The 121,896-nt window shown below is 36.6% G+C and overlaps 7 protein-coding genes across 10 annotated transcripts in view; 4 read left to right on the forward strand and 3 right to left on the reverse strand.

Moving 5' to 3' along the window:
• Positions 1–5,522, forward strand: part of LOC306855951 (glial fibrillary acidic protein-like) — a 6,060-nt gene extending 538 nt beyond the window's left edge. Inside the window, exons 2-9 of the mRNA XM_079394925.1 lie at positions 2,210–2,270; positions 2,344–2,439; positions 2,694–2,855; positions 3,036–3,161; positions 3,291–3,511; positions 3,601–3,644; positions 3,751–3,836; positions 4,347–5,522. Of these exons, the coding sequence (XP_079251051.1) occupies positions 2,210–2,270; positions 2,344–2,439; positions 2,694–2,855; positions 3,036–3,161; positions 3,291–3,511; positions 3,601–3,644; positions 3,751–3,836; positions 4,347–4,388 (838 nt within the window). The 3' untranslated portion in view covers positions 4,389–5,522. The remainder of the gene's footprint in view (positions 1–2,209; positions 2,271–2,343; positions 2,440–2,693; positions 2,856–3,035; positions 3,162–3,290; positions 3,512–3,600; positions 3,645–3,750; positions 3,837–4,346) is intronic.
• A 9,293-nt stretch (positions 5,523–14,815) lies between these two features.
• On the forward strand, positions 14,816–52,139 carry LOC306853172 (voltage-gated inwardly rectifying potassium channel KCNH6-like). The gene is made up of 16 exons (XM_079390380.1): positions 14,816–15,392; positions 20,079–20,309; positions 25,806–25,958; positions 27,361–27,464; positions 27,547–27,796; positions 29,797–29,999; positions 41,103–41,528; positions 45,975–46,392; positions 47,113–47,312; positions 47,587–47,839; positions 48,553–48,746; positions 48,872–48,968; positions 49,055–49,348; positions 49,554–49,737; positions 49,831–50,029; positions 50,857–52,139. Exons 1-16 carry the CDS (start codon positions 15,317–15,319, stop codon positions 51,139–51,141), a joined length of 3,567 nt encoding a protein of 1,188 aa, XP_079246506.1. The 5' UTR covers positions 14,816–15,316; the 3' UTR covers positions 51,142–52,139.
• Positions 52,140–52,895: 756 nt separating this feature from the next.
• Positions 52,896–58,225, reverse strand: LOC306857466 (DDB1- and CUL4-associated factor 7). 2 transcript variants are annotated; one of them, XM_079397424.1, is made up of 7 exons: positions 57,710–58,225; positions 57,232–57,390; positions 56,578–56,689; positions 55,867–55,985; positions 55,566–55,775; positions 55,211–55,328; positions 52,896–53,826 (listed from the first exon to the last, which is right to left on the reverse strand). In XM_079397424.1, exons 1-7 carry the CDS (start codon positions 57,845–57,847, stop codon positions 53,654–53,656), a joined length of 1,029 nt encoding a protein of 342 aa, XP_079253550.1. In that variant the 5' UTR covers positions 57,848–58,225; the 3' UTR covers positions 52,896–53,653. The 2 variants fall into 2 exon arrangements, with proteins under 2 accessions (XP_079253550.1, XP_079253549.1); XM_079397423.1 differs by having other exon boundaries at positions 52,896–53,829; positions 57,710–58,212.
• A 798-nt stretch (positions 58,226–59,023) lies between these two features.
• Positions 59,024–65,932, forward strand: LOC306849643 (PAT complex subunit CCDC47). The gene is made up of 13 exons (XM_079384821.1): positions 59,024–59,114; positions 61,386–61,678; positions 61,758–61,850; positions 61,928–62,102; positions 62,196–62,317; positions 62,404–62,469; positions 62,580–62,681; positions 63,691–63,801; positions 64,177–64,262; positions 64,380–64,438; positions 64,529–64,638; positions 64,721–64,888; positions 64,986–65,932. Exons 2-13 carry the CDS (start codon positions 61,394–61,396, stop codon positions 65,064–65,066), a joined length of 1,458 nt encoding a protein of 485 aa, XP_079240947.1. The 5' UTR covers positions 59,024–59,114; positions 61,386–61,393; the 3' UTR covers positions 65,067–65,932.
• Positions 65,933–70,571: 4,639 nt separating this feature from the next.
• LOC306857505 (myosin light chain kinase, smooth muscle-like) lies at positions 70,572–85,785 on the reverse strand. 2 transcript variants are annotated; one of them, XM_079397480.1, is made up of 17 exons: positions 85,450–85,785; positions 81,987–82,136; positions 81,489–81,641; positions 80,799–81,002; positions 80,306–80,341; positions 78,764–78,891; positions 78,538–78,691; positions 77,690–77,998; positions 76,659–76,758; positions 74,886–75,089; positions 74,514–74,731; positions 73,706–73,829; positions 73,475–73,627; positions 73,254–73,386; positions 71,696–71,780; positions 71,461–71,583; positions 70,572–71,376 (listed from the first exon to the last, which is right to left on the reverse strand). In XM_079397480.1, exons 1-17 carry the CDS (start codon positions 85,604–85,606, stop codon positions 71,162–71,164), a joined length of 2,646 nt encoding a protein of 881 aa, XP_079253606.1. In that variant the 5' UTR covers positions 85,607–85,785; the 3' UTR covers positions 70,572–71,161. The 2 variants fall into 2 exon arrangements, with proteins under 2 accessions (XP_079253606.1, XP_079253607.1); XM_079397481.1 differs by having other exon boundaries at positions 81,987–82,132; positions 85,446–85,730.
• Positions 85,786–99,350: 13,565 nt separating this feature from the next.
• LOC306853982 (frizzled-2-like) lies at positions 99,351–101,912 on the reverse strand. The gene has a single exon (XM_079391728.1). It carries the CDS (start codon positions 101,719–101,721, stop codon positions 100,069–100,071), a length of 1,653 nt encoding a protein of 550 aa, XP_079247854.1. The 5' UTR covers positions 101,722–101,912; the 3' UTR covers positions 99,351–100,068.
• Positions 101,913–103,457: 1,545 nt separating this feature from the next.
• LOC306855831 (meiosis-specific coiled-coil domain-containing protein MEIOC-like) lies at positions 103,458–120,786 on the forward strand. Of its 2 annotated transcripts, none has more exons than XM_079394730.1 (8): positions 103,458–103,691; positions 104,022–104,135; positions 104,572–104,714; positions 104,844–104,957; positions 106,437–108,168; positions 108,934–109,068; positions 109,530–109,710; positions 119,423–120,786. In XM_079394730.1, the coding sequence occupies exons 1-8, from the start codon at positions 103,680–103,682 to the stop codon at positions 119,623–119,625; spliced, it is 2,634 nt and encodes an 877-aa protein (XP_079250856.1). In that variant the 5' UTR covers positions 103,458–103,679; the 3' UTR covers positions 119,626–120,786. The 2 variants fall into 2 exon arrangements, with proteins under 2 accessions (XP_079250856.1, XP_079250857.1); XM_079394731.1 differs by having other exon boundaries at positions 103,479–103,691; positions 119,447–120,688.
• The last annotated feature ends 1,110 nt before the right edge of the window (positions 120,787–121,896 follow it).

Raw genomic sequence — 121,896 nt, forward strand, 5'->3', positions numbered from 1 at the left:
AAGTGCCCTCCTAGAGTTTTGAGCCAGGTGGATATTGATTGCAATTTTCCCAAAAAATAAAATAAATAAATAAAAATGACAATAAATAAAACACAATACAATATAATATAATATAATATAATTATAGTAATAGTATCTTGCACCTTGTTTGTCTAAAACGTGTTTCAGACTAGGGTTCAGGTTCGGGGTACTTCAAGGGTTATATAGTATATTATATAATATATAAATATATTTATAACCAAATATAAAAATTATCAAATTAAAGATTATAGATTTATATTTTTCACAAAATGTTTTGAATGTATTTTGCAGATATTTTATAATTATAAGGATAGATAGATAGATAGATAGATAGATAGATAGATAGATAGATAGATAGATAGTAAGTTATGAGATCATTTATCAGTTCACTTTCAAAAATGAAAAGGAAGCCAGTGAGAAAACAAAACTACCCTGATTTATTGGTGTTGTGATGGAAACAAATGGAAACACAAAGTTAGAATCACTCTAACCAACGTGTCAAAGCAAAATACAGCCTAAAAGAGTGTACTTGTGTATGAGTAGATGTGCCTTGCTGGAGTGGAGCTACCACACATCCCAAGAACGCTAAGAGCAACAGGAGAACAATGTCACAAAAAAGGTCAATAGCCATATCAAAGAAATGCCATCCTGCCCTTAAGAACAGCTTTTATATGGGTAAAGAATCTCTTAAGAACTCCAACACTTCTGGCATTTTTCCACATCAGTACTATTGCCACAACTTCAGTGTTACTATGTGAATTTATAGCACCCCAACTCTGTTTTCAATGAGAGGCTCCTCATTTCTTACTCTCATGCAATCCCATGCTGCCTCTCTTTTCATTCACTGAGTGGTATGGGGGCGGGGAGGGGCACAATACCTCAGTACAGCTTCCACAAAGACTGAACACCCCCAGTTCAGATGTCCTGTTAGAGAAGAACCACATTCTTGGTTCAAGATACAAAGCAAAAACATTCATATGAATCTCTTAAAACAAAACTGACAGGAAATCACGAAAACTTTATTTCTACTGAAACATTAGTAACATTTATGAAATAAAACTGAAATCAGAAACCATGGTAACCAGGTAGGTAATATGCCCAAACTAGACACTGTTTGTTTGGAATTGTTGATATTGATGTGTTGTAGAAGGGTGTGTATGAAAGGCAGTGCATCTACTCCACCCCGTGGGAAAGAGCAGTAGCTGCAGTTAATGATGCATGAGTGATCCATTGAACCCTGTCCAGCCCCCTGCTGCAGGTCTCACCACACCATCATAGGACACCTCCACTGTGAGCCTTTCATTACAACTGTCAAAACTGATTTATCATAAGTAACTCTTTAGAATACACTTTGAGGGCAGGGGAAATTCACAGATCACAGAACATAATATGAATTATATTTTGACGTTATGGGGAGTCTATGACCGTTATGTATGAAATGTCCTACCTATAGGTTATGTATAAATATGAGTCTCTTATGCTGAATTTATTTAATCAAAAAAACTTTAAAAGTAAAAACAGTACTTTGAAGAACTCTTACAATTTAAAAATGAATTTGAAATGTTCAGCATCATTACTCCAGTCTTCAGTGTTGACTTTATGATCCTTCAGACATAGGGGTGCAAGGGGGTGGAACATTTCTTGTACTTTTTCGGAAACTTTTCCTGGAAGATTCCAAACATTCCTGGAAAGTTTAATTTCTGGAATGTTCTTTTTGCAACTCATTCTAATATGCTGATTTGATGCTCAAGAAATTTCTTATCAGTGGTGAAAACAGTTGTGCTGCTTAATATTTTTGTGGAAACAGTGATACATTGTTTTTCAGGACTCTTTGATGAAAAGAAATTTCAAAAGAACTGCATTTATTTACAAAATTAATTTGTAACAATGTAAAAGTCTTTACCATCACTTTCGATAAATTTTACTCATCCTTGCTGAATAAAATTTTAAATTTCTATCAAAAAGTAATACAAACAGTGAAACGGTTGGAGTTCCAATATCACTAGAATACAGAATATTGTATTGAAATAAAAATAAATATAATGACTTCCTATATACATTTTCAAGAGGGGAAATACTCTGGGAGTTCTTTGGGTCCCGCAAATCTTGAATATGTGGACAACTATTGTTTGTAGAAATTAGGGTAGTATCCTTTTTTTTTAGATACATTTTCTTATCTGTCCTCCAGACTTCAAGATGAAACTGCCCTACGACAAGAAGCAGAAAACAACCTCAACACCTTCAGACAAGTAAGGAGCACTCTATTCCCGTCTCATGAGTAAGTTATCATATTGCTGTCATGAATTTCACTTTTGATTCCAGGATGTGGATGAAGCAGCTCTGAACCGTGTACAGCTGGAGAGGAAGATTGATGCTCTGCAGGATGAAATCAATTTCCTGAAGAAGGTCCACGAGGAGGTGTGTTATCTCTCCCACTCTCTCCACACTATACCTCCATCTGTTCACTTCATCCCTGTCTCCTTTCATTTTACTCCAACAGGCATATCTGTCTTAAATCTGTTCATTTAACCTGGCTATTTGTATCTATATCAGATTCTGATGTGCCCAAACAGACTCAATTTTAAGTCCTAAAGATCAGATTAGATCAGACACCATTATAGTCACCTGTAAATTTCTCTCACTCCTTCACCCTTCTTCCTTGCTCGATGTAGGAGATGAGGGAGCTGCAGGAGCAGCTGATGGCCCAACAGGTTCATGTGGATCTGGATGTGTCTAAGCCAGACTTAACCACTGCCCTGAAGGAGATCAGAGCTCAGTTTGAGACCATGGCCACCTCCAATATGCACGAGACTGAGGAGTGGTATCGCTCAAAGGTTACATGAACACACACACACACACACACACACACACATGCATTCTCTTTAGTGAATTTTCTCTATTAGAAGATTTTAAATGCAAAATTTTATTTGTAATATAATGTAATATAATAAAACGTTTCTACACCTTTTTTAAGATAATAAATAAATAATAATAATTATGATTTATTTCATTAGTTTGTTGATCTGACTGATGCAGCCAACCGTAACGCAGAGGCTCTGAGACAAGCTAAGCAAGAAGCCAACGAGTATCGTCGACAGATCCAGGGCCTGACCTGTGACCTGGAATCTCTCCGTGGATCTGTAAGTATTCACCAAACTTATTCAGAACAACAATAATGACAAATTCAGCCATGACTGTAGAGAGCAGTACTTGACAGCAAAGTCATCATCCTCTCAAAACCATTTCAAACTTCTCACTCTGTCTTTAAGAACGAGTCCCTGGAGCGTCAGCTGCGAGAGTTGGAGGAGCGTTTCGCCATAGAGACGGCCGGTTACCAGAACACTGTGGCCCATCTGGAGGATGAGATCCAGATGCTGAAGGAGGAGATGGCCAGACACTTGCAGGAGTACCAGGATCTGCTCAATGTAAAACTGGCTTTGGACATTGAAATTGCCACCTACAGGAAGCTGCTCGAAGGAGAGGAAAGCAGGTGATGAGAGGAGAGAAATGGCATCAGCCACAATAATTTGAGGAAATAAATTCAAATATGATTAAACAAATATCTTCCACCTCTTCTAGAATCACTGTTCCGGTGCAGAACTTCACCAACTTACAGTTTAGAGGTGAGTGATTCATCATCCAGTTGTTGATTCCTGCTTGAATTAAATGTCTAATGTTTAATCCTTCGTGTGTGTGTGTGTGTGTGTGTATGTGTGTGTGTTTTGGTAGACACCAGCTTGGACACTAAGCTGACTCCTGAGGCACATGTGAAGAGGAGCATAGTTGTGCGAACTGTTGAGACTCGTGATGGAGAGGTAAACACTAGGAGGCGCTCTTCATCAACCTTTAAATATTCAAAAAAAGTTTTGGACACCCAGTTTACATGAATACACGTCTACTTGCCTTGCCTTGCCTTCATCACCAGCTGATGACAACATTTTCTTTTCCAACAATCTCAAAAAAGAATTAAATGAACAATTATTTCATTAATTTTATTAATTGATTCAATCTTTCACATATTGCATTAAAGCAGAAGTGTCCAAACTTTTGGGCCAAAATCAAACTTGATTGTGGACCATGGGCCAAAAGGAAATGCTGCATTATATCTAAAACTGTATTATTTTAGTGACACTTTACAATAAAGGTCCCATTAGTTAACGGTAGTAAAAACTATTAAATGTTCATTCATGTTACTTCATTAAATAATATTAATGTCTTAAATCAGCCAACTATCTCTGCATTACAGATTTGTATATTTATCTTTTTTATTTGTTCATTGTTTTCTGTTTTAACTAAAACTAACCTATGCAATCTCTCTTTCAAAGATCATTAAGGAGTCCACCACGGAGAGGAAGGATCTGCCGTAATCAGTCTCAGACACTGGATTGTATGCAACTGAAAAGTTAATCCCTAACACTTCTGGATGCTGTGATCAAATGTGTGATTTCTTGCCAACTTTCCCTGCGTATTCTCTCTTAGTCTATATAGTTCCTGGGAACTATATTCAGTTATATTAGCCACAATAAGCAATAAGCAACTGTGTTTTGATCTCTTTCTCTCCCTGGGATTCTCTCTTTATCTGTCTTTAATTGTGGCAAAGAGTCTTTGCATGATATTAGACTAGCGTATTGCTGATTGTGCCATAAAAAGTCATGGTTGGACAGATGAAAGTAGAAAGTAGAATAAGATGTAGCTAGTGGTCAGAGCGGGTGCATGGGGAATATAGTTTTTTTCGTCAAGCACAAACTGTAGAGAATACATTCTGAAATGTATTGTAGTCTTTATGTACTAGATGAAGAAGAGCAGGATTGAAAGTTTTTGAATCTAAATGGTCAGTGTTAATGTAAGGTGGAAGGAAACTATAACGTAAAGGTCTTTGTGAGGGTTTTAAAGGAATGATGGATTTTGTCAGCGGTGCTATATGAATATTTTACCCCACATTTTCTCTCTTTCACTGTGTATACACAAAGTAGCTTACTAAACATCTCTATGGACCCAGGTTAAAATGCTTGTTGACTGTTAATTAACCTGTAGAAAACATTAATACAAAATTTTAATCAACAAAAAACAATATCTTACTGAACTCATTATGTAAACATCTGACATATTGTCTTAAGGTGCAGTCTTATTTACCATTGATCGATGAAATTTTGGCGAATTCCAATTATTTCATTAGGAATTTGTGTGATATGGAGTTTCCCGTGCAGATTGTGCTCATGTTCAAGTTTGCGACATGAATTCACTGCACTGACATACAGGAAGCTGCTTGTTTGAAAGTGACTTCTGTGACCATATATCTCCACACTATTGAAAACAGACAGTTTTGCATGCAATTTAGCTAATGTGACTGTACATTTACTAAAAACTCATACTGTCCGGATACACTGAACTCTGTTTTCAGCTGAGGAGGGCTAACTTTCACACTACTGCTGCATTCTGAATTGTATCTCACTTTATTGTGGTGTCTAATATTGATACTAATAAAAAATAATTTTTGGTAGCATGTGTTCTGTTCATGGGCTTATGTTGAAATTCAGAAATAAGATATTTTCTGTGAATGTGTGATATGTAGAAGGATGGCAACTAAAAGAATAGTAAAGTGCAGGAAATAGTAAAACTTTTTGTGCTGTGTTTATAATTACAATAATAGTGTACAATAATAGCGCTCGTACGTTAAAAATAAGGCGGATAAAAGAGGACTTCTCCACACAAGCACACCGGCATTGCAGCTGATGCATTCTGACTGACTAATAATGACTTAAAACTGAAAGAAATAGGAAGTGACAGTGATCTTCTGTCACATGTGTACATGTCAAGGGGGCAGAAGCTTTGAGTGACAGGTATACAGGGTCACTGATAGGGTGCGGATCCCATGCTTGGTTATAGGGGATTACACGCGCTGTCTTTGTCAGGGTATGTTGACAGGGTAATTAACTTACTGTAGAGCTAGGTTTGCTGCTATATAAGGTTTCTTTGACCTGGATATCAAGATAATGAATCCCTCCCAGGTAGAGCAAGTGTAATGAAATTCAAAGAAAAAGAACATTTTCACCCTGAAATCTTTTCACAGGTTTACAAAAGTGAAATCTCAAGTACATAACGACATCTTCTTAGGGACCCGTGTAAAGTCACACACTCATTCTAAGTCTAAAAAGTGTAGTATGATATAGGTAATATTCAATATTTATTGGCAGAAGTGAGAATTTATATTATAAATACAGCACTCACTTCATTACTTGCAATATCATTGAATATCTAGGGGTCAAATGATTCTTATTGATGTGAAAATGAAGGCAATGAGATTACAATGCATACATTCAAGGTGACAGCATTCTGAATGGAAATGGCTCTTCTAACATGAAAAAAGAACACCTTGACATCAAAACTGCAATGGGTAAGCTAACTCATCTAATGGTAACCTATAAAAATGAGGATAAAAAATTAATAAGACATGAGTGTGGGGTATACATATAAAGACATAATATACCTTTGTCTCCTTAGTGGCAAAGAAAGTAAGATTTTTTTTTTTATTGATGTTAAGATTGCATCGACATGGACCTTGAAGTTCAGTATGTGGGTCAAAGTCATGTTGATTCAGTAGCCGATCTGAAGGTCCGGCTTCATTAAAATCAATCGTCTCAAAAGAGTCATTCGTTTGCGAATTGGGCTGCATATGCCACACTGTTTGTTTGTTTTTGCATGCCACCTTTGTTCCTCTTTTAGAAAGTCATAGAAACACAATTATTAGAGTAAATTAAAATTAAAATAAAAAACACATATAGATATAGCACACATATAGCACACATCGCTATAGTCTCCTAGTATACCTCTTTAGAAATTATTATTGCTATAATTTACTTTGACATTCCAAACTCAGAAATGGGTAAAAAAAAAAGGAGTACATTCTCACACTTTCTGTAACCCACAGTTTGAAAACCACTTTTCTAACAGAATGGACAGAAACTGAATTTAATGGTTCAGACCCCATGTGTATATAGAAAACCTAGTGTGCTGAGAAATATGACTTTCCACAGCTTTTCCCTGGCGAAATCTGGGAACATTTTTTTAGCCAGCTGGGTAGATATCCTCAAAAAAACACCATGCCAGCAAATGTCCTAATCAAAACTCATGTTGTTTCAGAACATCAAACTTTGAGGTCACTAAAACATTTCACAGCAATGCTAGACATTCACAGAGGGGGGCATTGAGTTGTCAGAACTTGGCTTGAGTTTAGTCCTATGTGAAGAAATTGGGGCATATTGGATGAGTCATTTGGAGCGTGGCAACTCTGGAACAAGGGCAACTGAGAGGCATAATTACACGCTGTCCTCACTGATGCACTTTAAAGAAGTGTTAAAGCCAAACAACATCTTAGATATCTGGAAAGGAGTACTTAGAACAATGTGTGACGCATATATAGTCTGATAGCATCTCGATGCAGTACACTCTGGAGTACAATATAAAGGTTCTACAAGGGGGATTTTGTAAAGATGTGATAGAATTTTTAGAACCAATTTGGGTTCCTCAAAGAACCTTTGAGTGAACAGTTCTTTAAAAAAACTCAACTTTTTTACCAGTATAAAAAACCTTCTTTGCAATGGAAAGTTTCCGTGGATGTTAAATAGCCTTCATGGAACCATAGATGCCCGTAAAGAACTATTATATATTGCCCACAAATCCAAGTGATTTCAAATAATCATCAAACATCTGTTCACAAAATGCCAGCTTGAATCTGGTCTATGAGAGAGCAAGATAAAAATCCCAGATAAATTTCCCAGGATTAATGAAGAGTGAAAGGAAGAGTGTTGAAGACATGTCTCTGTCATGCACATCAGACACCAGCAGCACCACTGAAGGCTATGGACAGATATCAGAGAGGTTCTTCGGGCTCTAATCAAACATCTCCTCCTATTTAACCTCAGTCTGACCCTCCAGCGCCGCCACTTCTTTACTCAGGCACCCAGAGAATCTGTGCAAAGCACATCACAATCAGCTAAGCCTGTCACACTGTGTCAGACCTCTCCTCAACCACCGCATTTCTGTCAGTTCATTCACACACAGCTTGAGACTGCTGTTGCCAGCAGTGAAACATGTATTTCCTCTTAAAAATTACAATCACTTAAGTGAGCTTAGTGTGGAAGGTGAGAGGGTAAGAATATTACTGGATGTATTTGATATCAGTAATTGTGTAACATATTTCATGTGAGTGAAGATGAAGCTGTCATTATGAGCATACAGATTTTGTCATAGGATAATAATGTGTGAGAGATCAGATGTTTTTCTCCAAGTCTGCCCTCTCCAGTGTGTATGTATGTGGCTAGGAAGAAATCAGTTTTGGGATACTGGAAGTATGTGGGACAGATAAAATACTTCAGTAGTGGTGTTCTCATTTGGCTAGACACCGATGGGGGATTTTCTATTCTGAGATCTTACTGAAACCACTAGAGAGGTGACAGAGAGAGAGGGAGTGAGAGAGAGATCACGCTGTTATTTAGGCTGATGAAGAGTGTTTATATTGCAGTGTTTCTATCATACTTCACATGGCAAAGCTAAGTAATTTAATGGTACATATGACTTCAGTGAGTTCATAAAGCTCAATTAATTTTGAATGCACAAAAATGAGTGACCAAAAAATGTATGTTTAAAAAAATAGCTACAGTATAGAAAACCAGTGAGTGATGTTGAAATGCTTTGTATTTGCAATAGGCACAAATAGGTGACTGACTTTGCAGTCGTATGCAATAACCAGACACATACACACTTTTCATTTAGCTATACTTTAACTTTGTATACTGGATTGAAAAAAAATATTTATTTTATGTTGGAATTACCTGTTATGTTGTGTTTATGCAGGCTTGATTAGAATGCAAAACAAGAGACAAATTATATTATAAAGATAACTAGAAAACTATAGAAATCCATGGCAAATTGTGTGTTGTATTTGAATATAGGCCTATTTGTCTTTCCAGAAATGGGAGGTGTTGACAGTGCTATCTGTTCGTATTTTATCTTTGAACCTCTTGAATTTTCTTTTATCTAACTCTAGGGCTGTACCATGTACCATGCAATGTTTTCCACTATATCTACTTACTGGACGCATTTGATGCCTATATTGCCAGTAAGAGTTTTGGAATGGTTTTCCTTCACAATTGCTTAACATTTCTTTAAAACGCTGTATAATGTTCAGTAACAAAAGCATACTGTTCCAAACATATTTATCTGGGCTATTTAGTGAGTTTGTTAGTTATTTCCAGTCCTCTAATTTGATTGGTCGAATGGATATTTTACTGTATCACTCCACTTATCCGTGTTCATGGCATTCCACGAGCGGAAGTGTGGGGTTTACCTGCATGCAAGGAGCTCGTTTTTTGAAAGTATCTGTGTTTTCCTTTGCAAAGTATAATGACATTTCTCTTTCGGAGCAGAGCTGTATTGTTTTACTTTCAATAACTATTGGGGGGTTGAAATTAGCATCTTTCTACAATCACTCAGAGAGGGGTTTCTCTCTTAGGAGCAGGTAGAGAAAAATTAAAAATGGTGGAGATGGATCAGGATTCCAGACTGTCCTTTAAATCTATGAGTTGCTTGGTGACAGACCAAGCTGAACACTTCATTTCATTGTGTACAAACAAACTGACCATATTTTGTCTGTAACACAAATTTCTTGATATTACGTACATGTTTCTAGAATAGCTGTATAAAATAAGTGATGTGGTAGTTACTGAACATCAGCATGGCCATATTTGCAGGCTAAGTCAGTTCATATTTGTACTTATGTACAGAATTGTAGCTATTTGTAGGCTAAATTTATTTTCATAGTGCTATATACATGTATGTGTGTGTGTGTGTGTGTGTGTGTCTCGTCACCTTGGAATCTAAGGCTCTATCTGACATTTTGTCAAAAACGAGTTATTCACATAGGGTATTCTTATTCTGTGACAACTTATTTACATGATTTTTTTTTTTTTTTTTTTTATTGTGTATATTTTGGGACTTTTTATTTAGAAAACAAAAAGGTTTATCCAGAAAGTATACAGAATGAAAAAAATTACAGAATGCAGAACCTTATAATTTCAAAATTTCAATGTGGCTGTAGGCTATATATAGAAGAGTTCAGATGCAAAAGCCTCTGTAGTCTGAAAATTTCTTCTAAAATGAGCATTTTTCTCAGGCTCCTATGTTTATGTTCAGTTATTTAACTTGAATGGCAATGAAAAGAATCTATTCGTTGCCATTAAAGTGAAATTACTGAACACAGCAAATTTCTGAGTGATAAAAAACCTAGTGTTGGGCAGCTAGTGATAAAATCTGGTGTTAATTTACAAATATTATATGCTTTATCACTTGTTTAGTGATAATGCACAGTGTTTCCTTTGGGTGTTCACACATAATCAACATCTGCGCATGTGCAGAGCATTTTGAGTCTCCCCGCCCATCATGTGCTCTTCGGTCTCCATGACTACACATCGTCTTTAAGGATTTGCCTGCAAACAACGGTTCCAAGCAAGGTAGGCCTATAGTATTATTAACTTATCAACGTGTGATTTATTTATGAACTTATCATCACTAAAACAAACTGAATTAATTTTATACTGTTTGTGTGAAAAATAACTTAATTATTTGCCTCATTTTATCCAAATATTGGCAGTCAAAGGTATGATTAGGCCGAACGTTATTTCTAATTTATCACAAATACACAAAGTCGACACTGCATAATCGTCTTTAATTATTAAAATAAGTATTGAAATATCATAATATTGATAATTAGTAAGGTATGTGGTTGACTTAACGTTAACTCTGTCAGCATTTTCTGCCTCAGTTTAATTTCGCGCTCTTTTGATCCGCCGTTCATCTTGAGTTTACCATTTCACGGTAACGTTACGTTAGGCCGAAACTAAGATATAAAGAATTGTTGGTCCATTTTAAAGGGCATTTTAACGTATAGTAACTTAAATGATATAGTAACTTAAATGATAAGATACTGTAATTTTACCCCCCCACACAAATTCGTAGGACAGCACCATGACTGAAAGTGAAGCGGTGAGACTACTAAATTCGTTAAATTCGTTAATGGAGGACGATGGAGATAGACGTAAGTTAAGTGACTTCATTTTATTTGTGCTAATTTTAATCGTTTTGTTAAATAAATGCTGCAGCTTTAGCATTATGCGTTATTTTGGAACTGACAGGATTTAGATGGTGAAACTTAACTTCATATATTTTTTTTATAATGTGGCGAAAGTATCGTTAATAGGGTTCCCAACCTTTATAAGACTGAATATATCTTTCATCCAGTAACTACGGGTTAGTTCTGGTGTTTTGAAATGTCATGCAAACGAGAAAGCAGACGTTAATCGAATTGATTGCTATTGAAATAATATTTTCTTGTGTAACTTAGCGCCCCGGGACTCGAGCACTAACGGATTTGGCTGAGCACCGGAGGAAACGGCGGCGCTGCGCATGACATCTTAAGAGCGGAACGCTCTGTATGTTCTATCTAGCATCGTTCTCGTGGTAACGTACTTTGATAACATACGCGTATGTACAGTGCCCCAAAACGTCTCTTTGTGAGACACGCAAAAACGTGCTCGATACGGGAGGGAAACGCTGCATCATCCGACAGATAGCAACTCAAGCCCGGGTAAACAGGTTTTGTTTCTCCCGACGCCGACGAGGCATTTTTTTTGTCATATTTTGTATTATTAGTTGAGCAGATGTGCATTAGTGAGTGACCTGAAGTTAGAGAGTATTTCTGTACAACTTAGTTCTATCTTTAAAGTTGTATTTAGTGCTTATGTGTGAATATAAAGTTTTAATTATTTTGACAATTGGCATAGGCAAGTGTTAGTTCTTGTGTGTGGGTATTAAACAGAATCTGTAGTAAAACAAAGTGACCTATAGTGAATATATTGAGTCTGTTAGTTAGCTTTTTCCTATGGAGGACAAGCACCCACTGGCAAACGCATAAACGAACGCCTGTGCCCACACTGTAATGTTGTCATATGCATTTGGTGACTAATTAAATTCTTATTAGTTTTCTGTTTGAATTTGTATCTTATGTATTTTTATCTTTTTTAGATTTTTGTTTGCATAAAATGCCATTCAAGTTTGCTTAACTTTTACAGGTTGGACAGTAAAGGCAAGAACCCAATACATGGACACTAGAAAACATGTAAAACTCAAAGAGCCATGCTTTTTGGATGTCACTGAAGGTAAGTCTGTAAATGAAGCTATATTATACAGTAAATGCACAAAGTACTTTGATGTCTTAATGATAAATAATTTTTTTTGGTTAGTAATGAAGTTATTGTTTTACAGCAAAAAAAGCATTTGCCATTCGAGAACAGACACTTGTTAAGGTAACGGATGACACCTCTACAGAAGTGGACGTGGATGTATTTCCTGAACTTGTTGCTGAAAGGGGCATGTGCTTTAGTTTACATACTAATGATGGTAATTATGTTTATACTTTTCTGGTCTTATTTTAAAATTGTGGTGATGTTTACATTTTTGCTAGTAATATTTGTGTATACTGTATACAGATTCCACTTCTGTACATGAGTTGTCCCCTCTTCTGACTGATGGAAACGCTGTCAGCAAGTCTTCAACCTTTACTGAATGCAATGAAGGCAACAAAACATCTGCATTCCCTTCCAAAAGACCCATGTTGGATGATTCCAAGCTTGCAAAAGAGGTTGGTAAGACAAGGGATCTAACCCAGCTTAAAGAAAATGTTCTCCAGTTTATCAAAAAATGCTGTTCTATAGACAATGTGTACATTTTGGTGTTGTCTGTTTAGACCATTGAAGACATCCTTAAGTGCAAACCTGGTGGTGTAGAAGTGATGCAGCACTATAAAGACACTGGTAATATGTCAACATCCAAAAGAAAGGAGATGATTAATATATTGGTTGCACACATGACTGAACAAGAAGGGTAAGCTTTGTTCATTTAATGTGCTCAGATCACTGTACTTCCAACATATTCAAATGTGACCCTGCCTGTGAAACACTATTAAATATTTAATAATATTTATTTTTAAATAAATAGAAAATCTATTTGCTTAACCCATGTTTTCTAAAGTGATCCAATCCATTTGTGCTGAGAAACAGACATCAATTTTGTAATATTTGTAACATTAATATTGCTTTTACGCCAAGTGTACCAAGAACAGTTTTTATAGATGCTATTGTTTTTACCCCAAGTAAACAGCAGAATAGACTAGGTTTTGGTTTCATGGTATATTGTTTATTATTGCAGAAGGATACCACTTAAGGCCACAAGAGAGATGTATGCCCTTGGGATTATTACTCTCTTTCCAAACCTAAAAGATCCTGCAGGGAAGACAGGCTATGTAAGTATCTCTGCTTGTTGTTCAAGATGTTTGAAACTTAAAATCTTAGCTTTTTTTTTATGTGTTTGTTTTACCCAAATTTGTCTCAACAGGAACAATACTATGACACACAGAGAGGCACAGGTTTTATTATGAATCGCCTAAAGACAGTTCAGAGAAACACTAGTTGTAAAATGCCCTCTCGATCAAATGAGAAAACTTGTGGCCCTGGAATGGAGGAAAATATCTGCCTTATAGATCAGCTAACAGGTGATGATTGCCAAGAAGCGTACTGTCTGTATTTTTCTACATAATTGCAAAAAATGAACTTGTTTGAAACACTCAGTGATTTATGTGATTATTTAGCCTATAAAGGAATAGTATATTTTATCAGAATTAATTTATATTTTTAAACCAGAAATGGTTAACATTGATGAGTTAAAGATGACGTGTTAAATTGTTGTTGTATTTTCAATTTAAAGATGTTATTGCAGTGTATGTTTACTTGTTAAAAAACTTTGAGTCAATTTCTATTGAAAATGTCCTTGCAGATTATTTGACATAGTATATCAACATGTACAGATGTCCTATGGTGCTGACTCATTTTTCTACATTTTTACAAAAAAAATGAATTTGTTTGAATTGAAACTCAGTAGAGATTTATATTTAAGAAATATTTATCATAATGAATGTGTATTGATATTAATGAATGTGTAATGAAGTTGCTATTGCATTAACAGAGCTGTTTTATTCAATTGTATGTTTGATATATTAAAATATATTAAAAGTTTATGTTCAAATAAATTCATAGTCACCTGGTTTTTGGAAAAATATCTACAGGATTATTTTTTAAATTTCATCTGCATTACCATTTTAAAATAAGTATTTACATTAAATCAACATAAAACAAATACACTGGGGTTGTGCGATTAATCACCATAAAGTGTTAAATGTGTATACTTAAGAGTGATAATTTTTCAACACCTTGAGTGTTAAATGATACACTAATGCAGTGTTTGAATAATAAACACTTTCATCAGTGTTGTTTTAACACTAGCAAAGATGGACCTGTATGTTCACCCGGAAAGTGATAATTTTAACACCCATGGTGACAAATCTCCCAACATATTTTTGCTGTGTATGAACCTACATTGGAGTCTGATAAAAATGCTTATTTTAGAAGAAAATTTCAGGCGCACTTAGAGGCTTTTGCATCTGTAGGCTACACACACACACACACACACACACACACACACACACACACAGTTAAGCACTGTTGTACATTTCTAAATACCTTAAATATAAATCCTACAACGGCAGTTAAAGGTTGCCTACTCTACTGCTGTGTTTAGTGGAAATGTTGTGCTCGTTTGTGGACTGTATCCCACTAGGCCATACCTTTCAGAGCGATAAACGCACTCTGATAGACAGACAGAGAGAGAGAGAGAGAGAGAGAGAGATAGAGAGAGCATCTGCCTTCTGTCAAAAGTGACAGCTGTGTCCACTGCCTCCCCTGTGAACGCAACGTACCATTATCCCACAATGAGCTTCATCAGCCGAGCCGCACGCTGCCTCTGAGGTGTCGGACGTCTTTGTCTTTGCTGTCTTTGGTTGTTCTTCTATTTTTGTTTCAGAACATGTTCCGTCTGATTTCAGGGAGCACGTCAGTGCGTTACCATTTAATCTGACTGCGCGAGAGTTTCGAGTCTCACAACTGCAGGAAATTTGCTTCCATTCAAACGCGCTTTCTTTGAATTTGCATTTCAACTCGGCGACTTTTCACTTTCTCGAGGACCCCACAGGCATTCTCGTGTCATTTTTGTTTAATTCCTGGAATATAACCACCTGTTTCCTTTACAATGCGTTCGACTTCTAGATTGTGTTCTTTTGTCTTGCTCGCTCGTCCTTGAGTAAGAGACTAAACCATAATCAGAGGGCTCTTGAATCTGTCCACGCGTGAAGATGCCTGTACGCCGGGGACACGTCGCTCTCCAGAACACCTATCTGGACACCATCATCAGGAAATTCGACGGGCAAAGTGAGTTTCAAAACTTTTTATTTTCTTTCTTTGGGTTGGAAGATCATTTATAGGCAGAAACATGCTATTGTAGATTAAAACATGTGATATAGCATTGTTTATTGGGGTCATTGTTTATTGAAGTGTGGACTGAAGGTCAGTCATGTGTAGGATCCTATCAGTCAGATTTGATTTGCATGGCAGTTGATCATCAGTTGAGAACAACTTAACGGACTCGGCTGGTTTTATCTACCTTATGCAAATGCAATAGAACAACTAATCTATCACTTGTAGGGAAAATTGCTAACAAGCATCTGTCCTTCTGTTTGTGGGCGAGCATGCATGCTTGTTTTTATGTATCTCGTGCACCTGCTTTGTTCATTCAATCATGTTTTCTGATTTTAAAGTGCATCACACATAATTACATAACTTTAAGATCAGCAATATCAGCTTTTATTTCCAGTGTATACTATTTCACCACATTTGTCCTGTATGCATAAATCTTTGCACTCTCTATTTGAAAGTCTATAGGAAGATGTATTTTATCAGAATGATTCCAAGTTTTATGCACAAGAGCCCTTCCTTCCCAAATTCTAATCTTTACTAAACTTAATCTGTAGCCTATCCTTGCCATAACTAGGCCTACCCTAAATCTAGTCTTACTCCATAATAAACCCAGAGCCTGGTTTATATCTGCTCTATAAGGCCCTCAGGGGTTCTTCCAAATAACAAAGGTTATGTTATCTTAGTAAAAGTTTCTTTCAAACAACTGTAAATATAGGTTTTAGTAGGGGTTTTAAATGTCTCATTAATTATACAACTAGTAGCTGTAAGGAGCTAACAACAACAACAGTAAGCTGCACAAGCGCTTTTCATTGGGAGCGTGGTCTGTCCATAAAGCAAAGTTTTTATGTGCAATTTTATTATAGATTTATTTATCACAAATTTGTGAGAGGAATCTTTAGTGTTTTATTTAAAAAGTCTCACATAGATGCTATTTCATAATTGGTGGTGCTAATGGTGTCAAATTGCAGTTCTATAATTTGCATTGCGTGAAGCGAACAGATTTAGCCCTGAAAATTAACGTTACGTTTACATGTTATAAAGATTTATCTAAAAGATTTAACAAACTATAGGCCTAGTTGTCATCACAATATACCTTTTAATCATGACCATTGCTTTGGCTTTGTTCCTGTGTACACTATTCATAAATCATGTAAAAAAAAATATGTAAAAGAGGACTTTATTTAAACTAGTTTTGTAGTCTTTAGTTTCAAAACTTTAGCCTGCAAATATAATAATTTGTCATAGTATCTTCTCCCACTTCTGCATATATTAGTTCTCAGTGCTATTGCTGCATATATGTGCCAGTGCATATGTGAACGAGAGCCTGCTGCTCCTCCCTTCCCTCACTATCAGTTAAGGCTAAGTGTCATTTTGTGGCTGCTAGGCAACCATCTTAGTGCATTGTGTTCTGTTCCTGAAGTAAAAAGGCGATAATGAGTTTGATGCTGGGGGCATTAAAGTTCCTGTCACCAAACACAATTATCACTCAGAGATGAAGAAACATTACTGAGATTCAGAGATAAAAGCAGGCAGTTTGTGTGCTTGAAGGCTTGCATCCTTTAATACATAGAAATTTTAATCAGCTTTCTCTTCAGTTCAAAGCAGAACCTCTAACCTTCTTAAGAGCAAGCTGTGTTGCTCTCCACCTGTTGAAGCTGATGTGTGAAGCTCTTGCTGCAAAAATAGCACAGCTGCCAGCAGATTTCCTGTTTATATCAAAGCAGTCGTTATAAATACAGAAAATGAGTAGTAGTACCGTACAGGCAAAGGAAGGAGAAGGAAAGAAAAGAAAGACATAAAACAGAATAGCCAAGTATGTATATGTGTTCAAGAGTTTTTTTTCTTTTTGTCTTTTTTCTAAATGAGAAACGTTACTTAAAACTTTCTGAAAGTCACTAAAGATTTTAATAAAAATCGTTTAGAAGAGTTTTCATCAGTGATCTCACACTTTTAGGTTGAACCTAACTATGCCTATATTGAGGAGAACAGGGCTAGTCGACAGGGAAGACAACTAGTAGTTATATATTTATTATTAATAATAAATAACAACAACAACAACAACAATAACAATACCAAACATAATAATAATAACAATAATATGATTTGTTGGCTAAAACGATGGTTTATATATATATATATATATATATATATATATATCTTCAGTTGAAAAGAAATTAAGGTTTTTGTGGAAAAGATTCCAGGGTTTATCTTCATATAATGGACTTTAATGGAGGCCAATGGGTTTAAGGTCTAAATAGCAGTTTCAATGCAGCTTCAAATGGCTCTACATGATCTTAGCCCAGGAATAAGGGTCTTATCTACTGAAACGACATTCTTTTACTTTCTTTGCATGTTCGCTTTGTAAATTTATTTACTCGTATAACCCACTTGCTATCTTGAATAAATGTTTGCAGGAATTTCCCTCATTATAAATTTGAAATGTGCAGGGATGAGTAAAACTATGTAATATACACACAATCCCTCACGAAAATTCTGGACATGATTAATCATAACTAAAGTTAGAAATAAAATTTCATTATTTTTCAGTTTCCCCCAGGCCTGGAAATGGCGGTTTTCAAAATTTAATAAAAGCAACTGATGCACGCTGTTAATCACTTAAGCTGGCCACCAATGTGATCGGCTGAATGCTGCGTTACCTCTCTCTCCTCTAATCACATGCCGTATCCATCACCCCGCTTTGTTCCGGGACCTCGAAATGTTCAAATTAAACACTGGTTTGTAGTCATCTATTACGATGTCTCTGGGACAAAAGCAGCTGCATGAATGCAAACGTTTGAAACAAAAATGAAACCATCAACAAAAAGACTGACTGCCTACCCTCCATATTTACAAATACAAGCGCAGCCATTGGAGGTTAATGATGTCACGGAATTGACCAGTATTTTGGAATGGATGTGTGACGGAATGTCGTTGCCTGTGTGAACAGCGCATTTTTTAATTTACCGGGAAAGTCGTTCCGGTAATTTTACGGCAATTTACTGGTATTACTGTGTGAAAGGGGCTAAAGTTTGGATGAATTAATCAAAAGTAGGTCAGTACACTTAAATCGACTCACAATATGGACTATCTGTAAACATTAAGCTGCAAAAAGACTATTTAAATATGAATTCTGTATGTTCGGCGTGTCTCTGTATATGTGAAAGGCACAGACGCGCGGTTTTGACACACACACACACACACACTGAAGTGCGCGACGCTCGCGGTGTTTTCCGCATCTGCCATGTCACTAAATGAGGACATAAATATATGAACATCATCCCCAGAACTGCTCTGAGAGTTACTTCATGAGCATTTGACTGTTTCGTTTGAGTAAAACGATCGTCATATCATAAATAGGCTACAGAAACTTAAGAGGTCCTCATGGCAACCCGTCAAAATAAAAGTTCGGTTTATTTACTAATGCTACTACAATTATTACAACTTTTGTTTAAAAGAACAATCCCACAATACGCTATTTCTTCCATGATTTAATTTTAATAGTAAACCCATTTGTTTGCCAAATTTGAGTTTAACTCTCATTTGATTAAAAGATAAATTAAATTAATGTTTTATGCCTTCATTTGCACTGCACTGTAAATGAAAACTAATGGAAATTACTGTCACATAGGCCAAGATTAAGATACTGTCTCACATAGGCCAAGATTAAGATACTGTCTCACATAGGCCAAGATTAAGATACTGTCTCACATAGGCCAAGATTATGATGACGGAAATTGGGACATTTCAATAGGCTATTGAACCAAGTGAGCCTATAACAGGCTATTAGTGTTATAGTTTCATTAAAATAGTTGCGGTCTTCTTCGCAACTTCTACAATGGAGCTATGAAGACAATTAAATTATTTACACTTATTATATACATTGCGCTTTTTAAATTAATCAACTGTGCATTAGATGATGAATTGAATAGTCCCCTCTTGTAGGTTATGATTTAGTCAACCGAAAATAATTAATGAAGAATTATGAGAGGTTATGCTATTACACATACATTTCTAACATGTAAATTATTGAAGCCAAATACTTACATTTCCCCAAGCTGTTTAGCTGTAGTATTTAGTATGCATAGGCTTAATCATGAAGCATACAGTGGCCCCACTTTTAACTCTCTCTTTATATATTACCCTTATTGTAGATGCATGCATGGAGGAAGACAAGAGTAAGAAGTGCAACCAACACTAGGGAAGGCCATTTTTGTCAGAGCCCTTGTTATTCTTAATTTTGACATTCATTTTCATTTTTACACCAGACATATATATTGGTTATCGGTCTACTTTGTCTGTAATAATCGGTATCGGCATCGGCCCTGAAAAACACATATCGGTCGACCCCTACTTTGAACCTGCATTGAAATGGCAATTTGGACCTTCAGCCTGTTGGCCGCCATTGAAGTCCATTATATGGAGAAAAATCCTGGAAATATTTTCCTTTAAAAACCTTAATTTCTTTACGATTTAAAAATGTAAGACATGAACATCATGGATGACATGGGGGTGAGGAAATTGTAAGGAAATTTACATTCTGGAGGTGAAGTAATAATTTAAATTATGTTTATTTTTCCAGTAATGATGGAAGTATTAATTTTTAATTAAATTTTTTTATCTCTTTGTTCCTTACCCGACCAGATCGTAAATTCCTGATTGCCAACGCCCAGATGAAGAACTGTGGGATCATCTACTGCAATGAGGGCTTCTGCCAGATGTTTGGTTTCTCACGGGCAGAGATCATGCAGCAGTCCTGCATGTGTCAGTTCCTGGTGGGGCCGGGTACTATGAAGAGCGCCCTGGCACAGCTGGCACAGGCCCTGCTCGGGTCAGAGGAGCGCAAGGTGGAAATCCTATACTATTCTAAGGAAGGTATACCGGGCTTAGTGAGATTTTCACTCACTTTTCACTCACTCACATGTGCCTGATGTTTTAATAGACATGAGCAGATACAAAATCTTCAGTTTTTCACCATCTCTTTCCATTACTATAGCAACCGATACAGATACACCAGACACTGATGACACTGTCTGAACAGCAAGATGCATTAAATTGATTAAAAGTGACAGTAAAGACATTTCTAAAGACATTTGTTATTTAAAAAAAAATTATGTTCTTTACTTTTATAAATGTTATTCTAAACTTTATGTTCATCAAATAATCCTAAAAAAAATGTTTCCACAAAAATATTAAGCAGCAGAACTATTTTCAACATTGAAAATAATAAGTAATGTTTCTTGAGCACCAAATCAGCATATTCATTCAAATGATTTCTGAAGGATCATGTGACGTTCAAGAAGAGTAATGACTGTTAAAAATTGTGTTTTGCTTTACTGAAATAAATAGCATAAAATATATGAAATAAATAGAAAACAGTTTCTTTTAAATCATACAAACTCTAAACTTTTAACAGTAGTGTACATAGAAAAAGCTTCCCAAAGATGTTTCCAATATGACTTGCCTATCAAGAGCTTAGAAACCGGTTTTTATTGAGGACTTTTCAATAGTTTCACTGTAAACAACACTCAGTGAGCATATCTACACATCATCCTGTGATGATATCTTCAGTTTCAGACACTCTGTTTCATTCAGCGTTCCCACGCTTCTTGAAAATACTTGAAAGTACTTGAATTTCAGACATATGGATTCAAGGCCTGGAAAGTACTTCAAAACAAACATAGGTCCTTGAAAGTGCTTGAATTAAATTTGAAATAAATGTTGTTTATGGCGCTATTTCAAAAATTGTGCTATATGTGCTGTCAGACAGAACGAAACAGCACTAATGATTGGGGTGGAGATAGGGTAGTGCAAAAAAAACTTAGCGTGTGTTGATGCGCAGCCTATAGTTTCTTAAGCCTGCTCCTGCTGAGATAGACAAAAACAGGTGGAGAAGAATTAATGTGAAGAATTAGGTGTGAACCATCAGGAACCATTTAGTCTCCAGCGCCACTATTTTCCAGAACTGCAACCTTCCTGGAGTCTCCAGAATTACAAAGTGTCAGATTCTCAGAGACTTTGCTTGGGTAAAAAATCCTAAACAATGACCCTCACTTCATAAGATTAACATGCTGAAGTGTTGTGAAATACATGAAGGCAAATTTTTTATTGGCTTTGTAGACAGATAAGTTGAGAGTGACTCTTGAAGGACCAGCACCACATCCTCTTGTACCACTGTTTGAAGAATTTATCTTTTCATTTCATTCAGCTCATTTTCAGGATTGGAAAAAGCATTTACAGTTTAAAAGCAAATAGAAAGTCCTATTTTTTATTTATTTTCTTTATATTTTTTGCAGATTTGCACATGTACGAGGTTTAAAATGTTCATGAAATGTTTTCTAAAAATATGGAAGTTTTGAGCAGCTGCATGTTTGAGCACCTGCATTGCTCTAGGTCAAAGATGAAAAAATGGGATTTACAAAATAATTTTGACTTGAATTTATTTATTAATGAGTAACGTCTCGATTAAGAGAATGTGCAAATATTTGTTAACAGGTTTTACTATGTTATTACAACATTTAACCACTTTTTATTAATTTAAAAATTGTGAAATTCTTTCAAATTTAAATCTTGTACAAGAACTACAGCAAAAAACAGTGTGATAGATAAATGAGCAATATTTTAGAACTTGTATTTGAATATTACCAGTATTGACTTCAATGGATTTCATTAAATTCCTTTGAACATGACTGCTCAAAACGGTCTAAATTTATGAAACCTACACATTCAAAACATTATTACTCTGACCCCCAGTTTCAGAGACCAGGCTTAAGCCTAGTCCTAGACTAAAATGTAAATCTGAGCTGTTTCAACTGAAATAAACTTGCACTGACTGATCTTAAAACATGTATGGGGATGGATGTGCGCGGTTACGAGTGATTATGAATGAATGAAACGCATTTGTCTGTGTTCACTCCGTCTCGAATCGTGCTCGCGGAACGCACTTCAGAAACAGTGTCTTTTCCGCGGCTCGCTTTCAACTCGTTTTTTAGTCTTGAGCAAGAGACTTTAGACATTCACATTACATGATTTGACAGATTTTTCACTGATGTCACATGGACTATTTTAACAATGTCTTTACTACCTTTTTGGGCTTTCAACATGATAGTTGTGTTGCTGTCTATGCAGGGTCAGAAAGCTCTCGGATTTCATCAAAAATATCTTAATTTGTGTTAAGAAGATGAACAAAGGTCTTACGGGTTTGGAACGACATAAGGGTGAGTAATTAATAACATAATTAAAATTTTTGGGTGAACTATCCCTTTAATACAGAGACTAGCTGAGGGCCTGTCTGTCTAGCAGAGCCGCCCATCCCTCATGTCTTTAGTCTCCTCAGACAGGAACAGATGAATGTCGCTGGCTGCACGTCGTTAAGCCAGTGTTTGTGCATGTATAGCTCAGCTAGAAAGTAGACAGGTGTTCCTCGGCCCAGGAAGCGGTGCGCTGATAACATTACCATGACAACAGGACTCCAGAGACTCACACCCCTATCACTAACCGAATGCACTCAGATGCTCAGATGCACTCATAGGCTGACATGCACATGCTCACACGTGCTGCTGTCCCGCTGTTCCTTTTATCCATCACATAGTTTTAGTGGAATCAGCATATCAAACTGTGTCACAGTTGAGCTGGAGACTGAACAGCACCTTTGTGTGTGTGTGTGTGTGTGTGTGTGTGTGTGTGTGAGAGAGAGGGCAGGAGGGCTATATTTAGAGTGGTTGATGGCCTGCTTTATTCAAGAGCTGAGGGGGGTCTGGCTAACTTTAATCATGCTGTTCTTTCTCCGGTTTTTCTGTCCTCCCTTCTCTTTCCTGCAATTCTTCTTCGCTGCTCTCCGTTTTCATTACTTTGGTTTCATCGTCCGTCACCTTTATTGCCTTTCTGTTCATTGTCGTGTCTGGGTTAAAAGTACAACACATGATGTTTTGATTTCTCTCGAGCAGTGTGTCATAAAGAGAGTTTATCAGCAAAGCCTCATAGCCAAAATATAAGTGACCTCTACATGTTCTCGGTGCATCTGTGTATTTGTCTGAGAGGTTTGGAAAGTAGGGAGTTTAACCAATTAGAAATGATCCTTAGGGGTGAAATCACTCATACATGAACCGGGTGTGGATGTTAAAAGACAGAACTGCTGTCATCTGAATTAGCAGATTTGACTTTAATTTGAGATAAAACATCCACACAAGCTTTTCATCTACTCCACTGTTTAAACAGTTTGGGCTGGGTAAGATTTTTGAAATAAGCCTCTCATGCTCACCAAGGCTGCATTTATTTGATCAAAAACACAGTAAAATAGTAATATTGTGAAATATTATTTAAAATACCTGTTTTCTATTGTAATATATTTCAAAGTGTATTTTATTTCTGTGATGATAAAGCTGATTAGTCACATGATCCTTCAGATATAATTCTAATACATTTACATTTAGTCATTTAGCAGACGCTTTTATCCAAAGCGACTTACAAATGAGGACAATAGAAGCAATCAAAATAAACAAAAGAGCAATGATATGCAAGTCTCAGTTAGCTAAAGCAGTACACGTAGCAAGGATTTTTTTAAATTGTATAATAAATAAAAAGAAAAAAAATAGATCTAGAAATACAAAAGGATTAGAGAAGCTAGTGTTCATTTTTTTTTCTTTTTGAAACCAAGCAGTTAGTAAATGAACAGAGTGCAAGTCTAAAAGGGGCCAGTTTTTTTCTAATATGCTGATTTATTGCTCAAGAAACATTTATTTGTATTATTATCAATGTTGAAAACAGTTGTGCAGCTTAATATGTTTGTGGAAACAGTTAAATTTTTTATTTTTTTTGATTTTATGATGAGTAGAAAATTGAAAGAACAGCATTTATGTGATATTTTTGGTAACATTATAAATGTCTTTACTTACTTTTGATAAATTTAATGCATCTTTACTTAATAAAAGTAATAATTTCATAGACCGGGAAGGTTGTCCAAAATTCTTCTAGTGGGTCAACAAACATACACAAAATACATTTGTCATTATCTAGAGTGAGGTGTGTGTGTGTGTGTGTGTGTAACCAGTGTTGAGGAGTAACTAGTTATATGTAACGGAATTATGTAATTTAATAACAAAATACAAGTAATTGTAATTAGTTACGGTTACTAAGAAAAAATGTGTACAGTTACTTAGGAAAATGTTAAAGATTACAAAGGGGGTTACATCTGATTTGTTTCCACACACACTCCCACATACAGATTTAATTGATTTCTTTCATAAATTGCAGTGACTGCTCTAAAATATGAAACACCAATGTTTCAGAAGCTTATACTGTAACATGCTTATCCGATAACTCTTATATTTCCTATATGGGTTTATGTATATGCTTTATTTTTTTTAAGATTAACAGTTTTTTTTTCTAAGGCATTGTTAGATTCCAGTGTTTCCTGTCATGGTTATTCACTCCAAAATCAAAATGGCTTGATAATTGAGACTGTTTAGGTTTTTGGGGGATTAAAAAATGGGCTTTTTATCATTTTTTTAATTTTTATCGTTGTAGAGTGGTTGTGTCCACACACTGCCAATACACATTTATATGCAAATGAAGATATTTGGCATCCAATGTCTCCTTTAAAGTGAAAATATTATAATCTTAATTCAAGTGATGAAAGATTTCGAAAGTCTGACAGTAATCAGTGTTGAGTACTACATTTGAAAGTGATTAACAGTTGAAAACATTAGGAGTTTAGAAAAGTAATCAAAAAGTAATCAGTTACATTACTTTAATAAAGTAATTGATAAGTTACACTACTTTTTACATTTTAAGTTGGGTAACTAGTAATTTGTAACTATTACATTTACAAAGTAACACTATAGATAATAAGAAGTTTGCAGAATGGATGGACAGATAGATAAAGGTTTTTCATTTTATTTGCTGTTTTGAATTAAAAGGCTTCCTGTGTGCTTGCGATTTTGAATTCGTGTTTACAGTGTTTGAAATGAAACAAGGGTGGAAATGGGGAATGGCATTATGATTTTCTTTTACTTTTCATTCTTTTTCTTATATTTTGAGTAGTGATAGTGACAGCGCTCTTTAAACTTGAAATAGTTTTAGTTTATTTTTAAATATATAGATAAATATGCAAACTTTATATCAAAGTTACCCTGAAAGAATGTGTTACAGCAATCCAAGGTCTCACCTGTGTGTGGGAGTCTTATTGTGTGTTTGTGTAAGTGTGTGTTTGGACTACTCACAGCCCTCACATTGGTATTTATAACAGCTCTTTGTGAAAACTAAACTATACTTGTGCTGTATTTTGTACTCAAACATCTCTGCGTGCTGACGTCTCGGTCACTTGGTTCATTCTCTTTCTCTCCTGTGTGTCTGTGTCTCTCTGCCTTTCAGGGACATGTAGGCCATGTTTGGTTGATGTTGTTCCAGTAAAGAACGAGGAAGGAGTCGTAATCATGTTCATCCTAAACTTCCAGGAGCTTTTAGACCCGTCCATGAAAAAAGGTGGCTTCAAACAGCGAATGACACACAGCTGGCTACGGGCAGGTTCGTGTCCCCCCTTTCTCTTGTTTGTGGGAGTGATTCTGGCCCTTTCTGTAACAGCCTTATAAGGTAAACACATTGACTGCTGTGCTTGGTGTGACGGTCCGTGTGTAGGTGTAGCCAGAGGCAGCATTTGATAAAGGTGGTGTCAAATTTTGGTTGCAGAATGTTTATGTATGTGTGAAGTTAAGTGTGTGTGTGTGTGTATTTATATATGCCTGGCCTCCAGTGTTGCTTTGGCTTGTACATTAGAAACTATGACATATTTTGCTGACAAAAATAACTATACATTTAATAATAATAATAATGTAAATGAAGAGTTCAGATGCAAAAGCCTCTAAGTGCCATCTGAAATTTTCATCTAAATTAGCATTTTTATCAGACTCATATGTTTACGTTCAGTAATTTTAATCGAATTGCAATGTATAGGTCCTTTTCTATGCACTTAAAGTGAAATAACTGAACATAAATATAGGAGCCTTATAAAAATGCTCATTTTAGAAGAAAATTTCAGATGGCACTTAGAGGCTTTTGCATCTGAACTCTTCAAATATACAAGTTTATTAATATATGAAGTTGTTTTTACGTTTTTACATATATAAATGATTATCATTATAATGAATTATAAATGGACAATTAAATTTTTAGAATTAATTATTGCATATGCAAATATTAATAGGTTAATAATAATAATAATTATTATTATTGTTGTTGTTATTGTTATTAATGAAATATTTTGTTATATTTCATAAATATTTCAAGTTATATAATGTATTTTTACATGTATTACTAGTAATGCATATAATATATAAGCTTTTTGTTTTTAAATATATAAATGTTTATTATTATTATTAAATTGTTAGCAATACTTTTAAAATATTTTTATTAATAAATTGCATATTTTATATATTTTTAATAATAATACAATTCTAAAAATAAAATTGAATGTATATAAATAAATAAATATAGTAAATATAAATTACTATTTTTTATTTATTAGTAGTAGTAGTAATAGTAGTAGTATTTATTCAATAAATCTGATATTTATCAAAGGCTTTTATCAAATGCAACACCATTCATTACAGGGAGCATCTTAGGTTGGTATATTCTGTAGGAAAGAAAAATGATGAAAGATCTCCTATACAGCAATGTATTTAAATGAAGAGAAAATGTCTTCTCCTGCTTCAGAGATTTTCTTCCAGAGAAAAGACCCTAGTAGTCTCAAATGTGTCTTCCATAAAGTTTTAAAAAGATCTCATCAGTATCTAGCACTGAGCTCAGATTTGTCAGGTATGACTAAAAGGACTTTAAGACCAGAAAGACAAGAACTCATCAGTTATGTCTCCTGAGCTTTGAGCAAAAACATATTCCTCTTGGATTGTTTAACCTTATGTTTGTGTATCAGGTCAGAAACGCAAGATGAGGCTGCGAATGCCCTCTCTTCGTGTCAAGCGGCAGCCGTCCCTCCCTAAGGACCACTTTGAGGGAGTGGTGGTGGACTACCTACAGGTACATGTGTGGATATGTGACACACATCCGAGTTAATATTGCCACAGACACATGATCTACAGCTCCCCTCTGTGTCCTGCAGCCCTCTCATGAGGAGGTGGCTTTGAAAGACCTCCAGATGTCTCCAGACAGCTACTTGAAATCAGAGACCCAGGCCCTGATTCAGCAGACCCCCTCCACATGCAGCTTCTCATCCCCACTCACACGGCCTTCAGACCGGCTAGAGCCCAGCGGGCCCCCTCTCAGACACAGCCACTCCAGAGAGAGCGTCCGCAGCCTGCGCCGGGCCTCCTCGCTTCACGACATCGATGGCATGAGGGACCAGTGGAGCGGTATGGGTGTTTGTCACAAACATTGACTGTGTGCAAAACTTTATTATTTACACATTATCAGACAGTACTAGGGTAAAAAAGACCTCAAGGCAAGTTTAAATCTAGTGTCAGTGTAACATCCTGTCTTTGTAAGGTTTGCTGGTTGATTGAAAAAATTTAATATATTTAAAATACATTTATTTCATACTAAGTAAATTGTAAATTTATTTGTAGTATACTTGGCATCAAATAAATGTATTTCAAATTCATTTTAGTATATTTATTTTTCACTACGGATTTCGAATTTAATTTAGATTTTTTTATTCAACGGATTTTTTGTATTCTGTGTTTACAAAGAAATAGTAATTAAATATACTCTTGTATTTCTAAAACTCACTCACATTTGTTCTAGATCATCAGATGTTTTGTAATGGGGATATAAAACATGGGTTAATGTACTAAAAATGACTAAGGAAAACACAGTTTCTCTCAGACAATACTTTTAATAAACATTGACTCCAAACAAAGCCATAATTCACAGAAAATTAGTTATTTGACATTATTTTATGACATTAAGCCACATTTTTCTATTTTAAAGAATAGAAAAATATTTTTTTTCAAGCAGGTATGCGTTATTGATTGAAATTAATAATTACTATTTAATTGTTTATTGAAGAATATTTAAAAAGTGTATCAGCACAACTGTTTTAAACAATGTGTCTTAACTAACAAATCAGCATATTAGAATAATTTCTGAAGGACTGTATGACACTGATGACTGGAGCAACGATGCTGGAAATTCAGCTTTTTCATCTTTTTACATTTTAAAATGTATTAATAGAAAACATGATTTAAATTGTAATAATAATAAAGATATAAAGATGTAAGATATATAAAGTCATATTGTGAGATATAAACGAACAATTATTTATAGATATAAGCTTAAAAGTAAAACTAAAGCCATAATTTTGATGGATACCAGCTTCCATAGTTTGACTTTCCAACATGGTGTAAAATATTTGGTCTTCCCTAGATACTGTGTTAGTATATTAACCAACTTGAGAGCTGCTTTCCTATAACAGCCTTCTACAGTGGAGAAACACATACACATTATTGTCTGTATCCTTGGATTGCCGTGTCATTAGCAGAAGATAGTGTTTATAACAAGGGAAGTGTTAGTGAATCTTGGTTCTTTCTTGTTCTTTTTTGGTGAGGCTGCCTTTGTAAATCATATGTCTGAGCATTTAGATATATGAAATATGAGCAGGGGCCCCCAGCTGGGATGAAGCGGAATAGATACTCGTCAGCTTAATATTGCACAAGGTCCGTTTGATCAGCTCTCTGGTCTCTGCTGTGATTAAACTCTTCCATTAGCATTGAACAGGAGTACCATGACCGAGTGCAGGATGTGCTTTCAATGGAAATTAAGTGTTATATTTGAATTTATCCTTGACTACATAATAAGTCTGATCAAAACCAATTAGTCTAAAATAGCAGAAGCATTTAATATAAATGAGCCAGTATCCTTTACTAATGGAGTTTGTGGAACAACTCCAAAAAGCAGCACAAAGCATAATGAGCATTACAAAGCGCTCCATTCGGACATGTTAAATTGCAACATTTAAGTCTCTGGGTGTCCAGAATGAGGCTTGTTGGTTTCCCGGTGAAATGGTCACATTTGGCGGCCTGACAGGCCTATTTCTGTAGCTGTAGTCCTAATCAATGCTTTTGTGTGACTGTGATTACCCACAGCCACCCCTGATGTGCCTGCCACTATGCATGTGTGTGTGCTTGAGCTCTAAATAGTGTGTTCTGCCATTATACAGGTGTCCGCATGACTCATAGATCTAAATTAACACTTTTTCATTATTGCATACACAAACAGTGACATTACTGGCACTGTAATTGGCAGACACATGCAGGATGGTAGTGCAAGTCACATGGCATGACATTGTTTTAATCAAACACCGTAATGATATGTTTTGATGGCTGATTTAATAGGTGTGATTTTTATTTTTCAGATCTGAAGCCCAGTAACTTGAACTCCACCTCAGACTCTGATTTGATGCGGCACCGTGCTATTGGCCGCATCCCTCAGGTGACGATATCCTTCGGCTCAGATCGTCTCAGGCCACCTTCCCCCACAGAGATCGAGATCATAGCACCCAGCAAGATTAAAGACCGCACACAGAACGTCTCGGAAAAGGTCACCCAAGTCACGCAGGTAATATAAAAAGTACTTGACAGCTCATCCACGGATTTCATGCAAGTGTAAATACCAGATTCAGGATATTGTTCCTTAGCTTTTTGCTCACTTAGTAAGGCCTAGAGATTTTGTCATCTAGCCCTATTTATTTATGATGTTGTCAATATACAGCTTGAGATAAAAAAAAAAAAAAAAAAAAACCAAATAATTGTAGATTGTAGAAACTTCAGTAAGGTACAATTTAAAGCTGTCAGCAAAATTGTATGCACAGTGTGCCAATGAACTAATCTCTAATCAAATTTAAAAAGTCTTGACATTTGATGCTTTTATAGGTGTTGAGGATAGACAGATAAACTGTATACTTTTCATCATATGTAATATATTAACTGTCATTTCAGTTAATCTTCCATGAAAATCTACATTTAAAAAGATGCAATCTATTTATGATTACACCTTTTTAAATGTAGACACACACTTAACAAAAAGACCTGCACAAGTTGACATTGACATAACAAAAGCTTTCACCAGTCCTCGTCAGGCAATGAAAAGGTTGGTGACATCATCTACATGATTTAGTATTTTGTAACATCTCCACACAGGTCAGTTAAGTGACCTATATACAGAGACCACTGAGTCCTGTGCTGATGTGGGCAGAGCTTATTTAGCTGTTGTGTAGGGAACGGACTCATAGTGACACACTTTTCTACCCCTGTGATTTCTGTGTGATTATTGCAGTGTACTGGGAATACTGGACTGCATGCTTGTGCGTTTAAGTTACTGCACGTTATGTATTTCACATAATGACTGCAAAGATTTGCCATGGTTCATATAAAAGTCTGATAGATGATCTTTTGTCAAAGTTTAGAGAAAAGTTGTACAAAAATACAAAAAAGAGGAGTGCAGTATAGCAGAGAGAGAAGAAGAATCAAAGAAAGACATTGAAAATGACAGAGAGAAAGAGATTGTATTGGTGACGTCTCTCTCCATGGACACACGTGGGAGACTGTGTTGTCCTACCAGTGGAAAAATCAATCATGCTGACAAATCTACTGCCAGCTTGCACATTCCTATCATAAAGTCTGTGTGTCTGTGTGTGTGTGTGTGTGTGTGTGTTATTAGCTTTTAATGCAGCGTATGGCACATTTCCACAGGTGAACTGAACGTTTCCCCCTTCTTCCTAACTGTCAGTACAAACTAAGTAAATTTTTCAACAAGTCTTGATATATTTGAGTATCTTCACAAACTCTTATGTTAAGGGAGAGTTTACCCAAAATCCTGTCATTTCTCATTCACTCTCATGTTGTTCCAAACTTTGACTCTAAAAGAATGTTGGTAACCAAACACTTTGAATTCCAGTGTGTTCCATTATATAGACCAAAAACATACATTTCTCAAAATAACTTCTTTTGACTCAAAAACTTCTTTGGACTGACATGTATGGCCTCAGATTTTTTGATCCAGCTGTATTTTGAGAATATCAGGAGCATTTTAATTTGCGTGAGCATGACCCGTGTGTGGATGACTGTGTGTTTGTGTGTGTGTGTGGTTGCTCTGCTGGTGACCTTGGCTTCTAGGGCTAATGGAAGTAGAGGGCAGTGGTAGCAGAGGCCAAAGAGACACTGACTGTCTGTTTCTCTACTCACACACACATCTTTGATAAATCTGCACGCAAACACACACTCTTTCTCTGGCCCTCTCTGCTTACTCTCTCGTTCTCGCTTTCTGTCTCACTCTTGCTCACTCTTTCTCTCTCTGCTAAAATTTGTACGTTTGTTTGTTTAACATTTCTTTAGTTTGTATATTTGGATTCTATCCCCTACCCTCACGCAAACCATTTTGCGTTTTAGCTTTCTTTTAATGCAGGGGTGCCCAAACTCTGTCCTGGAGGGCCGGTGTCCTGCAGAGTTTAGCTCCAACCCAATTAAACACACCTGAAGCAGCTAATCAAGCTCTTACTAGGCATACTAGAAACTTCCCAGCAGGTGTGTTGAGGCAAGTTGGAGCTAAACTCTGCAGGACACCGGCCCTCCAGGACCAGATTTGGGCACCCCTGTTTTAATGCATTATTTAGTATTAATTAGTCATTTTGAAGCTGCCAATGTAGGTAATTAGTGTAAAGCTTTTGCTTTATGCATATGGGCAGTCTGTTGTTTGGCATTACATCCTGTGGTACAACTGTAAAAGGCAATTCCTGACTTGATAATTGGACTTCGATTTGACACTGAGCAAGAAGGGAAATGATCATCTGCATTGATCTTTGTCGCTACTGATTTGTCTACATAACATGACATACCTAGTTATGTGACCAGCTGCATTGTTTTTAGTAGACCGGTCTGCATGAGAGGAGCATTAACTAAATTAATTAAAAACAATATAGAAATATTAGCAAGGTTATTGAAAAGTCATGAACAGTTCTGTTCCCCTCATTGTCCTGTCCATTAAATATGGGGGGGGGGGGGGATTATAGTGGATGTGCCTTATGTTGTTGGATGTTCCTTGTCTTATTGTGTACAATTTGCAAAGGGTAAAAGCCCCAAAAATGTACACTCCCACTCAAAAGATTTGAGTTGTGAAGATTTTTTAAATGTTTCTGAAAGAAGTCTTGAAAGTGTGCTTACCACGGCTGCATTTATTTGATCAAAAATACAGTACAGCACTAATATTGTAAAATAGTGTTACAGTTTAATTTATCTGTTTTCTATTTTCATATATTTTCAAATATAATTATTCCTGTAATGGCAAAACATAATTTTCAGCATGCATTACTCCAGTCTTCAGTGTCACATGATCCTTCAGAATTGTATTTCAGGATTGTTTTATGAATAGAAAGTTTGGAAGAACTGCATTTATTTGAAATAGAAATCGTAACGTTCTGAATGCTTACTATCACCTTTGATCAAATTAATGCATTCTTGTGAATGAAAAGTATTTATTGAAATAAATAAATAAATACAAAATCTTACTGACCCCAAACTTTAATTATGAAGGATGGGAAAAATCAGGGTCCAGTTTTCCTGCTTTCAATACAAATAAATTCATTTTAAATTGTTGTTATGCATGTTCTCTTAAGAATTATGTTTCTGCATGTTCTTGCAGTAAATATGCGGAACCATTTGAATAAATGAGCATGTGACATATGCATGCCACAGTGCAGCTGCAGAGTGCAAATCCATTGACATTGTGAATCCCAGAATATCAGTGCCAAGCATACGAAGTATAGACAGCAGTGACACTGTTCAATACATGTGCGTCATTTTCTTCACTGAAATGGAGATTTCTACGGTGGCCGAGAGAGCTTAACGTGCTGCAAATAGAAAAAACACCTGCAAATATAGAAAACAACTTCCTCAATTTTACAACGCACACGCTGCAAATGCTCACAACACAACCAAAAAAGAAACGCACTGCAAATAGAAAAAAACGCCTGCAAATTAAGAAAACAACTTTCGTCAGTTTGACAACACACACGTTGCAAATGCTCACAACACAACCAAACAAAGAAAGGCATTGCAAATAAAAATGATTTGCTTTTTTTGAGCATTTGCAGTGTGTTTCTTTATTTGTTTGTGTTGTGAGCATTTGCACCACCTGCTGTCACACTGATGAAGATGTTTTCTTGATTTGCTGTTGATTTTTGTATTTGCATGTGTTTTCTGAAGTCGCAGTGCATTGAGCTCTCTCGGCCACCGTAGATTTACATTATTTTACTATTACTTGTTTTACACTAGAACATATTGTTAATAGTCATTACAAGGTTTTGCAGATTGCAAAAATATATTTTGTAGTTGTCTGAAGCAGGGATAAAGGGATTTCATAGACTACACTAGTTCAAATAATGTAATATGATAAAAGGCACACAAAATGATGAGAACCATGAGAAGTTTGTGTGAGATGTGCATCTTTTGCAGTGCCTGTATCAGATCCATATTCTGTCTACACAGTCTAATCATTACACAAATGGGATGGCCGTCATCCGTTCCACACCTTTATCAGTATGTGTGTGTGTGTGTGTGTGTGTGTGTGTGTGTGTTTGTGTGTTTGCGTGCATGAGGAAAAAGAGAGTGAGTGTGAAAGGGCGGTGTTTCCCTGTGTCAGTGCTCTGTGTGTCTGTCTCAGCACGGCTCAGAGAATGCCACCATGAGCTTGAAACAGAAACTTAAGCCTGTAAGTACCATCCTTGCCTTGACCTTTATTTATCTCCTCTTCACTCACTCTCTCTTTTCGTACCTTCGCTGCTTTGTGTTTCTCTTTCACTCTATACCTGGTTGGGGAAAAAAATAGGTCAGGACCAGGATGGATTTGACTGACAGTTGATGCCACTCACATAGATCACTGTTAATGGTGTTGTTTCAGTGTCAGACTCTGTTGACTTTTTGTGACTTGTGAGACATCTGCAAACCGAGACGTGTTTTTGCCTGAGGTCCCTTTATTTTGCCTCTGTCTTTATATCTTTGTTTTGTCTTTTTGCCGTTCACCATGTGTTTGTTTTATTTGTAGTAGTGGTGTGTAATTACACGTCTTTGTTTGATTTTTGTTTGTTTTTCCATTTTTTTTATTACTTTTTTAATTCTCATTTACTGTGTTGTTGTTTTTTTTGTGGTTGCTTTAACATGTCCCTTTGTTTTGTTTTAGTTTGTTTTATCTTAATTTTTCCCTTTCTTTTGTTGCCCTTTCCCTTTTTTCTTTGCTTGTGAAGCTTGTGAACACATCCTTTCATGCACCACGCGTTCGTTTTGCATGTTGAGGTGCAATGTTGCATGCTAAAAGCTTTTTTTTTTTCAGAGAGCAGTGGAATTTTTTTTGATACACACAATGTGTAGTATCAAAAAACACGTCATGGAAATGTTACACTGACCTTAGCTGTACAAGATAAAGCTGTTGGTGAAGTTTTGCACAGTGCATGCTTTACTTTTGCGTATCTTTGTGTGTGTGTGTGTGTGTGAGAGTGTGTGTGTGTGTGTTTATGTGGTTTATGAGGATACAAATTTGTATAATGACATGGGTATGACAGAGTTATTACAATATGAAGGTGGTTTATGAGGACACTGCCTATGTCCCCGTAATTCAAAAGGCTTAAAAAACATACTAAATTGTGTTTTTTTGAAAATCTAAAAATGCACAAAGTCTCCTGTGAGGGCTAAGTTTAGGTGTAGGGTTGGTGTAGGGCAATAGCACACAGTTTGTTCAGTATAAAAACCATTACACCTATGTAGAGTCCCCATAAACCACAAAAAACAACGTGTGTGTGTGTGTGTGTGTGTGTGAGAGTTTGTGGCTGTAGTCAGCGTGCAGACAGTGAGAATGGATTTGCCCGGTTCCATCATTATGAAACAGTGTTAGATTATATCAATAAGCACGAATATCTCGCTCCAGTGAATTCGTGTGTGTGCATGTGAGCGCCTTCTGTCATTAGGATCTCTTCAGCACATGGAACTGAATGTGCATTCACACAGTGTGTGTTTGTGTGTGTCTATGTGTTTGCAGACGTGCAGATTGATAAGAAAGGATGTGACCCCACATGATGAGTACATATTGATGCTGTTACAAAATTTGTATAATATATGAAGTGTTTTAAATATGAATAATATACTCAAGTGAGAATGGACATATTTGTTTTGAAGATTGCAGCTGTTTTGTGTGTGAGCTGTGAATGATAATTTTCAAGTCCGCTGACTTCTTATTTTGCCACTTGAAACTGAGCAATAAAACTATGTGTGCTTGTGTGGGAAAGGTTTTGCTTCTGGGGACTGGATGCCTCCCAACTGATAGCAAAATCTGAAATCACTTGCCAATGCTGCTTGTGAAGTTGAAAAAAGATTAATAAACATAAAATAATGTCTGAATGGATATCAAGATTTATGTGGCATGCAGGGGAAGAGTTAGCGTGCAGGAAATATTAGTAGCTCTGTATAAAAACAGTAGAAGTCTATGGAAAGTCCCCACCATAATCTATCATGTGTATCTGTGGCATGATAATGACAGATATGACTTTCTGAACAACTTACAACTTTTGGCAACAGCTATTTAGGCGGTGTAAAAAGGTAGATGTTGTTTACACTGTGTGTAAATAGTGGTAGATACTGTTTGCACCATAAAGAGCGACACAAAGCATCTTGTTTGTGTTAGGGGCAAATACTCATAGATGCTATTCAGTACAAAATGTAAAATGCTTTTTAACTAAAAGTTAAATATCTGAGCAGTGGTGGGCACAGTCAATGAAAATCACATTAATAAATTGGTGACTACTCAACGGTGACGAAACTCTCGCTAGATGCTCAATTCTGATTGGTCAGTCTTGATATTCATCAGTTAAATACTGCTGAATAATGGCAACACTGCATAATTGACCGCTTATCCTAAAAACCTGTACCCAACATAGCTGTACATATAAAATAATAAACTAATTATACCTCAATAGTTAATTAATAGTTTTTGCTGGTTTATTTATTTGGTAAGAAGCCATATGTATAGCAGGATAGTGTACAGGCAGACGCTGATGGTCATTAAGGCCAAACAGACCCTTGGCCTTTGCGTCAGAGTCCTGATCACATGTTGGGGTTTATTTTAAGTAATGACCATCATGTATCTGCTTGTTGTTAGAGACCTGCATGTCTTCCTGGCTGTCTTTAAGAGCTAGAACACATTTTGAACCCTTTCTGTGTACAAGAGCACAGGACTCATATAAAGGTAGAGGTTCATATAAAAAGTTGTAGATCTATAGTCAATCATCTGTTCAGGGTGTGAGAGAATCTGTTTTAATTTTATCACAACTAATAGTTTGGCTTCTAAAATTGTATAAGGTACATTTTTCAATCACAATACAATACAATTTTAGATACTATGCAGAGCAATGGTATTCGTAAAGGCTGGCATACTGACATAAATTAGCTTGATATTGCTACATTTTCATATGATATCTGCCTTTTTGGTGATTCTGAAGCACATTTTTAAAATAAAAAACATGAAAAAGCACGAATAATTTCAAATTATTTATGGAAAATCCACGACAGATGCTGTCCACAAACGGAATTAAAACTAAACCACAAATATATTTAGTTGATGGAAAACTGAAAAAAGCTTAGGGTTGAAATGCTTACTCACTGGCCTGTTTGAACCTATTGCATATCGCACATTATTATAGTACATTATAGTATTTATTAACATTTTGAATAAGCTTTTATTTTTAAGTTTTAATTTTAATTTAAGTTTTGTTAGTTTTTGTTTTGGTCTTCGTTTTAGTCATTTTAGTATTCCAACTGGGCAGCATGGCAAAATTGGTCATTTTCTGTCAGTATTTCATCTAATATTTACAAAATATAAATATTAGATGTGGTTGGATTAGATTTTATTTCAGATTTTATAAATGAACAAAAGCAGTTTTAGTTAACAATGACAAAAATAATTTCACTTTTTTTTCAACATAACATGTTTGTCTAAAATAAATATTTATATATTTTTGATAGATCTTCAGCAACTGTGGATTTTCAAATGTATTTTCGCTCCATGCACCTGTGGATGCGTTAATCTTGAACACAATTCTTCTCTATATTCTCAAATTAACAGGCAAGGGCAACAGCAGTAACCTCTCATGCCGTACTTTGACAACTAATCAGTATGAGATACTCTTTCAGCCTTTTTAGGTCTCATTTGGTTGACCTGTTGGAAATGTTCCACACCCTCCCTCACCACTCCCTTTCGTGTCGATTTTTTCTGTAAATTGGTGCATTTAGGCATTTAAGCCTGTTTGTTCAGCAATCCAGATTTTTTGTTCCCTTGGCTTCAGAAAGCTGGCATCATCCATCTATCCTGTACTGCTTTCTTTCCTACTTTAGATCCGGTGTGTTTGTTCAGTATGTGTGTGGTAAAGATGACGGCGTTGAAGTGTCTGTTTTTAGGTAGAGTCTGTGGACTTGCTTCTGTTTCTGAAGAAACAGTTTTTCTGTGGATGTTGTGAGTACCTTGGAGAACATGGACAAGGAGCCTCTCATTGTCGTACCGGTCAGTACAAACTGCAATTTATACAGGATGCACATTAATGTTGTATTCAGAAATATTTGATGAATGTGTACATGCAGAAGTGTTTTCTCACATAATTTCAAATGATGGCTAATAGACAGAATCATTTATTATACATTTCTGTGATGGCAGCTTGAATAGTTGGTAAGTGGTGGCAGGTAAATAGGTAAATTACATTAACACTCTATTCAGAGCTGTTATTTGCTTAAATTAAGTTACTTAAACAAAGGCAATTCTGTGCTCTGAAATGTTGAAGAAAAGTACAAACCCTGAATTACATTCATACAGTCTGAAATTAGACAAATGCATCATGCCTCGTCACATCACTTGACAGTCAAACTGCATAAGGCTGTGATTTGCATGTGTGCTGAAATTTGTATAAAAGAAAAAGGAAGACTGACAAGCAAGTAATGCTAAGTGCATACTCGTTTATCGGGTGCAATACTAGGTTTGAGATTTTATTATTATTATTTGAACATATATTTGAATACCATGGCAATGTTATAGTCATGTGCTGCTCTTTACTGTTTTGCTTATAAAATAGTTGTTTTCCATCCCAAAAGAACTCTTTCAGATCGACCAACTTTTTCCACACGACTGATGTTCAACGATCAACTTGTAGTTTCCGTGGCAGCCAGTGGTTGCCATGGTTGTCTGTGTGAGCAGTAATCATGGGATGCTAATGATGTATTAAAGGAGTGATTTTCTATTGGGGAAAAGCTCAAGCAGAAAATAGGTCTCAGTGTGAAATAGTTCAGTGGATAGATAAATATATAGCCCACTGCTTGCTGCATGCTTGTTGACGTGTTAAACATAAAATTGCATAATGTCTTACATTTTGGTTTTGTTTATTTGGTCATGTATTTTTTGGGGGGGCGTTTGGCTCTTTATTAGACAGATGGTACAGTGGAGCGGAAACCCCCCTTTGGATCCTTTGTTTTAAAGTACCATGGCCAGTGATTGATCTTTGATCAGAGTAGAGGGAGATAATGGAAAGCTGCAATGACGTGACAGAGGAAGCTGATCCAGACCCCATTGCAGAGCCTCTCAGTAACACAATACAAATTCTAGCTATTAATGTCTGAGAGTGTGTGAATTCATAGTTGACTGTGAATGGTGAAGGGTGGATGTCAATAACATCAAACGTCTCATTGTTTTTTGAGTGTCTTTTAACCCAACATCATGACGTCAAACCTGTGCCATAGGTGCCATGCTAACTGAATCAGGAATCCATCTCCAATCTGTGTTATTCTAAATTACTACTGTACTCCTCTGAGTGTTTATACTCCGACTAATGTAAATCTGTCAGGACAGTGTCTGTGTGACTCATCCATAAACAGAGAGAAGTAGCTCCAGCTGCAATGTTCTTCTGCAGGACACATGCAGTTTTATTTATTAACCGCTATAGAGCGCCAAAAGTTGCATAGGTTACCTTTAATTTTTCCTCTGTTTTTCACACTTGAGAAACACACAAGTCATATGGTCTATTATTATGGTATTTTTATTGTGTGTTTAGTTAATTCTTCTTTCGGTTTTATGAATGAAATTACAGCATACAGGTTTGGAAGGAGAATAAATAATGACAGACTCTTCATTTGGTTTGGTTCTTTTTCCTATAGCGTTGCATCACTTCAAGCAGTGTCCCCCTGTGGCACATTTCTTCACTCCGTGCCCTTTAAAATTTGATCTGGTCTGTAGGACGTGGCTGCTGCCCTTCCTTTTAATAATGGCACATGTGAAGAGGAGACTTAAGCACTGAAGAGCAAAGCATGAAAGATGAACAGATGTCTGCATTTCACACAGAGTCTGTACATCTCTAAAGCTTGTGCGGGTTGAAAAGGGATATGACAATACAGTTCAGAGCATTCAGGGAAATGTCTATTTCTTGCCATATTAAAATGCCATCAAGATATCATCTGGTGTGCATTGTGTGTGTTTGTTTGGGTCTATTGAGGTATCTTCTGACATTTTGTACTGTCGCTCATAGACTTAACCAAATAGTGGGCATGTTTGTTTGTATAACTGCATTTGTTTTGGGGACTGAATCATTGTAGTAGGTAAGTCTGCATTCACAGCACTAGCTATGTTTCCAAAAAGTTGCTATTTATGTGCATTTCGGCACTTCCATCCAGTGCTTTTTATGCAATATCCCAAAATTTGCAAAAAAATAGGTGAATGGAAACATAGCAATTGTCACTAATGTCATGCTTTTAAGAGCCCTTCAAATAAAATCAGCTACTTGAAAACGTCAACTATAATATAATGAAATAATATGCAATTTATGTATCCACAAATTTCATTTTAATATTATTTTTTTTGTAATTATGTTATGTACTTTTGTCATGTTTATTAGATTTTTTTAAATATTACTATTTAAATTTATTTTTTATTTCAGCTTAAGTGTACATTTTAATTTAGTAACTTTAGTGTCAACTAAAACTTTGTTCAACACCATTTCTATTTTTTTTTTGTATTTCTAATCTAACATTTTATTTCAGCTTTGTTTCAATTAGCAAAAAACATTTTAAATAGTTTAAGTTGTTGTTAAAGGGATAGTTCACCCAAAAATTTTAATTTGATGTAGAACACAAACAAAGATGTTTTAACTCAAACTGTTGCAGTCTGTCAGTCATATAATGGCAGTCAATGGGACCCACGGCTTTGAGAGTCCAAAAAATACATGCAGACAAAACCAAATTAAATCCTGCGGCTCGTGACGATACATTGAGGTCTTAAGACACGAAACAATTGGGCTGTGCAAGAAACTGAACAGTATTTATATAATTTTTTATCTCTGATCCACCGCAATGTCCAACTGACATTGAGTTAAAAAATCTTTGTTTGTGTTCTACTGAAGAAACAAAGTCAACTACATCTTGGATGCCCTTTGGGTAAGCAGATAAACATCAAATTTTCATTTTTGGGTGAACTATACCTTTAACAATAACAACCCTGTCCAGATGGTGTAGTTATAATACCTGCAAGCAAAACTGTCGAGGAACGGTCCATGCTAACCTTGATATATATCGAATTTCAATTAAAAACACCCCTTGACGTCCTCTGATTGTGTGGTTCATTAACCTCTCTCTTTCATTCTCTCCCCAGGTACTGTCACTCGGAGCAGATGTGCTTCCTGAGTACAAGCTTCAAGCTCCACGCATCCACAAGTGGACCATCCTCCACTATAGCCCGTTCAAGGCAGTATGGGACTGGATCATCCTGCTCCTGGTGCTCTACACGGCCGTCTTCACGCCATACTCGGCCGCCTTCCTCCTCAACGAGCAGGAGGACGAGAGGAGGCGCACCTGCGGCTACACCTGCAACCCCCTCAATGTAGTGGACCTGGTGGTGGATGTCATGTTCATAATCGACATCCTCATCAATTTCAGGACCACTTACGTCAACCACAACGACGAGGTGGTCAGCAATCCCACTCGCATCGCTCAGCACTACTTCAAGGGCTGGTTCCTCATAGACATTGTGGCTGCCATTCCCTTCGACTTGCTCATTTTCAGATCAGGTTCAGATGAGGTGAGGGTTGTGACATGCTAATTTAATCAATATTATGTTTCAAATGCACAGCTAGAACAGAGTGTACAATTGTTAAACTTTCTAATTTTAGAAGAACCATTTAGAATAGTCAATGAATCGTCTAGAATATTGATTGCAGTGTAATAATGTTGATTACGCTTGTTATATCGACCTGTAGATACTGCTATATTAATGATGTATACAGTAAAGGTGAAGGTCACTTCCACAAAATAGGGTTGGACTATATAGAAAAACAGCCTTTACAATGGTTCTTACTACTTAATGATTACAAAAGTATGTGATTTGATCTGCCATTTTATCTCATGAAAAACAGAGTCCGATTATAGTAATTTATTTTTCTTTTATATAGTGTGAAAGTATATAATTATGTAATGTATAAAGAGATCAGTTTAGAAGTAAACATACTGGAAGTATTATTTATTTTTTTATATCTTTTGTCCACAAAACACAAAATGGATACATTTTAAAGTGCCCCTATTATGGGTTATGAAAGGATAATATTTTGTTTTTGGGAGTCCCCAACAACAGGTTGACATGCATGCGAGGTCAAAAAACACTTTCATTTTCTTATAATATGCATTGGTCGATTTCATTTAAAGCAGTGCAGTGCTGCTTTGTATAAAGCTGTTTCCAGGGAAACAGCTATTTTGAACACTGCAAAAGTGACACCTATAGTGGCAACCATAGGCATATATAGACGCCCTGTTTGACCGCTCCAGGCACGTAGATGCTGCCGCCATCTTGGAACGGTATTTTTGACGTCATTCACCATACTGTAGGTTCGCACAGAGGTTAATCCCGTGGCAGAAACAGAGAAACAAATAGAGACATAATTAGCATAGCTGCTGTTCCATCTAAGCAAAAATTATTTGTTCAACCCAAGCTAAAGAATAATAATAATGTACATTTGATCAGATATAACTGCAGTACAAGATTATAAGATGCATTATGTGAATGCTTGGCTAAAGAGATGTGTCTTTAATCTAGATTTAAACAGAGAAAGTGTGTCTGAACGTTATCAGGAAGGCTATTCCAGAGTTTGGGAGCCAAATGTGAAAAAGCTCTACCTCCTTTAGTGGACTTTGCTATCCTAGGTACTACCAAAAGTCCAGAGCTTTGCAACCTTAGGGAGAGGGTTGGATTGTAGCGTGGTAGAAGACGAGGTAGGTACGCAGGAGCTAAACCATTTAGGGCCTTATAGGCAAGTAATAATATTTTGTAAATGATACGGAACTTAATAGGTAGCCAGTGCAGAGACTGTAGAGGTCATGAATGCATGAACTAGCTTTTCTGTTTCGATGCTTGGCAATGTTTTTAAGATGGAAGAATGCTGTTTTTGTAACACGGGAAATATGATTTCCAAAGGACAAGCTTCTGTCTAATATAACACCCAGATTTTTGACTTTAGAGGACGTAACAGTGCATCCGTCTAGTTGCGAATTGTAATCCAAGAGATTTTGTGTACAGTTTTTGGTCCAATAAGTAACTGAAGTTACTGAATTTAATAGGAGGAAATTATTGGTCATCCAAACTTTTAAATTTTTTACACAATCAGTTAGCTTAGATAGTTTAGAAGTTTCATCTGGTCTTGTTGAGATATATAGTTGAGTATCATCAGAATAACAATGAAAACTAATCCTGTATTTTCTAATAATATTACCAAGGGGCAACATGTATATTGAAAATAGCAGAGGACCTAGGACAGATCCTTGTGGTACTCCATACTTTACAGGTGATAATTGAGATGACTCCCCATTTAAATGAACAAAGTGGTAGCGATCGGACAGGTAGGATCTAAACCATCTTTAAGCCTGCCCTTGAATACCAGTATAGTTTTGTAATCGATCTATGAGTGTGTCATGGTCTATAGTGTCGAATGCAGCACTAAGCTCAAGTAATAATAGCAATGAGATGCAGCCTTGGTCTGAAGCAAGAAGCAAGTCATTTGTAATTTTAACAAGTGCAGTTTCTGTACTATGGTGAGGCCTGAAACCTGACTGAAATTCTTCATAGAGATCATTTTTTTGCAAGAAGGAGCACAACACAACTTTTTCTAAAATTTTAGACATAAACGGAAGATTTGAAATGGGTCTGTAATTTGCCACTTCATTAGAATCTAGTTGTGGTTTCTTAATAAGAGGCTTAATAACCACCAGCTTGAATGGTTTTGGGACGTGACCTAAAGATAACGATGAGTTAATAATATTGAGAAGCGGTTCTTCTGCTACAGGTAACAACTCTTTCAGTAGTTTAGTGGGTACAAGATCTAATAAACATGTTGTTAGTTTAGATGCACTGATAAGTTTATTTAGCTCTTCCTGTCCTATATATAGTTGTAAAGCACTGCAGTTTTTCTTTGGGTGCGATGAATGAAGCTGAAATACTACACACAGTAGAATCTACATTTGATATTGTATTTCTGATGTTATCTATTTTATCAGTAAAGAAATTCATAAAGTCATTACTATTAAACTGTGAGGGAATATTTAGATTGGGTGGCATGTGTTTATTTGTTAATCTAGCCACTGTGCTAAATAAAAACCTGGGATTGTTTTGGTTATTATCCATGATTTTGCGGATATGCTCTGCCCTGGCAGCGTTTAGAGCCTGTCTATAGCTGGACATACTGTTTTTCCACGCAATTCTAAAAACTTCCAAGTTAGTTTTTCTCCATTTGCGCTCAAGATTACGAGTTTCTTTCTTGAGAGAATGGGTATAACTGTTGTACCATGGCGCAGTACGTTTTTCTCTAACCTTTTTCAATTTGCTTCTAATATATTAGAGAAGATGCCCATGTTGCTAGTCATTTCGTCTAGTTCATGTGTATTTATGGGTACACAGAGCAGTTGAGATAAATCAGGCAGGTTATTTGTGAATCTGTCTTTGGTGGCTGGAACAATAGTTCTGCCCGGACGATAACACGGAGCCATATAATTAATATCAGTAATATTGCAAATTCTTTTAGGAAATCTGTATATGGCCCTGGCGGTCTATACACAGTAGCCAGAGCAAGAGACAGGAGAGATTTATTTTGCATATCTAACAGTGTAACATTAAGCAGAAGTATTTCGAATGCGTTAAACCTCCTGTATCCTGTTTTCTGAGTAACATTGAGAATATCACTATATATTGTTGCAACACCGCCGCCACGAACAGTAGCTTGGTGGAGTAGACTCATTTAAACCAAAATATTCATTTGGTTTCAGCCAGGTTTCAGTCAGGCAGAGTACATCAAAATTATTATCTGTGATCATTTCATTTACAATAACTGGTTTGGGTGCGAGTGATCTAATGTTTGGGAGCCCAAGCTTTAAAAATTGTTTTTGTTAATTTATTTTGCGTTTTTCTGGTTTAATCACAATCAGATTTTTTCTAGATCCTGCATTAAATTTATATTTTGACCTCGCTATTCGGGGAACAGACACAGTCTGTATAGATTGGACAACACAAGTACTTCTATCTTTTAAGTGGGTAGAACAAAAGTCATCATAGTAGTTATTTGAGAGTTGGCTTACTAGTCAGATGGAGCGTAGCATCCTGGAGATGTTGTCCGACAGGAGTTCTGCTCCGACTCTGCTGGGGTGCAGGCCATCAGCACGGAAAAGGCCAGGACGCTCCCAGAAAAGATTCCAATTATTAACACAGAGCGGTTTCAAGAAAGTATCTTGTGAACTTAATTATAAGGCTTCTTAAAGGGATAGTTCACCTGTTAATGAAAATTCTATCACCATTTACTCACCTTCAAGCTGTTTTAAACCTATATGAGTTTCTTTCTTCTGTGGAAAATAAAAGATCTTTTGAAGAATAGAATGAAGAGAAGGTTGATGGTCCCCACTGACTTCCATAGTATGGAAAAAAATTATATGGAAGTCCAATTGGGACCATTAACTGTTTTGATTTTTGTTCATCAGAAGGAAGAAATTCTTGCAGTAAATGATTATTAATTGATGACAGAATTTTCTTTTTTTGGGTGAACTATCCCTTTAAATCATATGATAGATTTGTATGAGGAACAAATCAAAATTTAAGTCTTGAATCTTTTGAGTCGAATCTTTTTTAATTAATCGTTTGTTTACAACACTGTTCTGAATGATTTATTCTGAATCATACTGATCCATTCAACTTACTGACTCAATGACTGCAGTTCACAGGTCACTAGAGGAAAAATGATTGGTTAATAGTGATTTGTTCCTCACATAAAGCCATGCAGTCACTTCAGAAGTCTATTTAACATGAGTTTTTGATGTTTTTTAAACTTGACAGCTCAAGTTCTTGTTCAGTTTTATTACATGTAAGGTGGACGGGCTTCTTCAGAGATTCCCCTTTTGTGTACCATGGAAGGAGGTCATAAATATCATTCTGTCGCAATCATGCAGACTAAATAAAAATGCAAACTAATTAATCCTCTCAAACTTGTCCTTCCAGCCTCAAACCACAACTCTGATTGGTCTTCTAAAGACTGCACGGCTGCTGCGATTGGTGCGAGTAGCGAGGAAACTGGACCGTTACTCTGAGTACGGCGCGGCAGTGCTCTTCCTCCTCATGTGCACCTTTGCCCTCATCGCTCACTGGCTGGCATGCATCTGGTATGCCATTGGCAACGTGGAGCGCACCAGCTCTGCCCGTATTGGAGGCATGAAGATTGGCTGGCTGGACAACTTGGCTGACCAGATTGGCAAACGCTACAATGACAGCGATTCCTTTTCCGGCCCCTCCATCAAGGATAAATATGTAACTGCATTGTACTTCACCTTCAGTAGTTTGACCAGCGTGGGATTTGGAAACGTCTCTCCCAACACCAACCCTGAGAAGATTTTTTCCATTTGTGTCATGCTCATTGGCTGTAAGTGCACTACATTCATTATCTATATTAGGCATGACAACTAAGGCTTCACTGGGAACTTCAACAACTTAAACATTAATATACATTACTGCACAAAGGTCTGGAGTCATTAAGATTTGATTACAAATTTGATTGATTTTACATTTTAATTTTTATTTTCATTTGTCATATTTTCTCAGCTACTATTGACATACTGTATGCTACTGTTTAAAAGTTTGGAGTAAGTTTTTTTGAAGTTTTTGTAATAGAAATTATTATTTAATTCACCAAGGGCACATTAAATTCATCAAAAGTGACAGTAATGTCCTTTATAATATTACAAAAAAATTATATTTCAAATAAATTCTTTTGAACTTTATATTCATCAAAGAATCTTGATCTTTTCAACTGATAATAATGAGAAATGTTTCTTGAGCTGCAAATCAGTATATTAGTAATTTATAAAGGATCATGTGACACTGGATACTGGAGTAATGGCTGCTGAAAATTCAGCTTTGCATCACAATAATAAATTACATATTAAAATAAACCTTAAATAGATCAGTTCTTTTATGTTGTAATCATATTTGTCAATATTACTGTTTTTACTGTATTTTGATCAAATAAATGCAGCTTTGGTGAGCATAAGAGATTTTATTCAAAAACTGTATTATTAAAAACATATTTTGTTTACACCATGCTCTTGGCTGATGATAATCTTTGTTCTTTCTTTCTTTCCAGCCCTGATGTATGCCAGTATCTTTGGCAATGTGTCAGCTATAATTCAGAGGTTGTATTCAGGCACAGCTCGCTATCACACTCAGATGCTACGTGTGAAAGAGTTCATCAGGTTCCATCAGATCCCAGGAGGACTTCGACAACGACTAGAAGAGTACTTCCAGCATGCCTGGTCCTACACTAACGGCATTGACATGAACGCTGTGAGTTACAAACACACACATAAACTTTAAATATATCTGAAGTAATACATGTACTTTTATACACTACCCTATATAATGTTCAAAGTATAGTGAGAGGGCTTCCAGACCCCACATATGTGTTATAAAGCACCACATTTTTTTAATGTTTTGATTTATACTTAAAATGCAACTTTTTAACCCTTAGTCAATTTCTGGGGTTTAATTCAAATGTGAAAAATATTGTACATCTTTAATGTTGCATAATGTTGTCGTTTTCTCATATGTCCTGCTACAGGTGTTGAAGGGTTTTCCGGAGTGTCTGCAAGCTGACATCTGTCTGCATCTGAACCGCAGTCTGCTGCAGAACTGTAAGGCATTCCGGGGGGCGAGCAAGGGCTGTCTGCGGGCTCTGGCTATGCGTTTTAAGACCACTCATGCCCCACCCGGTGACACTCTGGTGCACAATGGAGATGTATTAACCGCGCTGTATTTCATCTCCCGCGGCTCCATAGAGATCCTCAGAGAGGATGTGGTCGTGGCCATTTTAGGTTTGACTACTTTCTAGTTCTGTCTGTTTTATTTTTTTATTTTCTCTCCCCACCTTTTATTTATTTCAGCCCACTCCAGCTTGAAAGCTAAAAATTGCTGTCTAAACTTTAGTAAATGCATAGAGATTTTATTAGTGATTTGAGCTTGATACTTCACATTAATTGTTTTGCTCAGAAAGCTGATGTAACTGTATCTTGCTTTTTGCTCTGTTAATTTATTTCAGCTACACCACTGTTTAATTGTTTGGGGTCGATAAGATTTTTTTGTGTATTTGAAAGGAGTTTCTTATACTCAGCAATCGATGAATAGAAAATTAAAATCAACAGCATTTAGTTCAAATAGAAATTAGCTGTAGAATTATAAAGATAAAATATGATAAGATATGTAATATTATATATGCTTGTCACTTGTGATCAATTTGATGCATCCTTGTTAAATAAAAGTATTAATGATTTCTTTCATGCCGCTGCTCCTGACTGTTATCTAGGGTGGTCCATCCTGTCAGCAGTGTAAGGCCCCAAAAATACAGTAGCAGCTGTACACTAAAGTGCAGCTTTATAGTGCCCCTTAGTGGTTGAACTCTTTTGAATGTTGTATTAATACTCCGCATTACACGAAGCCTATTTGGCACCCAAATGTGATGTTATTCTTTCTATATTTCTCCTCATCTCCTCCATTCCAACTCCTGCCTCTCTTTCTGTTGCCACTGTAGATAAGAATGATATTTTTGGGGAGCACATTAGTCTATATGCCAGGCCGGGGAAATCAAATGCGGACGTGAGGGCTCTGACGTACTGTGACCTGCACAAGATCCTCAGAGACGACCTGCTGGAAGTGTTGGACATGTACCCCGATTTCTCCGACAGCTTCTGGAGTAACCTAGAGATCACATTCAACCTTCGAGATGTAAGCCACTCAAACTCACACAATACAGAGGAAATAAATGTGTGTTTCTGACAATAGTGAGTTATTATTTGTTTCTGTACATGTTTTCTGTAATTATGTGAGTTACTGAAGCTTGTGTGTATCAGGCAGACAGAATCATGCATGCAACCCCAAGCGAGGACTCAGACTGTGGGTACCGCCGTCCCAGACATCGGAGGAACCCCTTACAGCGAAATCGACCTGGTAAGTGTGCCAATCTAGTCTAGGACGGCCACAAAAATTATACAACATACTATTCTGATCTCTCTCTTCTCTCTTACATCACTAAGATGGGATGGACCGAGATGGGATGGACACTTACCCAGTCCAGTCCTGTTCACCTGTGGGCAATCACCAGGGGGCAATACGGCTCTCACACTGGGATGAATTATGCAGCAATACTAGTGCTGCTTCCTTGTCCAGTGAGGAGGACATGAAGCCCTTGGTATCTGGCCAAGGGGAAATGTACTCGCCAGGGACAGAGATGCAAGAATACTCCCCTTCTGCAGTCAGCCTCATGCCCTCCGGCAACAGCACAGCTTCTGCCATGGGAGGACCACTGGGAGTGACACATCCGTACACAGGTAGCAAGATTAGGTTTGGTGCTTCCTGAATCATTGTAGGCTGAATATAATATCAGCCCAAGTTCATAAAAAATATACACCTTTGCAAAAAGGGTATTACATTGCTTGGACATTTCGCAGCAGCTAAGTGAAATGTCCAGTGAGTGGTGCTAAAAAGATAAATAATGTTCTTCATCCATATGAATAACATTCTTCATCCATACAGCGGCTCCTCTGAACGTGTCGGGGTTATGCGGCTATTTGCCCGATCGCAGGGCCAGTCAGTACTCAGAGAGTCAGAGACGTTCCTCTGCAGTGCAGGCCTGCTACCACCATCACAGTCCCTGTGTTCAGGACAGACCGAGTCAGCTGCAGGCGCGTCTGGAGCTGCTGCAGTCGCAACTCAACAGGTCTGATTTCCAGAGGACAAAAAAACAAGCTTTTAATGGCAAAGTCTGCAGTTGTTGTACAAATACACTCTTTCTCTCTCTTTCTCTGTAAAGACTGGAGACCAGGATGACAGCTGATATAAATGTGATCCTGCAGTTGCTGCAGAGGCAGATGGCACCTGTACCCCCTGCCTACAGCGCTGTTTCCCCTGAACCGCTGGTCCACCCCGCTCATCCCACCAGCCTGTACACCTCAGCAACGCACAGCACTATGCCATCTTTACAGATCAATGACAGTTCATCACCTGGAAAGGTAGGTTATCATGTAAACAATGAGAGAAGAACGCTGGTTACATTGATGAACAGTAGATAATTCCAGAAGCAATATCCACCTTATTTTTCGATGCCGAAATAATCCATTTTCTGTGAATGCGGGACTTCTGGTCCATTAGCCGCTGTAGGGAAATAACGAGAAGAACAACAAAAAGATTTATAAACCTGAAGGGTAAATATACTTAGAAGTATATTATATTATATGATATTATATTATATTATATGCATAATTTCATGATTTTTGACAAAAAATAACTATAACAATAAACAAAAAAAACTTTTAGATTTGTTTTTTAATAAACAAATAACAATAAATAACATTTAATAAATTACATCACACACATTTAATAAAGCTGTGAAAAAAAACACACATTACAAAAATAATCATCTCAAATTTCCTGCAGATCCCCTAGCACTTTCTTGCAGGCCCCTGGGAGTCTAGAGACCCCACTATGAAAACCCCTGCTGAACAAAAAAGAGTTTTGTAGAGAAGATTTTTTTGGGGAGATTTCCAAGTAGATAGGAGCTTTTCCAGACAGCAACATAGTTTTGGCCCAGATCCGGCCCACATCTGGCCCGTGTGAAATCCAAGCGGGCCAGATGTGGGCCGGATCTGGGCCGACACTGCTTGCTGTACTTGCATGACTAGTGTTACCAAGATGGCGACGAGTAAACTGACATCGGTAATATAGTTATTGTCACCAACAAAGACTGATCTCTGTTTTTTTTCATTATCAGCAGTCTAGATGAATCTTTGTAGTGAGCATGTTGCATGTCTATATTGAACCGGACCTGTTTTATCCACAGAGCTCTGACTTGGACAGCTTCAAGGAGAAGTCTCCAGACTCTTTGTCCAGTGGGATCCATCTAACAGTTGCCTCCAATGACACCATGTCCATGTCCCCAGAGACAGAGCTGGCTGTGCCCACAGGACTGAATCCCCCCAGAGAGCCTCATCAACAGCCCCCCGGACTGCTGTGTAGAAGCCTGCGCTTCCCTTCGCTCCCAGACAGTCTGGAGAGTCCGAGCACGCTGGAGGGATCGGCAGAAATCCAGAGGCACGTGTCCGATCCAGTCTTACCTGGAAGCTAGAGGCCAAAAACAGACTACTGTCCTTTCCGAGACGCATATGTGCTTTCCCTTTTCAAACAGCTCAATATTGCACATCTGCAATAAATGTATTCATGTTACTTAGTTAAAAGGACGTCCAGTAGAGAAACCGGTGACTGTAGATTTCTCTGAATCTCTGAGGTGTTTTGTCTCATATCCCTTCTCATTCAGAGCAGGATTTTTTCCTCTTTTTGGTAACACCTCTCGACTTTTGTGTTATTGAATATGAAGAGAAGCACAGTGGGCAATAAAGACAAAGTCAGAGATTCTACATTATGATCACCTGTAATCATGTAATAATTGTACATTTTTGTCTGTCTGTTTGAGATTTGTCATTACATACTAAACCTCATCTTGTCTTCTTACATCCGCTGAGATTCGGAGGTTGGATTGTCTGAGGAAATGACACATACAGTATACATTGGGCTTTCAGTGTATAATGAATTACTTGTGTGTACTGATATTGCAAATGTGCAAAATTTTATTTTCAGTGTATAGATTTTCTAATTATATACTATTATAAATAGTATATAATTAGACTACTACATCAAATGACATAATGACTGGCACAAAAATGAAGCTTTGTATATTTGGATTCATAGTTACCAAATAGGCATGAATTCAGGGTTATGAAATGATATTTCATACTGAAGTGGTTATTTAACCACTTCATAACTCCTGATGGGTGGTGTGACTGTGTGTGTGTGTGACCTTTTGGAAATGTGATCACTGAATTTGAAAGAGAAGACGACTCAATCTTGACGTTCTGATTGGAGAAAGTGAAGGACTTTTTTTGTAAATCACTTTTTGAGCTGAAATCAGTGTAGTTTGTTTTACCTCTGCAATGTAAGCAGATGAATGTATGTAAAATGATTGGAAACCTTTATTGGACTATTAAGGTTTCCAAAAGCACACAATTATTATTATTTTTTAGATTAAATATTATTTATAAAGCAGTACTAATGTTGCACTGGAAACTCAATATTCTTGGTCTCTTTTTCATAATTTTTTACTTTTACTAGGGATGCACTGATATTAAAATGCTCAATACTAACAAGCTAATAATTATTTTAATGTTATAAGCAATGTTATTTTAGTATTTTTATATACTATTATAGAATTTTTCAGCGATAGCATCTGTTATAAATGATAACTAGCTAATATTAAAATATGTAGTATAAAAACGGCTATTAATTTAGAAATGTGCGAAATTGTACTTGGTAGTGAGCATTAGATGATGGCAAATTTAATCAGAACACCGAAATAAAGGAAATGAGCATGCAGAATTAAATATCCAATTTCTAACCAATAACAATCTCTAATATCTGCCAATAACCAGTTTTACCTTGATACATTGTACATCCATTAAAATTAGTTGACTGGCTTTTACATGACTAGAAAGCTATATGAAAGAACAAGAGTTTATTAAGTGAGTTTATTAACAGAAAAGCATCCTGGCTGGACACACACAGAACTACTTACATTTAAACACACACTCCATCTAAGAGTGTGAGGTGAGGATGAGGATCCCACAGCCTTGCAAATTCACTTTTGATTCAACCGAAAAGTGTGGCTTTACTACTACATCATATTTGTGTAACAACAGAACAGTTTCATGGACCGACCAAATGACTCGCAATGCAAAGTTATTCTGGAAAAGTGACACTTTTGTCCTACCTTGCACATAATATTTATATATGTATACAGTACACATTTCACTTCGACCACAAGCATGCTGAAAGGGGTCACAAACTTCTTTTTAATGAAAAATAACATGGGGAAAAATATTACGGGAACTCTCAATAATGCATCTTTAAATGAAAAAGACATTGCCCACTCAAACATTGATTTCAACAGCGCAACTAACCGCTATGCGAGTCGTGAGCATGTCTGAGGAACAATTATGAATGTTTTGCGGTGACGTCAACCATTTTATCTCCATACTATCCGGTATTTAACAATTTCCAAGGATACAAAAAAATGGCACCTTTCTGAAATGAAAAAACTGGATCTGAAGTTTAGAGGACCTTTAAAATTGTATTAATCTTTGAAGTAAATAATTACATCTTAATAAAATGGTAGTTTTATATTGTCCATGTTGGCAAGTAGACATCTTTCTGATCCTAGTTTTCAAACATGTTTTTTACCGGTCAAACAGATTTATCATTCCTTACACAAATGGCCATACAATCATAGTAATTACAGTTGTGATTAAGATCCCATTGTGAGGACTTTGGGACACCGGCAAGTAGGAAAACAGACAAATATAATATATTGTGCAGAAACACAGATACTCATTCACAAGTCTTCATTCTCGCAGACGAAAGTTACAAACACATTGTTCAGACTGTTGTTCCTATTGGCCCGTTCATACAGTTTCCTGCTTGAAGCCTCCAGACCTCAGGAACTTTAGAAAACAAGTCTCTGCTTCATGAAAGACTCTCTTCCAGCAATGCTGCCTGTAGGAGGCACAGAGGCACTTTAAGCCTTGGCTCTACACCCGCAGAATCTCCAGACAGTTGTTGTAGCAAATGGCAATCCAGTCGGGCTGAGTGGAGGCCCACTGCACGTTATTGATCTCTCCCTCAGCCGTGTAAGCCAGGATGGGGTCCTCGATGGCCCGTGGCATCTGCTGGATATCCCAGATCAGAGCCTGGTGATCGTCCGCTACAGTGGGATTTAAAAGAAAAGGGGGCCAAGTAAAGAAGACTTGTATGAAACGGCACGGTCACTGCTGCTATAGTTTAATACTGACCAAACGAAAACAGAACTCACGCAGCTGGACCATTTAAGAATTCAAAACGACTGCATATGTAAACTATTTAATGCATGTTTATGTGTAAGTTAATGTTTGATTTATATAATATATTAGTAAATGCTCAATTGAATATGTTACCCTGGCCCACAAAACCAGTCATAAGTAGCACAGGTTTATTTGTAGCAATAGCCAACAATACATTGCATGGGTCAAAATTATTGATTTTTATTTTATGCCAAAAATCATTAAGATATTAAGTAAAGATCATGTTCCATGAAGATATTTTGTAAATTGCCAAGTGTAAATATCAAAACTTAATTTTTGATTAGTAATATGCATTTCTAAGAACTTGATAACTTTAAAGGCTCATTATTTAGATTTTCTGCACCCTCAGATTCCAGATTTTCAAATAGTTGTATCTCCGCCAAATATTTTTCCTGACAAACCATACATCAATGGAAAGCTTATTTATTCAGCATTCGGATGATGTATAACTCTACAAATTGACCCTTATGACTGGTTTTGTGGTCTAGGGTCACATATTTACTAAACTTAAAAAATGCCTTAGAATAACTTTTTAGCTCTTTTTTTGTTAGCTCATGTAACCTAATGTAGTTACATAATGTTAACAAATGGAAATGTGTCATGATCCTTCAGAAATTATTCTAATATTCTCATTTGTTGCTCAAGAACCATTTTTTATTATCAAAAACAATTTAAAACAGTTCTGTTTAATGTTGTGTAAAAAAAAACCCCAAAAATTTATACATTTTGTGCAAATTTCTTTGATGAACAAAAAGTTTATTTGATCAAATTTAATGCATTCTTGGTAAGTAAAAGCATTGATTTCCCTGAAAAACAATACCCCATATATATATATACACACACTATACTGCCAAAAGTATTGGGTCTCCCCCTTCTAATGAACATGTTTGACTACTTTAGTCATTTCTATGAGTACAAATCTTAATGTTAAAGCATATAATGATATTCTAGGGAATTGTGTCCTTCTAATTTTATAGCAACAGTTTAGACAGGACCCTTTTCTATTCTAACATGACAGTGCCTCTGTGTATAAGGCACGGTTCAAAAAGACATGATTGATTCAGCCAGTGTGGAAGAACTTGACTGGTCTGCAGAAAGCCAAGTCCTGATCCCAGCTGAACTCCTCTGGTGTGAATTTAAATGCAGACCTTGAGCCAAAAACTCATCACTATATATATATATATACACATACACACACGCACACGTTGTGTGTTTGTGCATGTGTATGCAACCGGGCTGGATTCTTACCTGCTGTACATATGTGACAGGAGGAGTGGGGCGCCCATGCGATGCCGTTCACACAGGCACGATGATTATTGAGACGAGCCACAGGTGTGCATGGCACACGAACATCCAAAATCACCACCTGACAAAAATAAAACATTGGATGGCAAAAATGAGGGACATGAGAAAAGATGGAGACAACTTCCCTTGCTAGCTTGTACTTATTTGAACAATGACTGAGACTTGGTGTTACGAGCACTTCCTCTGTCTAATTGCCTCTTCTTGTATTCCCCAATTGTAAGTCGCTTTGGATAAAAGCGTCTGCCAAATGACTAAATGTAAACTATGTTAATACAGTAAGAGGGACTTAGTGAGAGACCTCCATGCCATCCATAGCCATAGTGGCCAAGTAGTTGGGGTCCTGTTTGTTCCAGCACAGGCGCAGCAGCGGGTGATGTTGAGGGTCCTCATAGATGATGGTGCTGTGCTCCAGGTGTCGCAGATCAAACATGCGCACAGACCCGTCTGCTCCCACAGACGCAAACATATCGCGACCGCCACCCGCACGGCTGAATGCGATGTCATACACCTGAAAGCCAATGAAAAACATTTATACAGAGAATGCTACGAACTACACAATTCTGAAGAATCTGAAGCAATTGTGGCGAGTTTTTCCTCACCTCCTTGTCATGAGCAATTAGCTGTGTTTTGACGTGGCCTGACACCAGGTTGACCCTTCCTAGGACCTGTCCTGTCTCTAAACCCCAGATCGTGCAGGTGGTATCAATACTAGAAGTGCCTAAAAACACAAAACACACATACATGAAACCCTGACCATCTTTTGAGTGGCAAACATACAAATGTGTTAAAACATACATTTTTCTCCTAAACAAGTGCTATTTTAGCAATATGCTTCTATACTACTACTATTTTAAATTAGCTTCAATTTTTACATGATCAGTTTTAATTTTATGGTTCTTTTTACTGACAGTTTTAGTAATTTTAGCATTTCAACTTAAACTTACCAGTTAGTTGCCAAGACAACTTTCCTAATTTTTTTTTTTTTTTTTAAATTTACAAAAAAATATTTCTAATAGTTTTAGTTAACAATCGCCATCAACACTGCCAAAAAACTCCCAGAAGACTGGAGTCCATTTAGTTGCCAAAATGAAAAAGTGACATTTCTAATTTTTTTAAGAGCAAGGATTTTTTATTTAAATTATATATTTTAAGCATTTATCACATATATGTTTTTTTTAAATACATTTTGTTTCATTTTTTTTAAATATATGTTTTCCATATTTATTATTGCTTTATTTCAATTAACACAAATTATTTTAAATAGCTTTATTTAATGGTCACAACAATGCCACACAATTGTGGGCTCTCACCCAGAAGATTGGGATCCACTTCATTCCAGTCAAAAGATGTCAGAGGTGCACAGAAATCAGAGTTCTTGTTATTATTCAGGAGACACTCCAGACGGGTCTCGGTGTCATTCACCTGACAACAAGATACATACAGTTCACTTACTTCATATATATATATATATATATATGCACACAGTTTGCATGTTTCTACAGTTCTGTCACAGTATTAAAGCTAACGAGTCCCTGATCATTTCAAGTTACATCAAAATGTACTCTATTAACTTCCTTAACACACATTCCTGGTCTTATTGTGAACTATTGTTAAGTGCACATTTACCTGAAATATAGAGACATTTCTCCATGAAATTAATTACAGATGGATTCAATCAAGCCAGACTGAGAAAATGCCATGAAAATGTCTAGCTATTTTACTATTGGTTAATATACGGCATCAGTGGAAAAGGAAAACCACATCAGAGGAACAGCATATTAAGCATTTAACGAAGTTATTACATTTGAACAAAATTTATACATTTAGATTTTTTTGTAATGCACCAATGCATGCTCACAGCAAGACCAGGAACATGCATTAATGATTAAATAAGTTCAATTTTCATCTCAAGTTGGCTTGCGCAGTGCAGTCAAGCATGAATGTGTAACAGAAAGTGTACATACCCTCCAAATGCGCAGATAGTCTCCGCTGGTGGCCAGCAGGTCTGGATAGACGCCCTTGGTGTCAGGGATCCACATGATCTTGGTGGTTGGGTAGGGATGATCGAAGGTGTTCCTGCATACAAACTCTGAGCTCTCCTCCTCAAGACCCACCAGCTGGACCTGAACATCACAAAACAACCAGCTGATGCAACAATGTCCATCTACTGCATCCATAAAGATGAGGAGTTCTGACAGCTGTCATACGTTTATCCACAAGCAAGATACAAATAGGTCAAGCACCACACTATTTATCTGAGAGCGTTCTCAAACTCTATGGGTGCCATCTATGACCAACACTCTATTAGCTCTCGTTCATCTGCATCTAACGCGTTACTCTACATGTTTTCAAGCATGCTCCTCTATAGGACAGCAACACAAAACAAAGTCGAGACATAACACAGAGCCATCCTGGATGTCTTGGTGTCACGCAGCTGTTTACCTTGTTGTTGTATTCCTCGACGAAGCTGCCGAGCGCCAGGCGAAAGCGCTTGTCTGGTCTGACGCTCCAGTTCATGGCATAGACGGTCCATGGCGCCTCGTATTTGTAGATCTCTTTTCGTTTACCGTGCAACGACATGTTTCAATCCCTCGATCGGACCGGTGACAATCAGTTAGAATTGGGTCGTTAACAATACCTAGATTGGCAGCGATGGCTGAAAAAGGCTCTTTCAGCGAGAAAGATGGTCTTGTGTTTGTGCAGCGCGAGACAAAGAGAATGTCATAACAATCCCCTCCGCAACGGCCGCGAAAACGACGAGCTGCGACGACCCAAACCCTGCTTAGTGAAGCGCACAGATCACCATCAAATACTCTAGACTGCGTGTAGCTAAAGGCCCATGTTTTTGCTTAGTCCCAATGGTTTTAATTCTAACTTTAGAAAGCCCCAAATAGGCCCGACCGCTCAACGGCGCATTTGGTCTGAGGATGTGCGTTTTTCAAAATAAAAGTCCTCGACAGAAAATGGGGGCTGCTGAGGTTATTTATAGATTTATGTTGCTACTTGGTCATTTCACATTCACATCATGTTGGGCAGAGTTTCATAATTTTTCAGCAATTACATTTAGCCTTGAAAAGCAACAAACTGGACGATAGATATCAACGGCGGCTCAAGATATAGATAAGAATTAGTAAAAAAAACAAACAAAAAAACAAAACAGAACAGAACACGATCTAGAATCCTGAAGACTTAAGATCAATAACAGATTTCCGAACTAATTTTAAGAAATATAAAACAAGGGTCAATAACAAATATGGATGTCCGAGATACAATAAATAAATAAATAAACACAAACTCATGTGCCGAGCTTTAGAAATGTAATATTTGTATTTACATTGGCTTCAGAGAGTATCAGCGTTTATATAGTTTTCAGTAATAATGAATATAGTTTATTGGGATTACTTTCTAACCGTCAAAATATCTCATATGCGAATGCATTAAAAACATAATATTGTTATAAAATTATAAAATATTAAATTATATTATAATTTAAATATAATAATTGAACTGTATCAATAATTATATTACAGATAAATAATTGTATGCATATATAATTTTAATTGTATTATTCACATATAAAATATATATAGTTATTTTATTTTTTATACAATTAGCTAACTACAGTATCTAAATATGCCTCTCACGCATACTTAAGTAATAACAGTAGGCTAAATTAATAATAAAGGGTTAATCGTTTAACAGCGCATCATAAACGCCCCGATCTTTTCTTAACCTTGTTGTCAGGGTTCGCACAGCATTGTGGGTAGAGTAGGTCACATGATCCTCTCCTCTCCTGTGAGGGGTACAGCTGTTGTCACACACTGAAGGGAAACGCCAATAATTACTGGTACGTCTGCGTGATTTTGACTAAGTTATCGTTGATTTTTCGTATTAAAGCTGTGAAATGAAATTTTCGACGCAGTGACAGTGGCGCAGAAATGTCGCGTGCGGTTTCTAAGGTAGATCGTGTAGCGACCGCTGTTAGCGAGCTAGCAAGCTAGCATCAGTATGAGTGTAACAGAACTCATGGGGGATGGGGTAGACCGACCTGGATAGCTTTTCTCAGTCAAACATCAGACTAGTTTGATTTTTAAAACACGACACACACGGAAAATCCGTGTGGTATGTCTTATGGTAGTGGAGCAATAACGTTTTAGCCCCGCGAGGCATTGGCGCTGGCACGACGAGCCTTTCTGAGATTACAGGTTAAACTGGGTTACAGTTGAACAAAAATCACGTCCTCTCTGGCTTCACGGTTTGCTGTTTCGAGTGGTTATTCTATTACCAGCCTTGTAACAGGTGGAGTATAACTTGACACCCGGTTATCTGACTTTAGAAGTTGTATGTAGTTAGTGTGTAAGTATGAGCCATCTGCTTCACTCACTGTCCTGTCAGGATTTGCGCACATTGGATTAGGTGCTTAATATACTGTTATTGTACTGTATATTATATTGTAGCCTATATGAAGGAGAGACAGAAATGAACAGGGGGAAAGTCCTGTAATTCAAGATGTGGAGCTCCAAAAGCCCTTAGATTAAATCAATTTTTTATTATTTATTTGTAACATCTGATTCCTTTCCTTTATTACTAATATTTTGTTTATTTTAGGCCTAAATGTAGGAATGTTCCCTCAGATATGACTTCATTTTATAGATAGGCTTGTAATTGACTTAACTAGTTCAGTTGATATATTTAACACGCATGCATCAAATGTATCATATGCTCCTAAAAAAATGGCAAATCCCCTTTAAAAAAATACCCATTAATAAAAAAGATTTCTCCCATTAAGTAGCACTGATTTCATGTGCATATTTGTCTTTTGGATTTTTTTTTTCATTCAACTGATAAATATGAAAAGTGGAACCAAATGTATTGTGTGTAATAAACTAAAATAGTATAGGTATATAAAGTGAATTATCTCACACTTAAATCGTCCATAAGTCCATAGGAAAAAAAAAACACAAATCAGCTTAGTGTATGGTCAGCCAGGCCGTGTCATGTAAAGAAGTTCAGCCAATTAGAAGACACTCATTTCAGTGAACATTTGAAGGGCTTAGGCTCTCATGATAAGACTCTGAAGAGACTGACCGGCCGGCTCCACCTTTTATCTTTCTCCTGCTGCTGTTCCACTATTGAAACTGAACCATTGCAACGGTTAGCTGTTATAAGTGTGTTAACTGCACTTTTTATCATGCGTTTATACACTGATGGATAAACCACAACCATTGTCTGGTAATCATGCCACATATGCAGTACTGATAGAAGTTAAAAATAACCATAATAACTTCCTTAAGGTATGTGAGAGAATGCTTTAATTGGCTTTAAAAGTTTGCTTTAAAATTGAACCTAAATAGATATAACAGGGAAGAGTGTTTTTACTTCACACGTTTGCAGTCTAAACATTAGTTTTCTTGGTATTAAATGAGAATACCAAACAATTAAGTCTTGTTTGTCTGTACTACAGCTGATCATAGCATAATCAAACATTAGTCATGCTATTGTCAAATGTTTACTCGGTGTTGTTCTTTTACACCATCAACATTTACGTTAGCCTGTATACCAACAAATAAGACTGCATATACACTACTGTTCAAATATTTGAGATCAGTTTGAGGAAAAAAGTTTATTCCGCTAGGATTTTTGAAATGTTAAAAGAATTTCTACTTCAAATAAATGCTTTTCTAATGAACTTTCTGTTCATCAAAGTATCCTGCAAAAAATTATTACATTTAACACAAAAATATTAAGCTGCACAACCGTTTTCAACATTGATGATGATAACAAGAAATGGTTCTTGTTTCTCAAATCATCATATTAGGATGATTTTTGAAGGATCAGCTGACACTGAAGACTGGTGTAATGATGCTGAATATCCAGCTTTGTCATGATAAATATATGTGTGTGTATGTGTAAATCTATATATTCATACTTTTTTTCTTTTATTTTTTTTTACTGTATTTTGAGTTAAAATAAATGCAGTCTTGGTGAGAATGAGACTTCATTCAAAAACATAAAATCTTACCAACCCTAAACTTTCGAGCAGTAGTATAATTAATCGAACACTTTGTTGTCTATTAAAAAACAAGTTCAGTTCATTTGTCATTGTCTGTTTGTCCAGGTCGAACCATGAGGCACCTGGTCTTCCTCCTCCCAGCCCTGCTGCTGCTGCTGGCCCTGCCGGACACTAGGGGGCGCTACAATGATGACTTTGATGACGGTGAGGACATCGCTGAGTTTGATGACAATGACTTTGCTGAGTTTGAGGATGTCGGCGAGGACCCAGCTGTCGATGTGGAGAAAGAGCCGCCCCCACGAGCAGTCCCCTCATCCATACCTATAGAGGACGACGAAGACGAGGCTACAGTAGAGAATGAGGATGGCCAGGATGAGTTTGAAGATGCTGATGCACAGGTAAAAATGTGAAAGCACTCCTATTTCTGTTTTTCTGCAAGTCATAGTTAGTCTTAATTTGATCTGATCGATGTTACAGGATCAAGACATGTACAGCAAGTATGATAACGAGGAGTTTGAGGGCTATGAGAAGACCAACCCTTCATTCAAAGACACTCTTATATACAGAGAGGTACAAATTCAATGAAAAATGCTCTTTACAGGCACTTGATTGGCTTCCTTAGATGACTGTTTGTATGTACGTAACAGGTCCCAGCACACCTTCAGAACAGTTGGGAGAGTTATTACATGGAGATCCTGATGGTCACAGGTCTTCTTGCCTATATTATGAACTACATAATTGGCAAAAACAAGAACAGCAGGCTTGCCCAGGCCTGGTTTAATTCCCACAGAGAACTTCTTGAAAGCAACTTTGCCCTCGTGGGTAAGTGTGCCTCTCTCTGCACTTTGTTTCTTCCTCTTATGCTGTTTTCTCTGCCCCTGTTTTTGGCTGAATCTTAAACGTCTTTATTTTTAGGGGATGATGGTACCAGTAAGGAGGCCACCAGTACGGGGAAACTGAACCAGGAGAATGAGCACATCTACAACCTGTGGTGCTCAGGACGTGTCTGCTGTGAGGGCATGTTGATTCAGCTTAAGGTAGCGTGTTCATGTGAATAAGAGAAAGAAAGGTATTTGATAGATATCTGTGCATTCACAATGGTGCCGTTTTTGTTCAATTGCAGTTTTTGAAAAGACAGGACCTGCTGAATGTGTTGGCCAGGATGATGAGACCAGCCTGTGATCAAGTGGTAGGCACACACACAATCTCTGATGTATTAGCATAGACTGGTTACAAGTAGTGTCTCAAGTGGATGTTCAAAAGGATGTTCCTCTTAGTCTTACTCTTCTTTATCCACAGCAAGTTAAAGTGACACTGAATGATGAGGACATGGACACGTTTGTGTTTGCCGTGGGGAGTCGGAAGGCCATGGCACGCCTGCAGAAAGAGATGCAGGACCTGGTTAGTCATTAATGATTTGCATGTTTTATATAAAGTAGAATATTATTTACACTGCTGTTTCATATGTTAGGGGTCAGTAAGATTTGTTTCAGTTTTACTCTGTAAAAATGGATCAGTCAGACGTAACACGTTTTTTTTTTTTTACAATGTTGCAGTGATTTCTATTTTAAATAAATGCTTGAACTTTGTTTGTCAAAGACTCATGAAAAAATTTTTTTTTTACATAAAAATTACAAAAAAGTTTTCAAACTGCTTTTCAAAACTGATAATAGCAAGAAATATTTCTTGAGCAGCAAATCAGCGTATTAGAATAATTTCTGCTGAAAATTCAGCCTTGCAATCATTACATTTTAATTAAATTACATTTTAAAATATTCAAGTAGAAAACAGTCGTTTTAAGATGCAAGAAGATTTCTCAATATTACTGTTTTTACTGCATTTTTGGTCAAATAATTAACCCTCGGCAAGCAAAAGTCACTTCTTTTTAAAAACTAAAAGAAAAGTATTTATCCCAAACTTTTGAATGATAAGTGCTTTAAATATTTTGTTTTTGTTGAATTAAAATGGTTTATTTATACTTAAACAAAATGACAAACATTTGTCTTTAATTACACATTGTCATATGAACAACCAGTGAATAATACTAATTTCATTTTTTGGCAAACAATAAATCCACACATTTCAATTTTTTCTTTGAGTCAGGCTTGACTGAAAGTAGTGGCTTGTGGTTAGTGAGTGAGTCAGTGATGTTGATTCACTAACTGCTCTGAAGGGTTCAGTGAGTTAATTTAGTGAAGGATTTGTCAGACTGATTGAACCAATAACTTTGTTTTTTTTGTGCAATTCATTACACATACAATTTGTTTGTTTGCAAATTAAACTGCACTGCTCTTGCTTGTTTTTGTGTGTAGTCTGTGAGGCAATGGAAAGATATGTCTGTGTTTTTTTTGTAGTTTTAATGTCATCAGGAACTGGTCTGTGCTAACTTTGTTTCTTATTCTCTTCACAGAGTGAGTTCTGTGGGGATAAGCCCAAATCAGGGGCAAAATATGGCATCCCTGAATCTCTGACCATTTTATCAGAGATGGGAGAGGTCACGGATGGAGTGATAGACAACAAGGTATAAATGGAACATCACAGTCTCCCAGATAATTATTGAGTTTGTCGTAAAACTGTGAGGGGAAAAAAGGACTTTATAATGAAACTAATATTGTTTTTTTTTTTTTTTACTTTAAAAACCGGAATGAAAATTAAAAATGTTGATTTAGCAACTAACTGAAATAAAAGTTTAAGCTGAAGTTCTAAAATGACTAAAACAGATAAAAATAGAAATATTTAAAAAATACTAATAAAAATATGTTAATAAAACGTAATTTAGAATTAAATTGAAAAACTGAAAATATAAAAATAAAAGCTAATTCAAAATATGAATAGATACTATAATAGTATATATATTATACTAAAATAGCACTGTTTTTATTTTTTCTCTTTTCAGATGGTACATTACCTCACCACTCATGCTGACAAGATTGAGTCCATCCATTTTTCGGACCAATTCTCTGGTCCAAAAATTATGCAAGAGTAAGTTTTATTAATTTATTATTTAAATTTTTTTCTCCTAGTAGTTCTTATTCTTCCACTGTGTTGGAGGAGCTTCTACTGGTTAATAAATGTTAATGGTTTCTAAACTATTTTTAGGGAAGGTCAGCCCTTAAAGCTGCCCGAGACCAAGAAAACACTGCTGTTTACATTTAACGGTGAGAGAAATTCATAATCCACAAATTTATGAAAAAAAAACACTGAAGCATTCCTTGTTTGTCAGTATATTAATATGCTGTACTTTACAGTGCCTGGGATGGGTAACACATCTCCCAAAGATATGGACAGTCTGCTGCCTCTGATGAACATGGTGATCTACAGCGTGGACAAGGTCAAGAAGCTTCGCCTCAACAGAGAGGTGAGTGCACACGCACAATGTGAGCAACAGCATGTTGATTTAGTAAAAGAAGGTTAACTGGTTGCTTCATATGATTGTTCAGGGGAAGCAGAAAGCAGACAGAAACCGTGCTCGCGTGGAGGAGAACTTCCTGAAGCAGACTCACACTCAGCGACAGGAGGCTGCTCAGACGCGCCGCGAAGAGAAGAAGAGAGCGGAGAAAGAGAGGATCATGAACGAGGAGGATCCTGATAGACAGCGCCGCTTAGAGGTGCGTGTTTGTACTGTATAATGAAAAATCGGATCTTTTCTCTCATTGTGCCATTATCAGAATCAATACATAATTTTCTCCTCACTCTTTCAATCAGGAAGCCGCCCAACGTCGCGAGCAGAAGAAGATGGAGAAGAAGCAGATGAAAATGAAGCAGATCAAAGTGAAAGCCATGTGAGACCCACACGTTCATAGTCATTAGAGAAAGAATCTACTACTTCCACACCTGCTAATGTACACTCTTCTACATGAATGTGCATGCCATTCAATTGGCTGCTATAGCACTCATAGAAACGCTCTGTCCAATCAGGAGAAAGCAGCTGGTTAAGGAGTAAATCTGATCTTTAAAAGACAACTGGGTTGGAGATGTCTGAACTGTTTGACCATGTTTTACTGTAGCAATCATTTCAAGCATGAGTTGTCTGCCTAATTGCATGGCGGTTTTTAATTGCAAGACTATTGCTTTTTGTGAGCTTTGCCGTAATAATCTGGACCTTTTGGGCCTCTTCAAACCAACTTGCCACTTTAGCCAAACTTTTCCAATTCAGTTGTCTCCTGGAGTTCAGTATGGACTTTGTGTCGAGGACCTATGCTTTCATTTCTACTCCCAGAGATTTAACTTCATCTCCTTAAAGTTTAAGTTATGCTTCTTTTAAAAGTGAAATCCGGGAGTGTTTTTAAAAGGAACTTTGTGGGTAAGAAAGCTACCTTTTTTGTACTACAGTGCTTCCTTAACCCTATTTCTAAGAGTTCATGATTGCAAGCGTTTTATAGATGAGTAATAGGCACATTGTCATTCTTTCAATCTTTCTCTTTTTATGAGCAAAGGCCCACTGTGAATTGTCACTGTCAAAGCAGCACATGCTCCTTTATATGTATTTAACAGAGGTGAAATTTTAATTTATCGTTAAGTTAATAGTCGATCAGAGCATCCATGAGCTTGTATCATGTTTATGAGTGAACATTGATTGTAACCATTTTTTTTCTGTAACTTTTGTTAATGACATGCTTAACTAAATAAAACATTCACTGAAAACCTCTTTCTTCTCATTGTCATGGCCTTTGATTTCAGCTGGTTATTAAATCTTTTCTAAAATGTTTTTCAAAAGTGTAAATGGGTAGTTCAACCCTGCAGTGTAATATGCTGTGTTTCCTATAAAGCTATTATTAATAGCATTTAGATTTTTTTTTTAGAGAATGGATTTCCACATTTATTAAGAGACCATGTTATATTTGTAAATTTACTAATTAGTTTATTTTTGTCATGTATTTAATTTGTTGTACTGATGAGCCAATTAAAATGTGGACTAGTAAAGGCATAAAGTTGTTTTAAAAACGGTGAAAAAATGGTAATATAGCCAATCTGTTCAAAATGAACCGAATAGTGGTCTGTTTGGTTTTGTCAGGTCTTGACGTCTGACTGCTCTTTCTCAGTCCAGCAGGGTGTAAGATAAGCAACACACTCACACAAAAGATGAAACTCACAGGCACTCGGATGTAGTATAAGGAATGAGAGCAGGCTAAATGAAGAAAGAGAAGTTCGCTCTGGGAAGAGGGAGACGCGTTTCCTGGGCTTGAAGGTGTCCCATGTTGTCTAAGAAATAGGTCCATAACCAAATAGAGGGTTATTGGAAGATTTACAACAACTATTAACATATCAAGGATTGGGCTGAATGATCCTATGCAAAGCTGATCGTGGGATGAGATGTTGGAGAAATTCCCATCTATGCTCTCGGAAGATGAGGTGTTTGTCATCTCCATTCTACATCCACATGGGACCAGGAACGTCTGGTGTTCCTTTGGGGGCAGATTTTTATAGTACCGACCTCTGGCTGTGATTGATGGGTCTGTCATTCATTATCTGTGATATATTTGCATTAAGAAGGTCAAATGACCATTTGCAAAACCAGCTTATTTCCCACTTTTTTTTTTTGCCTCAGAACACCTGTTTCAGACAAAACCATTTAATGTAAAGTGACGAAGCTATATAAGCCCCGCACATGACACTCTTGTTTTAGTTCAATCGTGGCCATGTTGTACTAAGTTGTTCCTTCCTTTTAATTTTGTTTTATCTCAGCCACAACAGGGGTGAAAATGAAAATGTAGTCATCATTTACTCACCCTTGTATCATTCCAAACCCATAAATCTTTGGTTAATCTTTGAACCCTGAGATGTTTCCATCCCTCCAGTGGGAGTCCAGGTAACCAAAACTTTGAAGATTTAAAAGGTTTGTGAACTGAATCCATTTGAATTGTACAGTTTAATCCAAGTCTTGTGAAGAGGTATGATCACTTTACATTATGAACAATTTAATTTAGGCTATTATTCTCATATAAACATGCATACACAGAGCACATCTCACATGGTAAGCGCAGAAGCTCATAGGGATTTGTGTTACGAAGCTTTTATGACCAACGAGGGGCAGAAAACTCAAAGGTTTAATTAAAAATATATTAATTTGTGTTTTGAAGATCAACCAAAGTTTGAAACAATTTGAGGGTGACTAAACATTCACAGAATTTTTGGGTGATCTCTTTAACTAAAATGAAGGAACAAATGAACACAACTTGATTTTGATTTACCTACAAGTGAACAAGTTGTGGTAATGATTTCTTAATATTGTGTGTCATGTGTGGGGCTCATACAAACCTGCTGAAAAACAGCATGAAACCACCCTTGCTGGTTGAACTAGTTACAATGTCTGGTTGGGACACCAGCATCTCACGTCTAACTCAAACACAACATATGATGGTGTTTTTTGGTATATTGGTAATTTGATAATTTCACTTTTTACTACAAATATAATGGTTACTATACTACACCTGGTAAATCTGGGGTTAGTGTGGCTTTACTACAATTCCCAGACAAGGAAATCCACCTGCATACATCCAGTTTACGCACATATTAGTTAATAAGCAAATGGCCAGAATTCACATCTTTTGGTTTTATTGACTTCCCGCTTATTGTGCTGTTGGCCTTTGACCTGAGGTCTGGTTAAGAACAAGGTCCTTGGCATGGAGATGTAAAAGAACAATGTACAGCATTGGAAGGCTTTCTTCTGTTTTGTTCTTGTATCCTTTTAGTTGACCCTCACACTGTATTACTGAGCTCAACATGAAAATAAGCTGTTTCATACTCTGACAGACAATGTTGATTTCTTTTCTGTACAATGCAGATGCAAATTGTAGAAAAACTACCATGACATAGCAAATGAGAGGGAAAATCCAATTTATTGCTGAATTATGTTTAGATCATTTGGAAATGTGACTTAACAGGAACAAATGATGGCATATTACTTGCAGGATTGGCTATTCTGACATGCACATAGTTGCAAACCCATGTATCATACATAAAATAAGCATCAAATAACCATATATATGTGCATGAAAATGGCGTCGTTTGTTTATTGTCTGACCCCTATTGAACAACCAGAACTGTCCAGAAATGTGTCTTTTAAAAGCCTAGTAGATGTGCTGTTCCATTCTCAAACAAATACTGTGGTTACAAGAGACTGCAACATTTAGTGTTACTGATATGGACACGTCAGTCTTATATGCAAATGACTGGTGTCAAATGACCACAATATGGCCTTACTTTGTCAAAATGGCACGTACAGCATCAGTAAGAGATATCATCAAACCTGCAAATGTTTCTGAGGAGGTTTCCTTTACACTGAGATCAGCATATATACATTTGGTTACCAAATTTGTGATCAAAGCATAGAGCAGTTTTGAGGATTCCAATAAAGTTCATAATATTAGATACAATTCAAATGAATGGAATGACTCTTCACAGACTTATAAAGATGACACAAGCATGTGTGCAGATTAGTGTGTATCAGGCAAATAGAATGCAAAATATTTGTTTCAATAAAATACACATATTATTATTATTATCAATTCAGCATTTTGATGATCAAATGTGTTTCTAAAGTCTGTCTCCAAACAGCTCCTGTTTGGACCTTAATAGCAGGATGAGGTTTGACATTTTAATGTTGTCCCAGTTCACGGGGATTGTATTTCAAGCAAGTTGACACAACCTTCACTCCACTGTATTTAAATAACCACATTGACTTTCTTTGTTATATCTTAAAATCATGATGAAGCAGAAGTAGAGTCAGATGTTTTCTTCTGTATTGTGATGTACATCCAGGTGCAACAGATTATGAAAAAAAAAAAAAAAAAAAAAATATATATATATATATATATATATATACAGTGCCCTCCATTAGTATTGGAACAGTAAAGACAAAATTGCTCTGTTGGCTGTGGAGTCAAGACATTTACAAATAATGTCACATTTCATTATTAGCCGTTTCAACACATACATGTTTTACCAAATAAAAAGAACAGCACTTTTAGAGTTCATCCCACTTATTGATGTGAGCATAAGTATTGGGACAGTTGAACATAAGGCAGATATAAAAGATTAAAAGCTATTGTTTAGTTGCAGATCCCTTGCGCACAATAACAGCAGTGAGTCGGTGACCCATAGACATCACCAGACTCTTGGTCTCATCCTTTGAAATACTTTTCCCAGCCTTTAATGCAGCCAATTACAATTGTTGCTTGTTTTGGGGAGTTTCTGCCTTTCCTCTCCAGCTGGTGAAATTCATGTTCAATCGGATTTAAATCTGGAGATTGACTTGGGCAATCTAAGACTTTCCATTTCTTTGCCCTTATAAATTCCCTGTCTGAACTGGCAGGGTGTTTTGGGTCATTGTCCTGATGCAATATGAAGCACTTCCCAATGAATCTGGTGGCATTTTCTTGAATATTGGTAGGCAAGATGGTTTTGTACCCTTCCAAATTCATTCTGCTAATGTCATCATACATTAAGTCATCAGTAAAGTTGAGAGGGCCTGTTCCAGAGACAGCCATGCATGCCCATGCCATGACACCACCTCCACCATGCTTTACAGATGAGGCTGTATGCTTGGGATCATTTGCAGTTCCCTTTTTTCTCCACAGTTTTGCTTTGCTTAATCACTTAGATAAAGGTTTATCTTTGTCTCATCGGTCCATAAACACAGTTCCAAAACTCTTCTGGCTCACCTTTGTGCTTTTTTTTGTTGCAAACTCTAATCTTGCCTTTCTACTTTTGGTGCTGGTCAGAGGTTTGCATCTTGCTGTGTAGCATCTGTAATTCTGTGTCAAAGTCTCCTGAGGACAGTAGATTGTCAGAGCATCACCCCAGCTTTCTGGAAGTTGTTGGTGATTTTACAGACACGTCTTTTAGGATTCATTTTCACAGCTTTTATGATTTGTCTGTCATCAACTATACTGTTGTTTTCTCAGCCGATCAGGTAGTTGTTAGTTGCTGGGGTCGCTGGTGGTTTCCAAACTCTTGATTTCTCCATGCCCTTTGTTTTTGCTAGAGCTCTAATTGACTTCCTCTTTTCTTTTAGCATCCAAATTTCTTGCTTTTCTCTCAAAGTCAGCTCCCGCATCTTTATCCTGGTTTGTGTGTGTCATCATCGAATGCAAGATTCAGAATGCAACAGGATGCAATTAATGCAACAGGACACAGCCGATCACTTAGAAAGACCTGTGAGGCAACTGTTCCAATACTTATGCTCACATCAGATAGAGGGATGAAACTCTAAAAGTGCTGAACTTCTTAGCTGGTAAAACATGTATGTGTTGAATCACTCAATAATAAAATGTGACATTCTGTAGTTTTGTCTTATATTAATCTTTTAATCATATTTGTAAATGTCTTGACACCACAGCCAACAGAGGAATTTTATCTTTACTGTTCCAATACTTTTGGAGGGCACTAAGCGGACCAAATGACTGAAGAAGTTTGACATTTCACTGAAAAGTTAGAGTTATGACATTTTGATTAAATATTACAAAGAAAAAATAAAAATATGCAGGGATGACATGTTCACAACAATATTAATATATAATAATATAAATAACAATGCATTTGTGAATTTTCATTTCATGCTGACTTTAAACAGTTCATTAAATCTATTTAGACTCTCATTGGTTGAAATGAGTCTGTTTGTAAATATATGCATACTTATAAGATCATACAGTGCTAAAAACTATTCACAGTCAATGATATTAAACCAAAGTCCAATAATAATCTAAAAATAAACATTAATCATAAACATAAGTAATAATAAATGACAATAGCATCAATTAGTTTTATTTATTACAATTTTAACATTCAATTCACAATTATATTGGCATTGTTTGCATGTTTAATATGTCTGGTGTGTGTGTTTATTTATATGATTTTTTAAGTCATTATGAATTCATGTGTTAGTCTTTCTGCTCAACAGTAAGAGTAGCAGAGCACAGTGCCTCCCCGAGTACATTAGTGGCTTTGCAGGAATACAGGCCGCTGTGGTGCAGAGAGACGTTCTCTAAGGTGAGAGTACAGCTGCCGTCCTCCTCATAGTCCACCTGCACACACTCCTCCTGCAGCTCCAGCAGCTCACCATCCTTCAGCCACATCACCTCAGGGTCAGGGTAACCTGAAACGCAGAGAGAAGAAGCTGGGATTTCAAGAGATACTCTTCATGATGCACTGTGGAGAACATCCATCGGTGTGTCCTAACCTGTGATGAGACAGGAGAGCTGGGCGCTGGAGCCCTGCGGGACAGTCAGGTCAGATGGAGTCTTACTGAACTCAGGTTTATTCTGAAGCTTCAGCTCCAGAGACTGCAGTGCCTTCTCTGTCTCTGTAACAACAAACAAATACACCATCTATTTTGATCACATTCTGCGGTACGGTGTTTTACACTGGTTTCTGAAGCACATTGATTTTTCTTTTATGTTTGATTTCTTTCTCACCATCCACAGGGCTTAAGCTTGCAGAAGCCTCTGGTTTAGACAACATAGCCATCCTCTTCAGAGCCAGCAAAGCTTTGCCTGTTTTCTAAAAACAAAATCATAAAGAAGAGAATGAAGTTTATGTGCACACAAAAACAATGCAGTGGAGTCTGACTTTGACTCTTGAGTATGACTCTTTTGAGTCAGTTGTTCAAATTAATTGGTCAAAAATGACTGATCAGTGAAGAACATGGCGAATAAAAATGCAATTTGGTGCAGACAATGTTATTTATACGGTCAAAAAGCAATATTAAATGCTTATAGCTCATAAATCAATTTGATTCAGTATACCAGACCACTTACATAACATGCATATAAATGCGAGTTGTCCCTCTTTATCTCCCAATAATATGCCTTAGTAAGATGATATTTAAATGCTTAGATTTATGATCAAAGCTCTGTAGTTGTAATTGGATTATATAATGCAATGTATTATGATGATTTTTGGGAGATGTACAAATACACTGTAAAAAGTGATGTTGACTTAAAAAAAATTGAGGAATAAATAATCATTTAAAAAAATAAGTTAAGTGAACATGACAATTCACTTAACTTATACTTGATAATTTTAAGGCAAGGGGTTTCCTCAATTTTTTTAAGTCAAGTCAACTTATCACTTTTTACAGTGTAGCTTAAATCTTTTGTTACATATATTTGACACAGATGTTTCTGAAAAAAGTATGGATAATTATATAAAAAGTTGCTTTAGTCCATTAAAAGATCATATTTAAATATTAATAACAATATAAAAGTAATTCTTATGTTTACTTTATAAAGTTCATTAAAGATTTAACAGTAAAAACACGTGGACGACAACCTCAAAGTGGACAGAATGAAACTAAATGGCCTTTCATTGCTAAAAAAGTATGAAATATCAATAAGAGTGCAAAAGGCATGTAGACAACTGAGTATAATGTCTTTCGTCAAAGTTTTGTTGATAATTTAGAGGCCTTATGTATTAAATCTTATACAGTAGACTTCACAGATTAATATAAGGATGATCAATAAATATATGTTGCAGCGTGTCGCCAGTCTTTAAGAGCATGCGTACAACGTAGAGGTTACCCTGTTGAAAAAACAGCAAATGCTGGCTAGGTAGGGTTTGAAGCTTGGATGCTGGTTTGAGCTGGTTTAAGCTGGTCCTGAGCAGGAGGGACCAGCTTAGGACCAGCACATGACCAGATAAGAACCAGCTTAAACCAGCTCATGACCAACTTAAACCAGCATCCATGCTTCAAAACCTACCTGACCAGCATATGCTGTTTTTTTCCAACTGGGCAGCTGTCCAAAAATACAAATTTGTCTAATTTTATTTCTCAGGCTGTCAAAAAACAAACTGATACAATTACATTATATTTGAAAAATAAGAAATATTGCCTTATTCCGACTCAATTCGAACTCTTCTTTACGTATGTGTAAACTCTCTTGACCAAGGAAGTAACAACCATGCTAAAATTTAAGCTAGTTAAATCAGTGATGTCTGCTATGTTCTTTTTTCCCCGTCACATTTCTTAATTACCTTCCACTTCTGCCGAGTCAGGAATTTCTTCATCTTGTCTTTGGAAAGGTTTTTGGTGGTGCTGCTGCTGTTTTCTACACAAGTATACACCAACCAGGAATGAGCCAAGGCTTCTTCACATGACATCCTGCGCCTGTCGGAAAGTTCAACGCAGATTTATGAATGTGTGTGTCACATTTGTGTGATGTGTGCACGGAAAGTATACAAGTACGTGAATGCACCTGACATCTTTGCTGAGCAGAGAGCTAATGAAATCCTTTGCCAGGTCGCTGATATCTTCAAAGCTCTCCTCATCAAACTCCCACTGCGCTGCTGTCACAAGAGCCAGAGTCTCTGAGTCACTTTCACCCTGGAATGGAGATTCACCGCTCAACCTGCAAGAGAAAATCAGATTCAGATAATGTAATGGCATTTTTCAACACAAGGGGACAGCAAGAGCTTAAGGGACTCACAGGATGTAGCAGATGACCCCGATGCTCCACATGTCAGTGACCAGACAGATGGGCTCATAGTTGATGACCTCTGGAGCAACAAATTCTGGAGTGCCGTGCATCACCTTCACAGGTGTGTTAGGATCTGAAGTACACAACAAACATTCACTGTTATTCTAGTATTTTTTAATGTATTATTATACCTTTTATTAGCATTTTGAATTAGCTTTAATATTGCTATTTAGGTTAAGTTTAATTTTCTTTCAGTTTTAGTTTTAATATTTTATTTATTTTCAGGTATTCATTTTTAGTTGTTTAAGTTAAACTTATTTCAATTAGATGACCAGGCAAAATTTGTCATTTCAAGTTTAAGCTTTTCGACTAATATTTATATTTTATTTCAACTTTATTTAAATTAAGAAAAAGTATTAGTTTTAGTTTTAGTTAACAATAATAACCCTGCAAATATTTCACTCTGAGATCCCTTATACAAAAAGTTCTGTGTATGAGCATACCATGGTACTTTACCATTGAAATATTTGCAAAGATTATACTATGAAAAATACCACGGTAATACCATGATTCAGGTAAAGTCTAGATAAACATGTTATTAACATGGTATCATGTGTTCCTTCGGTTATTGTGCACAAACTTTCACTTATAAAAGCACTTTATTATTGTATTATTTTTATATGTATTATATTGATAATATTTAAGTGTGGAAAAATAGATTTTATTCAATGTTAATATTTCGCATTTATAATTTTTTCTTTTCTTTTTTATTATACCAAATGTTGTTGTGTTGACAATATCATCAGTACATTATTACCCAGCTTGTTAGCGAGTCCAAAGTCAATGATTTTGATCTGAATCCCGGTTCTGTCCACACAGACGATGTTCTCAGGTTTGAGGTCCAGGTGGACAATGTTTTGCTGGTGCATGTACTGAATCCCCTCCAGAATCTGACGCATGTAGCCCACACTGGACACTTCGGTGTGCTCAAAACTATCATCTACAATGCGCTCAAACAGCTCCCCACCAGCAACACTGCACACACACACACATATTAAGTTGTATAGGTGGCAACATATTTTAATGACACTATTCAAGTGAATGCATTGAACCTGTTGGTGATTCTCATTTCTGAACATTTTTCTAAAACAATTGCACCCTTCAAAACGCCCACATGCAAGAAACTCACTATTCCATCACCATGACCATCTCAGCCTTGTTATCATATGCGGCAAGACACTGCACGAGTTTTGGATGGTGTAGGAAATTCATTAGCTCTATTTCTTTCCTCGCAGCCTCTCTCTCCTTTGTCCGACGACCTTTGTAGAACTTTCCAGCACAAACACGGCCTGTCTCCTTATGGGTCATCCGAAACACCTGGCCAAACTTCCCTCTGAGAAAGATTCAGAATTAAGTATTATGCTTACAAACTCAAAGTATGTGATATTTAACAAATCATTGTTTCTCAATATCCTAACTTCCCATTTGTGACCCTGTACCACAAAACCAGCAGTGTTGGGGGTAACACATTACAAGTAACGCGAGTTACGTAATAATATTACTTTTTTTCAAGTAACTAGTAAAGAAACGCATTACTTTTTAATTTACAAGAAACTATCTGAGTTACTTTTTTCCTATTTATTGACTGACAGTGCGCTGTGTGAACATACTTTAGTTCTAGTCTACATGTGAATGGGCATTAATTGATCCCACTCACAAAAAAACAGATTTAGTATTCATCAAAATTAATTAAAATAGTGAAATGCAAACTCAGAATATGACGCAAACCTGCATCTAATCTCATTTTATTAACCAATGTCTTTACTGCTGACCTTTTATGATCCAGTTCAACCATACTAATAAGCAAAAATGACTTTAGATAAACCTACAATTGTGCTTCATTGTTTTTTGTTTTTTTTCTGAAGAGTGTTGAACCTTCTTCTCCGGCGTTATATTGTACAGACGTGAAATTCCTTTTCCTTCAGCCTGAGGTCTATTCATTACACTTTTTGGTGTGAAAGGGCTTTTACATTTGCTATAATTAGAACTTCTAGTATTAAAAACAATCAAGTCCTGCTCATATTTACAAAGTAACGAAAAAGTAACGTAACACATTACTTTCCATAAAAAGTAGTTACTTCCTTACTTTCCATAAATTAGTTACTTTTTTAGGGAGTAACGCAATATTGTAATGTATTACTTTTAAAAGTAACTTTCCCCAACACTGAAAACCAGTCTTAAGTGTAAATTTTTCGAAATTGAGATTTATACATCATCTGAAAGCTAAATAAATAAGCTTTCCATTGATGTGTGGATGTTAGGATTGGACAATATTTGGCTGAGATACAACTATTTGAAAATCTAAAATCTAAGGGAGCAAAAAAATCTAAATATTGAGAAAATCGCCTTTAAAGTTGTCCAAATGAAGTTCTTAGCAATGCACATTACTAATCAAAAATTAAGTTTTGATATATTTACAGTAAGAAATTTACAAAATATCTTCATGGAACATGATCTTTACTTTATATCCTAATGATTTTTGACTTAAATTTTTTTTATAATTTTGACCCATACAATATATTGTTGGCTATTGCTACAAATATACCCCAGTGACTTAAGACTGTTTTGTGTTACAGGGTCATATTTATCCAGTTCTTGAGAATTTGATATTCAGCCTTAAACCACTATTTTCAGGAAAACATTTCTTTTATCACCTCTGAAAAGTATGAATTATAAGTTATAAGTCATTTCCAGTGAAATTTACAAAGCATGACCCTAACCTAGCATGTCGTATTTTGCATTCTTCTCGGAATCAGAATCAAGTATAGGGGTTGTTTTCTCTTTTTGATGCATGTATGCCTGTTGGAACATGTACTTATTATGCAGGTTTTGTTATACTTGACAGGCCCTGTGAATGTGAGCTATGAGGCCTGCTAAATGTGTGTTTGATAAGGATACTTACACTCCGAGTTTTTCCTGGACATTATAGTGGTCAGTAAGTTTATCCTCCGTGTTGATGGTCACAGTCACATACTCCACTGGTTTCTCATCACAGGGCTCTCCTTTGAAAGACAACATACTTTCATTTACTGCGAGACCTCAATACAAAGCCTAACTCTTTTAGATTGCATACCCTTTGGTAATGACTTTAAACATGTTCTTCCTGTTTACAATTTGGTTGCTGAGCCTTGTTCTCATAAATTGTGGGAAGAGATTAGCTTAAAGTTACAAGCAAATAGAGTGCTGCCTTATCAAATATAATAAAGAGCAATTGATCTAGCATAAAAGATACATTACAGGAATAGTTCACCAAAAAGTGAAACCTTGCTGAACATCTATTTATCCTCAGGCCATTCAAAATGTAAGATGAGCTTGTTTCTTCAACGGAAAATATTTGGAGAGATACATCCACATCACTTGTTCACCAATGATAAAAACATCACAGTAATTGACAATCGAATTCATCAATGAACAAGTTGTGAAGTGAAAAGCTGTGTGTTTCTAAGAAACAAATCCATCAATAAGGCATTTTAACTTTAAACCATATAATCCATAATAATGCTTCCTCCAGTGAAAAAAAGTTAATCCCCTGTTGTCCTTTCACATCAAATTCCCCTGACATTTGTGACCCTGGAGCACAAACCCAGTCTTAAGGTCGCTGGGGTATATTTATAGCAATAGACAAAAATACATTGTATGGATCAAAATTATTGATTTTTCTTTTATACGAACATGCAGCCTTTTGCTTTACAAGACATTACTGATGTTTTTATAGCCGTTTGGACTCTCATTCTGACGGCACCCATTCACTGCAATGCATCCATTGGTGATTGAGTAATTCAATGCTAAATCTGTTCTGATGAAGAAATAAATTCCTCTACATCTTGGATGGCCCGAGGGTGAATACATTTTAAGCACATTTTTATTTTTGGGTGAACTATTGTCTCATCAAAACTTTTATTACATTTCAGAAAAATTTCAAAACAACCTCACCTGGGTTGTCCATCCTGATTGGCTGGGACTCTTGGCTGGGTTCGCTGACCCCCACAGCGTTACAGGCCCTGATCCGGAAGCAGTATTCTCCTTGAGGCTGGAGTCCTGAGGTAACCCTGAGCGAGGTGCTCTTGCACTGGGCTGTGAGCTCTCTCCACTGGTCAGTCGCTCCTGGGCTTTCACAAACCTCCACCACGTATTCCGTCACAGCACTGCCACCATCATAAGACGGCCCAGACCACGACAAAACCAGAGAGTGAGGGGAGAGGACATACGCCACAGGGCAGGAGGCCGGAGGCTGAGGCAGGTCTGGATAAAACACACAAACATACCAATCATCAAATAGTTATACAGTTTTTATAAAAATTTGATTTAATAATTCCAGAAATGTCAGTTGAGTGTACTATTTATGTATTTATTTTAGGTTTTCAACGATTAGGCTAAAATATGTATTTTTTCAAATATCATGAATTTCTGAGTCATGAATACTAGGAATATATATTATAGGGTTACTCCATTTGACACAAACTGTGTCTTTTCGTTTAAAAAGTCAAAGAAACTAATGTTTGGTAAAATATTTAATATATGAATATTTTAAAGTTGCATTGGTGTGGATGCTAATATTGTTATAGTTATCCATATAGTTATTATTCTAAGTGTGAATAGAACTTTACATTTTTATTTTAGAAAAATATCAAAATTTATTTAAATTTAGTAATTGAAAATATGCTAATCAATAAAATGTCTATGTCATTACCGATATGAATAGCATTTTTAAATAACTCAGATTTGAGCAATAGAAATGACCATCATGACCCAAATAACAGCTGAGGATTGTCTGACCTTACCAATGACATTCAGGGTCACTGTGTGTTGGGCTGAACTTTTGCGATCTCGTACAAATATTGTGTAACGTCCAGAGTCCTCAGGAAGGGCTTCAGAAATCACTAGAGAACTGATTTCATTGCAGGACTCAATACGAAACCTGGAGCTTTCCACCACCTTCAGAAAGAGACAACATTATACACACAAACAGAATGCAATATGCCGGGATTGTGTTGTGTTCTTATGTACCTCTTTTTTGTTATAGACCCAGCAAGAAGCTACAGGAGAGCTGCCTTTGAACACACACTTCAAATGGGCCGTCTCTCCAATGTGAACCTCCAGACGATCTAATGCATCAACAAACTGCAGAGGAGGTGCTGTAAACACAAAAACACAGGTGCTGAGTATCTCACTTATTTTGTCTAGACAACAAAAAGATTAAATGAAGAGAAAAGGGAGGCTTTTGCTTCACTGATTTTAATATGAAGTTATAATGAATTTCTCAGAATTTTTCAAAAAAGACTGTGTTTATATTATATTATATTCATAATGATGAATAAAATTTCAAGACAATAGGACAATATAAACAGAATTTTCTTCAAAACTTCAGTTAATTACAATTATTTTTAATCCATATAATTGTATATACAATGTTTATTTATTTATAAATAATTGTAGTGTACAAAATATTCTAGCTTTCACACAAAACATTACTTTTTCATTAAACAAGTGAAAGCCAATGGCATTTTCCTTCTCTCATACAGTACAGATATTAAGAATAAGCTCTGGGATCATATTTACATTTACAATTACATTTATGTATTTGGCAGATGCTTTTATCCAAAGCAATTTACATTGCATTCAAGATATCTTTTTTTTAATCAGTTATTGCGTTTCCTGGTAATTGAACCCATGACATTGGCATTGTCACCTTGCTCTGTTAGAGCAACAGGAAGGCTGTAGCATACGGTGTATGTGATAAATATAAAAGCAAACTAAAACTGCAATTATTCAAATCAACAGGCTCAGCTGAACTTGACCATGGTCTTTAAACAGACCTATTATTAATACATCTGACCACAGATAGCAGTGTGTTTTACATGAAAGATCAAATGACTGAAAGAAAACAACAATCATTCACCAAAGAAATATGATAACATCTTAAAGTGACATTGAGTGTTTTAATGCTTATAATATGAAAAATTCCTATTTTTATGCGTCAGTCTGATCAGTATGTGAGCAGATTAAATTGTTTATCTCTCTGTAAGCTATAAATACACACACAAAGGGTTTAAACTAAAACACAATTTGATGTTAAATGTTAGGTTTTTTGAATAATATTTCTTTGGACAACAAGGATTACAGTATTTAAAGGCAATAAAGTCATTCCTAAAGTAAACATTAGTCTTCAGGACACAAAAGACTGCTTCCTGTTTTACTGTATACAACTCTAACAGACTCTGAAGAAGCCAGACAATCTGGAAGCCAAGATCAGCGGAGTAAAACACAGACTGCTCGGAGCAAATGACTCCTGTTTGAAGCAGGTCACAGTAGTTACACTTTAACTCACAATTCTAGACAGAATGCATTAAAACACGCTGTTATTAGAATATAAAGTAAAGAAGGTGTGGGAGGCTAGGGATCACATGGCCTTCAAGAAATAAGAATCGCTAGACAGAATCCAAAAAAGTTATAGAAAATATGCAATTCAAGAACAAGTAAATATTTTGAGTCAAGGATCTAAAAAAGAGCAAAAGTAGAACTGAAAGTGCAGGACGATGACGGTCTTACCTGTACCTGAGCTGCTCCTTCTTTTGACAAGCACCTCTGTATAAAGACACACAAATATGTAAAGAATCAGCTGTTGGTGTGGATGCTTTTGTGTTAAAGAGCATGCAAGAGATAACATAAGCTTTGCCTATCATATAAGGGAGGAGTCAAGTGATCAGGTGTGTGTGTCTAAGAAAAATATTCAACAGATTAAAGAGGAAATGCTCAACATAACAAAACCAGTAGTATCGGTCAGGAAAAGCTCTTTTTATATTTGTACATTTATTATTTTTATATTTTTGTATAGAGCTTATTCTATAATACATAAACTAATACATAAACAAATGCATAATAATTACATGGACTAATTAGATTTTTAAAAAAAATTAGTATTGGCAAGTGACGCACCCTAACGAGCTTTGGAGGAACCAAAATGTTCCATGTGTTTAATTACATTTCCTTCCCTTAAATGCATGAAATTACTTTGTGGCTAGGGGCATTGTTTATGACATACCTCTCTTGAGTGCTGGAGAGCATGTTATAGGACTTCCTGTCTGAGGTGACTGTGAGCCTTTAAAAACACTGATGTCATCTTGGGCGTTCTGAGATGTGTTTAAGACCCCGCTTAGCATGTCAGGAGTGTGAGGATGAGAGGAATTAGGATGAGAGTGAGATGTGTTGGCAGTATTGTTACGGATGCCAATGATTGTTTCATAGTCTGGAAATGATTCGGTTCATATGGTGTGGTTGCATGAGGAGCAAACAGGAAGTAAATAATTAAATCAGAGAGAGAGAGAGAGAGAGAATGACATTAGACAAGGAAATTAACATTGATAAGCCTGTCAATTCACATGTCTGTATATGATGTAAAGAGAAACACCTGCATCGTGCCAGTAAGGCAACTAGCCCATATACACTCATAAAAAATAAAGGTGCTTCACGATGCCATAAAAGAACCTTTTTTGTCTAAATGGTTGCATAAAGAAGCTTTCTGTTTCACAAAAGGTTCTTTGCGGCGAAAGAAGGTTCTTCAGATTATAAAAAGGTAAGAAAGCGATGGTTCTTTAAAGAACCTTTGACTGAATGGTTCTTTGTGGAACCAAAAGTGGTTTTTCTATGGCATCGCTTTGAAGAACCTATCAAGCACCTTTATTTTTAAGAGTGTATGGCCCCATATATATGTTGAATTTGAGTTCATATTTACCTCTCACACACACTGCTGCGCTGCTGGATGTTTTTCCTGCTGTGTTTTCGGCCACACATGTATAAGCCCCAGCATCCTCTGGGAGACATTCCCTAACTATCAAAGTCACCACTCCTCCCACTAATGAGGATTTTCCAAACAGCACAGGCTCACCTGAAACAGTTGTGGTACAAATGGACAGAAAGAGGAAGACAAAGGAAGAGGAGTGAATTTGTGGCATTAAGAAGTGATGGAATTATCAAAGTTTTAAAAACTTGAAAATAATGTTTGTTTGTTTGTAATTGAAATGTGTGGGACTCATTTTATTTTAATTTTATTGAACAATTTAAATGACAAACTCCAGTAGCAGGAATCTGCATATAAAATCATAACAAATGTACATACAAACACATATTTATATATTGAGTCATATACAGTATCTATAGTAAAAGTATTCTTACTCAGACTCAGATATGTTTCAAGCAGCAAAATCAATATAAAAGAAAACATTGAATTCACCATTATGAAGCCAGGAAACATTTATTGGCTGGCTCCCTGTGATAGCCCCTTTCAGTGTGATGTCATTTCCTTCATCCACTATACAGTCCTCAAGGGGCTCGGTGAAAAGGGGTGGATCCAGATCACTAGTATGGCTGTGTTTACTGCTCACTAGCTTGACAGAAGAAAGCAGTATGAGACTATATATACTACACTGAAGTATGATTTTTGAATTTTGAATCACAGTAGGAGGCAAAAAAGTGCTGTATTTATTGAATGAGTCGTTAAATTTTTCTTTAAGCTGATTCCTTCAACACACTCCTTCTTTGAGGAATGAAATGATTCTATGAATAAATCATTGAATTGTTTACTCAACTGTTCAAAACACTGATTCATCATCATCATCATTCATCATTTATTATCTCCATAAGGAGAAATTTGTGTTGAGCAATCAAGAGAGCAGGTCAAATTTACAAAATTACAAGACAGACAAAAAAAAAAAAAAAAAAAATATATATATATATATATATATATATATCACTCCAAAAAGTGATTTGACTTAACTTAAAAAAATTGAGGAAACCCCTTGCCTTAAAATTATTAAGTAAATAATAATAATAAAAAAAAACGTTAAGTGAATTGTCAAGTTATTTTTTTTAATTATTATTTACTTAAAAATTTTTAAGGCAACGGGTCTCCTCAATTTTTTAAAGGTAAGTCGACTTATCACTTTTTACAGTGTATATATATATATATATATATTCATAAGTGAGGAATGCCAGTGCTATTTGTTGCTTGGAGACTCTGTTGGTAGATTTTTCATTGGGGGAGCATAAATATACTAAATACTTGGCAATACTTTGCCTAAAATGTAAGTTTCTCAATATTACTTGTTTCTCTTGCATAAAAGCAACATCACACAGTGCTGTTGCATTCCCGAAGGTGATATTGCTTAAATATAATGCAAGTCAGTACACTTGTTCTTCTCTTCTGTGTTCTGTTCCAGCTGCACATTGTTGTCAGCATGTTTTATGCATTACTAATAATCATGTTATTATGTTAAAATAATTGTAAAAGGAATAAGATCATGTTTACTAGATATTTATTTAGTAAATTAATTTAAAACCTTAATATATGGGCATGGTTTTAATACCTTTTAAATCTTATGATGATGGTGATGATGATGATTATTATTTTTGCAATAGCAAATAATATTTATATGGACTTGTGAATCATAGACTTGTATAGTGTTTAACCATAAATTCACACAGGAAGAAACAAGGTTCATTTAAATGAAGAGAGCAGCTGAAGAGATGTGTTTGTAACTTGCTGCTGAATGTTTCAACATCCTCGTTCTGTCTAGAAACTCCAGAAACACCATGTAAAAATGACAAAAAGCAATAAAAATTATAATGACAAAATTAAACAAAGCCATTATTACAACATAAGTAACAAAAGTTAATTGTGACTCAAAAGAGCGGATTGAAATCAGACTACAGGCTTGAGCTAAACTGTGATCTCATCTGACACTCCTCCAACAAACCTGTTTCTGTTTAAAATACTGCAAGTTACCTTTCATTCAGGGCTGTGGGTGGAGCCTTGCATAATATAATGAACCTCCCATAAGCATTTGTGTTTAGTAACTTTAAAATGTGACAGGCTCCTTTTCTATTTTGTATTTGTGATGATGTCTCATGTACACATAACTGATGTGGTCTTCTTAATCTCATTCAGCTAAGGGATGTATGATGTGTAATTTCAGGTCAAGGAACAAGTCATTCTAGTCCTCTTTGCTGTATTAACATTGGACCAAACACTTTTGTTCTCACTGACCTGGTAGGTCACATGATCTGCTGTCTTTTGCCCTGGCCTAATGTAACCATGTAATACTTGTTTGTTCATGCAAACAAGGATTTTTTTTTTTTTTTTTTACTGGTTGTTCTGGCAACTCACTGCATCTGAAAAATAAAATGGTGACTCCAGTTCTATATGAAGTACAAACTGAAATGTTTTAAGTTTCATTCTTTGCACTTCAGCTGTCTTGTGTCAGGTGATAAGATCTAAGAAATGAAAGGAAGGAACTGCAGTGTTGTAAGAGTTGTGCAGTTAGAGTAGAGCACTAGCATCAAACATACATGTCCCACACAAACCGGAGCAGAAAACAAAACAAAAACCTACTTTTGGAAGGAATTTCCTGCCAATAGTGACCTCTTGCCTGGTCAGTAATTTGCATCCTGAGACAGATAAGATACAGTGGGGTTCCAAAGTCTGAGACCACTTTAAAAATGTGATTTTATTCCCCATATAAACATGAAAATGCACAGAAAGCTTTAGGTTTTGGAACATTTTATTTTAAACAAAGTAAATTCATGATTTAAACTGAAGTAGAAATGGAAATGCTTTTTTAGATAACCTAAATGCTTCATGTTGCAACATATATACGACCTGTTTTTGTTTTTCAAAAATGTTTAATCTAATTATATAAACCTGACAAATTAAGTTACAACAGCAATAGTTTGTATGGGTTAAAACAAGGGGACTATGTCCACTAGGGCACCTTAGAAAACTTTCAAGGATTATTTCAATTATTAAAATTTATAGTTACATTAAAATAACCTACATTCTTAAAAATTGTATTATTTTTCTTAATTCGTATTAAATTATTATTCTTTATTCTAATTCATTAAATCTTAAAAGAAAACATGTAAAATCATACACACTTTTTAAATTATTCCCCTCAACAACTGTTGAACTGTTTTGTCTTTAATTTAAAATACATTTCTTAAAACTTCATGAGAATAATTGTGGTTAATGAATTAACCATTTCTGTTAATACAAAAACTTGAGATCAAAGTGGCTTTGTCATATCTACAGCAGAACATACCAGAAAAAAATATTGTAGTTTATATGAGAGGCTTTTAAATATTGTTTTGCACAGTTGTACAATCAAATGAGAATCCCTGGATTACATCAAGTACAAATGGATCCTTGAGGTATCATAAAATAAAAATAGAAGCATTTTTGGACCCTAAAATATCAGATATCAGCCTGATAAAAAACAAATCCATTCAGGCATATCGTATGGTGTAAACAAACCATAGGGAAGTCAAACATACGAATGTTCAGGATTTCCCCGTCTAAATCTGGCTGAATGCAGTTGTACAGTAAACTCCTCCATCACTTGATTATTATCCAAATGCAGTGAAAGTGAAAACAAATGCCTGTCATTCTCTGATGTCTGCTGCTTGAACACTGATTATTAACCATGACAACTCTCGAGAGGGCTTGTTTTAAGAACAATGCCTCCTGCAGAGATCACGTATTAAACCGCAAGCACAGATCATTTTAACCTCAACAAGTTTTTACAGACAAGAATCCAACCAGCTTGCATATACAAACACAAATAGACTCTCTGGAGTATGCAAATACTGACAGACACACTCACAAACACCTGTGTGTAGTTGCAAGAAATGTCCAGACTTGCCTGCATTTGATGTCTCTCCAGGCTTCTTCACGGCTGTGGTGATTGTGGGGATATGTGTGGGTTGGGACACTTGTCCGTTGGCCCCCTTTGACTGGGAGCTTGACAGCTGTATCCTGAAAGTGGACACATAACGTGTCTTCCCATCAGCAATACTCATTTCTCCTATCAGTACATACCAGTTTCATTAAATCCAAGTCATTTCCCAGCTTTCTTATCAGGTGGCTCGTATTTTCCTGTGCCTCTGAGTCTCTGCTATGCACACATGTCCTCTGTCCTGCTCTGCATCTCTTTAGTTTCTGGCTCCTCCCCGTGACTGAAGCCTCATTCAATCGGTCTGCAGAACACGGTCCTCTTGCTGGGTTCAACTTGTCAGAAACCCCACCCACAACATTTCACCGTATATCTTCAACACAGTTTCTTTTCACACATACTGTGACTGTGGTAAAAGAGAAAGAGAAGTGGTGATGAGAGAGAGCGAGTGTATGTTATATTTACTAGTGTTTCTGAAAAGTAAACTATTGTGTCATGTCAGTGATGTTTATTTGAATGTTTGTGTGAAAAGGGAGACAAAGATACACAAGTAACAGATTATAAACTGAATCAAAGGTCAGGCATTCCCCATTCCTTTTTCCTCTGTAATTGCTGTCATGTTATCAGTTGAACTTTGGTTGTCTGTTTGTTTCCAGTAAAATAAAAAAAGAGTCTCACTGGACCCACGGAGCCCACAAGTATTAGTACATTAGAAAAGAAAAAAAACGGTTAAAAAGTTTGGGGTCAAATTGTTTTTGTCAGACGTCTCTTATGCTCAACAAGGTTGCATTGATTTGATTAAAAATGCTGTAAAAAATGTAACATTATAAAATATTATTACACTTTCATATGATTTTCTATTTTGATATATTTTCATATGTAATTTATTTCTGTGATGCAAAGCTGAATTTTCAGCAGCCATTATTCTAGTCTTCGGTGTTCTTCAGAAATCATTCTAATATGCTGATTTGTTGCTCAAGAAACACTTCATGTTATCAATGTTAAAAAGTTCTGCTGCTTAATATTTTGGAAGAAACCATGACACATTTTGTTTAAAGAAAGTTCAAAAGAACTTAATTTATTTTAAATAAATATCCTTTGGAATTGTTACCGTTTTAATTGTTTACTGTCACTTGGTCAAATTAATTTCTTTAAAAAAATTGTACCGACCCTTAACTTTTGAACAGTACTGTGGTTATTTGACTGCTCTGGAGGTAGTTTCATTGATCAATTATGTACATTTATATCATGACAACTCTTTGAAGATTTTAGTATGACAATGTTAATGTATTTGGTCTTGGTGAAATAGATCTGCTATATCCTACTGCTGTTGGTTAATGCTGTTGTTGTAGATCAGGTGTCACCAAGTTCGGTCCTGGAGGGCCGGTGTCCTGCAGAGTTTAGCTCCAACCCTAATCAAACACACCTGAAGCAGCTAATCAAGCCCCTACTTGAAACTTCCAGGCAGGTGTGTTGAGGCAAGATGGAGCTAAACTCTGCAGGACATATAGAGATCTACAGTCAGGTCCATAAATATTGGGACATCGACACAATTCTAACATTTTTGGCTCTATACACCACCACAATGGGTTTCAAATGAAACGAACAAGATGTGCTTTAACTGCAGACTGTCAGCTTTCATTTGTGGGTATTTACATCCAAATCAGGTGAACGGTGTAGGAATTACAACAGTTTGCATATGTGCCTCCCACTTGTTAAGGGACCAAAAGTAATGGGACAGAATAATAATCATAAATCAAACTTTCACTTTTTAATACTTGGTTGCAAATCCTTTGCAGTCAATTACAGCCTGAAGTCTGGAACACATAGACATCACCAGACGCTGGGTTTCATCCCTGGTGATGCTCTGCCAGGCCTCTACTGCAACCGTCTTCAGTTCCTGCTTGTTCTTGGGGCATTTTCCCTTCAGTTTTGTCTTCAGCAAGTGAAATGCATGCTCAATCGGATTCAGGTCAGGTGATTGACTTGGCCATTGCATAACAGTCCACTTCTTTCCCTTCAAAAACTCTTTGGTTGCTTTTGCAGTATGCTTTGGGTCATTGTCCATCTGCACTGTGAAGCGCCGTCCAGTGAGTTCTGAAGCATTTGGCTGAATATGAGCAGATAATATTGCCCGAAACACTTCAGAATTCATCCTGCTGCTTTTGTCAGCAGTCACATCATCAATAAATACAAGATAACCAGTTCCACTGGCAGCCATACATGCCCACGCCATGACACTACCACCACCATGCTTCACTGATGAGGTGGTATGCTTAGGATCATGAGCAGTTCCTTTCCTTCTCCATACTCTTCTCTTCCCATCACTGTGCTACAAGTTGATCTTGGTCTCATCTGTCCATAGGATGTTGTTCCAGAACTGTGAAGGCTTTTTTAGATGTCGTTTGGCAAACTCTAATCTGGCCTTCCTGTTTTTGAGGCTCACCAATGGTTTACATCTTGTGGTGAACCCTCTGTATTCTCTCTGGTGAAGTCTTCTCTTGATTGTTGACTTTGACACACATACACCTACCTCCTGGAGAGTGTTCTTGATCTGGCCAACTGTTGTGAAGGGTGTTTTCTTCACCAGGGAAAGAATTATTCGGTCATCCACCACAGTTGTTTTCCGTGGTCTTCCGGGTCTTTTGGTGTTGCTGAGCTCACCGGTGCGCTCCTTCTTTTTAAGAATGTTCCAAACAGTTGTTTTGGCCACGCCTAATGTTTTTGCTATCTCTCTGATGGGTTTGTTTTGTTTTTTCAGCCTAATGATGGCTTGCTTCACTGATAGTGACAGCTCTTTGGATCTCATCTTGACAGTTGACAGCAACAGATTCCAAATGCAAATAGCACACTTGAAATGAACTCTGGACCTTTTATCTGCTCATTGTGATTGGGATAATGAGGGAAGAACACACACCTGGCCATGGAACAGCTGAGAAGCCAATTGTCCCATTACTTTTGGTCCCTTAACAAGTGGGAGGCACATATGCAAACTGTTGTAATTCCTACAGCGTTCACCTGATTTGGATGTAAATGCCCTCAAATTAAAGCTGACAGTCTGCAGTTAAAGCACATCTTGTTCGTTTCATTTGAAATCCATTGTGGTGGTGTATAGAGCCAAAAATGTTAGAATTGTGTCGATGTCCCAATATTTATGGACCTGACTGTATATCTTATATATCCTATAGGATCAAGTTTGATGACCCCTGTTGTAGATTATTGTTGCTGCTGCTGCAAAGCAAGTACAGGAATTTGCTGCTGCCAATAAATACGCAGATACAGTGCTGTGAGTATTTAAGACGCATACTGCTGCTGCACAAATAGCACATCTAAGGACTTGTAGCAGATCTATACAGGTGGAGCTGGGGAGGTGGAGGGTTTCAGAGGAACTCTAAAAGCACGCTGCAAGCTGTTCTAGTGAATGCTGACAATCCATTTAAATGTAAAGCAGTAAGCTCATTGGCTACATATGCAACATGAACCAATCAGCTTGTGCCAAGTAGTTTAATGCTATGAATATAATCAGTTTGTGTTAACGATCCATCAGCCTGCGCCATCTAGAGTTTCATGACAGAACTTGGCATTTGTATCAGGGATGGCATGTAAATGCAAGATCATTCGAACAAACATTGCAGTGGTTACTGGGTTATATTGAGTCAGTGTGAAAATGACAGTTATGTTTCCAAACAGGCAACTTAAGATAGTTTGAAGTATTGGCGATGTTGGGTTGATGTGAACCAGACATTAGGCCAGAGAATCAAAAGATCCTAAGGAGTAACTTGTATATAAACAGCATTTGAACTGTATGCACACCAAATATTTAAGGAGTGTATTGAACAAAAATCAGTGTGAAAACCAGATAGGTAAACTGAACAAAACTCCCGTTCTCATCTTTGTGTGTGTGCAGTGGTGTGTGTGATGAGGAGCTGTTTGCTTTGGACATGCCAGTCCACAGAGAAACCCAAACATCCCACTAAAGACCTTGAACATGTGAACAGACTCAGACTCATTTGGAATCAATAATGCAGAACAACAGTTTAACTGTATGTGTAACTGAGACTAAAAATAAATGTTTGCTAAAATTACAGTCAAATTACTGAAATATTTGCTTGCCAGGAGCTAGAGGAAGTCCCACAGCTTTCTTTCTTCTTTTTTTTGCAGCGAGTGAAGTGATCCGTTAACTGTTTAAGGAGGTAGTGCACAATCAAGCCATCAAAGGTCTGTTAATGCTCTTATGGCTGGAATGTAGACAGGAAGATCCTGTAAAACAATCCATGAATAACTGGAAACAAAAAACAAAGCATCTGACAAATAAATATTTGACTCATAGGCCACATGTGGAGGATTTCCTTTACGTTTCCAAAATGTAGTAAAATGACATCTTTGCCTCAAAAGTAAATGGATGAACAAGTACAATTACTATTAAATTTATAATTATAATATAAAATAATAATAATAAAAATAATAATAATAACATTAAAAAGAAAGCATGGAAACAATGTTAGTGCTTGTAGACATAATTTATTATTGGACCAAAAATAACTATTGAACTGAGTGTTTTGTGAAATAAATATTAAATATGTACTAATAGTGGGCTTCAGTAGTTGCCATAAACAAATGATATAACATTGTAAAAACCTTGAAATATTGCTACTGTTTTCCTGAATTTAAAAAAAGCCTGAGATTTTTGCACACTCTAGTGGAAAGAATGAGGAATGAAGTGTGAAAATATCTGACAGTGTGTGTCTTTTCAAAGACCCGTGACCTGAATGACCTGAATGAAAGTTGAACTCTGAACTCTGATGTGGTTCTTCAGTTATCTGACACACACCTGTGGGCTCCCATATTGTCATGAGCATCATTGTCTCTCCCGTAGCTTTTATTGACTTTTCAGGTGTATACGGGCTGAAAACCGGCTCCTGCTTGGATAGGTAGGTATAGCCAGTGTAAATAAATAAGGATGAATGAAACAAATCTGTCAGCATCCCTCCATGACTCATGACTGAACAACAAAACACTTTTGATGATTAATGACACTGAAGGCCGTATAAAAGTGGTGACGTGACATGCAGTTGTTATATTGAAGCAGAGAACTATTCAGTGATTTATTGTGGTTTATTTCGTTTGTGCATTTAGTTGTATTTTCATATGTTTCCTCAGAGTCTGGCTAAAATACAAAGCGCTGTAATTCTCCACAGCTGTCGTCATGTGCTGAAAATGCTCCTATTGAAGTTTCTGTTATTTTCTCAAAGTTTCAACACTTCAGTGACATATTCAACTCAAAGCAATGTTGTATATTTACTTGTATGGTTTCCTGTGGTATATGGAATCCAGTACACAAAGATTTCCTGTTTGATCATTTTGATGTTGCTTTGATTTTCTTTAGATGGGTGGTTAAAACACTTCTGGGAAATTGACATGACCCGATAAACTCCATATAAGACTGTTTCAAACAGCATTTATTTAAACAGCATGATATATATAATATTTTTAAGAAAAATATAGAAGATTTGTATTTAAACAAACACAAACAAAATTTCATACTGCGAGACCATCAAACTAATTAAAGAAAAACATATTTCAATATAATTCTGTTTTTTTTTTTGTCTGATTAATAGCAAATGCTGAACTTGTTGAGACATAATGAAAGGTTTGCAGTCTTATTCTTATTAATGTTTATAGTTTTATTAATATTCTATTAATATTTTTAAATTTTTATTTACATTTTGTTAAGGAATTTTTTTATGTGCTTTTGTCATTTATTGTTATTTTTTTTACATTACCTTTTAGGTTTAATATATTTTTATTTCTGTTTCATTTTTTTATTTACAATGATTAATTTAGTTGCCAAGGCAAAATTTCTAATTTCATTAAATTATCATTAAGCCTGTCATCTTATGTTTTTATTTAAAATTTTATTTCGGGTTTATTTAATTTAACAAAAATTTTTTTTTTATAGTTTTGTTTGAAGTTTGAGTTAAGGATAATAGCCATTTTTGGGTATGGTGCCTCTTTGGACTTAAAGAGACTTCAGAAAGTGATAGAGATAATAACAGTGGCCAGCAGATGCCAGTGTTTCTATGTTAACTCTACTGTAAGTACAGTAAGAGGGGCCTTCATATCATTTTCCATGCTTGCTACAGTTGTAAGTAGCAAAGCAACCCCCCCCCCCCCCCCCCCCGTGCTGACTTCCTGTTACACAAACTTGCTTTTTCTTTATCTTTCGCCCCCTTCTACTTGTAACTTCTTGTGTTTGAGTTCATGCTTTTCCTATAACTAAAGCATGAACTCTTATTTAATCAAGCAGTCTGACTGAACTAGTTTTCAGAGATCTGAGAGTAGAGACTCATAGTGTAATGCTGTGTGTGTGAGACTAACTCTTACCTCCAATCTGGGGCCTCTCTCTGGGCAGGTCCCAGATGGAAGTGATTACTCTGGGAGGGAGAAATTACAGAGCAAATGTACAGCCCATCAACTTTACACACACACATACACACAGACATACAGACGACAAAGGCAAAAACTGCAAAACTCCCCCTCACTCTCTCTTTCTCTGAGTCGAACTCGTACACGGCTCTCACTGCCGTCATTTTGCCTCTAGTGGTACATTTCCGCTCGGCTCTCTGTCGGGACAACGCGACTATACGCTAGCCACCTTGTCTCTCCTCCTCTCCTCTCAGCGAGTGTGTGTGGGTGGGAATGGGATTGTAAATTCCTAAGGATGAGCCATTTTAAAGGCCTCTATTAAAGCCTTGACGCAAAGAGACTCGCCTGTCAGGAGCCAGAGCCGTAACTCATTACCTGAGGAGAGTGAGATAGGATTCACATTACAGATCCACCCCGAGCCCAAACCTACGCCCCGGGTCAGCTCACGCCAGGCTACAGGCCACATATGCCACAATGCAACATAGTCATGTCACGAAGAAGTGTTTCATACAAATACAGGCACTTCACACCAAACTGCCATCCAGCTTTCACAGCTAACTATCACTGTTTGTGCAAAAGAGCATGATTACCGCAACTTGACCAATGAAACAACAAACATTTCTAGAGGCACCATCCAGAAAACTGCATTTGTGCATGCAAGCTTTGTATGCTAACATGCAAAGCTATTTTAAATTCTCTATTTGTGATAGTTCATCCATATGAAAATTGTCATCATTTACTCATCTTCATCCTTATTCAAAACCTGAATGACTTTCTTTATTTTGCAGAACACAAAAGATTATTTAATGAATGTTTTAACTCAATTTCTAGATTAATACATTGTGCAAAACCCACTTAAAATTAACCACTTAAAATGTTTGTCAAAAAAAACTACTTTAAATAATCCAAATCATTTAATCAATTTACACCTTTTTTAAACATGAGATTCAAGTTTGTTTTTTAATTGAACTAAAGTGGTAATGACTTGTATAGCAAATTTGAGTCATTACAGTCATGCAATTTTTATAACCAACAGTCGTTTCTACACATTTGGCATCCGGCACTGAATCATCCACTGTAATCTCTCAATCTCCGTTCTGGTCCATCTCAATTTGTTGCCATTCCCAATCTTTAGCTCTCAAACATGTAAGCTCACTCAGAAGGCCATCATTATCCTTTCTGGGTGTCCTGCTCTGTAAATAGCCATCACACACAAGCACACAGTCATAACACAGCTGTCGTCACTTTTCTGAATAGCAGCTGGTAGCAGAAGTTGTTGTTGCCACACACACACACACACACACACACACACAGCCAGACACACAGACTCTTCAATTCTTCCCTTTGGCAAATCCACCCACAGGCTTACTTTAAGAAAAAGACAAATATATGCAAGCTAGCACACATGCACTAGACGCATACAGGGATAATTTCTAGAATTTTTCAAACCTGGAAATATTTCTACTGCATTTAATGCGTCATTGAAATTCGTATTTAGAAGTATGCTAATATTCTATATTATAATACATTAAATTATATATTATATATTTTTTGTGGAAACGGTGATGTATTTTTGAGGATTCTTTGATGATATATTTAAAATATTTTTGAAACAACATAATTATCTTTACTGTCACTTTTAATCAGTTTGATGCATCATTTATGTAAAAAAGTATTGACTTCTTTTAATGTCTTTCTAATTTTTTTTCTTAGGACTTTCCCCACAAATTAAGACATGTGGTCACACACTTAAATACTGAACAGTGAAGTCAGTTTCTCTGTCACAAACAGCTCAACAATTCAATTTCTACACAGGAAGTAATTCTCACAGAGGAAGGTGGAAACAGGAAAACAAACTTCTTCCTGTTTGTGGAAAGATGGAGGGATGCTGATAGAAGGTCAGTAAAGTGGTCAGTGGCTGGGAAACAATATTGTACGTCCATCAAATGCCTTCATACAGTGACATATTTAAAGAAATAAAGATTCTTGAACAGACAACATAGTTTTTCAAAATGTCTTGTAAAATCTAAACTTCCTATGCGCCCGTGTGTATGCGTGTGATATAATCAGTATGTGGTCTGATGGTTAGCATTCCTCTGCCCACTATTTAGCTTGTCCCTTCATGTCCCAGTGGAGGAGATAAAGGCTATTTAATTCAACAAGCATAAAAAGAGTGAACACACACATACACATATACATCAGAAGATCTAAACCCAACATAGTTTTTCTCTATATTAAGCAGAGAAATTTTAGTTTTGTCTAGTTTCTCCTTTGTAATGTCTGCTCTCACATTTAGCGTGCATCATAGCATAACATGTTTAAAAACATCTGCATTCTCAAACCTGTTGGAGTGAAGACGTTCTGAGAAAATACTTTGATCTGCATGTGTCTCTTACAGAAGTTGTGAGTGAAGACAGTGGGAAGAGTGAAGATCAGTATTAACACTAAGCTACAGCTTCTACTTTGGCAAACCATCAACATTTGTAACACATGCCAACAGCATGGAGCCAATCCACTCACCATTCCTCCACTTCTGTTACAACAGGAAGAATTAAAGAACACAAATCAAATATCACTACGATCAGATTTCAGCTTTGAAATCCATGTCTTTTTATATGCTAGACTACTCCTAAAGTTTTAGATATACGCCTGTAACATTTGAAGTATTTTTTTTTAATCTGGTATCATTTTGAACTCATAATGTGTACAAGTTTACCAACTGGTAAAGTTAAAAAGACGTACAATAAGATTCCATTTGTTAACATTAACATGAATTAACAATGAAAAATTTCAACATTTATCAATATATCGTTAAAATCAAAAGTTGTATTTATTAATGTTATTTAATGGTCCTGTGCTAACATGAACTAACATTAAAAATACTTATAAAGTTAATGACATTTTCATCATTTATTAATCCATTATTAAATTAAAGGTGTATCTGTTAATAATGGACTGGAGCTAACAGGAAGAATGAACAGTTGTATTTCTATCAACAAATGTTAATAAAGAAAGAGTTGATCTCTTGCTGTTTTTATTATTGGCCTGAATGTTAAAGGCTATATATTCTGTTCAACAGTCTTTTGTTCTCCACATAATTTTGCTTCTTGTTTATCCTGGACAAAATAAATAATGGGAAAAGAGCTCATTCCAGTATTGCTGAATTTTCCACATTATCATCTCAACTGATCACACAAACCCATCATGGAAAGCGCACTTTACACTCCGCTCCAGCAGTCATATCCAACTTTTTATTACTCCATTGTTTCGTTGTTGCATTTATGCCTTCCTCCACCTTCTTCTTTGGTAGGAAAGGCAAACAGGGATTGTCATCAACTTGAACCATACTCAAAAATCAAGCTCCTGCAAGGCAGCCAACGCTCTCTCTCACACACACACACACACACATAGGATATAAGCTGTCACTGAGCCAGCCAAATTCATAGAGTGCAGTCAGAGCAATGCTCTATACTTGGTCACTGGCTCACTGCATTCCCTACTTTCATCTGAGCAAGAGAGAGGGGGGGAGAGAATTGGGAGTGTATTGCAATTTGAAGGAAGCACAGAAAGCCAAATAATAATAATAATACAATCAAAAAGACACACAGGGATTCATTATTTTCTATCCACACCAACACATTACCATTTATATCATCTGTGTCCAGTGTCATAAAACACATTTATATCACCTGTAACCTGTAACTGTAACCTGGTACATCTGCTCTATCTAACTATACATCTCTCTCGTCTCCCCTGAGGGATCAAGGCATCTGCCACAAGAAAAATGAAAGTGATGACAGACTCTGCAGGAGTATCTTTAGAGAGACATGAATACCTTCTACAAAGATTTGAAAGTACGGCTGAGCTGTCAACGGTATAACAACTATCTCTGACATTTTCTGGGAAGTCAGCAAAAAAAAAAAAAAGCTAAAAGTTTTATTGAGGTGAGTTTTCAGCATTGCATGTTCTTACTCATAGACACTTCAATGAAAGATATTCATTATAAGATAAAAGCATTAACATTACATTTTCTCTCTAATGTATTTTTTTGGGGTAAGATTATTAATAGTTTACTTTTTATGTTTTTTTTTATTCACTGGCAAGTTGTTTTTTTCCCTGTTAATCAAAATTCTAACAAAGGGTTATGCTTCAAGATGCTACACTGAAAAAAGGTTACCTACAAAACGACATCTAAATGATTAAAATCAAAGAAATATTTAGCATCACTAAATCATCCTAAATACATCAAATTATACCAACAAAACATGAAAAAGGCTATTTAAAGGATCAGTTCACCCAAAAATGAAAATCCTGTCATCATTTACTCACCCTTAAGTTGTGTTTATTTCTTCTGTTGAACACAAGAAAATGATGGCCATCAAATGTTTGGTTATCCATATTCTTCAAAATATCTTCTTTTGTGTTCATCAGAAAAAATAAACTCATTCAGGTTTGGAATAACCTGAGGGTGAATAAATGATGACAACATTTAAATTTTTTTTTTTTTTTGCTATTTTTGGGCAGTTGTGGCCTAAGTGTTATAGAGTCAGACTTGTAACCCGAAGGTTGTGGGTTCGAGTCTCAGGTCTGGCAGGGATTGTAGGTGGGAGGAGTGAATAACCAGCGCTCTCTTCCACCCTCAATACCACGATTGAGGTGATTGAGACCCTTCAGCAAGACATTGAACCCCCAACTGCTCCCCAGGCGCTGCAGCAATATGGCTGCTCACTGCTCCGGGTGTGTGTGTGTGTGTGTGTGTGTGTGTGTGTTCACTACTCTGTGTGTGCACTTGGATGGGTTAAATGCAGAGCACAATTTCCGAGTATGGGTCACCATACTTGGCCACGTCACATCACTTCACTTTTTAATTGCATGTTACTTTTTAAAATGCAATCGGCTAAAGAATATCAACTTCATTTAAAATATATTCTTCCACCATATAAATTAAGTTAAAACAATCAGTAAGTACATTTATATTTTTCCTATCTTTGATATTTTTACTGGTAAAAAAAAAAAAAAAAAATGATGGGGCAGTTTCTATACTTCTGGAGATTTTAGGGTGGATCTACTTTCCTTTCCCTTCATCTGTGTCATGACATCATCTCCAGGGGAGTTGAATTACTGGTCTATATCTTTCGGGGGATTCCAGCATTGCGAGTGTGTGTGCGCCATATGAGCATTTGCGTTTGACTACATGTTTGGAGAGATTATCTGTAGGAGTATCTGTTACTACTCAGAAACACACATACCTACACACAACATTTTCCATTAACACACAGGTTTTCTTGTTCGCCATCATACTATTTGAGGTATCTGTGTCCTCCATCAGCTCGGCTACCAGGATTATGTGTGTGTACTTAACAGATGTAATGGAGAGCGTGCATGTGCAAAGCAGCGGTTCTAAGCTGGTGGGCTGTGACTAAACATGGTTTATGCTGACTACATTGTGTTTTGTGCAGTGAATTGTTAGCTGCATTTCAGGGGTGATATAAATAAATGTCAAAGTTTGATTTTTAGGACAATTTTGTTACTCTTATACATTAAACAATTTAGGTTTGGTTGCCATTTGATGTCTATTGTAAAGTCTGGGTTTTAAAGCAAAACCAGCAGAGAATCATTGATGTAAAGTACATTTTGTTGCAGACACTAAAGGATTGTGAAAAAAGCCAGCTAAATGCTTGTTTGAATACACAAAAATATAAAAAACAGAAAAGTAAAAATCACCTCTGGCACTGGCATTATAAATGTCCTGAGAGTGGACTGTACAGTACAGTATCATAATGGCTATTTATTCATTCAGAACACACATGAATAGATGATAATGTAGAAAGAGGAAAATGTATTTGCAGTTATTTTGGGATTCTTATTGGATTTTGAGGCTTAAGCATAGCATTACTTGTGCGTTCTCAGCCGATGTGATTTACAAGTTATACTTAGTTGCTTTAGTAAGCAAGCATCTGCTGAGAACATGACTATAAAGCTTGTTGACGTGAAACTGCATTTAAAACTATTTGAAACAGCATTTAATGTTTTTTCTCTTTGAAAATAAATTAATACTTTTATTCAGCTAGGAGGATGTACTAAATTAATCTAAAGTAAATACATTTATAATGTTACAAAACATTTAGATTGGAAATAAATGCTGTTCTTTTGAACATTCTGATCCAGAAAAAAATGATTGTGCTTATACAAAAATATTAAGGAGCATGACTATTATAAGAAATGTTCCTTGAGCACCAGTTAGCATATTATTTACTGAAGGATCGTGTGACACTGAAGACTGGAGTAATGGCTGCTGAAAATTCAGCTTTGCCATCACAGGAATACACTGTAACATAAATCATATTTCACAATATTAATTATTATACCGTACTTTTTGATTGAATATATGCAGCTTTGGTGAGCATAACAAACCTTTCTAATAATCATTAAACATTTTAGCAAAATTTTACATATAATTTCCCCAATACGTTCTCCTAAATGTTAAACACAAAATCTTAGCTCGTTGACATTTTTATGTATAAATTCTAGGGGATATAAAGTGGTGAAAGTAAAAACAGGGTATGCAGTACACACACGGAAAGTGGTGCATGTTAAATGAGCAAGATTTGGCATAAAGGGAGAAGGCAAACATTGTATGAGGTGCAGAGCATGAAATTGGTTGCCCAGGGGCATGCATTAGATTAGAAACCTGAGCTCACAAACATACACTCACAGGCCAAAGCAAAGCAGACATGAAAATCAATCAGCCTTACATGGATTCAGACAAAGTTAGTGGAGTAAAAACCTGCACCTTAGAAAAGTTTTGTACTGATCACTAACAGACTATACACTCCACCATTTCAGTAAAGCAGGCTCTCACACACACACACACACACACACACACACAAATCACAGTCATTTCATCATGTGCTTTCCATTTCCCCCCTGCATGCCTCAGCTCTCAGGACCATGCGAGAACCATTTGCTCCTCAACGGCTGCCTGTTTCACACTACAATCAAAAGGAAAAAAAAATAAAAAATGCAGCACACTCTCTCGCTGACTCACAACCATTCCAAACTCTGAGTTTAGGGTAGTGTTTGTGAAAAAAAGAGTCCTAAGATCTGGTAGAAATATGAGGAGCAGTCAATTACAGGCATGGATTACATATTTGAATAAAAGTTAATTATTGCAGTTGCTTTTATGCTAAAACAATTCATCCAAAAACTAAAATTCTGTCATAATTTACTCTCCCTCGTGTTGTCCCACACCTATGACTTTCATTCTGTAGAACACACACAAAAAGATATTTTGAAAAACTTATTTTTTTAGTCCATACAATGAATGTCAAAAACAACATTAGACTTCACTGGCTTTCATTTTAAGGACAAAACATTTTTTCTGCAAAATATTCTTTTATCTTCCACATAAGAAAAAAACGTACTGTTTTGAAACAACATGAGGGTAAGCACATGACAGAATCTTTATTTTTAGGTGAACTACTTTAAATCCACAACAAATATTATAGAAACTGTTTTCCTTTCACTTGTGAACTAAATAAAGTTAAAAAAGAATAGGAGTATTATTTACAACAACTTTAATTTGAAACAGAGCAAACATGAGTATAGAAGATATGAAAGAGAGACTAGTGCCTACAAATTTTAGATATTACAGAGTAGCAAATTTGGAAACACAAAAAATGCACACTTGCTTAAATACATATATATATAATAATGTTCAAATACAGATTTTTACAAATATTATGTACAATGTTTTAATTACATTTAACACAACTGCCTGCCGTATATTAGATAGCAAGCTTCCGAGCTCTCCTCCCCCCATGGCTCTCATTGCTCTGTCGTTTGTTGAATTCCCAGCTGGTATCTCACTTTCCAAGTTGAGTTTTTATGGCCAGCAGCTTATGAGAAAAAACAGGGGGGGGGGGGGGGGGGGGGGCAACAGAATGGGGGAGGAAAACATTTCTGCACTTGGTATCAAATTGGCCATGTTTGTTTGGGGAAGTCAAGTGGTTTACGTCCCATTTCTCTTTCCACTTGAAAGTCTCTGCCAGTCTAAAAATAAGTGTAATTGCTTTCAAAATACTGACAATCAAAGGCACTTTAATATATTTTTGTAGTTCTAAAATCATTATTGCATGGAAATGTGGACCCCGATTTCCCGTTTCAAACGGTGGTCTCCCCTTGTCCGCCACTAGTCAAACGCGTGTAGAACTTCCTCCAAGAGTGCAGAGTCTTCCCCGACCAGATCCAGAATCCCGAAGTGATCCCTACAATGAGAGTCATGAGGTACTTGATCATGAAGACGGTAAAGTCGGGGGTCATGTGAGGAGCGGGTTGCATGGGGCACGGGATGGCCAGGCTCTTACAGTTTGTACTGATCCAGCTCTTCTCCCAGTGCTGCCTAAAGGCCTGCTCGTAAAAAAAGCAAGCAATAACGATGGTGGCCGGGACAGTGTAGAGAACCGAAAACACACCTATGCGGACCATCAGGCGCTCCAGCTTCTCGGTCTTGGTTCCGTCGTGCTTCATGATTGTGCGGATACGAAACAGGGACACGAAGCCGGCCAGTAGGAACGAGGTGCCAATGAAGAGGTAGATGAAGAGAGGGGCCAACACGAAGCCCCTCAAGGGATCCAGATTGTTCAGGCCCACAAAGCAGACGCCACTTAACACATCTCCATCGATTTGCCCCATGGCCAGGATGCTAATAGTCTTTACAGCCGGAACGGCCCAGGCGGCCAGGTGAAAGTACTGTGAATTGGCTTCAATAGCCTCATGGCCCCATTTCATACCAGCCGCCAGGAACCAAGTGAGAGACAGGATGACCCACCAAATCGAAGACGCCATACTGAAGAAATACAGCATCATGAACAGAATGGTACACCCTTCTTTCTTTGTACCTTGAACAATGGTTTTATAGCTGTCAGGAAAAAAGCTCTCGTTGCACATGACTTTGTCCCCAAGAAAGTAACCAGCGATATACGCAATGGAAACCATGGTATAACAGCCGGATAAGAAAATAATAGGACGTTCTGGGTATTTAAAACGCTGCATGTCCACTAAATATGTGGTTACGGTGAAAAACGTGGATGCACAGCAGAGAGAGGACCAGATGAGGATCCAAATCCGTGCAAATTCAATCTCCTGGTCCGTGAAGAACATATAAGCCCCATGTGTTCTGGAGGACTCGCATGGAGCGCCGCAATCCAGCTCGCCCAGGAACTTATAACTGAGGTAGGAAGGCACTTTGAGCACTGACGGGCAGCGGAAGGGCTTGTCCGGCGAGGAGTACAGCTGAACGCCGGGCGTTCCTGGAACGGGCATATGAACGGGCGACACTGTAGCCACGGAGTCGTTCTGGCCCACACAGATGTGTCCGTCTCCCAGCACTGGGAAATGTTCACATCTCAGCCGCTCTGGCCACTGGAAGCCAAACTTGTTCATGAGGGCCTCGCAGCCGTGCTTTGCCCTCTCGCAAATGGAGCGGCATGGCGGGATGGCTTTCTCCAAAACCGTGCACACTGGCGCATACATGGAGCACAGGAAGAACTTGAGTTCAGGAGAGCACTGTACCTTGACCAGCGGGTAAAACTGGTGGACCTCCAGCCCAGCATCCTCTTGGTTGTAGTGTCCGACCAGATTTGGCATTATGGTTTGGTTGTAAGCGATGTCCGTGCACAAGGGGATGGTTATGGGCTGACAGAAGCCGTGTTCGGGAACGGCTATCCCACTATCTCCGTGATACTGTCCAGACGCCACGGAACAGCACGGCAACATCAGTGCCAAAAACAGACACAAACTTCCACTCGCCTGCATTGTCCCGGAAAGTTCCGCCTAACTTTCACTGAACACAACAGGAGTCCACAAACTACGCTTTTGGCGACATCTTATTCGCTAATCGAAAACAAAAGTCTCGCGAGCTAGTGTAAATCGCATACTTTGTGAGGAATATCTGTTGCGCGCAGGAGCGACTGCATGACTTTTCCCCCTTTGTCCGTCAGACTGTTTCAAGTTCCCCCTGGGCTGCCTCTCGCTGACTTTGAAGGGAGCATGAGAAGGAGGAGGGATTTCGGGGGTCTTGAAACAGATTTCTCTACTCTAAACCCCGTTACAAGGTCTTCAGACCAATTGAATTGCTCAAGAAACACATCAACACCATATGCCATCAGTCATCTGAAATCATAGAGCATTTTAAAAAAGTTTTTATTTGGGTGAGAAGTTATGGTATGGAAGAATGAGGGAACGTGAATTTATCTATCTATCTATCTATCTATCTATCTATCTATCTATCTATCTATCTATCTATCTATCTATCTATCTATCTATCTATCTATCTATCTATCTATCTATCTATCTATCTATCTATCTATCTATCTATCTATCTATCTATCTATCTATCTATGAGATGGATAGTGGGGACATCTTGTGGCTATGGGGTGTTAGTAACAATCCTATGTAATCACGTTATTTCTTTTTTTTTGTTTTAAATTAAAATATATCACATTTTTATATCAAATGTATTTTAAAATCTAGTAGGTTAGTAATACTAATTAGAATTATTAATTATTACTACTACTATTATTATTACTAATTATTGTGTTTTATATATGTTTTTAGCTTTATTTTTTGTTTTGATTTAAATGTTTAGTTTTGAAATGTTGTTGTATGCATTTGTCATTTTGATCTATTTTCTTTATTTTCTTAAATGTGTATATATAGTATTTATAGAGTTTTAACTTATAGTTTTAGTTACTTTCTTATTTGTAAGTTGCTTTGGATAAAAGCGTCTGCTAAATGACTAAAAGTAAAGTAAAGTAATACTGATAATAGCGATATATTAAGGATAAGAATGCATGAAGCTTTTATTTATAATATTGTAGTAGTGGCAGCTGTTCAGTCTGAATTGACAGGACATGATTGAAGACAAGGCTAATTAAGAAAGAAAATGTTAAAAGCAGAGCGAGAGAGAAATTAATAACTATTGGGAAAATCTTTACTCAATCACATGTTTGAAATCACACAATTTCTGAAACCTGACACTCAAACACCAGAAGCTCTCACCAAATCTGCAAAACCATACACTAATTCTCGGCCTTTGACTCAGTTTTCAATTTCTTAAAACACTTTTTGCAAAATACAACACACAATTCTCTATGTAACACACACAAATCTAACAGGAATTAATATTATGGCAAAGGTGATTGCAAATGTTTGTGATATTTTGAATGCAGTGCTTCATTTTGCAAGAGATGTGAGGCGCTTTGTGTGTGCAATTCTTGCATTTGTGTGTAAAGTAAAAAAAAAAAAAAAAAAAAAAAAGAGCCAAAGTTTTGAAAATGTGTGTAAGCAGTTGAAAAAAAACTGTAATTGATTTAATTAAAATAAATAAATCCCCGCGGCTAAAATACATGTGTCATTTCTTTTTAAAAATTATTTTAAGGAAAATGTATTCTTCCGTTACTAAGCCTGACTACATCACCCCTCGCGACCATTTGGTGGATTCTGATTGGCTAATTGAAGCGGTGTAGCCAATAGGAATGTGAGAAACGGTTGTCGGCTCGAGACGGCAAACTCTTCGCTTCGCGGTTACAGTCGTGAAGAGACACGGGCGAGGCCGAGAGCTTATAAATTTAAGTGGAAGACATTTGTCGTCTTTAATTTATTTTCACAGTAAATCAGTTGACTAATTAGAACAATCGTGAATATTATATATTTATAATTTCTATCGCTAACGTAATAATTTATAGTGAGAGGCCCTCTGCCTGCAAAGTTCAATGTCGATGGAGGTAAGAGCTAACTTAACTTAATTCTGAGGAAAAACTTCTGACTAGTTTACTTTTTCTGTCTGCTTGTTGAGTTAACTTAGTTACCGACATGGTACAGATTACCATGTGAACACGAAAATAATTAAAATATTAATTAGCATAGTAAGAAGAGTAAAGTGCAGTGATATGACTCGTGTTTAACTATGAAGGACTACGTTACGTTATGTCGTATCACCAGGCAAAAGAAAATCCCCACAAGGCCTCATTTGACTGGATGTAAAACCTGTGTTTTTTTCATGTCATTGTAGTCCATGGTCAGATAGTATAATTTTTTTAATCCTTTACTTTAAGGTTAATAATGCAGCGAAAAGCAAAATCAATGTGGATACAAATGGACCAAGGACAGGCTTTGATCGATTTCATAATTCAGGACCAGACTCCTACTTTTCCACAAACAAGCCTCAGGTGAGAAATACCTCTTTAAATTGTGGCTTTACTGCATAAAGGAATTTAAAAAGACAATTATGATTTTAGTGTGTAGATTTCTCCCATTTAATTTCCTCGTTTGTTTGAATGTTGAAACTAACGTTGCTATCTACTATTTAGAAAAAAAGTCAGATGTCTAAGTTAACGTTATGAGTTTTTCACAAATGTAAAAGATGTGAAATGTGGTATGTTGTGCGTTGCTAAGGTTTGCAAAATTAAATAACTCATTTTATATGAATTGCAATAGATATATCAGTAGATATTTGAACTGGGCAGCATTTGTAATAAACTAATTAAATTGCACGTTTTAAGGGCGTTCTGAGTTTTACACCTGCAATTATTTTTAAAATGTATTTTCAATTAACAACTTCTTTATATGCCTTTTATGAACAAATGCTGTGTTTTTCAATTGCAGAATAGCTTCAGAGACAGCGGATTGCTGTCATACAACCCGTTCTTGGACTGCCAAGACTCTGCATCACTCCCTTACACTGTTTGGCCAACTCCGGAAGAAGATTGTAAATCAGTGAACTGGCCTCAAGTCATACCTAATAACAGGTTAGTTTGATTTTGACACACAGACTATTAATAATACTTAAAAAATGGATGTTATATATTAACACTAACACTACTGTGAGTCAAGAGGGATTTATCATTAAATAGTAAAATAATGTTTATCTTGCATAGAAATCTGGTAGATGCCAATAATTGTGGGAGTGAGGCTGATCTGTATGGATTAGTGTCAGACATCTTGGAAGAACCCGATTCAATGGACCCATACTCCTCATATGTCTCAGAGAAGTAAGTTCCTCTTGATTTTTTATAGAAATTAATCTATAAATCTAATTATTACTAATTAGTGTAAAAATAGCTAATATCAAATTCAAATGAATTTAATAGTAATTAATGTAATTTTGGGGCTGTTAATACAATTTAAAAAAAATGCATACTTTTGTGTAAATTTTAATTGAATGAAGTTGTTGTAGACATCTCTTATGTAAAACTAAATAATAGGCACGTGTAATTGTGAGGATTGCAATTTTTCTCTTACTTTATTGTGGCCAGCCTAAGGCACACCTGTGCAATAATCATGCTGTCTAATCAGCATCTTGATATGCCACACCTGTGAGGTGGATGGATTATCTCCACAAAGGAGAAGTGCTCACTAACACAGATTAAAGCCTGATTCGGACGGTAATTGTTTCTCATATGGACGTCTGTAAAAATTAAATTACATATCACCTCAGTGATAAAACTTATGGATTCAGATGGCGATTTATTCACAGTGGAGGAGTGAGTTCTGTGATGATTGTGTGCTGTAAATAAAATGAATTTTATTTACAAATGTATTCTTATTATTGTGTAAAATGTATTTTAAAATACTTATGTAAAATATATTCTTATTATGCCAAGCATATTTTAATGTATAAACCTATTTATTATTTGATTATTTAAATCTCCTGTTTAAAAATAGGAAAATACGCGCTATAGTTGTATATAATTATACGCGATATATATCCGTTTATAATACACATTTTAAAATTGTATTGCATACTTGCTGCTGCCATAATAAAGACCCATTTCGAATGTTTACGTGCTTTTCTTCTCTTTCTGCTCTCACTGGCTGTGGTGGAGTAGTTATGAAGTATTATTCTTTTAAATACTTTCCAGCATTTCAGAAATAAATATGTATACAAATTACACCGAAGTACAACAGTTACTGTACGGTGTTCGGGAGTGTTCGAAAAGGGTTTAAATGCTGAATTTTGAATCGATTTCTTCTCGTAAACTCAGAGATGTGGATTCGGACGGCAATTAAATTTTACCATACGACCTTGGTGTTTGTCAAAAAACAGTAGGTAATTTGGCCGGGGATTTTCATGGGGGTGGTGAGAGAAAAACGCAGACGTCCTGGATTCGGACGGCAATTAAATCACCAACTACCCCCTGTATATGGTGAAAATCACTTGCGTCCCCCTGAGAAACAATTACCGTCCGAATCGGGCTTTAGACAGATTTGTGAACAATATTTGAGAGAAATAGGCCTTTTGTGTACATAGAAAAAGTCTTAGATCTTAGAGTTCAGCTCATGAAAAATGGGCGCAAAACCAAAAGTGTTGCGTTTAAAAGTTTGTTCAGTGTATGTCAAATTATATAAATGCCCTTACTAGTTAAAAAATAAGCATATGTTGAAGATTTATTTAACTGTTTTGTGTTAACATGTTTTGACATATTTAGTAATTTCATAATTTAAGCCAAAAATCGTTGTGCTATTTTTAGTAGGCTACCATCTAGTCTGAAAGGTCTGAAAGGTGTCTGGTCTCCAAAGTTGACAAGAGAAGACAGGATGCAGTACTTCAGTAATGAGGTACAGATGCCACCCATTTCCGGATTCCCAACAAAACAGATTTGTCCTAAACCAGTCAGCAATATTTCTCCTCAGCCTGCTGGTAGAGAATCTCATCAGTGGGCCGAACTTCAGAATTGTAATGGTTTTGATTCTTCTGCACTTCCCTGCAATTTATCCACCTGTAATGGAGAGGCCAACACGTATTCTCCTCAAGATCTCCCTCGCCCCCCAGGCCTGAGCACACCCCCAGCGTTAAGCTCTAGCCACTATCAGACCAGGCCTGGTAAACCTGAGTATATTACACCCGAGAAGGAGGAAGGATACCGCAGCACCACTAACTGCCTTTTTGATTATATAAACTCAATCAACAGCTCCTGCTGCCCTCCACAAACATCGAATGACTCCTATTTCAGTTCTCCTCATGAATTTTCATCTGTGAGCAAAGATAAACTGAAAAACACCCAATCGTTCTCTGTGCAGGATGTCAGTAAACTGGCCTTTCTCTTGGCAGAGCAAGATATGAACTATTGCAGAGAATCTACCCAGAATGGTCTTTTAGCACAGAGGAATCTTGAGGAAATCATGGCAGAGCAGAAGAGTCATGCTTTTCAAAGGATCTCAGAGCCTATTACTCAAACACCAGATTTTAAGAGAGAAGTGACACGCAACCAAATGGAGCAAAGAGGAGCTAAAGTGGAGAAAAAACAAAGTCATTATACTACGAATGGATTTTCAAGGTTTGGGCCACCAAAGACTTTTTCTCCTACCATCGTGCCTCCAGCCTTTCACCCAAACAATGAAGCCAGCCTGATAGGAAGCAGCGCCGCCCAAAACAGTGTAAAGCAGTACCAACCTATCCATTCAAACCATTACCAAAAACAAGCTAAGATTTCAACAAAGACCAACAGCAACAATGATTCACAGAGTTTTGCAAAGCTCACAAACACATCAGGGGCTGTTCCATTGCTTCCTTCTCAGCAGTTGTTCCGGCCTGCAGCGAGAGTCTCGGCTGATTTGAGCCAGGGGAACACAGTAAATCTACATGGTGCGATAGGCCAGGCCAGTCTTGAGGGTTTAAGGAAGGGAGCAGGAAATGTGGATATTTCAGATTTTGACCTCCAACTAGAGAACAACAGGTTTTCCACGGGCCTCATGGCCGATGGGCGTTTTTCTCCGAGATTTAGCATGAAACCCAAACTTCCTGGTTTCCCTAAAGAGGCAGACAAAAAAACAGGACTCCTGCAGAATCCATATCAGGGACTGGGCAGTTTGTACGGAGGACAAATGAGACACAACGGAGCGAGTTCAAACTCAGCCAAAGCTATACCATCACAACTTTTCTCATTCCTATACCAGATGGGTGATCCCAGAAAAAGCACATGCCACCCGATTCAGTCGAAGTCACAGTTGCCCTACTGCTCTGTGCCTCTCATCGACATGAATGAACATCTGCCAGATGGAGATGTTTCGCACTTCAGCCCTTATCTACAAGAATGCATTGGGCTAAGCCAAACATCAGGAGATGGGTCATTCTCGGGGTTTCTGTCGGCCATGACTTTACCTAAGTTTGGCAAGGCACTCGCAAGTCCCAACAGTCAGCTACACCTTTACTTGGAGGAATGTTACGAGCAGTGGAGGATGCTGGAAAAAGAGAGAAAGCAAGTGAGTGTGATGTTTTTGAGACATAAGCGTATTCATGTAATTCATGTATGAATTTTTAGGTATGTGCTGCAGCGTTGCTGTATTTTTTGTCATAGAATAAAACCTGAAAATATCTTAAAGCTGCAGTCTGTAACTTTTGGCGCTCTAGTGCTGTTAATAAACAGAACTGCATGCATCTTGCAGAAGAACATTGTAGCCGGAGCTACTTCTCTCGGTTTATGTCTATGACGAATCATGCAGGTATTGGGCTACTCTGCAGCGATGCCTACCTGAACCAGTCTAAAATAGTCCGAATATAAACACTTATTATTGGCATACCATAGTGATACAGGACAAGACAAAAACACGGTATGGAAAATGGATTCATGGTGTACTCGCGTATTATATAAATTTTGTAAATTTTGAACAAAAAAAAGTTACAGACTGCAGCTCTAAGCTTGTGTTAAAGTTATTTCAGGCATTTTAGCAAAAATCCATTCAAGAACCTCACTGACTTCAGGAAGATGGAATGGGAAGTGCTAAAATGCTTACTTGTTTCTGGGTTTTGGCACACACAAATACATTATTCCTACAGCACTCTGTTATAGACAAAACAGTGATATATTTTCGGAAAATAATTTATGGAAAAATAAGTTGCTTAAATGATTTTCTTGTACAGATTCTGTGTTTGTATATCATGCTACTAAATTACCATGTAGGCTGAGCTTTTTTAATTTCATAACCATGATGAGGTGAGAAACTAATGTAATGTGTTCTTTCTGACAGGCAGAAGCTGTTCTTACAAAGACTTACCCAGGAAAACGCGTGTCTGTGGTGACCAGTAGTGTTTTACCCAAAATGCCTCCAAACCCCTCCAGACTGGACCGCCTCATTGTAGACCAGCTGCGCGAACAGGCCAGGGTCAGTCCAGTTTTTCAAACGGGGCCACAAGAGTGCTAGTGAGCCTGCCCAAAAGTTCTTAGAAATACATTTTAAAAATGTAAATAAAAAAAAATACATAAGTAACATTTAATTGTTACTACCAACATTGAAATCATGGCATTATTGACATTATTACTGTTTTATTGTGCTTTCTAAAAATCATGACATTTATGAAATCATGAAAGAATTCTATTGGCATCCATAGTGTTATGTTGACTTCACGTTTTACATCCATTAGTGAGTAATATTAATCTAATAGTGGTGGGTGAAAAAAAAAAAAACTGACAACTTCATAGAAAGTGAATATTTTACACATATATATATATATATATAATTTCTATTTTTGCCTACTGTGATCTTATATTCTAGAATTAAATTTCAAGTGTTTTAAACTGTAGCTACAAATTAATGAATTTTCTATATTATAATTGTGTTTGTAGGTGGCAGGTTTGCTAGGCAAGATGGAACAGTTACGCAGTTTTCCGCTTCATGCTAATATTGGCTCAGCATTGGACAGGCATCTTGAGGTCATCTACATCACTCAGGCACGCCGCAAGGATGAATTCATCAATGCCAGCAGCAGACAGAGGCAGCCAGCGGCCTTCTTTAGAGAGGACAGGGGTTAGTGAGTCTTATACTATAACAAAACCAGGAAATACACAACAAAAATACAAAATCATTTATAAACTAGTAGGGATGTTACGATACCAAAAGTCTAGTAGTCGGTACCGATACCACTAAAAGTACCAAGTCGATACCACGGAAAAAACAAACAAAAAAAACGTAAAGTTGCAGTCTGTAACTTTTTTGTGTTCAAAATTTACATAAGCGTGTACTAGGGCTGTGCAATTAATCGAATTCGATTATCATGCGCATCTAGTTAGTAAAACCAGTTTCTTGATTAGTAGTTAATCGCCATCACCTGCTTTCAAATGGAGCGGGAATTACTACACAGAACCATAATTCACTGACAAGCTAGGCAATTTCGTGTTCATAATCGAAGGCGATTCATCTGCGATTATGAACGCGATATTGCCTATCTTGTCGGTGAACTACGGCTCTGTGTAGTAATTCCCGCTCCATTTGAAAGCAGGTGATGGTGATTTACTGCCAATCACTGAACCGGCTTTACTGACGAGATGCGCATGATAATCGAATTCGATTTAATTGCACAGCCCTAGCGTGTACACTAGTGATGCGCGGATAGCGGTTACATCTGTGGGTGCTGCGGATAATCTGCGGGGCGGATGGGTCAGGTAATAAAAAAAATGCATTCTGATTATTTCAGAATAGGTCGCGGGGTGGATAAGACAAATCATTAATGATGCAAATATTAACTACATTTTCTAAATAGGCTACATAAATTGAATAAAGTGTAAATTAACATATTAAAGTTACATACTACCGTGCGACTCCACCGGGCTAGGACACCGGCAAAGGATATAAGTATCGCTTTTTATTTTATTTCTGTATTTTCTTAAATGTGTGTGTATAGAGTATTTACAGAGTGTTAACTTTTAGTTTTAGTTACTTTTTCTTATTTGTAAGTCGCTTTGGATAAAAGCGTCTGCTAAATGACTAAAAGTAAAAAGTAAAGTAAAGTTAGCCTATTCAACAAAACATTATGTAGTCAGGAGCAGTGAGGGATTTCCTCTGTCTTTTGTTTGATTCACATTAATGACAGACCGCACAGCTTTATTAGGCTGCTGTCACAAGACTTATTTCACGAATCCAATACTTATACACATGCGTTTTCTTTCGCAATTGTTTGCATTAACTTAAGACAAAACCGTGCTTATGAGGATACTCACCAGGACGACCATTTTGACGTCATTTTGTGTGTATTTGGCCACTTAAGCGCAACAAGATTTGCTTGCAAACTCAATTTGGTACTAGCAGCGCATGCTTTGGATGTGACTGCAGCGCACAGAAGAGCACACCCGGAGCGCGCGAGTACTGAATGGCTTAAAAATTAAATTTTTGTGACGATGCGACAATAACCGATTAGGAAATTGACAATTCTGTCAACTGCATCGAAATGCGAGCTAAAGTCTTGTTTCGCAGCGTTCAGCAGCAGATGTGCCGATGTGAAAAGGTCAAAGAGAGAGGACGCACGCGGTACAGCTGAATCACTCACGCTGTTTTCAATTACTGATTTGATCTGATGGTTTGTGTGGATTTATTTACTCATCTAACCTACATGCTATATTGAATAAATGTTTTGCAGGAATTTCCCTCATTTCAAAGCTGAAAGCTGCAGAAATGAGTAATGCGATATAGCCTGTGACATCCCGCACCGAAATTCAGGACCTAATTAAACATAATTATATTATACAGAGGATTGTGAAATAGATTTCCATGACTTTTCCAAAACATTCAGGGTTTATTTATTTTTCCAAAACTTTCCAGGCCTGGAAATTGCTGTTTTAAAATTCCATGACTTTTCCGGGTTTTTCATGACCATACGAACCCTGAATGTGACGATTGGTTGCGGGTCGGGTGTGGTTACCTAAATCAGACAAAAATATAGGTGCGGGCGGTTGGCAGATGGATAAATTATTTGAAGCTGCAGATTCGGGTGACGTTTTAGCTCATCCGCGCATCACTAGTGTACACCATGAATCCATTTTCCAAACCGTGTTTTCCACTTATCTGAATCACTACAGTACACGTGGTTATATTTGGACTATTTTAGACTGGTTCAGGTAGGCACCGCTGCGGAGTAGCCCAGTACCTGCGTGATTCGTCATAGACATAAACAGAGAGAAGTAGCTCCGGCTAGAGTGTTCTTCCACAAGATGCACGCAGTTCTATTTATTAACAGCTAGAGCACCAAAAGTTACGGACTGCAGCTTTAAACATGGACTACTTTATTTTTTAACATTACAAAAACAACATTAGTGGCACTTGGCCATCAAATAATACACACACACCTATACTCTGCAATACAACTACCTATAATGCAAGCATTAGTTTAAATTCACTGACATACTGGCAGGCCGATAATATTTTTTAAAACCATTAACATAAACACCAATTATTTAAACCAGTAATATTAGCCAATAATGTTAATAAGGATAATCCACAGATGGATACACAGTGAATGAACAAGTGGTAAGCTGTCAGACAGTAACTATGTGTGTGCGTGATCATGCACAGCGCTCGTGCTCTTAGAGCTGCGAGCTCATTTAACCCATTTAGGCCTAAAACGCCTGCTAAAAAGGCCTTTTTATGCCTAAGTACTTTTCTGTAAACCCCCTCCCAAAACCTAAGGTTTCCAGAAATATTTGTCAAAATTTGTCAACGCCTACTAAAATCTTAATTTCTCAGGCTCTATAGCAGATAAAAACATGGAATAAAAAACATTTGAGAGCTTACTTCTTTGGCTTTCAACTTGACTGACTTGCTTGGCCATAATCTTTAACTGAATTGTTTAAAAAAATCTATAAACAACAAAAACATCAAGAATATTTTGAAAATCAGTACAGATCCGTTTTTATTTCATACTTTTGAGGTACCAAAGTGACAAGTGAACATCACTGATACAAAGTTATAGAAAAAAACCCCAAAACAAAACAGAGGGTTACTTCTTCTTTACATAACAATTTCAATATTAATTTGTTAATTTTGTTTCTTGTATTTTTGGATGTCGCCTTTGATAAAAGCGTCAGAGAAACCATAGCACTAAGAAACCATAGCACTAAGAAACCATATTCATAACTTGATGAAAAAGTTTATTCTGCTCATCAGACATCATAATTATTACTGTCATCCATCATGAGCTATCATTTTCATTTCTATTTATGTATGTTTTATGTATTATCAGTCATCAGACATCACAATTATCATCATCCATCATAAGCTAGCATTGTCTATTGCATCCTATTTATTTTGTATTGTTGTTATCCATAATCATCAATTATTATCAATCATCATCTTTAGACATTTATTCATTTATTGTCATTAGTATCAGCATCAAATTATAACACACACACACAGACACGCTCTCACACAGACACAGACACACACACACACACACAGACACACACACACATGTACACACACAGACACACACACACACACTCACTCACTCAATCACTCACTCACACAGACACATATACACACACAGACACACACACACACACTCACAAACAGACACAGTATGGAAGCCAACGAAATCGCGCATATCCTCCTCGTCCTCTCGAAACATCGCTAATAAGATCCACTGCTCTCTAACTACGCGATCGGCTGGTACATCTAAATCATCATTTGAATCTGGTCCTGTGTCATCCTCCATAACTTCATCAATATCACTTCCTTCACTTGAGTCAGTCATGACGGATCGCTAGCACGGCGTTTAAAAATGTCGACCAAAAGACAGTAAAATAAAACTGTATGTGTAGGCTTATTTCGACCAATCACAAAGCATTTTACTAGTCACATGAGTTTAAAAAAAATCCCTAAGCATCTCTGTCACTCACCCCAAGAATATTTCGGCCAATTAAAGTGCATATAATTGGCCATGTGCATTGAAAAAGACGACATCGCTCAAAATGACGCAGATGCGTTTGCCGGGCTTAATGGTGAATACGCACAGATGCGTGATCCGGTCTTAAAGGTAAATACACACAAATGTGTGATCCGGTCTTAAAGGGTTAAATCTCACACAATCATATTTATATATCGTCGCCATCTTCCACATGTAGTTCTTCTGGGTGCTTGTAGGCATTTTTTCTTCTTCTTTACCCTTTGAGGACCAACTGAAACACTTCCAGGCGAATGCTCTGGCTGCGCTCCTTAGGTACGGAGGAATTTCAGCCTCGCTAATTGCTACCTTTGGTCCCATCGGTACTTACTCTACTAAAGAAAACAAGTATCGCCAGGATTTTAAAATGTTTATACCGACTTGGTACCGTAGTATTGGTTCTCGTGACATCCCTATAAACTAGTGTGAACTAGGGCTGGGCGATATGAGCAAAAATTCATATCTCAGTATTTTTTGGCTGATTTGCGGTATACGGTATATATCTCGGTATTTATACACTTTTGAATTTGTAAATAAACTAGGGCCGGGACTTTAACGCGTTAATTTAGATTAATTAATTACACAAAAATAACGCGTTAATATTTTTTAACGCATTTTAATCGCACTTATTTTTGCACCGCGGAACGTTTCTCACTGGATGAGTTTCGGCGGACCGATTTTCTCAATACCAAGTTCGCAGAGTCTGGACTTCCGTCCTTTCGAGTTTGGACACAACAAACCACAGTGAACATGGATGGGATTTTTTTTTTTTTCCCTGTGGATGGGAAATTTAAAAATCCATATGAAAAAACTTACTTCTCGCTGTTCTCAATAATACTTTTAAAGCAGAAGTTAGATTTAACTAAACTAAAAATGAAAATAATAAAAAAGCACAGACTAATTGAGTAAAAAGGCTGTTTTGATTACCCCATTACAGTCACTTTAAACTCAAACTAAACTATAGGCTTCTATATCTTACGAGTTTTTTTTTTTTTTTTTTTTTTGTTAAGCCCTTCATATAAAGTTTGTCACATGTTTAGAACAAATTGTATTATGCACTTTCTCCACAGCAGCTCAGCCTGTGTCCTCCACTATATTTTCAGATGCGCTCGTTTCAAACTACTGTGTATCGATATAAACGGTATTGCCTCATATCATATCGCTTGTATAGAATCTATCGATATATCGTACAAACTTGATATACCGCCCAGCCCTAGTGTGAAGCTACAATCCTAGAAAAGTGGAAGATGACAGGGCTTGGTAAAGTCCCACTCAGCCTTAGTTTCACTGCTTAAAGGGATAGTTCACCCAAAAATTTTAATTCTGTCATTTACTCAACCTCAAGTAGTTCCAAACCTGTATGAATGTCTTTGTTCTGCTGAACGTAAAGAAAGATATTTTGAAGAATGTGGGAAACAGAGCAGTTCTGGGGCACCATTGACTTTACAGTATTTTTTTTCCTACTATGGAAGTCAATGGTGCCCCAAAACAGCCTGGTTACAAACTTTCTTCAAAATATCTTCCTTTTGTGTTCGGCAGAACAAAGAAATTCATACAGGTTTGGAAATACTTGAGGGTGAGAAAATGATATAATATTAATTTGTTGGGTGAACTATCCCTTTAAGCCTGGAATACACTACACAACTTTTAAAATCTGAACAGATTTTAAAATACTGGGCATCATACACTTACCAAATTTGAAAACGGGCCATCATACACTAAACGACGATCATACACTTGCAGACTTTCAAATTGTTCTGATCTAGTGCAGTCAAACGATTAATTGCGATTAATCGCTTCCAAAATAAAAGTTTTTATTTACATAATATATGTTTGTGTACTGTGTATATTTATTATGCGTATATAAAAGCACACACATACAGTATTTATTTTGAAAATATTTACATGTATATTTTTATATTAATATAATTTATATTATATATATATATATATATTAGTGCTGTCAATCGATTAAAAAAATTTCAATTAATTAATTTTAATTAATCACACATTTTTCTAAAATGAATCGTGATTAATCATGCTTAACCCCACCTAACATTCAAGTTTTTAAATAAACAATCTTCAAATGTACAATGTACAAACAACATAAAGACAGTATATTTTTAATATTTCTTTAATGGTATCTTTTTTATGATTGAAGGCCAGCATCACTGATATCAATACTACTGATGTCTCTATAAAAATATTTTTTTGCCCCCTGAATATTTAACCATTGACTGTAGCCATTCCGCATTACAGTATAATTGAGAGCTATCAATTTTAACATTTATTAGACTTAACGTCTAATTTAAGTGAACTTAAAACAATCTTCACATGAACCCATTATAATAAATGACATATTTAGCTAGCTGTGCCCTTCAGCAGAAATATACAGAAAATTAATACTTACCAAACAATAAATTCTAAATTAAATATAGATGAACCCGTTAAAACTATAAAAGTTATTGATTTCCTCTTTTTTTTTTATTATTTTTTTTTTTTTTTTCTTTTGTTCTTGGATTAATAGACATCACAGCAGCTGGTTATTAACTTATTTGCCTGCTATTGCTTTAAAAGCTGCTGCTGCTGAAGGTGATGGGGATCTGACATGCATCTTATTTTCTCACAAATCTCTTTACATTTTCTGACTCACTTCAGGTCTGAAAGTCTCAACTAATGAGCGGATGAGTTGAATTGGGTATTTTAGACGAGGGAGACAGTGCTGGGGTGCCTCAGGACAGTTTTTAAAACCATTTCAGAGACGTGTACTTAAATGTGACGCATATATAACATAGGCTATTGCATGCATGCACACAGTTTAAGGCAGCTTTAATCGCCTTTTTGGTAACTTCATGCCTTAACTGACGGCATAACTACGACATTGCATGCACGTAGTTTCTTTCGCTGTATGATATGAAATGATATAGGCTACAGCGCGCACCGGCACCTATGTGCGTGTATTTGAAGAGTGCGCGCTACGAGCACAGTATCTTTTACACGCTTGTTTGACTCGCGTCTGGCGTGGAGGCGACGTATAGAGCACGTGTCTGAAACTTCTCTTATAAAGACATTCTGCATCTAAATAAACGCAATCCTTTGCAAGAAAAAAAGAGACAGAGGCAGCAGTTGCGAATGGGGTGGCCAACCCTAGCCCCGCCCCTGCGTTAATTGCATTAAATATTTTTAACGCGTTAATCTGAAAATAATTAATAGCATGCGTTAATGCGCTAATTTTGACACCACTAATATATATTATATAAACGTAACATTTTTCTTAAATATATACATGCATGTGTTTATTTATATATACATAATAAATATACACAGTACACATACATATATTATGTAAACAAAAACTTATTTAGGATGCGATTAATCACGATTTATCGTTTGACAGCACTATTCTGATCACAACAAATTCATGCAGAAACATGCGCATTGTTGCTAGGAGACGCATGACTAATGAAAACAACATTCTAAAATCGGTTGAAAATATCAAACATGTTTGATATTTTGGAATCAAAGTATGCAGCTAAAAAAGTCTGTGCCCATCATACACTAATACTATGCAATGTTTTTTTTTTTATTTTAACCTTAAAGCAACACAGGACAATAAAAAAAAAAAAAAAAAGGGTTGGATGATTTTTCAACCATATAATTACATCAGTTCCTCCAGTTTTATACACAGTTTAACAATGTTACACATATTTCTAGGCGAGTGGGCACAGGCACTATGCTGATAATGCAAAAAATAAAAGGGTCAAACCTTTAAACTGTTATCCTTGACATTTGACAGATGTTTAAAAAAGGGTTCCCAGGTGGCTTCGAAGCCAGCAGTGCTATCAGAAAGATTGTGTCTAAGTCTCTCTAAGTGCAAAGTGCTAGACAGTTCAGACAGGCAGGATTTAAAAAGTGTTTTTTGTTTTTTTTTCCATAGACAAAAAAATATTTTTAGCTACCACCCAAGGTTATTTTCGTAAACGAAAACTAAGACGAAAACGATTGATGGAAAAAGTATTTCGTAAACTGAAATGAAATAAAAATGACAAAACTATAACAACAGTTATTGAAAAACTAACTGAAATAAAATAATTAACAAAAATAAATAATCGTTTTCGTAATCATTACGTTCTCGCCCCTTGGTGGAAAAATATAAGGAGCTGTGTGGAGGTTTAGGGAAACACCTGTAAATGGCGCATCACGCACATGGGGTTATCTGACGGAGAAACGCAAAGCAGTTTAAAGCACGGTTCCTGTTTGGTAAACGTGCACCAGCAGTACTTAACAGAACACCCGACCCGTTATCCGACAGCAGCACTAATTTAATGCTGTACCAGACCAAGGGTGCGTTTCCCAAAAGCATCGTTAGCTAACTATGGTGGTAAGTCCCATTGAACTCTATTGGTAACGACGTAACTTGCGACCATAGTTGCTTTTGGGAAACGCACCCCAGAACCGTTTGACATAAAGACCGCGAGCTGAACCGCACCCACATTAATCTACAACATCAGGTGGGCAACATTATTTTCTCATGTAACACAAGCAATCAAACCAACATCAGGCATTCTAAGTTGGTGCTTTGAAGAAAAACAGACACGCAGCGCAACATGAAAAAAGATGAGAACGCGCATCCTTTCTGTAAACAATACAAAACTTCTAGCATCTTGATCACTCTGCCAGGCTTTTGAACAAATATGCATAGGCTAAATCACATCATGCACACACTAATAATTCTTCATAAATAAAGAAAAGAACATATTCAAATATGAGCCTTTACTGTTAAATACGATTGCCGTTATTGAATTTCATTAGACCCAGTTATGATCTATGCGCAGCTGTTCACGGAAAAGTGTGCGCAAGACACGACAGTTACAATATCATGATTATGGTTAAATAAGAAAAAAGATATTTAATATAACCAAATTAGGCTACATTTATTTTCATATTAAATATTTCAACACACCATTAGATATGACATTAAGCGCAACTTGAAACTGAAACTAAAACTGAAACTAAACTATATAAAAACTAAATAAAAATCTGTTCACAAAATAAAAACTAAAACTAACAAAAAATATGAATGAAACTAATAAAAACTAAACTGAATTTTATAGCAAATTTGAAAATGATACAAAAATAACACAAATTTAAAAATTCAAAACTAATAACCTTGCTACCACTATTCCATATTGGACAGCTTTTTGAATTTGATGGCCGAACCCACGAAGAGAGTCATACCAACCCGAAAACAGCAACTGCTGGATCAGGGTAGAGGTCACAAGAATAAGCTTTAAGACTCATTCAGACTGTCAGCCCATATCCGATTTTATATATATATCCGGATGGAATCTGATTTGAATAACTGACTGTCCACACAATTTGCACAAATCGGATATCATGTAGTTAGTTGCCTATCTAAATATGATCAGATTTAAATCGGATTTGCACAAAAATCGGATTTGGGCTGACAGTCTGAACGAGGCTTTAGAGTAGAATCTCTATTTGGTGAATTACAGTCCAAAATTCATAAAGTTTTAGGCTAAACCAAAAGAGATGTCCTAGGGAGCCCTCGGCAGATTCACATTTGTTACAGACACTATGTGCTTTTCTATGAAATCTGTCATCTCAAATCTGCAGAGTGGCTCTGACTTGCACCAACTTCTCCAGATAGTAAACTGGCAGAAAATCGGGGCAAAAATCGTGTAGTGTATTCCAGCCTTTAGAAACAGACCATTTGCTTAGTTAATATGGATGTATCTTGTGTGTTAAAAGGTGAATTTTTTTTATTTTTTTTTTCACATCTCACAGAGATCCTTATGTTGGCATCTGCAGTGAAGGACCTGTGCAGCAGCACCAGAAAGGCCCGGACCGCTCTTTGGTGTGCATTGCAAATGACTTTGCCCAAAACAAACAGTTACCCAGAGGAGAGAGACGAGCTGGGTACCTGCTCCCCTTTAGGCCAAGACAGTCCTGAGCAAAGCAGCTTGGAGAGAGCACTCATTGCCCTGTGATCTGGCAGGTATACAGTTTTTTTTTTTTTTTTTTTTTTTTTTTTTGAACTAACATCAATCTAACCTGTCCAAAAAGGTGCAAGAGGTGATGGGATTGCATTTTAAGAAGAATGAATGAGTTATGTAATTTTTTCCACTAAAGTGATATGTTAGGCTCAGTTGTGGGCAGCAGATGGAATTCTTAGTTCATTAATATTTATCAGTCTTCTGTGAAAACCACCAATCACATTATAATCAAATTCTCCAAAAGACATGGAATTATGGCAGTAAGATCAGTACTGAGCTATTTTGTCCAAGGACCCCAGAAGAACTGCCAGTATAAACAAGACGTTTTGAGAGTATGAAAGAATGATTTAACACTGAAAGAAAGAGAGATGAAATTAAAAGAGGGACCTTTTAACTGGCTAATGGCGATAATGGAACAGAATGTATGGCAAGAGCAAGATCTGTGGCTTTGGAGGAGAATGGGATATTTTTGCCCAGTTGACCAAGAAATGTATAAATAGTTGCACAGGAAACAAACAATTATTTGTGTTTAAGGTTTTTTTTTTGACAGTTTAATTAGTGTCTCCTACAACCTATTCAAAATCCTCAGCTAATTTTAGGTCCACTGTCACAACTTCAGGCAAAAACAGTATTTATGATCAACAGGACGTGTTCCAGTTGTCCTTTTATTATTTTACTTATTTATGTGCATGATTCTTTGGCGTCAGCACTTTTTAGTGGTCTCACTGGATAGGTAATGACAATCACACATCTTTCCTAAATCTGTTTTGTTTATTTATTTGCAGTTTATCTCAATTCTGAATTCAACTCCGTATTCTGTTTTTCCGTGTTTGTATGTGGTCAATCTGTCTTTGATGTAACTCATTTGAGGATATATTGAGTAGCTGAGAGTAACATCATTCATGGACTGAAATAAATGATGTCAACAACATGTTACTAGAAAATGCTACAGACTGACATAGTTCATATGACGTGTACTCATATTGCCTTTAATTTTTGTTTTGCTTATTCTTTTGTTCAAGTTTAACAATTAAACTAACAAAACACAAAATCCCAGAACTCACAGAGTGGTGCGTAAAACTACTGTTTATTTAATTAAACATTGATTCAGAATACAATGTTAATCAATGCTCTAATTAAAAAAATGCAGATCCCAGTCTGTATGCAGTGAAACTAAAATCATTCAGTAAAGCTGCAGTGAATTTGACCGTTCACTTACAATAATGTATGCTTTAAAAGAACAGTGTTATGATCAACTTGCCAAAAACAGTTGGTTGGCTGAGTTATTAAAGCCATTTGTAAACAAGTTCCTCACTCTCATTCAGTTCTGAAAATCCTAAACATTTACCCAGCAAATATCATATCTAAAATCCTTAAATACACACTGAGTTGAGGCTTAACAGAATAAACAACACTGAAGAATGTACCTTGCTAGATGATTTCCATTATAAAATCATTTGGACACTTCAAGTTTGACACCTGAATATGGCAAAGATTTGACCTTACAACATTTAAATTATGTTGATGTAAAGAAAAACAAAAAGCAAAGCAATGTTTGGATAGATGAGAAGTTTCACCAGTCAACAGTGTTGGAAGAGTCAGAGCTCTTATTGCATAAATAGAAGAAATTATAACATCTTCTGCAATTGGCAGTGACACCCAGAGTTTACAAGCAAAGTGTAGCTTCTGATGTTCCCTTTGATTCAAACTGAGTCTGTAGGATAAAAAAGCATCTACAGCATCCATACAACATCAATTTTAAAAACTGTGGCTTGTGTGATTCAAGTTATTTTAGTCGAGAGTGAACACGTTCATTTACACAACTCAATTTATTTGACCAATTTCAGGATATTTTTTTAAGTACAAAATGTTAAATACTGTAGCTTTTGATAAAAGAATGCCTCAATCACCTGATCTTACAAGCTAACAGAAACTAAAGGTTTCTCATTGTAGTATATGAGAAGGCAGTCTACAAGGTATTGGCACAATATGTAGCAGCTTCAAATGAACAGTTGTCAATTGATATATATGTGCACACACACACACACACACACACACATACCCTTCTAACTTTAGGTTCATCACTGTCCTACAATAAAATAAACCACAACCTAGACAGAAACAGCCACCAAGAGCAAAAAAGCAGTACATATGTCGGCCCCAGCCTCCTCCTAATGATTAGCAGTTTTGTTTCTCTGTCTGTGGGTTGTGTCTGAGCCCTCTCCATATATTGCTACGTTGAGAAGGCTTCCATTGGTTTCTGAA

The sequence above is a fragment of the Barbus barbus genome, assembly GCF_936440315.1.
Source record: "Barbus barbus genome assembly, chromosome: 3".
Taxonomy (NCBI): domain Eukaryota; kingdom Metazoa; phylum Chordata; class Actinopteri; order Cypriniformes; family Cyprinidae; genus Barbus; species Barbus barbus.

Bases quoted from the DNA above. Each gene is read 5' to 3' on its own strand.
- LOC306853172 (XM_079390380.1), top strand. From the start codon at position 15,317: ATGCCTGTACGCCGGGGACACGTCGCTCTCCAGAACACCTATCTGGAC. The intron at 48,747-48,871 runs GTAAGCCACTCA...TGTGTGTATCAG, and splicing joins TCACATTCAACCTTCGAGAT to GCAGACAGAATCATGCATGC. The intron at 48,969-49,054 runs GTAAGTGTGCCA...TACATCACTAAG, and splicing joins CTTACAGCGAAATCGACCTG to ATGGGATGGACCGAGATGGG.
- LOC306857466 (XM_079397423.1), bottom strand. From the start codon at position 57,847: ATGTCGTTGCACGGTAAACGAAAAGAGATCTACAAATACGAGGCGCCA. The intron at 55,776-55,866 runs GTGAGGAAAAAC...ATTGGCTTTCAG, and splicing joins TAATTGCTCATGACAAGGAG to GTGTATGACATCGCATTCAG. The intron at 55,329-55,565 runs GTCTCTCACTAA...TATTTTTGTCAG, and splicing joins TGGCTATGGATGGCATGGAG to GTGGTGATTTTGGATGTTCG.
- LOC306849643 (XM_079384821.1), top strand. From the start codon at position 61,394: ATGAGGCACCTGGTCTTCCTCCTCCCAGCCCTGCTGCTGCTGCTGGCC. The intron at 61,851-61,927 runs GTACAAATTCAA...TGTACGTAACAG, and splicing joins ACACTCTTATATACAGAGAG to GTCCCAGCACACCTTCAGAA. The intron at 63,802-64,176 runs GTATAAATGGAA...TTCTCTTTTCAG, and splicing joins ATGGAGTGATAGACAACAAG to ATGGTACATTACCTCACCAC.
- LOC306857505 (XM_079397480.1), bottom strand. From the start codon at position 85,606: ATGAGTATTGCTGATGGGAAGACACGTTATGTGTCCACTTTCAGGATA. The intron at 81,003-81,488 runs GTAAATATGAAC...AATCATTTCCAG, and splicing joins CGCAGCAGTGTGTGTGAGAG to ACTATGAAACAATCATTGGC. The intron at 76,759-77,689 runs GTGAGGTTGTTT...TGTCTTTCAAAG, and splicing joins AATCAGGATGGACAACCCAG to GAGAGCCCTGTGATGAGAAA.
- LOC306853982 (XM_079391728.1), bottom strand. From the start codon at position 101,721: ATGCAGGCGAGTGGAAGTTTGTGTCTGTTTTTGGCACTGATGTTGCCG.
- LOC306855831 (XM_079394730.1), top strand. The intron at 108,169-108,933 runs GTGAGTGTGATG...TCTTTCTGACAG, and splicing joins TGGAAAAAGAGAGAAAGCAA to GCAGAAGCTGTTCTTACAAA. The intron at 109,711-119,422 runs GTTAGTGAGTCT...CACATCTCACAG, and splicing joins CTTCTTTAGAGAGGACAGGG to AGATCCTTATGTTGGCATCT.